The sequence below is a fragment of the Nilaparvata lugens genome, chromosome 4, assembly GCF_014356525.2.
Source record: "Nilaparvata lugens isolate BPH chromosome 4, ASM1435652v1, whole genome shotgun sequence".
NCBI classification, from domain to species: Eukaryota; Metazoa; Arthropoda; class Insecta; order Hemiptera; family Delphacidae; genus Nilaparvata; species Nilaparvata lugens.
The window spans coordinates 38348309-38470204 of NC_052507.1; the positions used below are offsets into that span (position 1 = coordinate 38348309).

Below are 121896 nucleotides of genomic sequence, written 5' to 3' on the forward strand. Positions count from 1 at the left end.
GACAAAACAAAATTACAAAGAATTTGAAACAAATAAAACACAATAAAATGTTACAAATATAAAAAACCATGGGCTTTGTGGTTGGGTGTGTTGGAGAAGATAAAAAAAAGAGAGGAAGATACCTAGCCAACTATGGTTTCCCATGTAATAGGCAGGCAAAGAAGAGAAGAGAAGTAATGAGGGAAAAAGGTAAGGGAGAAATGGGGGGAAGGAAGAAAACAGAGGAATAGGTACTCAAAATAAAGGTAAGCGGGTCCACTGAAAAATGAAAAAACAATGCTGGAGCAGAAATCTCGAGTCATATATCTAAATGGAAGAAGAAAATACTGTATGTCCAGTTTTTTATATCCAGTTTAATTTTTCCGCTGATCTTATTGTCCATGAGAAAGTGATTTGGAATGAGGTTTATTATTTTAGTACCTATGTAAATTAACTGCCTCCTTATACATTCAATATTAGTTTTATAGGTTACATATTTGTTAGCAGTGGCCCTTAGATTATAATAATTAAGTGTAGAGTTTATTGTGAGAGGAAAATCGGATCTATATTTTATTAAGTACTCAATTACGGTTTTTATGTATAATTGACGTATAGTCATGACCTCAAAATCACTAAAAACCATATCCGTTGGATAGAGCCTGGGTTTACTTAATATAGTTTTAATTATCAGTTTTTGTGCTACAAATAATTCAGCAATATGGCAGTTGAAACAGCCTCCCCAAACAACTATGCCATACTGCAGAATTGACTTGACTAGAGCATGATACATCATTTTCAGGTGGTTCTTATTAAGAATTCTGTTAACTTGGTAAAATTAAAAGATAAATATCTAATTTTTCTACATATGTATTTATATGAACATCCCATTTAAGGTTTTCATCAATTATGATTCCCAAGTACTTAGTATTATTGACTTTTTTAATGGTGGGACAATCACAATTACCCAAGTTTAAATTACACTGAGAATGGAGTCTCAAATCTTGATTCTCGTTGGGCTGTCCTACTCTATTTGCAGAGGAAGTTATGTAATTCGTTTTTCCAATATTTAAACTCAAGGTATTCTTATCTAACCACTTCTTGATTAAAAGCATATTATTTTCAGCTATGGTATGAACTTCATTCCATGAATTACCGTGAAAAATAGCTGCAGTATCATCTGCAAAGGATATCACAGTTGAGTTTAGAAGTCTTAAATTTGAAAAGTCATTTACATAGAGTATGAAAAGGATGGGAGAAAGTACAGTACCTTGAGGAAGACCATAAGAAGTTAAGTTAGTTACACTAGATTGATCATTTATGGTTAGGGACTGGGTTCTATTACTCAGATAGCTTTTGAACAATTTAAGCGAGACTCCTCTGAAACCATAGGACTCTAGTTTATTGAACAAAGTATTATGAGGTATTGTATCAAAAGCTTTGCGTATATCCAGGAAGACTGCAATAGTTTTCTTATTGGAGTTTATTTTATCAGATAAAGTATTGACGAATTTTATTAGAGCGTCAGATGTACTTTTACCATTTTGGAAACCGAATTGGTTCTTGTTGATTATTTTGTTAAGATTCAAGAAAGAAACAACTCTTGACTTTATTAGTTTCTCCATTATTTTAGCAAGGTTGCTGATAAGACTAATCGGTCTATAATTACAGGGATTAGTCGGGTCACCTTGTTTGAATAGAGGTTTTATTTTGGCTGACTTGAGGTGCTCAGGAAAATATCCCTCCTCAAAGCATCTATTAAAAATGAAAGAGAGAGGTTGAGATATAAAATTGGCTATTTTCTTCAGCGTAATATTACCTAGACTATCAATACCAGGACTGCAGTTGTTCTTTAGATTTTTAATAGTTGCCTCAACCTCAACTGGGCACGTTGGTCTCATAAAAAACGTGTTATCGATCTGTATTTCAGGAAATCGATCACCAGTATTATCAGGGATATTGATAGTTTGAGCTTGTAATTTACCCACATTTGTGAAATAATTGTTGAGGGATTGAGCATCAAGTTCAGTACTCTTGTCGTTGATACTGTCCTCACCTATAACTTCGTTTATGCACTTCCACAACTTCATGCTGTTGTTATTACAATTTTCAATTTTCCCTTTATAGTAGACTTCCTTTGCATGATTTATGATCTTATTCAAACCATTACGATAAACTTTATATTCATTCTTTAATATATTGTTATTAGGATCTCTTCTGAGTCTAGAATGCATTTTGTCCCGCGTGATTATTGATCTTATGATGCCTTCAGATAGGCATCCTTCAGGGGACGAAGTCTGTTAGGTATCACTTTTACCTTCTTGCATTGATTGATGAGACTGGTCAAACGATCGACAAATTTATCCATAATAGTGTCAATGCTTCCATTCACGGTATAGATTTCTTCCCAATCTTCATTCCTTATGCGTTCCAATAGTGCATGATAGTTGGTTCTAGTTAATGTGTTATCAATACTTTTCTATTATTCTTATTGATAGGAACCTTCACCAAGTTCAGTACAACCGCGTAGTGGTCAGTTATGGTTGTCCTAAATATAGCTCCTTTAATGGACATAGAATGGTTGCCTGAATTTTTATAAAAAATGTGGTCAATGCAAGAATTTGTTGTGGTTGTTACTCTGGTATCACCAGTTATGTAAGACTTATAGCCATTACTATTGAAAATATGCAGATAATCTTGAACAGGAACACTAGTTGAATGTGTATTTATATTCATGTATCCCGCCACACATACATTTATTCCATTAGGAATATTACTGATTTCATTACTCAGACTATTAAGAAAATTATCAATATTTTGATTACTTGGTGATCTATAAACCCCAATCACCTTCACAATAAAATCGTTCTTTAGTAGAGAATTTTAAAGTATCCTCTTGAAATTCTACGTAACTTCCACCCTGCTCCAAGCAATATCCCATTCGGTATTTAGAGTTTGTTTTGAATAGGAATCTTTTCAAATTATTATCATGGATGTTCATATTGTTATTCAGGACGCTTATTAGTTCATCACCTGATATTGACATGTTTCTATGCGTGATCCTAAGAAGAATATTTTTATATATTTTAGCATTTTCGTTATCAGTGTTTTGAAGTAGGGTCCGTAATTCAATCATAGAGTTTATGAATGCTTCACGTTTATTATTACCTTCAAAGATGCAAGCACATCCTCTTTTTTATGTCTATATTGACTGGACTATACTGGCAACAGGTCAGCCCGAGTTGAAAGCAGAGAAAGGTAGAGAGAAAATACTATGTTACTTTGGTTATTAATTGCATGCGTCATTGCATGCGATGACCCATGCAATTAATAGTCCATAGGTACGACAGCTGATTTATTACCGATAGCTAAGTTATATTGAGTTAATTGCATGCGTCATTGCATGCAGTTAATAATACACTCGACAGCTGATTTATGATGAATAATTCTATAGTCTGATTTTAAGGTAATATTGGCGTTCAAAGGAGTTTTCCTTTTGTATTATCCTTAAAATTCAAAATTGTAAAAAACCTTATACATACGTCGACGCGAAATTCAAAAAGGAACATACCTGTCGAACTTCATGAAAATCTATTGCTGCGTTTCGCTGTGAATGTGAAACATAAATATAAACTTATAAACATGAAGAGAAATGCAAAATCGTCGACTTGAATCTTAGACCTCTCTTCGCTCGGTCAATAATAAGGTCGGTCTCATGTAAAAAGTGCGAAACCAACAATTCATAATTTTTCAGGGGAGTAGTTTTTGGACTATACATGGTAAAATAAATTATTTCCACATAAAAAACCAGTATTTTTCTATGTTTTCAAAAACTATAAACATATTTCTATAAAGTTCAACACTTAATAATTAGTTTATAATATGAATCTACTCACTAAAATGTAAAAAATAAAATTATGAATTTTTTACCCTTTTATCACATATATTTAGCATATTCGCTCTTTTAAAAATCTACTGTTTGAACAGGGAATGAATTAGAAGAAATGGCTATTCAGACAATAGCTTTTATTATGATAAAAAGTTTTCAATACTTGATATTCAACTATATCTCGTACTAATATTTAAGAAAATGAAAAAACCTTTTTTAGGTTGGTCTGGCCCCGTTGAATTTTGCTACTGCTGCTTTATTTGCTTGATAAGGCAATTCTTCTTAAAACCAATGATAAAAAGTGTACTTTTACATAACACCGACTTGCGATCACCGAACATAATTGATTGTGATGAGCCATCTGAATACAGATTCATGAAAATTTAGTCCATGAAATAACAAATTCAAACGCAGATAACATTTTTGTTTCCCAAACACCAGTTTTCTAAGATAGATTGTGAAAGAGGATCAATTTGGTCAAACAATAAGTCACAAGAAGTCATGGTTGAGTGATAACTGAAGAAAAAATGCCATTGACTTTGTTTTGTAAACAAAGTTTTCTAGTTCTGTAAATATTGGTAGGAATTATTCATTGCTTTCCCCTCTATGTTTTAGTGGATTTTTATGTAAGCCAGTTTCTATCAAACACATAAAAATTGAAACTCTTCTTTAAAGTTCTCAAAAAAATTTATCTCGCTATTTTCTCTCTCGAAATTCTTCAAAAATGAAATGAAGCTACTGATTATTACTTTTGAAAAACTGATCCTATTTGAGAAAGTTATTATTAAAGTTATTCCTTGAGCCTTTGCATGCTTTGTCACCATGGAAACAGTGAGTGTTGACATTTTCTCTCAATTTATATCCTTGTGTACTTCAACTATTTATTCATCATTGTTCTTCTGATTTATTTAATTATCTAAATAACTGCTGGTTTCAACTTCGAATGAAACACATTACAATAAAATAGGCCATTTCCCATCATTCACTAGGCTATTCACACTATAGTCCGACTAATCGGACTTCTAGTCGGGTCGTTTCACTACTCGCGCTTTGACTGACTTATACTCCAACTTCAGACTAGTCAATGAAAAAAAGAAAGGCTAGTCGTATGTCGGACCTTAGCGTTGGACCTCTAATTGATCCGACTAACATCCAACAACCCATTCACGGTCCAGCGACGGAACCAATATTGAATGTTACCACAAAATGGATCACTAGTCGGAAGTGGATTGTCTGCGACCATACTTACTGTTTGACATTTTTTGGTAGATTTCCATCCATTAGTAGTCGAGTAGTATTAGTTGCCATGTCATCGTAGATTAGCGTTAAACGTAGATGATTCATACGGCAACTAAGAGGAAAAAAGAGAAATTGTAATTGGTTGATTAATTCCAGTCAACTCACAAATCATTGGCTGAAGATGTTATTGTGTCAAATGTTATTGTGTCATGATGTTATATATGTCAAAGATGTTATTGTGATATTGGTTAGCTTATGATTGGTTGAATTTTTGTAGCTCAACGCACATGAGCTACTGACATGACAACAAAATTACTGCTAAAATATTTTGTTATTAGAAACATCAGGAGGTCTCTCTTGCTTGCTTGTGATTGGCTGGGCGCGTGGCCAGTCTTATTGAAACAATGTTATTGCAAGATGATTTTGAAGCCACAGTTTTTTACTCGTATCATTGCATAGGTTGTCAGAGTGACAAACTTTCAATTCAGGGACTTTCTATTCTGAGACTGCTGGAGTAAGTCTGGGTCTACCTTGTTCCTACATATGCTTCTTTAAGTAGAGTAGATTCTGAAAGGCGTGCTAGGAACTGTTTTTCAACTGCAAACGTCAATCACGTATTGGAATAGCACGAATGTACATTGAAGTTGTATCTTATTTAGATTACAAGCATATCCATGTATTTGTAAATTTTATTGCATCGTGTCTATCTATATTAAGCTTTGGGCTGATGAATTTGAATTTGGGGTGAGAAATGAATGCTCCATATATATGTTGAATATTTGTCTCATATTGTGCCTAGGGGCAAAAATATGCTGAATACGTAGTTCTATATTTCAAATGTAGCTTTTCACGTTCCACTTGTAGTTCGAATAGAGAAATAGAATCGGGAATAGAGCAGAATATATTTGATTCTGATTAGACTGATCCAGTCTTTGGTTAGCTATTGTTCGAATAACTTCAACATTGACATAGGTAGTGTCCGTGTCAGAAGAAGATGAAAACATGTTTGAAGTTTGAAGTATACAACCTTTTTGGTAGATTTCCATCCATTAGTAGTCGAGTAGTTTTATGGTAGTCAAGTAGTATTAGTTGTCATGTAGTCAAGTCATGCAGTCAAGTATCAAGGCTGGTAGGAACTGTCATTGTAGTAATAACCAAAAGGAAATGGTGCATAAAATTTCTAACTTTTTTTGTAAGAATAAAACTATTATTTATAGTAATACATTTCTCATGTATATTACTATAGGAATGCCATACATTATTGAATTCAAAACCAATTTAATATTGTACTCTACAGAAATGACAATTTTCAATTTCATCATTACATGTTATGTAAATAATCTCAAAACTTTGGGTCTCCATTTCCATTTATATAATAAGGATTTTCCAAAGAAATTGATTCAAAAAATTAGGTTACAACTCATTGAGTCCATGTCTTTTTCTAATAATGATTTTCTAAAAAAATCTCCCAAAACATATCTTTAACACTCATTGGATTAAGACCAAGTACCCTACCACAATGTTTCTTTGTTTCTATACGTCTGCGACTCTTAACTCTCGCCAAGGCAGTGAACATGCGCGTGCGTCAGTCAGAGCAGATATTTCATTTTGAAAATTATTAACGTGTTCAGCCCAGGCAGTTTTGAAATTAATAAGGTGATAATATTTCTTTAATATATCTGAAAATTTCTGTGAAAGTATTATGGCCGGCATCCAAGTAGACGCGGCTTGGAATGGGATGAATGGAAGCGTTCTAAATTATCTGTGGAGCGTTGGAAGCAGTCGCAGAGAAAATAGGTAGAAAGAGAGAGAAATGAAGGAGGGAGAAAGAAGGAGAAGAATAATAAATGATTGAGTAGGAGTGGAGGTAAAACATGTGTCGCAGCGAGACAGTTTGTCTGAGTTACTTATGTTTTGATCTTCTTACGTCCTCCCCATTTGTTTGTTGAGTTTGTCATGAGGAATCTTCCTGGTAACATATCGCTCGCAACACAGATTTGTAACAAATTAGATGCTGAACTTATATGATTTTTTTTGAAAGGGGCAGGGAAATACGATTGATGGCTCGTTCGTTGAGATAGATGAACATTCATCTCATTTCAATGAAAAGTCAGTGTTTTATAAAAGTCCTTTCTCAAAAAGATCTCTAGAAATGTGGAATAAATGTTCTTTGTTGCTGATAACGTCTATATAGGTTGTGATAGATTTCTGATCTGTTCAGCTAGTCAGCTTTCAACGAGTATGCAGAAGGATTGTAAGTGTAAGCTAGGTAAGGGGGTTTTGGCGTGTAAGGAGATAAGGAAGTACAGGTGCATAACAAAGCAAAAGTGTTGACAATTTTCGTAGCCATGGTTGGCTGGATACCGTCTGTTTTTGTAGTAGATAAATACATGAATTTGCTATGATTGTATAGTAATGAGTAATCAAAGAAGAATCTTAGAATATTGCATATTGTTCCTAAAAATTATAGTATCTTGAAATCACTTCAAACTGACAACATTCCTCAAATTAACCTTAGAAATAATGCTAGGAGAAATAACCTAAGAAATAATTCAACCGATGCAGACAGATTGAGGTAATTTCACTATAGTACCCTTTTGTTCCTATTTTTAAGGACACGATATTATCTTGACAAGGAAATAATTATTTTTCTACAAAATAAAAATGCAACACAGATCAGAGCTCCTACATTTTGTAGTAAATAGGGTTGAAAAAGATCTCCATTCAGCTACGTCCAGTCAATCTGGACTAATGCCTATGGTAATCTTTTCTAGTTTTTTATTTCAAATATTTTGTATGGCATCCAGCTGAAAGTAAACATACTATGTGAAAGATATACATGCTGTTAATGTCTACATATATAAGAGTTTTTCACGTTACACGGTTTACAGATCACCAAAACTAACACCATTCTGTTTGAACTGTGATAAAGGATTCAATCTATAAAGATGTAAGTTGAATAGAGTAAAGTTATTAAAATGTGTTTTATTAGACTTCATGTAGGTAACTACCTGATCAGACAAAAGATTGGACTAGATTTGATTTTAGTTTCAAAATTTCAACGACTTGGTTATTTGCTGATTTGTTTACCGATAAAAATTTATATCTATCTTTAATTCATCTTCATTCAATCAGGAAGAACAGTTAAAATTGACACTATTGAAAATTATTAAAGCTTACATTTTCAGCACAGTTTATATTTTTTGGAAATTTAATTATGTAATTAGCTGGAGGACTCACTTCATTCGTGACCTAATCAAGGGTCAGTCAAATAAACATAACCTTCAAGTGATTGACTCCAGTTTTCTTGAAGAAGTTCGAATTGTAAACCTCTGTGAATAAACTAAACTCTGTGAATAACAAAACGTTCAGAATTTCAAAAACTCTTTTTTTCTATTTGTAAGTATTTCAAGGACGATTCCTGAACTCTTCTTCGCTTCCTATCATTTCTCTCAACATGTGCATATATATATTTCAACGTTTCTGAAATAACATTTTTCAAAAGGTTAAAAATCTTTCCACTTACGCTAAAGAAAGAATGGTGATGAGTGTAATCACCTAATGAGGAAAATCAGAAACCCGCTATCAAACTCTTCAAATACTTATTAGATTTTATGAATGAAGTAGTCCTCAGGAAATATATCTACTTGAAGTATATCTACTTCTGCGTACGCTTTCAATCATTTATCACCCGACTAGAGCTCCAGGTGAATTTATTATTATTATCTTTTCTATTTTTACCCAACGAACTAGATGTTTGTTTAAACAGTGTTTTTTGCGATTATCTGTTATGTAAAAACAGTATACTATTAAACAAATAATGCCAATGATAGACACGTTAATGTATGTCAGAGGCTCTGTTCAGATGGTTGCTAAGTTCACGATTTTCGTACTTACAATTCACATGGATAACTCAATAACCAAACAGTAATCTAAATCAGAAATTGATTAATTTATTATCTGTTTATTAAAGATAATGACGCTGGAAGTTTGTGAAACTTGCAGAATGATGTGAACAGTTTATCATACCATCAGTCTTTCAAGTAATATTTTGTTCTGATTTCCTTTTACAAATGATTGCACTCGTACTTGTTCAACACATTTAGTAGCCTACTTTTTGAACTTGTGAAACGTTAGAAGGTACATAGAATTCCAATTATCCGAATCAAACGGATCCAATTCTATTAATCTATTATTCGAAAAATTGGAGTTTTCACAGAAAAACGGGAAAATGGAAAAAATCTCTTCCAAATATTATTGTGTTATTTCTTCTAATTATAACTGGTAATAATTACTTGTAATACTTCATTACATAAATCAAACTTTGTAAAAGAGGGCTAATGCGCTTTGAACTTAATGTAATAAATTCGCGGAGACTCCGCCTATTCTCTTCTAAAAGCGATTCAGATAAGTAGAGTTCTACTGCATCTATTTCATCAAGATAATATGAAGCATGAAGGGGCAAGGTAGGCTATAACAACGCACGCTACATTGAAGGTCATAAACCAGTCTGATTCTCCAGCTAATGGTCATGTTGAGCGGATTGCGTCTACGCCTGCAATACGAGTACGCCTCATCTACTACAGGCTAGACACAGTATCTCCTCGATTTCTGAAACTCAACTCTAAACCTGACTCTGCCTAATAAAGAGTATTTTCATTTTATTTCTGTTCATTTCTCTGATTCATCCACTCTCTACCAGACATTATCTATTAATTATTTTCTATAAGTTAACACAAGTTTCACTCTTACCCTAGTTCTTACCCCATCCTTTATGCTTAATCCAGTGTTGAATTAATAATATATGCTGGATTTGGGGAATTCCAATTTCATCGGTAAGAAAGAGCCAATGTAGTGTAACCGGTGGAGGTATTTTTAACCCTACACCACACTTGACATCATTTCTGCAACCGGTGACATATTTGTCTCTATTGAGTTAACCTTCCAAAATATGAAATATATAAGAATACATGTGGTTCGATAGTCATTCTTGCAGACTATACCACCGCCGGCCACCAATGTAAACCGGAGGGGGGTTGTTTCTTCTCTTCTATAATATTTTTTGCTAAAGTTTACTGCTATCAATCCATCTACCGGTATTTGAATCCTTGATTGGTTGGGAGCTTTTAGTGGATTCGTTCATTCAAATGCACAGATTATCATCATTGTCACATATTCTAGCAAACATAGTAACTACGAGCCAGGAACTTCAATGAAAAATACTTTTCAAAATTCAACCTCAGGTTTATTGAGCTCATTGACGAAGCAATGGAAATCATGTCAAATTTTCAAACAGAGTTACTCAGAAAAAGAAGGAATATTCAATTTCAATCTATACATTTTGGGAACCTGCTAACTTGCTGCAACTAAATTCGGGCCTCGGTCATTCTATGTACTACATTTCAAGTCAAATGTAAACAACAGTTTGGCACTCACCATTTCAACAATTTTAAATTTTACTTTTGAGACCACTTAATCCAAAACTCAATAAACTCAGACGTAATGAAACTCACTACACTCAAATTAAATTCACGCACAAAACTAACCTTTTAATTTTACATCTACTGATTCTATCAATTTTAGATTACTATACAAACTACAATAAAAGTACTGATAATGAAAAACTTTTCAATTTGTCCCTCTGGATGGGCAACAGACCCATTCAGAGGACCGAGGCTCGCGCACCGTTACATGATTTTTCGTTCGCGTCTCAATACCAACTGTGGCCTTTTCACTGAAAATTATTCCCCCTCTACGAGCGTTGAGCATAACTTCCAGTGGAAAAGCCAAAGTTGCAAAAAGGTCAATGCTCGTACAATTTTCAAATATAGTGGCTTTTTCGAAATGAAATTGAAACTGTATTTGAAAAATGCACGAAAATTTCTTTAATTTTGACAACTAAGCAACAAGTTAGCAAATTCAAACAAGACAGAGTCAATTCTCACACTAAAAATGCAGGGTTTAACAAACAGTAAAATCAAAGTTCATTCCAGTTCAAAAACCTGAAAAACAATATAAGATACACAAAAACAACTACAATAATACCCACTCAATATTCACACTATTATAACATTCTGTTAGATATCATTTGATTATAATCTTACCCTTGCCATCTTCTGTCTTGTTTTGTCTTCGGTAAGGATTGATTGCCGCAAGCATAACAAAAAAACGCTATCTCTCGATCATACCTAACAACACTGATGTCATGTTAAATCCATTTAATTTTATCCTTCCGCTGTCTTCTGGAATCAATAAATACGTTTTGCTTATCATTTCGAATTATTACATGGTTATTGTTTTGTTGAATTCTTTTTAACATAATAGTTTAAAAGATTATTCAGAAATTTGTTCAGTTCTCTACTCTTATCCTGATTATCTTTCGGGCCCTGTTGCTTGGATGCCTTTCAAATTGAAACGTTTGTTCTAAGATAGTAACGCAATCGCATTGATGTCCGATTCATTGGTTGATTTGGATTGAAAATTGCACTAATTTTTTCTCGAGGCATTGGTTCCGTTAAAGTACGCCATTCAACTACGGTTAATAATTTGAATCACGTATGACTATAAAGGATAAAGTAAATATTTGTTACTTTGTTGTGCAATCATCACCATCATTCTAGCTAATTCTTCATCTTCATGATTTTCTAATTCGATTTCAAAAATAGCTCTTTTATTCTTTTCAAACTGAGTTTTATATGTTTGAATTAAACTCAACACTCATTGTCCATCACTCCTTTTTCTCTTTCATTCTCAATATATAAATATATTTTTCCTTCAGCCGAGTGTATAAAATTCTTAATATCTTCCCAAAATTATTATCAACAGTCTTAATATCTTAATTTGAAGTGAAATTGCATTTCTGATTCTATGCACTATCAGGCGATCGAGGTGATTAGAATACAATTATTTTAATTACATTGGATATAATGAACATTAAATTATATCTGATCAAAGTTTGATCAAAGTCACCAGCTCGGGTCACACCCGTCATGCAGCCCTCTGATCCTACTCATGTCCGAGATATTTCTGTGGGCTGGAGTGGTAGTTTTGAGACAGATTACAATATGAAGGACATGTGTGGCATGCACCATTCTGATCAGTTGTCATCCGTGATCAGCTCGGAGTGGGATCGAAACGCTGCATGATAAGTGTGGCCTTTCACTGGCATTTCGTGGACTTTCCACTAGCTTTTCACGGTTTCTAACAACTCGGGCTTAGCGTTGAGTTATTTGTGACTGTTAGGCTACCCAGCATAGTGTAAGATGAGTGTATATGGAGTGTAAGCTTTTCTCTCATCTTCATGCCCTTGAAATGGACCTTCATCTCATCTTACTACACCCATTCTCTTATACATGTTGAGAATTCTTTGGCACTACTGCTAAAAATACAACAGATATAGCGACGAAACTATAGACTAGTCCTCAAATAAAAATTGGGATTTAATATATCTTTCAGTGTTTTCATTATCTTAAATCTTTTGAGAAGATCATCTTGCAAAAGTTTTCTTTTTTTGAGATCATCAACATTGGAGATTGGAAAAATCTCATGTATCATTCCAACTCAAACTGCTAACTAGTGATAAGAGGTGAGAGTGGGATTGACAATATTCAACAGTATTCCTCTTATATTTCGAGGAGAAAGAGGAGAGAATCTTCCTATCAAGAAAGTCCTTCATCGAGATAGCGCTTATATAGGCCATCATAAACACGATCACAAAATGCCAGCGAAGGAACGTCAACAGATCTAACAGCCCCCTACAACACAATCGACTGCTAACCGCAATAGTGATCAGTAGCTATAACCGCATTATCAATATTGATAATGTATCGGAGTTGCGGAAACGGCAAATAGAAGCGCGATGCTCCCCCAAGTCGTGCACTTGGTCAGAAGGGGACCACGCTGCACTGTGATTGGTCGACAGGGGGGAAATGATGGCGCAAGGGGCGTGGCTTTTCCTCCTTTCCCCTGACTCACAACCCGCCCTTTGGGCTCTGCTCGACTGCTAGCCAGCTTACCGGCTCAGTTGATGCATTTGGCAAGTGTCGGCATGTTACAGACTGACCGTGACGTGTGTGTGTGAGTGAGTGTGTGTTGGTGTTAACGAGAGACGACCTCGCATCAGATCATCAGTGTAAAAACATCGTCACATCAGCATGGACTCAGGTAGGATCATCTCTTCTCAAAGCCACCCCTCTCCTGTCCTCCCAGTGGTCAAAGGGGCGCGGGGTGCAGCAATGCGTGAAAACTCATCACGATTGAAAGCTTGCTCGGTGACTCGTAACAGATAGGCCTCAGCCAAACTTTGCATTGTCTGTGTTTGTTTTAGTATCCACATGTCCATCTAACTGCTTAGTATCGTGGAAAGATTTGTGACGATATCTAGAGAGACCATGAAAGATTTATCCCGTTTAATAATCCTGTACAAGGAGATTTGGGAGAGAATAGCGAGGAATAATAAGAGTTCGAGCTGTTTATTCTAGTGTTGTTTTCAAATCAATTTTCAGTTATCCATAATAATAATGATAGTTATCAATGTTCATACACTATCGGGTGCCAAGTGTCGTGTAGGCCTACTAAGAATCGGTTTGATTCTTCAATTGAGTTTTTCCATTTATAATTTGCCATGAAATATTATTCGGCCACATATACATTATTACCATTACTCGGATTTGGGATATTATCTAAATTTTAAGTACCTATCGTGCATTAGTTTCTTCACACACGTGCTAAGAAGGAGAAATATCGTAACAATTATTCAAATGTGCGAGATTCGCTAACGAAGTTTTTAGTTTCACGTATTTCTACCTGTGTGATATCTCGGTTTCTCGGTTATGATTCTTCCGAATAATTGCTGACATCTAGGTAGGTTCCTCCGCATTCAAATTCATCGATTTCTCAAACTCACAAAAATAACTGGGAACAAAACCAGGTGTAAGGATTTCTAAGGTGTAATTATTCATGTTAACGACATCAATAATAATTTTCAATCAATTTAATTTTTATGGTTGATGACAGTTTATAACAATTTCATCATCAATGGATGGCATTTATATTAGTGGATGAGACGTCCATGTTTCCGAAATAACTCAAATGCTTTACGAAGAAGTTACTTCAAGTATTTTCATTTACATAAAAATTAAAGTACCCTTTTCAATATATATACCTACCTTATTTTTCACAACATGTTTTGGCGTTGAGACCCATTTTCAAGTGAATGAACAATTAAATAAACTTGAATGAATAATATCAATATATATCCTTTGTTTATCAAATTTGTTCATTTGTTCATTCACTTTAAAGTGGATTTGAAGCTGGAACATGAAGAGGGTACGGTTCCTTGATATTCAATTTGCATGTAAATACAAGTAGCCTTGAACAAGAAAGTAAATATTATTATTACATTTTCTATGTGAATTATCGTCTAATTCTGACCTAATAAAGTGGGTCGCATCTGAATAGGCAATGTGATTCTTCATCCTTATTGTTTTAGTAACTAAATTTCTAAAATTATGTGGAATGAATAATAAGTAAAAACCTATTTGAGAGATTGTTTGATCCCATTTTTTCGGAATGACCGGCAGTCAACTATTGTTATTATGAGTGTCAACCAAAAGTTGAAGGGAAAAATAGGTTTCTGAGAAACGGGTTGCTGGAAATTACCACAAAATAAAATTTGTCTTATTCTAAAGAAATGTAGGCTCGTTGATTTATCTTCTATTATATCGTCGAAGTCAGGGTTTACAAATACTATCTAAAATCTTGTTGGGATTTTGAATTTTCATGAGATTCGTTGATTTGTACTATCCTAATAATACTGAGAGAAAGCCGTATTCCACATGTAGTATATGAATTCTCCTCGTATTTGCATTGCACTTATTGGAGAATGAATTCGTTGAATTGTGAAAATCATTGAAGAATACGGTATCCAATTCTATCATATTTGACAACAGGCCTTTATGAGCAATGCTGAGGCCAACGGTTGACAGACCTTCTGTATGTGAGAAGCAAGGGGTCAACAAAGTTTTGCTCTGATCTAGTAGATGTTCATATATAGTCCCGGAGTCTGCATTAGTTTGTCATAGTCTGTTATTATGGAGTTACAGAAAAAGTGACAATATATAATACAATGGAGTCAGTTGTTAATTATCCATCTTTTGTGTTTCACCGATTAAAATTGATTCCTTAAAACTTAAATTAATCATGAAGGGGGGTGGTGATCACAATTTAAAATCAACACGTTTCATGATGAAATCACTTCAATATTCACAATTTGAAGGTGTAGTATGTGGATTCTATTACAATGGACCAGAAAAATACCAATTGTGGAAAATATTTTCTGATCTTTTTTCCCACTGCTAAACCTCTCGAGACGATCTTCGTAATTTCCAATCGTATTGTCCAGAATTTAAACTGATACAACTCGATTCCACATCTTATTGCTCCTTTTAATACTGTGGAATAATGCATAGCTTGTTCACACGGTACGCAGGAATCCTTCGTTTTCTAGATACCGTGTGCCTCACATACACGTTTGAAAACCAGAAATCCCCAAAATAACAGGGAGCTAGGCCATGTACTATCTGGTTATAAAACAAAATTTTTCTCACGAACACTTAACGAATATCTTCGTTGTGTGTTTTTAAAGTGTGTTTTTGAAACACATAACGAAGTTGAAAAACGTCAACTTTCAGCCTACGAGTAAGGAGTAAGGAGTAAGGAGCTAAACAATAGACTGCTTAAACACTCTAAATGAATACAGGGGTTGAATATTTCCACGGCTTCAACAGTGATTGCTGTAGGAGGTTCCATCAACTGGAAATTCTGATACGATTGTGATTGTAATTGATCTATCCCTATCCAAGCTATATTTTAAATGGAGTCATTTGGTTTCAAACATCACTATTGGCTTCAGCAATGAATCATGGTTTATATCGCATGTAGAAACAATATTTATGATCAGAATAAATTTATCACAATAATATAGTGTGTATAATCATGACATAATCTCTTTAAAATTTTCATTATTTTTAAATTCAAGTACCTATTCATTTTCAAAAACAGAAACAAATGGGCCTATGTGGAAACGATAACATTTGAAATAGATGAATTGGTTGCTCCTCTAATGGGCACATAATAGCTCCTGAGATAGCCGGGCCTGAGAGAGAGAAAAGAGGTGAGGTACAATGTCAACTTACATGGAGGCATATCAGCTAATAGATAGACTGAATGCAGTGATACAGTATTGTTTATTTATGTTTGAAATGAAATACAAAAAAAAGAAAAACAAATTCTCTTCGATTGGATACCTCAGATTCGGATAAATCCATTCAAGTAGAATATTTTAGGGCTTCATTTCATCATTTTAGTCAAGAGAATAAGGCGTTTAAATAATCAAAATACTTTGATGAAACTATTGATAGATAAAATGAATCGGAGAAATTAGATTATAGGATCACTCTATACTCTAATTACCTTATTCTAAACTGTACTGAAATGATTACATACGTTTGGAAACGAAATGAAGATTCGTAGTTATCTAGCAATGCCGGTCTTACATTAAATTCTGAAAGAATTAATTCGTTCAAACATGAAATATAAACTTCAAGTATAACTTGCCTCCTAGCATTATGTGACATCTTGAAAAATTTTTGATGAATCATACTAGTCTACCGTATACTAAACTTGACAAAATCAGAGCTGTATGGGCTTTTAACAAAATTTATTATTTTCTGAAATATTTTATTGACAAAATTAGTGCTGTATGTGATGATCCATCTTAGTAATAAGTTAGTGGTCTAATATTGTTTCGTGTTATGAGCATATTTCCGAAAACAATAAGAAATAAACTTTTCCACTACACTTGCATCACACACGACTTCATGTTATACGTCAGCATCAGATTAAACTGACATTATATTGTAAAGTTTTGAGGTCGAATATAAATGTCGGGTGGAGTGAATGAAGCACAAAGCTGGAAGGTCTAGCCCACTATGCTGAAAATCAGCCGAAACTGTACCGCTAGTAAATTTTTTGTATCCACACAATTTTTGTAATTTCTGTTTTTATTGATCAGATTGGTTCTCATCTTTACTCAGTTTTTGATTTTCGAAAGTTTTGATAACTTATGGATCTAGATCGGAAGTCAAGAAGTCACCGCGTGCAATTATCTCCAAAGGTAAATTTAATCTCGAGAAGCTGTTCATTGTTTAATATGCGCTTATCATCAAAATTACCAAAACTAAATTATGTTACTGCACACGGCTACTTAGTAAAAACATTATTCAATTTTATACTTTGCATTCTACTTAAACCATCTAAGCTTATAATTTATATAATATTATTATTCCCCAGTTATAGATAAGATCAATATATAATGGAATAGGAAAGTGAGTGTACTTAATACGGGGTTTCTCAAGCTATATTCCCTTTCATGGTTCTCTTACCATACTGTTGCATATGTTTGTTCACATTTCTGTTGCAATTATTTTCAAAAGTATGTGGCTCTATTGTACTCTTCTTCAACTCTCAGATTAGCACGTATTAAACAGGGTTCAATTCTATTCTGGAACTGCAATTATTCTCTTCAATCTAGAGACCAATATTTTTCGTGTTCTCTTGTGTTCTTCTTGTAGAGTCAATTTTTAAAATCCAGCTTATGATATTGAGGTAATTCAGAGAAATTCAATTATAGAAGTTCCGATAATCGATGTCCGTTCGTGTGAATCACTTTCAAAATACTACTTCAAGATTTCTGAACCGAAAACATAATTTTTGGTAAGAGTCTTTTGAAAGAGAAGACAAATTGCAACTAGACTCTAAACCCCCCCTCCACCACCCAACCAAATCAGAATAGCACAACCGACCGACTGGCCGACCGATCAGCCTAATTAACAGACGAACGCCGTGCCTCGGATCGAACCTAGCGACGCGTTTTTTCTGTCCTGAGACGACGTTTTCTTTGATGTTAATATCGTCTCTGAAAAGAAGGATCGCTTTCTCTATTAACAAACCACACGACAACTACAACACTATACCGTAGTAGCTGCAGCATCCCTCCCTTCCACCATTTTGTACCCTCCAAACCTGAAACCACTCCCCCCGTTATAGAATGAGACCTCAAGTCAACCACTTCATTTAAGTTTACGTCGTCGCCCCTTCATTTCCGTTATGTCAACATTAAACAGCATCCAAATGATGTACGACGCCAGGTTATGAGTTATTATTTCTCTTCTTCTTTTTTCTCCTCCTTCTTCTTGTTCTTCTTGTTCTTCTACTTCTCTTTCTTCTTATTCTTCCCTCTGCTCTTTAAACCAAAGCCAATCTCCACACTCATATTTTGATTATTATTTGTATTCTAATATAGCGGCTAGACAAATAGCTCAACTTGAAGTATAACAGTTTAAGATATAACTTGGAAGAGCAGTTGGAGGGATTATGATGTTTGTTGAAAATCAACGCCAAAATTTTGTGCGAGAGATGAAAGGTGGCGTGTTTTTCATAAAAATAATAGCCTACGATGACAAATGACTAGCTCAAGTAATTTTGTTCCTTGTTCTAGTTTTTGTCTCTTATTTTACATAGTATTTCTGTTTTATGTCTCTAGAGGAAGATAATAATTTGTTTTTTGGATCATGGAAAGATAATAATATATTTTATGTATCAGAAGACGCAACATTTTGATTTTTAACGAAAAACGGTCATATGGCAATCTTCATAGGGAATCAAGATTTTAGACCTATGGTTCTGATACTCTATGTTCCAAAAACTATTCTACTGATTCAAAAAGTTTGAATAATCTATCTAAAATGTGATATTTTTGAACTGTTACGGTTTTTCTTTTGAAGGTGAGCACATCATATTAAATTCAGTTTTGACGGCAGTTGTTCGTGATTTTATTACCAATATCCAACAGGCGCGGATGCAGGGGGGGCGATCCCCCCTCCCCACTTTCCGAGTGGTGTTTGATAAAACCTCTTATTCTTTTTACTTTCCTTGCCCTATTACCATAGGTAAGGAAAGTATTGCTTTCCGAAAAAAATTAAGGTACCCCAATTTCTAAATTTCTATACGTTTCAAGGTCCCCTGAGTCCAAAAAACTGGTTTTTGGGTATTGGTCTGTATGTGTGTGTGTGTGTGTGTGTGTGTGTGTGTGTGTGTGTGTGTGTGTGTGTGTGTATGAGTGTATGTGCGTCTGTGTACACGATATCTCATCTCCCAATTAACGGAATGACTTGAAATTTGGAACTTAAGGTCCTTTCACTATAAGGATCCGACACGAACAATTTCGATCAAATGCAATTCAAGATGGCAGCCAAAATGGCGAAAATGTTGTCAAAAACAGGGTTTTTCGTGATTTTCTCGGAAACGGCTCCAACGATTTTGATCAAATTCATACCTAAAATAGTCATCGATAAGCTCTATCAACTGCCACATTCCCATATCTGTAAAAATTTCAGGAGCTCCGCCCCATCAATGCAGATAGATTCCCAATTATCAGGCTTCAGATACAATTATAACAAAAAAAAATCAAGTGGAGTAGATTGAGCATGAAAATCTCTACAATTAATGTTCAGTAACATTTTCACCTAAAATTGAAAATAAGCTTCAAATTCGAGAAAATGTGATTATTCAATTGCAAATTATTGTTGATTCTATTAAATCATTCACTATGAAGAGATAGCAGACCTCATGTGTGTCTCCAGCGTTATTGCCCTGTCACCAGCTGGCTCAAATATTTGAATAGTAGACTTGAGATGCGCGGGAAAACTAGCGTCAGTGATCAATTTTCATAACGGCAAGGAAAGTTGTGTGAGTGCGCCACACCAGATTTTTTGATCCAGTTTTCAGCTATTTCCACCAAATCGTGAAACAAAAATTCGTTTTCGCCTTTTTTTTAGATCATGAAATTCTTAATAATGAATTCTCCATTGTCATAACATTAAGATTTCGCACCATGATATAAGCTCATTAGATCATGTTATATTCTATGAGAATCACCCGTTAGATGCTCTTAATTTAGTGGAGAGGCGCGCATAAGGACACCTCAAGGATCAAAATTTCAAACACTCATAACTTTTGACACAATGATCGGATCTCATTGTACCACAGCTCATTCTTCTTTGCTCGTCAAGACGGTTCAAAGTCATGCATCATATGTCGAATTCGATCGAAAAATATAAAATTCATCCCTGAGTGTAGTTTAACCAGTATTTCAATACACAAAGAAATGACCAATAATTTAGAGTTATGTATCTCGGTAACCCATTATTATAAAGAAGGACTTAATCTTTAATTTTGGAATTGAATTTCAATTTTTTCTCCTCTTTTAGTTGCTGTAAATGGAAGAATATGATCGTAATGTGAAATTCAATCATTAAAAAAATCAAGAAATCGACTTTCCTCATATCAACGGTCTAGGAAGTTCTATGATAGGAAACAGTGATTCAAAATTAATTTTAGGCAACTGAGCTCGTAGAGGATGGAAATGTCTACAATTTGGAATCAATCATGAGTTTCTATGATGTATCGGACTCATTTTAGATACTTGATTAAGAGAAAAATCCCGAAAAATGAGAAACTGAAATCGCTATTTTTAAAATAGGCTTTAACTTTCTAATGATATTCTAGTAGTATCGAAAGTTTCCTTCATTGTAGTGGAAAAAGAATATATACTTATTCACATCCACATTTTGAAATTTTATCCGAAGTATTTCACAAGATACGAAGCTTTGGATATGGAAATTGGTCATTTTTTGTGAATTGAAAAACTGGTTAAAGTACACTCAAGGATGAATTGTCTATTTTCTAATCGACTTTCACTTATGTTGCATGATTTTGAACCGCCTTGACGTGCCGAGAAGCTGTGATAGCCTACATTGAGATCTGATCATTGTGTCAAAAGTTATGATTGTTTGAAATTTTGATTCATGAGGTGTCCTTATGCGCGCCTCTCCACTAAATTAAAAGCTTCTAACGTGTGATTCTCATAGAACATGATCTAATGAACTTATATAATGGTGCGAAATCTGGATGTGATGACAACAGAGTTGCTGATGATGATTTAAGCTGAAACTTGGGTGTTTTCCAAAATACAAGGATCCTGGAAATTCATATGGAATAGAGCGCTCTACCTGTAGAGCACAAAATTACGCTCAGAAGAATCTTGAATTATACATTTAAATGGTAACAATCGTAAGATATTGTCGATCAATAACGAAAATCATAGAAATTGATTTTTCTTAATATTTTACTTATTTTTGTAAAATTGTAACTCACTACTCATTAAAGATAGGAAGTTCCGAATGGTCTCATTTTATTAGGAATTTCATAATCAAAATAAAAGGCGGGAGTAAATTTTCTGATCGATTATAGGATTTGGCGGAAATAACTGAAAACTGGAAAATGAACCGAAAATACGAGGTTTCTGGGTCACTCTGTATCTAGCACAAGGGGAATTTTCCATGAAATACTTGGTACTGGATTTCTCTAATGTATCAAAAAAATCAGAACTACAATAAAAATGCGAAGTGACTGGACTACTACGCTAGTTGCAAAAATAAGTATCATGACCTTGGCATTTAAATGAACAAATTCAAAAATCCAATCAACTTCAACAAAAAATAAAGCTCGCAAATACTGTTTCGGTTAAAAACTACAAAAATTTTCCGTGTGTTGTTCCGTGGGGGCAGTTCCGGTGGGGGGGGTCCCCTGGACGATCTTCCCAATCACCCCCCCCCCACCAAGGTGCTTCTAGGTGCTTCAGGGTCCTGGATCCGCGCTTGATATCCATGACACTGGTGAGTTTTCGTGTGCGGAACTAACCAAACCAGACAACGAACGCTCAAAGAAAGGAATAGATGGAAAAGTTTGGAACACCATTTTTGACCCCGCAGCTCTTTTTAGGATAGTAAATGGATAAACATATCAAAAGTCCTCACCCCTACCCCCTGTGCTAAGGGGGTGGGGGTGGTTTGAAAATACAATATTTTTTTCTTGCATATATCTCGAACAATATGCGTCTTTCGGAAATTTCTTTCGAATAGAAAATTAAAGCTTACAAATTAGCCTACAAGATTCATTTGTAACATTTATTCATATACTGTAGTCCAGGCAACGAATGCTCAAAAAAATGTATAGAGGGAAAAGTTTGGAACACAGTTTTTTATCCCGCAGCTCTTTTGAGGATAGTTAGGGGATAAACATATCAAAAGTCCTCACCCCTACGCCTTGTGATAAGGGGGTGGGGGTGTTTTGAAAGTACCATATTTTGGTTTTTTGCATATATCTCGAACAACATGCGTCTTTCGGAAATTTTTTTCGAATACAAAATTGAAGCTTACAAATTGACCTACAATTCTCATCTGTAAAATTTTCCGATATTTGTCATTGTTTTCTTGATATGAGTTTTTGAGTGTGTCACAATTTGAAGAGCACCCTTTCTGGCTCCGAGTTTTTCATCTTTTTGGCCGTATTTCTTTTTAACGATTGATTGAAAAATTCCGTGCTAACCATGAGCTCATAAAACATAATATTCTCATCAATTTAATGATTGTATTATTTCATCATTTTACGCATCTCCCTACAAATTGATGCAGACGTTATAGTGTTGAGTGTAAAATCTTCAGTTAACAACAATAGATCAATTCACAGGGAAATTTGGAGGGAACGTTTGGAACACGTAGGGGATATTTGACTTCTCAGCTTTGTTTGGACTACTTAGAAAGTAAACATAACAAAAGTCCTCATCCCAAATCAAATCAAATCAAATGTTCAAAATTTTTATTTTATTTTTTTCTGAACTGAAAAGTGGACTCAAATCAACTCAAGTGGATAGCATAACCTATAATTTTTATTAATTCATAACTCTACCTTCATTGTATTATCATTCATCACAATCATCATCACCTAGGCTTAAAATACTTCTAGAAAGTCGCCTTTGTAAAATAATAAATAAATAAATAAAAATCCCTTCCCCTTGGGATCAGGGTGGTTTAAAAGTTGAGTTTTTTTCATTAATAATAATAATAATAATGTTTTATTAACTCAAGAGATTTTACAAACATAGAGTTTCGTCATACAGTAATTTAGAGTCAATACAATATTATTATAAGTTTACCATTCCATAGTATATTCAATATAAATCTTATCACAGCTTATTTGTTCCACTGCTGAATCAGTCTAGATCATAATTGAATTTAACTATAACAGAAAAACAACAACAACATATCAATCTATTAATGATTTGAACAATACCAATATTGATAACATTTATATCACAGTCAGGTAAATGGAGAATAAAAAGAATCAATCACAGTCAGGTAAAATCACAGAGACATTGTATAAAACATAAATAATCTATATCAATCGTCCCTACTCAAACTACATACACAAAATGCACATGAATGCGTCAATTATATGAAAATAATCTCAGCATCACGACAAATCAGTCAGAACAAAAAATATCTACAAATTTACACAAATCACAATAGTCATCATGGATGGCCCTCAAAAAACTCATCAAACGAGTAATATGCTCCTTCAACCAACAACTTATAAAGGTCAGCCTTGAACCCTCTCAATTCATCGCTAGTGGACGACAGCTTCAGAAAGCGTGGAAGTCTATTATAAAACTTGCACCCCGCATAACTAGGCTTCCTCTCAAATAGCTTTATCCTATGAGGCTGAGTTGCAAAGTTTTCTCTTCATCTAGTATTGTACAAATGCATATCGGCTCTAAGTCTGAAATTCGTTCTATTTTGGACTGAATACATGATCAGCCTGAAAATGTAAATTGAGTGTACAGTCAGTAGCGATAGCGATCTGAATGCTTCTCTACAAGAGTGGTTTTATCCGAGTCCCGTCAGATACCTAACAGCTTTCTTTTGTATGAGGAAAATTTTATCCAAGTTCGTTTTTGATGAACTGCCCCACAATTCAATACCATATACTAAGTGGGAATATTATTGCTTATACTTGCCATATACTACAAGAATGCTATAATACTCGTATAGCCATATACTCGTATTTATGGCTTACACGCATGTATCTTGGAAACAATGCATCACAGCCACATAACTGACTGAATGAAAATAAAGCTAGATGAATTTCCTACAAGTTTTTTACAGTAGAATTTTGTGATATCTCCTTTAGTTTTCGAGATATTCACTTTTAAAAGAGTAGAATCTGCAAAAAGACAGTTTTTCTTCCACCTTTTCAACGTTCAGGGCTTATTACTCAACAACAATGCATCGAAAAATGAGTACTTAACGTTGGGTTGTAGAGAATTAAACTCTCTTCAATTTGATGTACCTATTTTTCCACCATTTTAAGCTTTCCATAAATTGTTAAAACAGCTTTAGTGTTGAGAGTGAAATTTTCAATACAGCAACAATAGACATTTGACAATGTAATTTGGGCAAAATATCTGGAAAACAATTTTGACTCTGCAGCTTCATTAAGACTAGGAGCTGAACATATTGAAAATCCTCATCCCTAACCCCTGTACTAAAAGTAGGGTACCATAAAGATGACACTTGTTGCTGTATTGAGAATTTCACTTTCAACACAACGCTGCTATAACAATTGATGACAATGCTATGACAATGGAATGGTACCATAAAGATGACACTTGTTGCTGTATTGAGAATTTCACTTTCAACACAACGCTGCTATAACAATTGATGAAAAGCTTAAAATGGTGAAAAAATACATAAAATTGAAGAGAATTCGATCCTCTACAACCCAAAGTTCCGTATATAAGGCAAAAAAATTCAGTATGTAAAGTTATAAGGCCAAAAAGATGGAAAAATCGGAGCCGGAAGGGTTACTCTTCAAATTGTGACACCTCCAAGAGCTCATATCTAGAAAACTATGAGAGATATGGAAAAATGTGACAAATAAAACTTGTAGGTTAATTTGTAAGCTTTAATTTTGTTTTCGACAAACATTTCCGAAAGACGCATATTGTTCGAGATATGTGCAAAAAAACAAAATATGGTATTTTCAAACCACCCACACCCCCTTAACATAGAGGGAAGGAGTGAGGACTTTTGATATGTTTACCCCCTTACTATCCTTAAAAGAGCTGCGGGGTCAAAAATTGTGTTCTGAACTTTTCCCTCTATAATCTTTCGTTGACTGGACTAAAAGATTATTTCTCCAACCTTTATAGAGAAATAATAACCTTTATAGAGATAAATAATAGAGAAATAAAAAAAAAACCTATAAAAAGATAACCTTTCCAATGATTTCTTAATCTTAACCGCGAGAATTGTTTATGTTGGTGCACTAAAGTTTCAATTTCCAATAGATAAAATTATATTTGAAACAACATTAGAACTAACATAAGTTTTGAATTCATACGTCACCGAATCAATTAATAATTTCATCATGGTAGCTTGATGGTAAATTGAGAAGTGACTAGAATTTGAATCACAAAATTCTTGAATAAACTCCACAAGATCATTCATTCAATAATGGTGTAAAGTAGCTCTAACACCCGTTTGCACAAAAGCTTTTTTGTGGAATTTGACAGGTTTTTGTGCAGCCGGGCTCATGACTTGCAAGTGATACGTCGCGACGCGGGTCTGCAAGAAGAGATTATACTAAAATATAAGATCACATTCCAATGTTCAAATGTGCTAGCTTCATCTCAATGTGAACAAAAATATGATCACAATATGACATTTTACCAGACTCACGTCACGTTGGTTGCGAAGCGTTTCAATATACGGCTAGCGTTAAACTGTACTGTACTTGAGAACGAAGGTCCTATTAATATTATTTTGAAGGTATTCACTCATGTTATAGGGAAAGATACGCTAGTTTCCTGTAAGTTTATTCTATAATAATACTCAACAAGAGTAATAATTTTCACAAGTATAGTATAAAACAGACTTTAAGTAAATCATTAAGCTAACAAAATAGTGACGATTGAGATAGTAGGCGTATAAAGAAGCACTGAATCTTGAGAGACAACAGTCGACACATTGCTTCAATCTCCGTTGCATCGCTTAGAAAGAAGAGCTCCGGAAATCTTCGGGTCCGACTAATTAAGAGCATTGAAAAACGGAGACGTTGTGATAAATCATACCCCGCCCCTTTCAACCAACTATGGAACTTTTGAATCAAAATGCCTAATTAGTAGTTAGTTGAGCGAGTCTAGCATTCAGTTGTTTTTGCGGTCTTCCTCACTTCATTGCAATGCTAGACACAGTTTGGCTTCGATGAAATTTTGAAAGTGAAAAACGAAAAATTAGATATTTCTTCTAATTGCATTAAGTTGCGAATGTCTCCTGACTGAGTATCTTTTTTATTATAGTGAGGTTCACGTTATAATGTCACTAGAAAGTATAGGACTACAGTGTGGCCGATTCTCTGCCTTATCACTTCCTTCTATAGAAAATAGCTTATACCGATAAATCTGATGTAATATTAACTGTTCATTTTTGTAAAAAATAAACAAATATATTTTATTCGTCGGGGAAAGATATTTTCAATGATTAAATAATAAATTGATATTCAATATTTTGTTCATTAATTATATTTCTACATTGTTAATCTGGCAAAGTTGCGGAGCTAGAAAATGATATCGTTATATTCTTTGTCGAATGGTAGACAAGGATAGCAACATGCAACACTAATGTTAATCAAATACTGCCATTATAACGTGAACCTCACTATACGAATAATACGAATACCTCCCAATGAATATTCTCTATGCTGGACAGAAAGAGAATAATCAAATCAAATCAAAATTTTTATCAAATCAAAATGTGCCCAATTACAAAAAATACAAGTTACAAAGATAAATTAACTTAGACAAAATAAATAATACACTTTAACGATTTTAAAAGTATAAGATGAAAGAAAACAAATACAAATTGCAAAAAGAAAATAAGAATTATACATCAGATGTTGATAGAGAATTAATAAAAATAGGGAAAATAACGAAAATTTATTAGAAAGGAATGGAATAAAAAGGAAAAGGGAAAAATTGTTTTACACAACAATAATAATACATTTTTATCGTTGAGGCAGGCGGCAGTGACAATTAAAGGAGAATTTTAAAACTTCAGCCAGCAAAAATTGAAAAATTCTAATAATGTCAGCATGCTGTCATTTATTTAACTTGACGTTTCTTAAATTATGTGAACGTTTGTTATATCATTAGTTTTATAAATTGATTGTGCTGTTATTATTGAGATACAGCATTACATCCTTCTTAGAGTAGTCACGAATATTTGGAGGAAGTCTCTTAAATAAGTAAGGATTTACATAATATAGGGATCTTTTACCATAAATATTATTGAATCTGGGTACTACATGTATTGATGGAGATCTTGAATTGTAGGGAGAGGCAGGAGCAAGGAGCCCATAGTATAAATTGTCTTTGTGGAGTATTACAATTTTGAAAAGGTAAAAATGTTTGGGCGATAAGGTATGATAGAATATTTGTAAGATACGTGGGTTGTATGGAACAATATTATAAACATCAAGAATTCTAGTAGTTATACATTTCAATGTTCTCAATTGAATTCGTTCAACTCTAGATAAAAAATAATTGGCTGCACTTCCCCATGATTCAATACCATATCTAATTATTGGTTCCATCAAGGACTTATAAATCAGATACAAGCAGTCAGGGGTGATATTTTTATGCAAATAAAAGATTTTGCGTTAAGCGCTTGAAGTTTTTTGAAATGTAGTCTATGTGAGGACACCATCTCAGGCTGCTATCGATTATAATGCCAAGGTAACGGGTACTATTTACTAAAGTAAGAGACGGACAAGTGCAGATCTGAGAAGCATTCGCATGAAGGCAATGACAGTCGTGGCAATACAGTTGGATTTACGTTGCATCTCAGATGTGGAGATTTAAAATGCATAAGTACAGTTTTTCCCTGTTGATTATGAGATTTTTGTCATGGGACCATTTCAGAATTCTGTTGTAATCAAACTGTATCAATTATTGCTCAGCCACTTTTGAATTCTTACGTCCAACAATCAGAGCTGTATCGTCAGCATACATTAATACTTCATCATGTCTGATTACTTTGGAAATTGAATTTACATAGATATTGTACAAAATGGGACCTAAAATGCTCCCCTGCGGAACCACAAAATCGTCACATTTATATAATCCACTGTGATTGCCCCCTAGGTTGACCATAAAGTGTCTATCACTCAAATAGCTCTCAAACAATTTTAATACATTGCCAGTAATTCCAATATTAAGTAATTCTTTAAGAAGTATCCTATGATTAAGTGTATCAAATGCTTTAGAATAATCTATGAATAGCGCAAGAACATGATATCTGTCATTCAGGAGAGTATTTATATTATATGTAAAATTCACTAGAAGTGACTCAGTGCATTTTCTTTTTTGGAATCCATATTGATAATTTGAAATAATATTGTTCTGGAGTATGTATTTATTTAATTGTGTTAATAGATATTTTTCAAAAATTTCTTCTGGTACTGACAATTTAAAGATTGGTCTGAAATTATTGAAGTTATCACGTGCACCAGATTCATGAATTGGTTTAACTATTAAAATCTTCAGGGAGTCGGGGAAAATGCCTTCTAAAATAGATAGGTTGATCATGCGGCAAAGGGGAGTACAAAAATAGTCTTCAAGGGTTTGCAATTCCAATACACCTATACCATCATATCCAGGGGATTTGTTTTTATCCATATCATGAACTATTTGTTTAATGTCTTGAATAGTAGCTTGTCTTAGGTAAAAGTTGTGATTAGGTGGGATTGAAACAGAGTCATCAAGGATTATTGGACATAAATGGGAAGTATTTCTAATATTTGTTATGAAGGAATCCGCGAAGGCTGAGCAAATTTGGTCTGGATTTGAGAATTTGTAAGAGAAATCTTTAAGAATTCTACTATCTGAGACGTCTGATGATCGTCCTAAAATACCATTTATACACTTCCATTTCTTTCTGATATTGTTTTTTGAATCATTGAAGCTTTTTATTATAAGTTCGTTTAGCATGTGTGATATTTTTATTGAGTTTTTTCCTATAAGCTTCTGTACCTTAAACATTTTTGTACACAGTATTCTTAGGGTTGCTTTTGGTACGCCTGAGTAAGATATCTCTTATTTTGAGCTTATTAGTTCATTTGTCATCCAGTTATTTTTTAAATCATTGGAATGATTGTTTTCAATACGAATAATTTTCTCAGATTGTTTTGTCTATCAAAATTTAATTTAATCATGTCATATACCAAATTGGGAGAGGAAAGTAATAATTGGCAACTATTCCATTCACTTTGTTTTAATAAAGATATGCGTTTTTTCTTATCTATGATAGTTTTGAATACTTTTTGGTCATGAATGGATTTCGAGTGTGGGTTGTAATGAATTTTGCAACTAATGATATAATGATGGGAGATCTTTACATTGATGACTCCGGTATGAGAAATCAAATTACTATTTAGACGTAAGAATAAACGATCAATACAAGTGAGCATATTTTGTCTGAGCTCTTCTCTTGTGACAGCAGAAATACCTTTTTTGCAACCATAAGAAAAAATCATTGATTCATATAACTGTACAAATCGATCATTGGATTTAAGGATATCTAGGTTCGCATCACCGATAATGATAAGATTAGCTGTATTATCAACCTTAAGAATTAACTGCTCGAGACCTATGAGTTGCATCAAGACAGTGAATTCCCAAGTTATTTTTTCTACCGTATTGTTCAAGATCATTAACCTGCATCCTAAGATCGTTAATGATAATATCCTTCGCGCTAATTTTTTTGTTCAGTTTGGCAATCTCACTAGTCAAGTTTTTATTTTCGGTACGTAGAACTTTTATTTCATTGAGAAGTTCATCAAATTTAGCGGAGATGAACACCAGACTCGCCTGTACAGAATTAACAGTCGTTTCAATACTTGTTAATTTAGTGTTCAAAGAATGGAGCATTGTACGAAAATCCTGTTCATTAATGTTATCACTAGGGGGTTCATAACCTGGAGTTGCGATCCCTGTTGCCCCTTTCGAGTTTTTGCACACATGGAAACAACGCCACTTCTTTTGCTCGTCCTCCGACATACGACGATATGTAGTTTCTTTGAGACTGCACCCAAAATGAAATTTATTATTACACCCAAAACAAGTAACGACGTCACCGGATGCTGGCAGAGAACTGTTGCAATAATAGCACTGCGCCATCACTGAATTAATAAATAATAATTTTAATGGGAGTTTTGAACTTGAAGGTTAGGATGGAAATTTTCGTTATGTGAGCTCTGCTGTGATATGGACGTCCGCTCGCCTCGAACGACTGTTTTCGGTTTCGATATTATCGGTTTTCCAGGGAGTGTTCACAAATCTGAAAACATACAATATGTGGTTATTCCCATAAGAAACAAAGATACATTTCCTTTCTAACGAACTGAACAGGAATTCATGGGAAAGCAGGGCTATAGTGGGTTGATGCATGCGATATGATTACCATTGGAACATTCACAATAATAAAGTTTCTTTTAGCGCTTCATCAGTGATGGGCTCCGCCATTTTGTAGCCGAGCCGGGAAGATGTAACTCCACCTATCCATTATTCGGCCAGGTAGAAAGCAGGTCTCAACTTTATCAACATCCAGATGGTGGATGAATGTTATCTGATGTGATGTCTGGTTTTCACAATGATTCCAAAATACGATCGTTAACATGTTTTCTGGTTTCGGAAGTGGAGGCAAGTTACTGGAAGCATGTAACTTGAGCAGTGTGGACACATACTTGAACCTTAGTAATATTTTCAAATATGTATCCACACTGTTCAAGTTTCATGCTTCCACTATCTCTCATCATCATCCTCCCACGCACTAGTCTGGAAGTTACGTAGGCACCACCCTCAGCAAAATAAAACTCCAGTAACTAGAGCGTCCACTGCAATAATGAAGACCAGGAACTAAAAATTATGACTGTAAATATTAGAAATAAAGAACACGATTCCAGTAGACGTTCTAGCCACTCGAGTGAGGTTGTTTGGAAGCAAATGACTTGAATCATGTTGACACGTTATTGAATAGATTTTAGGATCAAGTGAGTGACCACAACGCTCAGCTTACTTGCTTCCGCTAACCTAGTAACTAGAAAGTTACTGGAGTAGCCCAATACTGGAGAGGAGGAAACAGGCAAGAGGGAGTCGAATTGTGCTCAATTGTCCTGTTTGCTTCAGGTATTTATAAATAAAATCAACAGTAGTAGAAGATGCCATATCTCTTGAAACTCTCTTGAGTTAATAAATAATATCTTTCATATCTCTTGAGTCTTATAAATCTGAAAGTCTTATTATGAATTTTTTTTCGACACAGTCAATATCGTCAGTCAGGATAATACCATGGCAATGTGCCGTCAAGTGTTGGCAAGCTGCTTATTCTTACTTTTAATAGAAAATTAATACAACTATAACGAAAGAAGTAACTTATCACCCTACAAGAGAGGAAACGAGACAGGACAATATTAGGTTTTGTGCAGTTGAATTACAAATTAAACTCATGGATCATGTAATATCTATATTCCCATCCATCTCTGTAGTACTGTAAATTTATTGAGATTTTGTTGCTGACGATCTCTCTCTAGAATGATCCTTCAATGACAATAGGAACGTCAATATTATTCCTAGGTACTGTATGTGTTCACAACTTTCATTGGTTGAACCGCCAAACACCAGATTTGACCTCCTTCCCAGAAATCATCATTCTTTTCAAATAATTTTTAGATTAATCTGAAGGTTCCACTTTTTGCAGTTTCCTTCCAAGCCAGCCGGTAAGAGGTGAGAGCTATGTCAACTTTATTGCTTGGTTTAGTTTATTTTAAAATCCAAATAATGATTCAACATCACATAATACTTAGTCCCTCCGACTACCTAAGGGAAAATAATAATTGTCAGAAATAGTCGGAGTGACACACTTTGTCAATAACACTGAAAGAGAAAAAACCATGTACTTTATTCTTACTTAGCAGAGTGAATTTGTTTAAAAAGAGAGAATGATGTTAGTGAGCAGTATGGAACGTTTAGTTGGAGAAGAGTGGAAGAGAAACATCGATGAAGATTAAAGAAACATAGTAGGAGAATATAACAGAAACCGAGAAACGTTAGTCAAAAGACATTCAGAATGGTGTCGTCTCATTAGCGAGCGGCGAGCCACTAAAGGAGACAGAAATTCATTCTGCTATTCGATGAGTTGGCTACAACTTGAACATGCAGTAGCAGCAGCCGAAAAAGATTTGTTGGTTGGTGTTGCTACCACCCTGCTAATGCTAATCAACTCACGAGTTGCACTCCAGAATGTGGAGAGAGGGAATTTACCACAGATCATTCTTGCAGAAGTCACACTGTACTGCTACTGGTGGGAGAGAGAGTGAGAGAGATATGTTGGCTACTGTGTGCCAACACACGTTTTATTGGCTAATTTTATTGCACTTTTCTTCTACCTTTTTTCTTCTCCACCTCATCTTACTCTTTTTCATGCTTCTCCTCATCTTCTCTCCTTCTCATCCTCCTCAAACTCTTCGTCCTCCTTATAATCCTCCTCTTCCTACTCCTCTTCCTACTCCTCTTACTACTCTTCTTCATCGTTCTACTCCCGTTACTTCTCCTCTCCTTCTTCCTTCTCATACTTATTTTCTTCATCCGCCTCCTTCTTACTCCATCTCTCTCCATCCTCTCCATCTTCTTCTTTGTTTCGCTCTTCATCCTCCTCCTCCTCCTTCTTTTTCACCTTCTCCTCTTCACACTCTTCCAATTTTGTACCTTCTCCTCCACATCATTCTATCTCTATCCTTTTCTTTCTTCTTATCCTCTCCATTCTTACTGAGTTTTCACTTTTTTGTAATATCCTGTATCATATCTTTATCGTTTTGCTTGTCACCCTATTCTCTACCTCCGTCTTTCTCCATCCTGCCTTCCTTTCTGTTTAATATTATTTAACGTGTGATGCCTAAATGAGCTCCAGGTTTGTGCGTGCGTCATGAGACAGACGGATCATGATGATGAAAAATGACAGGACCTACAGCTTTTGGTGGGTTCCGAACCTCCGAGTCGGCTGTTCTTCACGTGGTCACCCTTACAACGGTAGTAGCAGGCGCGTTAATCTTAACTCATCTGAGGACTCCTCCATATCGTTTCTTATTTTCCTTCTTTCGTCCTCTTCAGTATTAATATTTTCCATCTTATTTATCATCCATACTAAAGCATATTTACCCAGACTTCAAAATTCTCATCCGTCATGAATATTCACATCTTATCTTCGAAGAACAATATTATAAACCATCAAAATATCGAATGCCCCCCTATATCAGATTGCACCAAGACAGATTTCACCCATTTTGATTAGTTCTCTCAAGTCTCTTCTACTCATGTTCTTCTCATTCGATATCTATGAATTTAAATAATCATCTAAAACTTATTCTTTCACTGGGGAGACAAATGCCACTTGAATTCTTGAATGGATTTATAATGGTGATTTGTGAATTGATAGGTCAGTCCTTGAAAGGAAAGTAAGTAATTTATTGATTTAATATTCGATGGGATTTGAACGAGGAGCTCATCTCCATACGGTACAGTTTGACGAGAGAACATAGAAGTGAACATAGAACATAGAACAACATTCGAATCATTTTCATCAGTCAGATTTCAAGAAGAAACCCATTAATAACCCATCTGTGTTTTATTACGTCTGATAACGAGACAGATCAATACAAAAAAGACAAATAGCCATATCCGCAGGTCGTAAATAATATTTATTCCTTTCAGCTGGAAATTGAATAGTTTTTCAGTCTGGTTACAGGATCCTGTTGCTTAGCGTGAAACCATTCAGAAGTTTGTACTTTATTCTACTTTTTTATTGTCTACTCACGTTTTCTTTACCACTTGTTAACCACATACACAATCGGCCTACACATACACAAGTTGATTGGTACAAATACGAAGTTGGACAGTTAGATAGGTAATTAGTTCTAGTTATTAGTTCGATAATGTGGATATGATGTAACTTTTTGGTACAAATTTTACAGTATACCTGGGCACAATAATTATACCATTGCAGCCAGAGATTTTAAAATTTGAAATAAACTAACACTGTGTTCAATAAATTTTCCCGGCTTTTCCAGATGGAAGTCCTCCATCGTACTATTCACGATCATGTTGGATTCAATCAGTTTCTCAACTTATTGAAAATAATATACTACAATATCAAAGCAGTTCTTGATAATTCATTCTTTTCGTTTCTCATCAAAGACTTTCCTGTTACATAAACCAGCGTAGCTTTCAATCTTATATAGAGAATAATTGATCTATTTTGGTTTACCAATCAACTTTTTCCCCCTTCTGATACTATTTTTGGAATGTAGGCCTATTTGTAGGCTTTACATCACTGATAATATGTTATTTGTCAATCAGTTCATCCTGCCCGACCCGACTGTATCCATTGAGTGAATTTTATTTACGACACATTTGACGGCTAATTTGATCTCATTATCAATCCAATAATTACTTGGTTTATTTTAGTAGCATCAATAAATATGAACTGTCGTTCAACCATTACCTCTCTCTTTTAGATCGATCTCTTCACTCCACATTATTGATTCTATAAATTACCGTTCAGATCAGACGGTCAAAGTATCAAAGTAGGCACTATGCAAAGATATTTCCTGTTTTATTACTGCAGTTGATGGTCGTACCGGTTAGGTTGCTCAATGACATACCACAGAAGAATCACCCCCTCTCTGAATATTGTATTCATTTGATTACATGCAGTAATAAAACAGGTACTTTTTGGTACAAATTTTACAGTATTCCTGAGCACAATAATATTATATCATTGCAGCCAGGGATTCTAAAATTTGAAATAAACTAATACTGTGCTCAATAAATATTCCCGGCTTTTCCAGATGGAAGTCCTCCATCTTACTATTCAAGATCATATTGGATTCAATCAGTTTCTCAACTTATTGAAAAAGAGATCTTGTACCTGTGTTGATAGATGATCCATATTGAAAATTGAATTGAGATTTTGGACAGAATAAAATTCAAATTGTGTTCTGGTACTGCTCACTCTAGTAATTGTTACATTTCAGTTCACTTGTTCAAATATGATTTTCATTCATAAGAATCATACCAAATACAAGGCTGCATATAAAAACAGACGAAGCAAGAAACCATACATCGACAAAATGAGTGATGTAAGAAGGACCTCGGATGAGTCTACTTCTCAATCCCTTTCAACCAAGAACTAACTTTAGCGTCTTGAAACATTCTTCAACAAGACCATTGTTAGACAATTTCTACCCATCACTTGACATCCTCTTACAATTAGATAGAACTTATTGTGATATTGCATAGTATATGACAATGCTGATTTCCAACGAAATCCAGAGTGCACTGGCTATAATAAATTTCAATTCTATTTTTACAAACTTGTATCAGAAATTCCATTTGTTGGTCACCAATTATTTAAAGCTTCAGCTCACTGACCAATAATTATATATCTCCACTTGATGAGTTTTCACCACTGCTTCTCAGATTTTCTTCCTAATATCATTTGATATTGTTCCCGTACATAATTTATCATCCATCTCCTTGAAAAACCATGATATTAGCAATAGGTAAGTCTCTTAGAAAGGGGTAAATCCCCGTTATTCCGTTGTTTAGAGTAAAAAAACTACGGCTCCTCAATGAACGACCTGCAAATTTGGACGTTTTTCGCATGCTACGTCTCGCCTTTTGCACTCTGTGCCATGCCACGAAACTGTCAAGTGCGAAATGATGATGCGCCCTAAAAAGGCGAGTACACACGATACGTTATGTGTGTGTCTGATGGGCATGGAGCACAGAGCACAGAGCACAGAGCACAGAGCACAGAGCACCAGGCATATGACAAGGAAGCCTTTGTGCGCTAGCGAGTAATTGCCGACCGACAGAGATAGTTATATGCCACTAATTTGATGACAGCGCTCATCTGTCTATTCTAGCAGACTACACTATCACCTCCTCTTTTTCTTCTTCTTCTTCTTCTAATCTTCCGTTTTCCTTCACGCTATTCTTATCTCTTTACGTGACCATTTCATTTTTTCTCCTCTCTCTTCATTTTTTCTTTTCTTCTCCTTTATAGTTTTAGGTGATATTGCTCTTCCCTTATTTCCTCTAATCTGTTTTCCATTTCAATTCTCTATCTTTTTCTTGTTTTCCCTTTTCATTCCTTCCTTTTGGCCCCTCTAAACTTTTTGTTTTTCTCCTTATTCTTCTTGCTCTTATCCCCTTTCTACACAATTTTTTCTTCTTCGGTTTTCTCCTATTTCTATCACTTTTTCATATCTCATTTTTCTTCTTTCTCTCATCCTCTCTTTTTCTTCTGCGATTCCATTCTTCCATCGTCTGCTGTATATCCTTCTTCCTCTCCTAATTCTCTTTGCTTTTATCTCTCCGTATGTCTTCGCTTCTTTGCATCCTTACTTCTCTTACGCTTCCCACTCTCATTTTGCTCTCCCAACTATTCCTTTCTTTCTTTCCTCCCTTTTCTCAACTTCTGTTGCACATTTTCTTCCTCCTTCTCATAATCATCCTTTCTATTCTCTCACCTCCCTTCGCTCCGCTTTTCTTCCTTCCTTGCCTTAAAACTTTTTATTCTACAACCTGATCTTTTTCTGTGCCCCCTTCTTTCATCTTCTGCTACACATCTTCCTACTTCTTCTTATCCTCAGCCCCATCGTCATACTCATTCCCATCCCTATTCTCATCCTCATCATAATCATCATCATCTTTATCTTTATCCTCATGCTTATCTACATCTTCATACTCTTATTCTCATTCTTATTCTTATACATATCCTTATACTCACCTCACCCTCATCTTAAGCCTCATCCTTCCCATAATCCTCATCATCAACCTCATTTTCATTCATCTATTTTACTTCTACCTCTTCTTTGTTGGTCGACCTCTCTTCTACCCTTCAGTCTATTCCATTTTTAATATTTTCTTCCTTTGAACGACGACATTATGCTGTTGTAATATAATTAGTCTTCACTCTTCAAAGAGACTGCGCTGCACTCTCCGTCCAATGTCTGTGCTGAGCTAACAAACACACACACACACATGTCTACTTCCTACCCTCTTGCCATCAATCATCATCTCTCTCTGTGACGCCTACTTTCTCTTTCACATCACTATCTTACTCTTGAAACCTACAATTACTTTAACTAATTCTCACATGATTCAACCTATATAGTTTTAAAAACTTCTATTGCTTCTAAAAATAGGGTGCTTTGATTTTCTCATTTTTATCCCTGAACAAGAAAGTGAATATCGTGATTTCAAAAATATATTATTACCCTTTATCCTCCAGAATCTTCTTGATTTGCAAATATTGATTTTGAATATTCATGGAACTTGAGAGCCTCGTTGGTTTGAATCGAAACAATATGTGAAACAAGTTTTCTCTCACCTTATATTATTGTTCTGTATTTTTTGTTGCCAAATATGGTAATTCAATGTGGCTCTGTTCATATTATTCTAATGTTCTGAGACTTACAGTAATTCAAGCCTAGACCAGAGTATTCAATATTCTTTGTTGATCATCAAACAATTCAATCATAAACAAAAAGTTTAAGAATTTTCTTATAATTCATGTAATCTAGGAATCGCTATCTTCTAGTTCTGTTGAAAATTCCGGTCATTGTTTAGTGAATAAGTTTTCTCAGAAATTCGCTCCATTCTCATTTCCCACAACAATAATCATTATTAGAATTAAACAAAAACAAGCTTCTGAAAAGACACAAAAATGTCTAATAGCATCTCAAAATTAATATCATCAATCAAACTAATCATGCAGCTTTCAAAACGATAACGAGGTACAATAACGATATTAATAAGGCGGTGAAAACGATTTAAAATTGTAATGCGTCGTGAAAATTGCTGTCGGCACCTTTGAAGAGGGTCAACAGGAGTGGGGAGGGGGTTTAGGGGTCAGCAAGCACGATAGCACGGGCCGATTAAAGTTTGTTTGTGTGTGTGTTGATGTGTGTTTGTGTAAAGCAATTACACAAACTCAAGTCAATTCATTCATTGACTATGAGAGACGTAACATCTACTTTGAATGGATTAAGAAGTGTGGCGGGTAAAGCATTGAACCATCTCTAAAACATTTATTTCTAGTCTTGGTCAATTTCTACCCCTGAATTTTGGCGGGCCGGTCTCCTTTCTCCTGCACCCAAAGGCACCTGAAAATGTTCTTTCAGGACAATCTGTTCCAAATTATGAAAAACCTCCCATCGGTCGTTCTGTCGTCGTCTTTGCTGCCCGATCTCAGTTATCGGCAAACATCAATCGTGTGCAGTGTCCCAGTGAGTAGTGAGCAGGTTTGTTTCTGGTTCGAAGAAGACGCCAAATTCGTTTCGGATTGTGTGTTGTTTTTGAGTTGACACTGACTCCGACTATTCTCTCGTCTGCTCTTTAGCAGAGTTCCTGCATACAACTGAATAAATACACATTAGTAATAAATACAGTTACTATATGAAGCTACTGTACTATTGATACAGTTACTTACTTCCTTTATATACGAGAATATAACACTGTAGTAATAACGAATGGCAAAATTTTGTAGTTGAAGTATTTATTTTATCGAACAAGTAAATACGACAAATGATATTGTATTAGTGAATTGAGAAAAATATTTTAAATAATGATGAATCCTTGCATTTCAACATTAATTCATTGGAAGAGAGTTGTGATACTGATTTTCCTCCTAAATTTTCTTATTAGAAATTGCTTCATCTAACGTCAAATGTATAGATGGTTTAACTCATGTAGTAATGTATGACTTTTTTATTTCAGGTGGGACTATAATTTCGTACGGTACTTCATTGGAAAGTGTATCCCAAGAAATATCAAGATTCAACCGTCTTGGCAGTAACATGAGGTACTTTTATTATAGGTTTTTAGTAAGGAAGTCCTCTGATCAACAATATTTGAAATACAACCTGAATCTCATTCCATTTATTTTATTGTTGTATTTCCACAAGAATCCATTGAAATCGTGACTCACCACTCAATCCCATCGAATATATTGAATCTCGATGCTGAATAATCTAACGACCTAACCCAGTTTTCTAGAAAACTAACATTTGTTTTTGTTTGTTATTAAATTATATCATTATGCAATAATTCCATTCCATATAATTATATGGAAAAATGGCAGCCTGTAAAATCACCTTGAACTATCATACAAAATATCTTTGGCAAATACAGTTTCACTGGTGATCACAAAATAATGTTAGATAGAAATATTGAGTGAGAGTGAATTTGTCTCATCTAACAGCTTCTTTATTTCTATACTATCATATCAACAATAAGAAATTAACTCAATGTTCAACAACATTCAATTTAACAACCAATAAAAATGGAATTGAAGGCAAGCTGTAAAATCTATCGAGTAATAAGAAAACTGCATTTTCTTTGAAACTTACTGCTATGTTAATCAACATACACCTGGAAGGTACGACATGTATGGGCATGTTGTATGATGTATTGCAGCTTCTGTAGAGATTTTATGTTTTTTGAAATGTTATCCTCTCAAAAGTAATTTGCATTTGGTTCGCTAGAGAGAATAATTTTGTGAGACGTTGTAAGTCATGTAGTGTGATACTATCAGCACTCCATTGGCTTGGCACAGTACACCATCACGCCGTATTAAAACCTGCTAAACCGACTAAGACCGGCAAAAATTAATTAGCAGTGAGGCGAGCTACCGACACCAGAAACGTGTAAATAGAGTGCATGCATATTAGTGATCGTGCCTCTTCTTCCACTGTCAATGCACATAGCAAACTGTGACAAAAATGATGTATTACAGTCATGCCAAACATATTATAGAGAGAAAAAATCACCAACAAACTCAAAAAATAATGTTATGCTATGGTTTGTTAGCTGATTAGCGGTTAACTATACACTGACAATATTATTATTGGAAGGTTGGTTGAGAACGTGAAAATTATGTGGAATATGCAAATTGCTGAAAACTACGTATTTTCCAACCAAAGTTATCAATTTTGAATTGAAAACAACTGAGAACTCATGTGAAATGGAAATTTGGAAACGAATAACAAGGTATGGTTGGATGAGCTTGTACGACTTCGGAGTTATGTCAAATTGTTGAGGTATATTTCGTGATTATCGATTTGAGATTCTTACCAATCTGAAAGTGAAGGAAATACAGATTATAGCTAGGAAATCACATGTTGAATCTCTTTGAAATTGATTTTATTTACTCTTCGTATTCAATAAGTGAAACACTGATCACTCAGAACGTGGATGCTGTAGTCGAATTCCCACTTGTAGTAATTGCTTCATCTGACAATTCTCCAATCATCTTGAGTCTCAATGAGAAATAATTGGAGTCTGATTTTCAAAATTTATCCAAACGTACCTTGTTTTTCGTTTCCAAATTCCCTTTCCTTATGCTTTTCCGGTAGTTTTCGATTCAACATTGATAACGTACGAGATTATAAGGTAGATTATAAGGTACTACTAACAAGTTAACTCCCTGTGATGCTGTGAAGGTGATGTTGTAGATATATCCATATAAAATGAATTGTATGATGGTGTAAACTAGTATATAGAATCGCTTCAATAAATTACTGGTTTTAATGTTTTCAATCAATCTAACAAGCTATCATTCCAATAATAATGCGAATTTAGGTTTCAGCATTCAATAATCATTGAATATTGTTCACTGACATTTCCACAGTGAACTGAACAATAATAATTTTCTTTGAAAAAAGAACTAGGTTTCTGCGTTATTCAACTATTGAACGAAAAAGCTGAGTTCCCTCACAACAGTGACAGTAAACAGCAAAAATATAATTCACACTTGTTCCAATGTGACTATTCTCACTTAGCCCGGCCGAGCGAGTATGAATGCGAGTCTGAATTCCATCAGAGCTTAAGGGAGTTTTATATATTTTCACTGTTCATTGTCATTGTTGTATTGGAGTCCAGCTTAATAATCCAATGCTTCCAGTACTTTTACCATCTAAAAATATTCTCCATCATTCCAAGTCAATAGTAATCGGATAATGGCTCATTCTCGTTTCCGCAGTGAACAAGAATCTGTTTGAAAACTTTCAAATTTTCTTTGAAAAAAAGAACTGGCTTCCAGCGTCAATGACAAATTTAGTGGAAGGACTGCTTTCATGTTCTCATGCATCACGGACAGGCAGTGTTTGTCGGGTGTAGGGTGTAGGCCTACGCCTCCATTCAACAAATGCCCCAATAATACGTCGATATTTATGGCGGCGATAAATACTCGTCCAACTCCAAGAAACGGCCGCAGACCTCTTTGAAGTTGTTCGAACTTTTGTTCAGCTTCTTTTTAAATGCGATCTGTATTGTTTACTGATGTTATCGTGAGTCTGTTGCGTCCTCTCAATAGTGATACTATTATGGTAATATCATAAATTTCTAAAATAACTGTATATACTTGGTAACTTGGATATGAAGGAAGTGTTCAATTATACATAATGATTATTCAATGGTAATACTATCACGCTTGTAAAAACGTAGATATAATTCAGTATTGTAGAGTAGTGTTGTAATAATAATTGAATAACACGTGAGTTACGTGACGTATCAATAAGTCTTTAGATCTTTACTATATTAAAGCTGCATTCATAATTATATAAAAATGTATAATTATATAAAAGCATTCGACTCCATAGATCGACATAAGTTGATTTCAAAATTGCATTACATGGGTGTTAAATCGTTGGAGTGGTTCATAAGCTACCTGGAGAACCGCATCCAATAGTTTAGTATAAATAATGGCATTGACAGTGAAATGGCTGGAATCGACTATGGAGTGGTTCAGGGAAGTACACTGGGGCCGCTCTTGTTCCTGATATATATCAATAATAATTTAGAGAAGGTTTCCACGGGTGGCAGGTTGTTCCCTTTTGCTGATGACGCGGCGGTGGTGTCGTCCGGCTGCACGTGGGACGAAGCTTACGAACAGGCGGAGGCAGACTTCGTCAAAATCAAACGCTGGTTGGAGCAGAATACCTTAACATATAGAAAAAACCAAGCATCTGCCAATATTTTTCGGAAGTGACAGTGACCCTGCTCCGAGACGGCTGGCCCTCCACCCATGTGGTGACCTGCAGTCGGTGGACTGCGGCTGCAATGTTATTGAGTGTGTGAATCAATACAAATATTTAGGTATAATAATTGATCATAGACTATCCTGGGTTCCACACATTCAGGGAGTTAAAAAAGGCTTAGAAAACTCATTTACGCCATTTTGCAACTTGGAGGGGTGCTTACTGTGGGTCTGTGTAGGACGGTTTACTTTGCGTACGTGCAGTCGTTGCTCCAGTATGGTGTCCTGGCGTGGGGGGGGGGAGTCTCGGCCGCCGCGCTGCATCCACTAGCTGTCACACAGAGATCAATTATCAAAAAAATGTTAAATAAAAATATCCGATTTCCTTCTGAACAACTCTACACCGAATTTCCTGTTCTTGACATAAGACAAATCTACATTAAAACTCTTCTTATTTTTATCAAATCGTACAGAACAGAAATTTTTACACAGCTACACCATAATTACCCAACAATACATATGTTGAATTTTGGATTTAATACACCTAGAGCTACCTTAACATCGGTCGATAACAACCCATTTCGTATCGCTCACCTACTTCATCTCAATCTTCCAATTACAATAAAAGAGGCTGAAGGATGCAGTGTGGATAATTTCAAAAATAAGATGTTGCTTGGTTGCTTGGTATTGGTCGGGAGGCATTAGGAGCCCTAATAAACTCGCCTTATGATACATTCCAATATGCAAACTCTGTTAACTCAGTTACTGTGATGCAGCACTATGAACATTATAATAAGTAATTTAAAAAAAATAGGAGATACTCCAACATAATACTATAGTAATCTTCAATAGAAAAATCTACGACATCATGCTCTGTTTATGAAAAAAAAACTATTTATGATTTATATTCATTTATCTATTTCCATTATTGTAATAATTATGTAAGAATAATGTTAATGCAGAATTCTGCAGGATTTTGTATTATACAGCTATTATAGATAATCAAATCAAATCGAATAATTTATTGTCACGCAACATAAAAATGTTACAACAACGTCATTAATAATACAGAAAACATCAGTTTAAAAATCGATTACAAAGAAATCTTCAACTTTATATAAACATTCATTGACCAGTGTTTTTTTTTAAATATTTACAGTAACTATTAAAGCTCATTCTTTTGATATTTTCAGGCGAAGCGTTATAAAGTTTTATTGACATGTATTGCCAGTTTTTTTGGGAACTTGTAAATTGACAATACTCTACTCTTATATTATTCCTATTTCTAGTGTTATGTTGGTGTATACTAGAGTTAACATCATATTCATTTTCAGTTTTCTTCACTGAGATCAAGCATGACAATACATACAAAGATGGCAGTGTTAATAGTCCGAGTTCAATAAATAATGATTTGCATGGAGTAAGAGGAGCCTTATGGCAAATTATTCTCACTGCTTTCTTTTGACATTTAAACAAGATGTCAGTAGTTGAGCCATTTCCCCACAGCTGGATTCCATATAGCAAAAGGCTAAGAATATGGGCAAAATAAACACTCATTAGAACAGACATATCTACAATAATTGTATTACATAATCTTCGTAGAGGGAAGATGCCCTTGTTGATTTTTCTAATTATGTATGTTATATGGCATTTCCAATTCAGGTTGGTATCAATTCTCATGCCAAGAAACTTAATTGAGTTTATGTCATTAATTCTTCTGTCATAGCTAAAAGTTATATCCTCTGTTTTTGTGGAATTAATGCTCAAATTGTTTGCTGCACACCAATCTTCAATTTTAGAGTTATTATTCAATATGATAGAATACAAATGATCTTTATTCTTATTAGCTACTTTCAAATCTAAGTCATCTGCAAACAAATACGAAGCACTATCGTCATTACAAGAATCAATAATATTAGGCAAATCATTAATATAAACAATGAATAACAGTGGACCAAGAATGGACTCTCGTGGCACATCGTATTTGACTATTCCACCTCTAGAATACTCGCCATTTTTTAAAACATACTGTACTCTATTTGTAAGATAGGAATAAATAAGGTCAACAGCCAATTGATTCAACCCGTAATAACATAGTTTATGACATAATATAGCATGATCAACAGTTTCAAACGCTTTATACGGTCATAAGGTCATATCAAAACTTCTAAATTTGACATATATATGGTTTTCCAGATCGTTGATTACTTCTTTTACAAGCCTCAAAACATTGTCGCCTGTACTACGATTTCTCCTAAAACCATATTGGTTATCAGAGAGTAGTCTATTATGTTCAAAATAAGCTGTTAATTGAGCGTAAAGAAGCTTTTCAAAAATGTTTGATATACATCTCTCTCTATACTTATAAAAGGCTAAGCCACGACAGACTGAAATCACACCACAGCCCAAACTAATGAGCCTAAAAACTTGAAATTTTGCACAATTGTTTATGATAGCCTCAAAAAATCCACTAAGAAAGGATTTTCAGAAATTTGCCCCCCTGAGGGAGCTGGGGCCCCCCCAAAATTTTGTACTTTTTAACCGCTCATTGCACAGCAAAGTCATGAGGAACTTTTTTGTTCAGCCACGAAAAAAAATTAGATCTATGCAGAAAAATTTTGATCAGGAGCACAGGGGTTCCAGGAGAGGGCATTTTTCGAAAATTTTGATGTAAAAACACACTACAGCTCAAACTAATTGTCCTACAGACTTGAAACTTTGCACAAATATTCTTTAAACATGCTAGACGCGCACTAAGAACGGATTTTGAGATATTTTGCCTCTAAGGGTTTCAAAGGATGAAAAAGGATCATATTTAGTAAGGTTATGAACATGGTAAGGTGAATGCCATATGGAACTGAGATAATTGACACATGATATTCTAACATATGTTATAATCATTGGAAAGCTTAAAATAATTTCATCAATCAGCTGATCGAATTTAATTTCCCTGAATCGAAAGCGCTAGCTTGCCACGTGTTTGTTCTATTGTTGTATGAGTCTCATACATTCCGATTACAACAGAGCACAGATATTTTCTTTGGTTAGGAGTTTGTTGATAATTCTTTTTTTTTAAATTTTATTCCAAAAAAAAACACATTCTTAATAGACATAAAGATTACAAAAACAAGATGTCAAACATAAGCCTATATTCATCTGTAGCATGGCCAGAAAAAGACAAACTTGAGTACTAGCCGTGAGTTCATTCAATATAACTCATATTTTTGTGTTAATATTTTGTGAACAAGAAGTACGAGTTGATGAGAGATGTGAGTAATATCTTTTATTTGATCTAAATGGTTATTCATATTGTAGTAGTCGGGATCACTTCAATCAAAGTTTTTTATTTTTGTAGCTAATAAATGTCATACGTATTGATTGTCCATAATGTAAGTGATTAAACTAATCAAAATTAATGGCTTACTGGTCCTTCACAGAATTTATAGTATTCCTGGTGATTGAGCCTGTTTTTTTCCAGTGTTGACTATTAATAATAAAGCTTTATTTACAACTAGCTTACCTGGCGAACTTTGTACCGCCAAAAGTCAATGTACACTTCACTTTATTTGGTGAATCATGAAATTTATCTGACAATCAATATTTTCATTCACATCTAAATACGGACTTCCTATGTGCTTAGTATTGCAGCATTCATTATACCCAAAACATATTCTTCTCAATCAATTGGTAGTAATATCCAACAGTAAAGTGTTGAATTAAAAAAAAATAGATAGGATAAATTAGTTTTTCAAAGATGAGTTCAATGTTTTCATAGTTGATTGTCAATAGATGGTCCAGGAAATATGCGATGTACGATTAATCATTACCAGGAATTACATATTCTTTTCATCTTCTATTTTAGGATTTTCAGGATGAAAATAAGCTAAGCTAAATTCAAAAAAATTGTGAATTATTCTGACATTCTTCAGTAATAATAAATGCAATATGAACAACTCTCTTCCATGAGGTGAATAATATTTTCCCAACATTTTCCGGTTACTCAATGATAGGGGAGTGATAATTATTTGTATAGGTCTTCTAAGGAACCATTATCTACAGCTGGTACCAATCAACTACACTTCAACTCCAAACTACTGTTGCAATACCAGTAGCTTACACAATTTATCATAGGGTGACGTGTTCATTACAGCTGGTAACTTTAGATGCTAAATCATATTATCTCAATATGATCTTGAATCATGATCATCTTTCCGTTCTTCGGTAGCCGCTAGGCCGACAATTTCGAAAACAGAGGTCTGTAAAATAGATTAATAAATAATCATTATTAGCCACCCTATTAAAATTTCTGATCAGAAACCATCCCCAATATTCACACAACATATTCCCAAAGTTTCATGCCGTTATGTCAAGTATTTTTCAAGTCATAGGGAACAAACACACAAACAGACATTCATTTTTTCATATATATAAATAGAAGATAGAAGATTTCATTCGGCTCAAACAAAAGCCTCTCTAAATGGAGGTAGAATGATAAGGTTGACATCATTCAGTTCTGTTGTTTCAATATTTTTTTTAAATCACTTTCAAAAAGTTCATGTAGTACCTACTATTATTGTGTTTGAGACACTTCTGGCGCTATCATAGTTTCACAACTATTCTGTTCCACACTCCTATCTCTTGCGCAGTCGTTAACCTTATCTATAATAAAATAAAGAGTTTGCTTATACACGTATGGGATAGGAAAATTATGTTTGACGCATCACCACGTCTGAACCACTGGACTAATAACTTGAAATTTTGCTTATAGGCTAGATTCTTAATTAACCAAGGATGGTTATAGGCCTATTTTAAGTTCTTTAAAATTTCACTACGTCAAGTTTTCAGATTATCAAGTTTGAAAATAGATCCTTGCGAAGCACGGGTTCCTGCTAGTAAAACTATACATATCGGCCAATAGTTATCAATAATCGATCTATCACCTTTCTTATTAACTTGACTTTTTTCAAATCATCCGGAAACAGCCCTAGGCTCAAGCACTTATTGAAGATAACAGTCAAAACCTCTGCAATATTTGGAGCAGCCAATTTCAAGATGAATGAGTTTAATCCATAGATATCTAGAGTATTGGAATTGTTCATATCATTTATTGCTGCAAAAACCTCTTCCACCTTGAAGTCTTTAAACGTAAAACAAACCTTTGGCTTAGGAACTTTGTTGATAGAATAGTCATGATTGAAATTACTTTCAGGAATACTTCTACTAAGCTGTTCTACTTTATCTAAAAAAAAAACTGTTAATTTCATTTTCGGACATGTTGCATTCATTTTTACCTGATTTACAATTAACACTAATATTATTGTTTATTATTTTCCAAGCTGCTTTTGTCTTATTGTTACTATTTTTTATAATTGTATTATTATAATTTAACTTAGCTTTTTTATAGCAGAGCGATAATATTTTTTCAACTTGAGGTATTCTTGTTTTATCTCTTCACTAGGATAATCTCTAAGTAAATAATACAGATTTTCACATTTACTCTTCAACTTGCATAATTCAGAGCTGTACCAGTTATTCTTACTTCTATTTACTTTTGCTTTACTTTTTTTACGCAATGGGAAAGCCAAATTTACTGCCCATATGAATAGTTTTTGGAACTCACGAATCTGATCAATGACATCTGTCAATTCATACACTTGTATCCAATTTATCTTTTGAAGACTTTCTAGGAAGATATATTTATTGTTATCATTTAATTCTCTAGTCAAAACAACTTCTTTGTTTGAAATTTTATTATTATCTTTTTCTAGTTTTAGTTTACGACCTATAGCAAAGTGATCTGGAAAAACAGTGTAAACAATCTTGCTTTCCCATCCACTAGAATGATTGTCTGTTACAATATTATCAATGCAAGAGCTACCTGTATCATTAGGCCTTGTAATCTCATGCGTAGAGATAGGAATTCCACAAACGTACCAATAGTCTATGTGGAGAAATGTGGATTAAATTGTAATGTAAATGTTTTATCAATATATTTTTGTTGATGGAAATAAATTGAATTGATTTTATTGTTAATTGCGCAAACCATTCACTAGCTATCTATAGTTTGAATTTCATATCACATACGGTATGTGTAAAATTTCTTGTGTACATCGTGAAGTCTGTTCCCATTACAACTGAGTAGAATTTGTCAAAATATTGGGTTGGGAAAGTATAATTATGGTGTCCAGACTGATACATCAACCCCCTCCCCCGCCCACACAACCGATAATTATTATGCAAATTACATTACTGTAAGTTTCTCATGCAGAAATTAAATGAAAATAGCTTCTATATTTTAAAACAGAATAGTTTTTCTTTCTAGTATCAGGATCTCCAGAAAAGAAGTGAAGTGAGCCTAGAATAAAAATTTATCAAATTTTTTATGTCCTTTTCCACAAATTCTGATTAATCTTGAAATTGAGCTCATCAAAAAACCGAAAACCGACTAAGGCTGAATATTCTGAATTACTTCTGGTTAGTCTTATTAGCTGAGTGAAAAATGGCAGGTAATTTTTTCACGTGGTCTCAGTTATTTGTGGGGTTGATGCAGAGATCTACTGGATCAATGATGACCTCTCTACTTATTGCTGAATTAGTCCAGGCAACTAATGCTCAAAATATGGTATGGAGGAAAAAGTTTGGAACACAGTTTTTGACCTCACAGCTCTTTTAAGGATAGTTAAGGGATGAACATATCAAAACTCTTCACCACTACCCCCTGTGCTAAGGGGGTGGGGTGATTTAAAAGGACCATCTACTGGTTTTCCACATATATCTCGAACAATATGCGTATTATATTGCTATATATTATATTCATATATTTTCATGGAATACAAAATTGAAGCTTACCAATTTGCCTACACGTTTTATTAAAATTTGTAACATTTTCCCATATTTCTTATGGTTTTCTAGATAAACGTTATCGAAGGTGTGAATTTATAGTGTCCAATTTGTTTATTTTTATGAATTGGTTACAATCGAACCAATTATTTCATTGTTTCTTATTTTTGAGAGTTCCGATGAGATGATAAATAGATATAGTCAAAGCAATAATAAACTACAGCGTTATGTTACTTGGTTCAAAAATGTCAATTTCTGGAGGGAGTCAAATGAAATTTGAAACACTGTAAGTAATAAGTCTAAACTATCAGTAGGATGAGCTTGCTTCTAAGCATTTCTTTTACATTGGACTTGAGATTTGATTAGTGCAATCAATAGTTCTCATCAATCAGTTTTCTCCTGCAATTCTGCTTTGAATGAATTTTGCTCAAAACATTTATAATCGAAACCTTGTCTAATCGAGACACTCCCTTGGAAACAAGTGTTTTGTTACATAAAACCTCTGAGCCTGCAATTCACTGGCAATACCTGAATTATAGACGAAAGATTGTACTCCACTCCGAGAAAAACTGCTTTAGTCTGTGACGATTTTCAAGTTTTCTTCCACTCTATAATAGTATCCGCTCCCTCAATCCTCTTGTACTTCGTGTGCAAACTCTTGAGGAGAGCAACCATCGGAAATAGTCTGTTTTCACAGGATATTCAAATTGCATCGTATTTAATTTTCATGGTGGTTTTGGTAGCGAGATCCAAAATTGCGGATGAGACCTTTAATGGAAACGATAACTTGACCACCAATGCAAAACACGTGTAATAATTGACCTCTTATGACAATAAACTAAGAGGGTCTCAGTTTTTCGATGAACACACTCAATTTTATCAACTAATTTCATTGAAGAAACGTTCAGTTAGTATTTCTATTGCTTCGAAATAGTATTGTGAAACAAATACTTACATTGATCTACTAAGCTAATTGGAACTTGAAAATTTCTTTAAGTTTCTATTTGGCAGGTAGTTTTTCCCAGAAACTTAATTTTTTCTTCTTCCTTTTCTCTACCAGTCATGTTTTATTATTTGATTTGATTCGTCTTGAAATTAGATTACTTACTTTCTTACTTTCTAGACTACCCATTTATCATTATCATCAATGTCCCTGTATACAACTGCTATCTAGGCCTACTCATTAACATACCACTCAAATAATGAATTTACTAAGAACTATTACTTCCGTGCTTTTGATTCATTTTTTCAATTTTTTATACTTTCTCATTCTATTTCCGCTCATCTCCAAATCCGAAATCTTCAGTTACAATGTTACTCTCAGATTTCTTTTTCGACATTCTTCCCACTTTTTCAAATTTTCATCCTCCATTACCAGACTATATGTAAAAGAGACTTGCCGCCCTTTGCAAGTAGATCCCTATTTCAAGGAGTATCACTCTCTTCTTTTCCCCTTGTTCGCTCCTATTCCACTTCCTTTCCGACACTTAATTCCCCGTTTCACTTGAATTCTGGTAATTAGCTGCATTCTGCTTCCTCCTCCTCATTCTAGCTTCTTTTTTGTCCTCTTCTCCCACCATATTTCGACTCGGATGACAGACGGTTTTGTCGGCATTGCTTTAGTTACAAAAAGATCTGCTCCCGCAATGCTATTAGCTCACCGTCCGCTACCATCATATTTAATGCCGATTTCTCTCTCTCCCCTTTCGCTTCTTATTTTTTCACATTTCTTCCTCTACGGCTCACTTTCCTTTTTCTTTTTCATTTCTCTCGGTTTCCTTTTCTTTCTTCTTCGAATTTTTCTTTTCTGGCTTTACATTCAGTATTTGTGGGAGAAAAAAATCAACGGTTTAGAGTGTTCTGTTATTTGATACCAGCCTTTGAAAAATGGCAAACAGAAGTACTGTTTTGTAATAAGCCATGGCAAAGCTTAATGGCCTGGACACACAGAGAGCGATCTGCAATCTGCGATCAGAACCGTTGTGCATACATCCTATTTTGCTATTTTTATGTGTAATAAACTATGGGTTAAAGTACAATCAACAATAAATTTTCCATTTATTGAACGGACTTAACTCATGATACATGAATTCGAGTCACCTTGACAAACTGAAAAGAATGAGATGTAGTAGAAGAAGATCCAATGATTTTGTCCAAAGTTATGAGTGTGAAATTTTGATTCTTGAGGAGTTCTTATGCGCGTGCCTCTCCACTAAATTAAGTGTGTATCTGGTCTAGTTGTCTGTCAACCTGTACGGGAAAAGTGTTCTCAATCCCCAATGGACTTCCTCTTGCTATCTTGGATTAGAATGATAATGAGCCCTGGAACCTCCAACACCCGCGGTAACCGGCTATCTTGAACCTTCAAAAAGACAGTTTCCGGGACGGGAAAAGTGTTCCCAATCCATAGTGGACTTTCTTTTGCTATTCCAATCTAAATTGGAATGATTCTACGGCTCGTTAGATTTCTAACAAAATCTACCCTGTCGTTGCAAGTTGCAACAGAGTCGGATCGTTGTTACGAGGTGCAAGTAAAGTCGTTCGAACCTCGTCTTTTCACCAGCGCTGAACCTACATGAAATACACCCCTTTTCTTAATTACAATCAAGAAAAGGTGTATTCTAAAGTTGAAGCAAAAAAGGTACATTGTCTTGCGATCACTTCGGCTATAGTTCTGCTCCGTTCAACAACTCTAGACCAACCACACCAGATACTGATAGAATATGATCTTATAAACTTATATCATTGCAACCCAATTTGGAGACAAATAAGGTAGTGAAGATGTTTGAATCCAATAATTAAGTGTTTTCCAAAATACAAGGAGCATTGTTATCAGTTGTACCCGGAAATCTATGAGTAAGAGCGCCAAATCTATTATGAGTAAGAGCACTCTACCTGCGGTCTCAGGTTGTAGAGCACAGAATTACGCCCAAAGGAATTTTGAATTATTATACTTTCTAATGGTAACAATCGGGAGATATTGTTGATTGAAAACTGAAATTCGTAAATTTTGATTTTTTTCTTATAATTTTTTAAAAATTGTAACTCGATACTCATTATGTTTTTGGCGCGCCATGTATTTAGCACAAACTTTTATATAAAATAATCAGACTTACAATATAAATTGCAAGCACCAATGTATATAGTCACTGGACTATTTTTGTAGAGAATATATTGAGACCATTTGCAAGTCTTTAGACTTGCATAAAGTAGTAATAAAAAAATTGATTTTATAGTTCTAGATTGTTTCCTTCATGAGTATGGAAAGTGCACGGGGAATCATGCATCATTAGTCTGTGTTCAGTGGTTGCAGTGAGTTCTAAAATTTCCAGTGTTCTAATAGAATTAGTCATATGCCGATGTGTTTTAGAATTGTGTGTAGTTGTTAAATTTTTCTGCTCCTAACCTCAATATTTTGAAGCCGGCTGTAGTGCCTAACCTAAAAATACAGGTGCAGACAGACTAACTTTCAGTCAGAGGCCATTTAGGGTTGTAAGTTGTAAGTGTAAATTGGACTTTGACCCCCACGTAATCACTGCGAAATTTTGACAGTCGAAAGTAACAGTTCCAATATCAATCGAATTGAGGACTGAATCTCTGATCTCGTGCATCGAGGAAGCTCATTCTTTGTGACGCTATACAAGCGGAGGTAACCTGTTGCACTGCGTTGCCTATCGAACGTTGAAAGTTCGTTCAATTTGAAACGGAAAGTGTTGACTTCTATATTCTGCCTGCTACGGTGGTGTCTATTGTAATCTGTTATTACTTATCAGGATTTAGACTAGATATTCCACTATCATTGTCTTGGAGTGCATTATTATCTTGCTATAGCTTCTTGAACTAATGGGAGTCATCAGATTAATTATACTTATTCCGTCTTTATAAAAAAGATACTGTCCAATTCCTTCTTTAAACCCACTTTTCCTCACTGCAGGAGCTTCCCTTTTCCTGCCATGACAGCTCTCTAGGCATCTTCTAAAACCTTTCTGTTTCTTTCCTATAACTTTTTCTTTTCTATTCTTTTGAGGGATAAGGATGACGAGAACAAGAAGTAAACAAGGAGAGGCTACTGAAAATGCACAGCATCTTCTAGATAATATTAAGAATGATTTAATCAACCTAGAAGTAGCTGAAATAGCGGTTAATTTTCATGGCATCCTTTCCGTTATCAGCAATAAGTACTCAAGTGATGCCATAATCGATTTAGTTCCATCACTATTAAATAAATTCGATGCTGCTATCAAAGTGAATAATGACTTGAAGTTAGGTCTCAATAATATGTATGAAGAAAATCTGTTGCTGATAAAGTCATTGGAGACAGAAAAAACTAACCGTAAAATGGATTTTGAAAATTCATTACAATGTGAGGAAATAGCAGAAGACGAGATCAAAACCTTGAGAATGGAAATAGAGAAATTAAAACGAAGTAAAAACTCCCAAAATATAGATTCAGACAAAAGTATATCGAAGCAGTTAGATTGTTTCATGGAAAAACATACTCAAACCGAATTTGACGACTCTTCAACTATTAACTCTTTATCGATTATGCACAAAAAATCCATTGAATTTTTCAAGATGAATAATGAAGACTTCAAAAGGAAATACTTGATCTTCAAGAAGACATCTCAAACCACCGTAAACAGCTTTGCAGTGCTGAGGAGATTAACCGATCTCTTTTCAAAGATAGAGAGTCAGCAACTTCACCACAGTCAAATAGGCCTACATCTGCAAATCCTGGAGCTTCTAAAAAACGGCCAATGAAGATCAGACTGTATGCAGACAGCCAAGGAAGGGATATCTATAAGAACTTCAATGACGATAGCCATACGTTCTCCAGTATGGTTAAACCTGGAGCTCGCTTCAAGGATGTAGCAGAAGAGAGCAGTCAACTGGACGACGACGATGTACTTGTGTTCTTAGCCGGTACCAATGATATCGCCTGTAATGAAAGGAAGCAATTCAACTCTTCTCTTCGCGATAAACTACGAGATCTACAGAACCGTCGTGCGCGTAATGTGATAGTTTTCTCGGTACCTCACAGATATGACTTACCAGACTGGTCCGCTATAAATAAAGAAATAGAGTATGCTAACAGAGAGACCTATAATTTATGTAAACATTTTAGAAATGTCTCCTTTGTAAATATCACGAACGTAGGAAGAAGATTTCATACTTCCAATGGTCTACATCTTAATTCCTTGGGAAAAAAATATGTTTGTGATAAAATCTTAGAATTTGTTCAAAAAATAGCTTGTAAGAACGAAAATTCATCTCAACCAATTCCTGTTGAGTATCATACGGACTTTTTTTTAGAAATTTGTCAGTAGATTACCAGTCATGCATTGGAGAATTGACGAAACGTAAGAGTAGTTCTGAATGTGTTAAGAATAATTATGTTGATAGTCAGCCTGCATTTAATGATCGACCTCTTGATAATTATGTTAGTGAGCCTATGAATGGGATTAATCATTGCCATACTATTATTGGGCAAACCTCAGAATTCAAAGTGGGCTATCTTAATATTCAGGGTATTGTTGGAAAACATGTGGTTCTGAATGAATTTGCTAATGATAACTTGTTTGATTTGCTGTGCTTGAGTGAGCACTGGTGCAGCAATGACGAAATTCCTTTTAATGTATTAGATGACTTTCAGCTTGTAAATAGTTTCAATAGGGAGCAACATATTCATGGTGGCGTAGCAATCTATACTAAGAGAGCATTGACTGCCACTAGTATCAAATTAGATTTAGCATTCTTGTGCAGTGAGATGCATTTTGAAGCAACGGGTGTTTATTTCAAAGATTTGAAAATTGTTGTCGTAGCTCTTTACAGATCACCCAATGGTGATCCTCAAATCTTCTTAGAAAAATTGGAGGATTTGTTCCACTTCTTTCTCAATCCTCAGTGGAAGAAATTTGGTATAGTAATGGGTGGCGACATCAATGCGGCTTTTGATGTAACAAAAGATATTCGCAGTGTAAAGGAGTTTAAAAATCTATTGAGACAATTCAACTATAATTTTACAAACTGTAAGTCCACAAGAGAGACTGCCTGTCTGGATAATATATTTACGAATTTAAATAGAGATGTAATTTGTTCTGATGTGACACCTTTTGCATTTTCTGATCATGATTCGGTTTGGTTGAAGATTGATGGGTCATGTTCGGAGTTATCAAATCAAAATAATAAAGGGCCTAAGGTGGTCATCACGAGACCGATAACGCAGAATAAATTTCAGAATTTCGAAAATGCACTCAATAACTTCAATTGGGAAAGGCTGCTCATTGATAATACACATCAACAGCAAATGTGGTTTTCAATAAATTTTTCAATACTTTCTTGAATATATTTGAAACTTATATTCCTAAACATAAGTTCAAGATAAATCACAATACATACAATTGCAAGAAATATAATAAGAAAAAAGCCTGGTACACTCCTTATCTATCGAATATGAAAAATGAATTGGAACTTCATTCAGAAATGTATAGACTGTTTAAAACAGATGAGATGAAATCAAGGTACTTTACAGCCAGGAGAAATTATAGGGTTGCTTTAAATAAGGCTAAGAAAGAGTATAACGTTTCTAGTATCCAATCTTCCAATAATAAATGCAAAAAAGCATGGAATGTGATTAATTCAGTTGCAAAAAGCAAACAGAAGGAGCCTGTGAAAATATCTCCAGATGTTTTCAATAATTTTTGTGTTCACTCTGTGAATGAGATCTGTGACAGTATTTTAAGACCTTCTGAAACGGCAATAGATCTTATAACTTTGCATAGTAGGAGTGAACCACTAAGGGATAAGTTTTCTTTCACTGAAGTAACACCGGAGCTTGTTTTGAATATCGTTAAAAGTTTGAAATCTTCCGATAGCATAGATATTTATGAATTTTCAAGTAATATGCTCAAAAAAATTATAAATTGTATAATAATTTCTCTTACCTATTGTATTAATAAATGTTTGATAGAAGGGGTATTTCCAGAAATGCTAAAACTATCTAGAGTGGTGCCCATCTATAAGAAGGGTGAGAAAGAGTGTCCATCAAGTTACCGCCCAATATCTCTCACACCGATCCTATCAAAAGTTTTAGAAACTATCATCCATCTTCAATTGTGTGATTACTTGAGTAAACATGACCTACTGTCAGATGAACAATTTGGATTCAGAAAGAACAAGTCTACCATCAATGCTATTGACTCCATGATTACCTTTTTAATCAGGACTCAGGGCTTATGAGGATAAAAAATATGCTCTGTCCACATTTTGCGATCTCAGTAAAGGATTCGATTGCGTGGATCGCGATGTGCTTCTGAGTAAACTGGTTCATTATGGCATTGTTGGTAGCAAATTCAATAACATTTTCGCCTCTTTCCTCAGTGACCGAAAACAAATTGTTTGCATAGGAAAGGAAAAATCTCAAGTGAATGAGATAAAAAGTGGGGTTCCGCAGGGATCGGTCTTGGGACCATTATTGTTCATATTGATGATAAATATGATCTGCCACTCTGTACAAGCAATGCTGATACTATAATTTATGCGGATGATACAACTTTTATTAATGTAAGCTCAAATTTCGAAATCCTCCAGAATGAAGCTAAGAACAGTTTGTCTGAGGCTTCAAAGTGGTTCAGAGCCAATGGTTTTTCACTCAATGAGGATAAAACTCAAGAAAATATTTTTAGCTTGAAGAGTTTACCTATGGAGAGCCGTTTGGGTAATGTCAAATTTCTAGGTGTTTTTGTTGACAGCAAACTTTCATGGGAGCCTCACATTAAATATATTACTTCCAAATTATCCAGAGTGGTATACTTGCTGAGAAATTTGATAGGCTGTGTCCCCACGTCTTATGTCAGATCAGCATACTTTGCTTTTTTCCAGAGTATAATCGCGTATGGGCTTTTACTCGGGAGGAATAGTCCACATGTTCAAGATATATTGATAATTCAAAAAAAAGTTATAAGAATAATCACAAATTCTGAAAGATTGGCTCATTGTAAACCGCTATTCGCTCAAATAGGTATACTGACAGTAATAAACCTGTATATTTTTACTTGTCTCCTATATACGAAAAATAACTTGCCTAATAATCTGCTAAGGAGAAATATACATTCCCACAACACTAGGAGTAACGGAAATATAGATATACCTTTCTGTAGGCTGACTAAATCTCAGGAAAGCTATGAAGTTGTTGGAATGAGAATGTTTAATAAATTATCACATGAGTGGATAGAAGCTCCATTTCAATTATTCAGAAATAGGCTACATAGCTGGTTAATTAGAAATCCTTTTTATAGTTTGGAAGAGTTTTTCGAATTTCAGCAAATTATTCTTTAAGATGAACTATTTTATACTATTATCTCTAGTATTCATGTTATTTCTTGTATGTAATATTTTACGTGTATTTTATTTTGACTGGTATTTCTTACATTAACCCTCCATGTTATAATATAGGTTGACTATGTTTGTTAAACAATAATTTCTGACGTTGTCCAAAACTATTGTAATGTTGAGCGGCAATAAAATTATATTTATTTATTTATGCAAGGTTTTCTTTGGCGGGCGCTGGAAAACACATTATTTATTTATTGACGTACGGCGCGTGAAGACATATAATTTTAAGCTAAGAAAACGATCTATATTTCGTAGATCTAACATTCTCCTGTATCTCTCAACCAAAAAAATCTATACTATTAAACGAGCAATATCTGTGTATATATATGTTTCTATGTTTATCTGGTCTAGTTCTCTGTCAACCTGTACGGGAAAAGTGTTCCCAAACCCTAATGGACTTCCTCTGTATGTATCTATGTCACCGGATCTCGAAACGGCTCTAACTATTCTCACGAAATCTGATACATAGTAGGCTTATAATATAAAAATTCTATTGCACTAGGTCTCATCCCTGGGAAACCTCGCTGAATGATATTAAAAGAATAATTGATCTTGAGAAAAAACAGCTGACAATTTCGTCGTCTGTCGATAATGGTAGATGCGAGTGCGTGTGTGGGAGTGAGACAGGATTATGTTCACCTGTTGAACTGTATTGCAATCAATCAGCTGATCTCACGAGAAATATTATCTGGCAAGAAATTAATCGACATGATCAACATTATTCTGATTTTTGGCATGAACAACGATATGATTTTATTCACCGGATATTATTTTATTTTATTCATTCAATTCATATCCATTTTATTACATTCAATTCTGAAAAGCTCATTTGAAAAGTTCATAATACAGACGGTATTTCATCAGATTGTTAGGAATGATAATTTAGTTTTTACTTTCCTTGCCCTATTACCAAATTATTGCTTTCCGAAAAAAATTAAGGTACCCCAATTTCTAAATTTCTAAAATCTCTATACGTTCCAAGGTCCCCTGATTCGGTCTGTGTGTGTATTGTGTTGTTGTGTGTGTGTGTGTGTGTGTGTGTGTGTGTGTGTGTGTGTGTGTGTGTGTGTGTGTGTGTGTGTGTGTGTGTGTGTGTGTGTGTGTGTGTGTGTGTGTGTGTGTGTCACACAATATCTCATCCCCCAATTAGCGGAATGACTTGGCATTTGTTAGCTAGGGCCATTCCTATTCCTATTAGAGGATCCGACACGAACAATTCCGATCAAATGCAATTCAATATGGCGGCTAAAATGGAAAAATGATGTCGAAAACAGGGTTTTTCGCAATTTTCTCAAAAACGGCTCCAACGATTTTGATCAAATTCCTACCTAAAATAGTCATTGATAAGCTCTCTATCAACATATCTGTAAAAATTTCAGGAGCTCCACCCCATCTATGCAATGTTTGATTTTGGATTCTCAATAATCAGGTTTCAGATACAATAAATGTAAACAAAACTTTCCAAGTGGAAAAGATTGAACATGAAAATCTCTACAATTAATGTTTAGTAACATTTTCACTTGAAATTGAAAATAAGTTCGAAATTCGAGAAAATGTTATTAGTATTCAATTGCAAACTGTTGGCAACTGTTGATTGTATTAAATCATTCACTATGAAGAGATAGACCTCGTGTGTCTCCAGCGTTATTGTCCTGTCACCAGCTGGCTCAGATCTTTGAATAGTAGACTCGAGATGCGCGTCTAGTGTTCATGCGCAGGTTATCAATTTTCATAACGGCAAGGAAAAATGTATGAGTGCGCCAAACCAGATTTTTTAGTTCATCAATTAACAAGGCAGCCATTTCAAACTAGTGTTATAAACTGCTTTAGTAATAAAATTATGAAAATTAATAACTAATATTAGTTAGTATATATGTTAATGGAAGTTATAACTAAACATTTTATGCCTTAAGTTTGAAATGTCTGCATTGTTCATTAACAGGTTGTTCAGATTGATAATGTTTCATTTTTTTATTTAATTTTTAACTCAACTGCTATTATTTATCTTCTATATGGGATAACAATATTTTATAAACACTGAACTAGAATTCAATTATAATAAGTACTCATTAGCATTGGTAATGTCATATTTTTTCCAACTCAATACAAATATCTTCAACTAGCAAGAACCCGTGCTTCGCAAGGATCTATTTAAAAACTTGACAAAATGAAAACTTGACGTAATGAAATTTTGAAGAATTGAGAATAGGCATATAACCATCCTTGGTTAATTAAGAATCTATAAGCTAAATTTCAAGCTAATTAGTCCAGTAGTTCAGACGTGATGATGCGTCAAACATAATTTTCCTATCCCGTACGTGCATAAGCCAGCTCTTTACTCTATATAATTATTAGATATAGTTAACGACTGCAAGAGATAGGACTGTGGAACAGAATAGTGGTGAGACTATGATAGCGCCAGAAGTGTCTCAAACACAATAGTAGTTACTACATGAACTTTTTGAAAGTGATTTGAAAAAATGTTAAAATAACAGAACTGAATCCTTATCATTCTACCTTCATTTAGAGAGGCTTTTTTGAGCCGAATGGAAATCTATTTATAAAAAAATGAATGTCTGTTTGTGTGTTTGTTTGTATGTTTGTTTGTTCCCTGTAGACTTGAAAACTACTTGACATAACGGCATGAAACTTTGGGAATATGTTGTGTGAATATTGGGGATGGTTTCTGAACAGAAATTTCAATAGGGGGGCTAATAATAATTATTTATTAATCCATTTTACAGACATATGTTTTCGAAATTTTCGGCCGAGCTGCTACTGAAGAACGAAAAGATGATCATGATTCAAGATCATATTGTGATAATATGATTTAGCATCTAAAGGAAATTTAGAGGCAAAATATCTCAAAATCCGTTCTTAGTGCGCATCTAGCATGTTTGAAGAATATTTGTGCAGAGTTTTAAGTCTGTAGACCAATTAGTTTGAGCTGTAGTGTGATTTTACATCAAAATTTTCGAAAAGTGCCCTCTCCTGAGCCCCCCTGTGCTCCTGATTGGAATTTTTCTGCATAGATCTGATTTTTTTCGTACCCGAACGAAAAAGTTCCTCATGACTTTGCTGTGCAATGAACGGTTAAAAAGAGAAAATTTTGGGGGGCCCAGCTCCCTCAGCGGGGGGGGGCAGATTTCTGAAAATCCTTTTGTAGTGGATGTTTTGAGGCTACAATAAACAATTGTGCGAAATTTCAATAAGTTTTTAGGCTTAGTAGTTTGGGCTGTGGTGTGATTTCAGTTTGTCGGGGCTTAGCCTTTTAGATATAGATAGAAGGAGAAGAAGAAGCAGAAGAAGAAGAAAAAGAAGAAGAAGCAGAAGAAGAAAAAGAAGAAGAAGATAGATTATTATGTTGCTTTGGCCTGTGATCTGTATAAATGTCCTGTAACAACTAAATGTGCGTCCACACATGCCGAACCGAACCTCGAACCGCGCAGCAAACCGTGCATTCCTCCGAACATCTTGCCTTTCAACGAACATGAGCATATGTTTCATAATGTTAAAAAATCAGCTGTTAATCATTCGCCGTACCGTACTCCGCACCATTCGCCGTGCCGCTTGCCTCTGTTCTAACTGCTCGCCTCACCTCACTCCGAACGCTGAACTTTTCAGCCAATCAGAGCCCTCGATTACAATTCGCCGTGCAGCTCGCTCCACAATATTTTGGCTATCCATCACAAGTGGAAAACATGCGAACATGAATACAGAAGTATGGGCAATTTATTATTTGATTAAATTCATGTTTTGAAGAATTAATTGTTACGAATGATAAATTGATAGGAGCTTATAAATATTTTGTAATTCAAATGAAATAACTTCTGAAAAAAATAATGATTGGATAAATACCAATATTGCATTATTGTTGACCAAGAGCTCAGTACATCGACAATTCATTCAACTAATTCTGTATTAATAAAATTATAATCATTTTCTCTATTGATAATCAATTTCATCAACTAATCATCAACTAACTGAAAAAAGTACTTCAATTTCCATGAATTTATTAATAGAATTATATAAATCTAAAGTGTAGGTCATATCTAAATTCACAAAGAGTTCGATTCTTGTTGGCAAGATAGATGTTATTCAATGCAGAAATCATTGTTATTTTACTAAAAGATAGGATAAAATGAATTGTTCTCTTTCAGGGGGAGTTTTGACAACCCACAAAACTCATTTTTCATTTGAAGAAATAATATCAAAAAGGTGCATAGGACCTTACTTTTTTGTTCAGCTTGCCAAAATACCCCTCATTTCAATATTAAAATTTTCGACTGACTGTACAGTGAGTCAATCATTCTATCAAGGCTTGAATAATTTTGAAATTTTAATTAAATAAAAATGGTAGAGAATAATTATCCTGTAGATATCAACACCTTTATTCAAAGACATATTAACTGCATGCGTTTTCATATTGCCGATACAGCATTGATAAAACTGTAGACGTTTATTTAGCTGTCTCAAAAAACTGTTCTAGCTGAAAAATTAATAATACATGCCACGTGTAGGCTTATACATTGCATCAGGAAAACGAAGTTCAAAACTATGGTTTTTCTAAACATATGTTTTTGAGATAATTTCTTTGATGCAGCTGTTTCACATTCACCATTATAAATTATACAGAGTTTGTGAAAATAAAAGTATTTATTGATTACCAAAACAATACTATTGTTATATTAATGATAATAATTAATTATTAAAACAATACTTTTATTATATCAATGATAATAATATTATTAAACATATTTATCAATTATCAGAACAATATTATTGAGGTTGAGTGGAATCAGGTAGAAAGCAATAATAGAACATTTATGTTCTTTTTTGAATTTCTATCATATTTTGTTATTTCCAATGATTACAACATATGTTAGAATATCACATGTCAATAAATAAATTATCTCATTTCCATATGGCACTCACCTTACCATGTTCATAACCTTACTTAATAGGATCCTTTTTCATCCTTTGAAACCCTTAGAGGCAAAATATCTCAAAATCCGTTCTTAGTGCGCCTCTAGCATGTTTGAAGAATATTTGTGCAAAGTTTCAAGTCTGTAGGACAATTAGTTTGAGCTGTAGTGTGATTTTACATAAAAATTTTCGAAAAATTCCCTCTCCTGGACCCCCTTGTGCTCCTGATCGAAATTTTTCTGCATAGATCTATTTTTTTTGTAGCTGAGCAAAAAAGTTCCTTCATGACTTTGCTGTGCAATGAGCGGTTAAAAAGTACAAAATTTTGGGGGGCCTCAGCTCCCTCAGGGGGGCAAATTTCTGAAAATCATTTCTTAGTGGATGTTTTCAGGCTACCATGAACAATCGTGCAAAATTTCAGGTTTTTAGGCTCAGTAGTTTGGGCTGTGGTGTGATTTCAGTCTGTCGGGGCTTAGCCTTTTATAAGTATAGAGATTATCAATTCTCAAATTAAATTTTCAAAGTTGTCAAGTGAAATTTTAATATTAATTTCTTTCCTTCATCTCTCTAGCAAATCAAACGGCTAGCTAGCTGTGACTCAAGTTTTTATTAGATAGGCGTGACTCGTTCTGCCACCCGTTCTCAAAAATTATTCCAATTTATTAAACAAAACATAATTCGAGTGTAAAATTAATGGTTACAAATTTAGAGTCCAGCCTCTCGACAGAGAGAGAGAGTTGGGCGACAGAATATACACGTCTATTAATTAATGAAGAGAGACAGCAGCTAGATTCAGCCATGGAATGGACTAAGTTACAGGAAAGTCTTTAATAAGAGTAATGCAGCTTGAGACTTCAACATTCATTAAGTAGTCGGTGAGAGAGGGGATACGAGTGAGGGGTGACAGTGCAGACTTCTCAAGCATTTATAAACAAATGTTATTTTTTTCTCTCTTTCTGCTCCTCTCTACCCCTACCCAACACTCTCCCCCCCCCCCCTTCGTTTCGGCCGAGTCCGTATAAATTGAGCGCACCTTCGTCGCTTGTCTTGCCGTTTAAATTTAACGCATGAAATGGATGAGCGTTATTCGTAACCGAATTTTGAAATAGCTTGCGACAACTTCATCTGCTTCCCCCTCTCAAATCCCCCCTCACCATAGGGTGAATGGTCACTTGGATCCCCTCCACAAACTTCTCCCCCCCCCAACACACCACCATACTAATGTTACTTCACAACATGGTTGAAATCAACATAGTTGTCTGCCAGCAGCGATTTTTTGTGGACAACTTTTTCCAGACTTTTTGACAGCAGCATTGTTTTTGGTTTCTATCAATTTGGAGAGAAAAAAGCTTGAGTTTAGATTCAGATTAGATTAGATAAGATTAGATTCAATCCCTTTCTTCACTGAGATTAATTAGATTCAAGATCATGTAAATAGTTGTTCAACAAACAATAATACAAGTAGCAGGGTATGGTAAGTGAAACCATACGCATAAATACCAATAAATCCCAAGTTCAACACTCCCAATTGTTCAACGATATGAAAATGAGATGAGATATAAATCTAAAGATCAAATACGAGATATTTATAAATTTTATGAGGAGGGAGAACATAAATGTTCTTTTTTTGAAGAATCTCCAAAAATATCATTTGGTATTAAATATATCAAGATGAGTAGAGCCCCAAGAGATTTTTCGGGAGTACCTATATAATGGCTGTACCTAATTGAAGATGGCTGTGCAATAAGTGTTGGATTCGGTATAACTTATAATAAAATTTCATTTATTTTGTCCAATGAAAAAAGAGTTAACGAAAAGTAGTACACTAGAATTCTATTTGATTGCCACAGGACATAAGACTTATACAGTAATTTCGGTCAGAAAAGAAAAATGAATTATTTTGAAGTAAAAAGAATGGACACCTGATGGTACTTAGATAGACGACTGTTCATTTCTATGCACATTTCTGTGATACAGTGTCATGTACCGCGATCACTTCCGACTCGGAATCGTTCTACACGATGGCGAAGTGCACTATTTGAAGTACACTTTTGGAAACGATGTAAATGTAGTAGCTAGGAAGTGATCAAGAAGTGATGTCTAGAAATGTCCACTGTGATTTATGCAACGCAATAGAAGAGAGTCCGGCAATTAATAACTTGTATAGGTGGCCTGGCATAGAGATACAGGCAGCAGTGTCATGTTAGAACATGAAAAACAAAGAAGACGCTGAAATTAGAGAAACAGAAAGAAACTAGCATGAAAAAAAACTTGGAAAGCCATGAAGAAGAAGTAGAAGAAAATGAAGAGGAAAATAAGTAGAAGAAAATGAAGAGAAGAATAAGAAGTTGAAATGATTGAGAAAATACGGTAGTAGAGAAAAGTATGAGAGAGCCGGAGAAAGGGAATAAGTTGGAACAAATGGAAAGTTGTGAAATATTGAAAGCAACGAATGGAAAAGTCAGAGGCAGAGAACAGAGGGAGAATGACGGAAAATAGAAGAATATTCTAATATGGAGGTGTGTTAATAGTTGGATTAAGGAGGATAATAGAAGAAGTAGAGGAAGGAGAAAAGAAAAATTGAGAGCACAAGGAATAGAAGAGAATATTCAACAGAATTGAAAGGAGAATAATATAAGGAAATGAAGAGAGGAAGAAGAGTAAGGTGAAAATTTTAATTTGAATGGGAGAAAAATACTGGAGGATGAAAATAACGAAAATGGACATGGGAATGCAAAAAAGGCAAAGAAGAGGAGTACGCAGATAAATGAGGGGAAAAAGAAAAGGATGAAAAGAGAAATGGAAGAAATTAGAGAAGCAGATTATAAAGTGAGAAAAAGAAGATATTGGCCGCCTAGGACATACGTCGAGACTGGCAACCAAAGTTATAAATCTGTTTCTACTCCCCCTCTTTTAAAGACTCTCTTTGACACCCTCCCTACCCACTTCATTACCATTCTCTCTCACTCTCTCTCTTTCTCTCTCCTACTACATGCACAGCAACGTTTTACGACAGCTAGTCGAGGGTGATCGTTTTTTCTTTTGAAAAGAAATTTGTGCCGACAGCGCAAAATTAACGGTAGGTTTGTAAGGAAAGCTGAGAGTTGATAAATTTGCCCTGCTCATATCGCCCGTCTGCTGCCGAGATCAAGTTGTCACGTCGGCTTCTCTTCTGTCGTCGATCTTTTACTGTTTGTTGTACAACGTTAATACTGTTCTCAATCTTACTAGAAAAAATAAGATGTCTATAAATTTGAGCAACAATTCTAAAACACGCAATAACTTCTGTCAGTTGATTGAAGATATCAATTTATTAAGTGCAATGAAATCGATGAGGAGCTCATGAAAATTGTCACCTCTGATTTATATTTCAAAGAAGATATTCAATACTGATCATACAGGAAAGTCTTTTCAATGAAATGAAATTCATTCAATCTGGAATTAGAATATTTATAAATTTCTTCAATAACATATTTCAATTTGAACTAGAGTGTCCTTCTTTAGCCTTCACAGTGGAACAACTCGTATTCTTCAAATCTTCATGAAAATGTTGTACCCATTCATATGACAATTCGATCACGGATTAGGTAGTGATTCTTGTTTTCCATTACTCATTAGAAACTCGATATCTCAGCTCCATGTTCAGAAACTCATAACAGCGAACAAAAATAATGAAATGATATTTCTGAAAACCTTTCTATCACCTGTAGATAGATGACATAATGAATCTTGAGAATAACATCTATGTCCATTATTTATTTCGAGGTTTTCATGAATTCAAAGAGCATTGCGAATTGGATCAACATCTCTATTGATGAAGTTTGCAAAGTAGGTGACCTGGTTACAGCCAGCTCTATTGTCAAAGTACTCATGCCAGAATGAGATTCTAACTTTGAAGCAATAAAGATTGGAAAGACTATTTCTTTTATTTCACTGCGAAGATCGGATTACATCCTAATTTGATTTGAAAACTACAGTGATTCACTAGTTATCACATACTGATGTACTGATAGTGAACAGATTCTGGGACACTCAATACAACTTGAATGAAATAATGCTCCTAACTGATGAATGTTAAATTCACCTATCTTTGAAACTACTAGCTTCAACATACTTTCACGTAGACAATTCAGTTTAATAGAATAATTATTAAACAAAATCCCAAATTAAACACTGACAACCACGCGAAGACTTCTGCTACGGCAAATATTGACAGCTGGTTGACCAGCTAGACGGAAATTCGATGTGAGCTACTATCCAAAAATTATTTGCCATTCCGAGAATCAGTAAATAAAGCGATTTCTCATTTACTGCATTTCCATCTGTAATGATGTTTAATCTTCAAATTAACGAGCGTCGCTATGTTTACTTCACTTGTACAGCCTAATAATACAAATTGTGATAAATAAAAGCATATTTATGTATCTATCTATCCATTTCCGGATAAACTATGATAATTACTGTGGTGGATTGGGCGGAGTATAAGCAGCTTCGAAACAAAACCCAGCAGGAGATTAGAAATGCCAAGGTCAGGTTCTATTACCACTCTCTTTCTGGCAAGCAGCCTACTAGAACGGTATGGTTGAAATTGAAAAACTTGGGTACAGGAAAATCAAATGTTCATCATAATATACCTTTCAATTTAGATGATATCAATGATAACTTTACTGATAATCCTGTTGACCTATCCGGTGCTCATGACCACTTGAACAGGCTAAGAGCGGCGCCTCATGTAGCACCTGCTCAGCAGCTCTCCTTTTCTCCTGTGACTGAAGCTGATGTATTGAGGATAGTCATGGGCATGACAAGCAATGCAGTTGGAGTTGATTGCATACCTATCAAATTCATCAAAGATACTCTTCCCTTCACCTTGCCTATTCTTATGATAATTTTCAATAAATCTTTGGAATCGTCCTTTTTCCCCTCAATTTGGAAATCAGCCTTAGTCTCACCTCTGCCCAAATGCTGTTCAGTTAAATCATTATCAGATCTGAGGCCTATCAGTATTCTCCCAGCTCTGTCTAAATGTCTCGAGAAACAGCAGTTTTCTGTTTTTCTAGAACGTTTCCATCTTCTGTCTACCTTTCAGTCTGGGTTCCGCACACGTCACAGTACGACCACTGCTCTGCTCAAAGTTACTGAGGATATCAGGTCAGCTATGGGTAGTAGTCAGGGTACTATTCTGACACTATTCGATTTTTCAAAGGCGTTCGACTGTGTTCATCATCCACTCCTCCTTCTGAAATTAAGAAATCTTGGTTTTGGAGAGAGTTGTGTAAAATGGATCGAGGCTTACTTGTCGAATCGCTAACAGTGTGTCAGGGCCAATAATGAGGTCTCTTCATGGAGAAATGTAACCCGAAGAGTCCCCCAAGGCTCTGTTCTTGGGCCTCTTCTGTTCTCTCTCTACATCGATGACATCGCAAAATGCATAAAACACTGCAAATTTCATCTGTATGCTGATGACCTTCAGATCTATAAACATTTTTCCGCAGGTGAGTCTGATGCATGTGTCGAGCAGATGAATTCTGATATTGATGCTATTAGTGGCTGGGCATATAATCATGCATTGAGATTGAATGAAGTTAAGACACAGAGTATCATTGTGACTCATAACCGATTCAGAGCTCAGAATGTTCCAAGGTTGAGGTTGAATGGCATTGAGTTGGAGTATTCTGAGAGTGTTAAAAACCTTGGTTTGTAAGAGGGTGTTTGCTTGCATCCATAGCTTGAAACGATTTGCCCTGTTTCTTCCACTCAACGTCAGAATCATGCTGGTCAAGACTCTTGTACTGCCTCACTTCAGCTACTGCGACACTGTCATGAACGACATGACTGTCGAGCTCTCTAACCGACTGCAGAACTAATGTATTCGATTTATTTTCAATGCTAGACGATTTGATCATGTTACACCTTTTTATCTCTTCTAAAATTGAATGATCTTCGTACTTTGCACATATTGACTCTGCTTCACTCAATAATCAAAACCAAATCTCCATCTTATCTGTCTGAGAGCTTCAGATTCCTGTCTGAGATCGGTGAACGTGCAACAAGGCATGGTAACTTGCTGCTAGCTTTTCCCATTCATAGAACGACGACTTTTGAGAGATCATTTACTGTCACTGGTTGTAGGCTGTGGAATAATCTTCCTGCTTCGGTCCGGGCTATTGATGGGCGTGCTCGCTTTGGGGTGGAGGTCAAGCGGATTTTGTTGGCGGGTCTGCGGGGGTAGCGTGTGGTTGGCGCTTGGAACTGGTCTGGTGGGCTATGTGAATGTTGTGTGAATGTTATATTAATAATTCCTTTTTTTACTATTGTTTCTTGAATTATATAATTGATTTTTTAGTCTAAATTCAGATTGACTGTTTTGTTCCAACTATGTTTCTATTTTGTAGCTATATTATTTAATGTATTTTCATTTATATATTAAGTTACACTGTATTTTTTTTATTCAATTGCATTTGTTATGTTGAGGTTGAGTGGTAGAGAGGACTTAAAAGTCCTAACTCCGCCTAATAAAGATTTTTTTCATTTCATCTCATTTTTCAATTATGCTTCAATAGTTCAATACAAACTAAGATATTTTTAATTGCATGAAAGTAGCGAATACACTAAGAAGCTTCAAGAACAGTTTGATAGAGAGAATCTTGTATTCTGTGCTCTATTAAAATATAATCAATTGAGTTCGATGGTTAAATAGACTTCTTTATAGATGCAGATAATAATCTGAAATAATATTAGCCGGTATTCTCAAACTGGTCTCAATAACTGATAATTATATTAGATAACTATACATCAGAGTGCATTCACATTTACAAAATAACATTTTTCTGGAATCTGAACCTGAAAATCTACCAATTGGAATAATTGAAAATGTCGAATAGGGCAAAAGTGGAATGGAAATCAAAGAGAAAGTCATAGACCCAGTGGAAGAATGTCAAGACATTAGTTGTTATAGACAATGCACTTTGCCAAAAGTGCTCACACCTCATTTACAGAGTACAACAGTCTCATCCCACACTTTCATACGCGCAACGGCGCACATCATCATCCTTATTCTCTCATGTCTATTCACATCTCTTCTTTGTATTTTCAGACTGTCATTCTCTTATTTCGTCAATTTCTTTCATTATCAACTTCCAATGAATCTCATATACTTATATTCTAGCATTTTCTTTGATACTGTATAAACATTCTCTTTTTCTGCCTGATTTTCTCTTTCACTTCAAATTTACACCCAGTATTTTAACAAAATATTAATTCACTAAACAACTCAATTGTAGAAAATTCTCTAGGCAAATACATTTTCAACTTTTAATATATTTTTAGAAACATACAGTTTTAATTTTCTGAAGTTTCATGATTATCTATCTTACCATATCTAGTTAGAATAGCCTGGACTTAAAAGTGTGCAGAAGTGGACGAAATTCCTTTTCCTCAAATAACTCCAATCTAGTTTTCAATTCCCTTCGTTGTGTCTCAAATTGAGTGTTGCTGTTGTCTCTCTCTCTCCCTCTCTCTCACTCTCTCTCTCTCTCTCACTCTCTCTCTCTCTGTTCACTCTTTCAAAAAACTTTTCAAGGCTGCTCACCTTAACGTCCAATCCCTCAGCTGCCACATTGATGAACTCAGAGCAATCTTCTGTTTTCAGGACTTCAATATAATTGGAATTTCCGAATCATTTTTGAAGCCTAGTATTTCATCAAATTTTGTTGCATTACCAGGATATAATCTTCTCCATTTTCTCCGGAATGATAGATTAAATAAAGCTTGTGGGGGTGTAGCAATTTATGTGAAAGATGGTATCAAAACAAAAGTTTTAATCACATCTAAAAAAGATTATTGTTCCAGACCAGCGTTTATGCTACTTGAATTATCCTTATCTAGTACTGATAAATTACTCGTTGGTATCTGTTATCGCCCACCAAAAATAGGTCATTTCACAGATTTCGGAAATGCCTTGCTTTCTCTTATGCCTTGTTATAACCGTACACTAGTTATGGGGGATATGAACACCGACTTGAACATGACAAATCGTATCTTTGACTACTTCCAACTGACTACTATTTACAATGCCTAAACATGACTATTTCACCTCTCGATCCAACTCATCATACTAATGAATCAGACACACTCATTGACCTTCTTATTGTTAGTGATCCCAACAAGGTTGTTCAAGCAGGCCAAATCCCAGTCCCAGCTATTTCTGGACATGAATTTGATCTACTGTGTACTTTCCCATAAGATACCTAAGCCAGAACAGAAAATTATCACTTATAGAGACTTCAAAAACTTTGATGAAGCCGCCTTCCTGACTGATGTGGCTTAGACTCCATGGCATCAAATTGAAGCATTACCCTCAGTTGATGACATGGTCAAGACTTTCGAGAATTGGACTTTGACTTTGTATGACAAACATGCACCTTATGTGACAAGGAGGAATTATAGAAAACGACGAGTACCGTGGATGACTGAAGACATACTTTAGATGATGGGACGTAGAGACAAAGCACATAGAAAATTTGAAAAGACATTTGACTTGGACAGTTTGATTGAGTATAGGAGCCTTAGAAATAGAGTTAAACAGGAACTACAGAACTCAATGATTAGGTACTTAAATTCGTTCATGACAAACAATAGACAAGACTCTAAATCACTTTGGCAGGGTATAAAAGAATTCGGGCTTGGCAAACAGAAATCGAATCCCCAAATTGACTTACCATTGAACAATATAAATGACCATTTCGTTTCACACTCTAACCAACGCGACGAAGTTGTCAGTGCTAATCATATCGATGATCTTGAAGAGCAGGTTACAAACTTAGATTTACCAATTACTGATCAATTTCATTCCCATACAATCTCAGAAGAAGACACTTTCAAAGCAATTCAACATATTCATAGTAATGCTATGGGTGTAGACGAAATTCCTATTAAATTTATCAAGAAGATGTTATTTGCTGTTTTACCAACCATTACATACATTTTCAACAAGTCACTTGAAGAAGGCAATTTCCCTGAAAACTGGAAGTTTGCTCTGGTTCACCCTCTAAATAAAGTTCCATCACCCAAAAAAGTTGAGGATTTTAGACCAATCAGTATTCTACCTGCATTGTCCAAAGTGCTAGAAAGACTCATTCATGCTCAAGTTGTAAAATTTCTAGACAACAATAGTAAGCTTCATCACTTTCAATCAGGCTTTAGGAAATTCCATTCAACTGAGACAGCTCTGCTTCGTGTCACTGATGATATAAGGTTAGCTATGGACCAAAGAAAATGCACCATCCTCACCCTATTTGATTTTTCTTAAGCATTCGATACTGTTGATCATACAGTCCTTTTGAATAAGTTGGCTATTCTTGATTTCAGTCACAACTTGTTAGTTTGGTTCAAATCCTATCTATTAGGTAGGAAACAATATGTATTTGTCAGTGACAGAAAGTCAACTTGGAAAAACGTTATGCATGGATTACCACAAGGTTCAATTTTAGGCCCTCTCCTCTTCACTTTGTATGCTAATGACCTTTCTTCCATTATCAAATTCTCCAGTTTCCATACTACTTATGCAGACGACCTTCAAATCTATTTAAGCTGTCCCATAACAAAAATTAATGAAACAGTTGGAATAATGAATCAGGATATCAGTTCGATAGATGAATGGTCAAAGAAAAATGGCCTTAAGCTTAATCCCATCAAAACACAACTCATTATAATTGGATATTCTCGTCTTATAAACAATATTGACCTTGAATCGATTCACAAAATTAGTGTAGATGGTAATGACATTCCTTACTGTAGCTCAGTTAAAAATTTAGGCATTATTATGAATAATACTCTTAACTGGTCAGAACAAGTGAACAAAACTTGTAAAAAGGTATTCACAGCCATGCATGCATTGAAGAAAATGCACGTTATCCTCCCTAGAAACATTAAATTATTATTGGTTCAATCTCTCATCTTCCCACATTTGATGTATTGTAATTCTGTTCTTAACGATATGCAAGTCACTCTGAATGATAAACTACAGCGTTGCCAAGATTATTGTCTACGTTTCATCTACTCTCTCCAACGCCATGATCATATCAACCCAGCCCACATTGCTAGTTCAACATTAAAGCTTCCCGATCAAAGGCTTTTTCGAATAGTCAAGTTTGTTAGAGATATCTTGAAATACGGTAATCCGAACTATTTTAAAGATGATTTCAAATGTGTCTCTGAAGGTAGGAGAATAGATGCTTCACATACTAGAACCGGAGAAAGTACTTTAAGGATACCCAATCATCGAACTACTATTCTCACAAAGTCCTTCTTAGTCAGTGCCTGACGTGCATGGAATGCACTTCCTGTTTCTATCAGGTCCATCGAGAGCCGAGCGAGCTTCATCCTGACTTTAAAAAAAAACATCTTTTGGAACAAATGACTGAAACTGTCCGGTCCTAGAACGATTATATGACAACCATCCCTCACCCATCCCGCCAATATAAACCTTAAAACCTGTTATAGAATGAATTATATATATATATATAATATATATATATATATATATATATATATATATATATATATATATATATATGATATAAACTCATGTTATTTTAATTATCCACTGCATACTGCTGTATATTACTGAAAGTTGATAACCCTGATCTACTTTCAGCCTACTTCATTTTATTAATCAATAATTTGATCTTATCTACCGATATAATTATTTTACTTTATCAATTTTCTGTTTTTTTTCTCTTGCATCCTCAGACAATCTTTTAGCAAAAATATTTCAAGCAAACTTGCACAGTAGTTCCTCTACTTCGAATACATACATACATTTTATAAGCATAGTGTTGCATTCTTATGGAGAATGACCATGTTCTTTTGTATCCACAGGAATTCATTTTCTGTAAAATATAATTATTAAAAAATATTCAATGAATTTATATATTTATTGATAAAAGATTGGTGTGAATTGAATCTGGAGCTACCACAAGTATTATTTTAACGGTACTTTTCACATTATAGTTGAAGCACACTTCCAAGTATTCAAATCAATAGGTAGGCCTATAGGCCCAAGAGAGGGGTGATAAAAGGAGATAAAAGTAAGTCATGACGGAAATCTTGTTCAAAAGAGATGTGAGCATATTCATGTATACATGACACCAAGGTCAACACGATGATCAATGGTTTACCAGCGCAATTTACAGATTTCTACCCATTAACGCGACATGAGGGGTCACGACACCCGTCGTCATCATTACTGCAGCAGCAGCTGCATACATGTAGTGCAGCGAGGGGTGGTGAAGAAGGAGAATTCCAGTGGCACGTGGGTAAAATTTATGTCACGTGGCAGCTTCGAAATTTATTTGTGGTCGCGGGCTTCAGAGCCTCGACTGCAAGAAGAATGATAGGAAATAGAGGATACAGAGTAGAAAGAGGGGGGTTGGTGGAGAGAGGAAGGAGGAAGAGGAGAGAAGACGAAAGGAAGTGAAAAGTGAAGAATACCGAGGAATTCGGAAGAGTCATTTGTCTGTCGGGTCAACTACTGTCAATTATCTACTAGAAGTCATCTTGCATTCTCCTTTCCTCCTTATACCATTTTTCATTTTAAACCTTGTTTGCTTACTTGTGAGCATTACAGGAATTGACACTTTTTCAATCCGGTAGAGTCACAGTTTGAATTCTTTTAATATGTTCTATTTATCCAGTTGAGAGAATGCAAAACTTAATCGTCTGATATCCCTTAGTTTGAATTTCAAAATTCTTTATATAAGAAGCGGTAAATATGTTAATGAAAATTCACAGATTTTTCAAAATCTATGTGAGAATAAAATTGTTAGTACGCTTTGAATGCTTTGAATAAAATTGTTAGTACGCTTGTACGCTTTGAATAAAATTGTTAGTTGATCCAACAATATTTTATAATTTGCTTTGTAATAGAAAATCAAGTAAATGATTTACTGAATGTAATGTATCAATCAAAATGCATAGATCTGAAGATTTTTGCTAGAGAATACAAGAAGGATGTAATTTGTTACAAATAATTTTGTCATCTCACCATTCTATCTTACCCTCCATTCGGCGTCTTTGAACATTTTAAAGTTTTGTCAAGAATTTGAAAGTCGGACAAAACTTATTGGAAGAATGGTTTTCAGTATTTCAGGCTCACAATTTCACAGGCTTCACAAGTATTACACCAGACAGGCAGGTAGCCTTTTTGTTTGTGTTTGAAACACTACACATGAAGCACTACTAATCTTGAGACAAAGTTCAATCCGATATCAAACAGAGCTACCCGAGTAAATAGCTAATCCCGGACGAATAAATATGTGCACAAATAGGCCTACAAGCTGGCCCAGGTCCTAAGCAAATACTAGTGCTCTGCACAAAGAAAACATTCAAGTAATAGAGGAAGCACAAAAACCAAATAGAAAATACAGGATGCAAAAACAAGGGAGGGCCAACAGAGAATTTGTTGCCATATGGGTCTTTGAGAGCTCCGTCAATCGCTGTCTGTATCCAAGCTAACTTGTTTATTGTTTTCACGTTAGAGGTTTTATGATGGAATACAATATACAATTTGAAGTATATGGATTACAATGTACTTAAGATATTCCTATGATGTTCAATATTCAGTATTGATGATTGTTGAATTTAGAATAAATTTTCAATTTGTGAAATTTATTAATTTATTATTGTTGGAAAATATCATCAACAGGGTCAAATTTATCACCAGGTGAGAAGGCACTTGTCAGTGCCTGAAGGGGATACATCCAGGGGGCGGCAATGTACTTGGGGTCGATAAACCACGTCAATTAAACGATGCAAAAACTGCACACGTCTCTAGAGATCAAACACAAAAAACATCTTTTCCCCACAGGCTGTGATCATCAATGCTGGGCGGGGGTATTGGAATATGCAAGTATAATCTATATTTCAGGCATCTAAACTATCTTAGTAGTCAATGGAAGTTGAGTAAGAAATTATTCGAACAATCACAAGCTAACAGTAAGGCACTTTGCACACTGGGCCACCATGGAAGCGCTTCCACGGAAACGCCACAACGTGGTAGCATTGTCTCTTTCTAATCTGTCACTGCACACTAGAGCCACCAGCCACCGGCCACCAGCCACCAGCCAAGCTTCCAAGAATGTGGTGGCTCGAGCCGCCGATTTTGTTAGCCACCAGACTGTCGCGCCACCACGTCATACCATTGAGTATTATCTGTCATTGCACACTAGAGCCACCAGCTACCAGCCACCAGAAAATCATCTCCAGTTCAGTTTCAATTCAAATCAAGTTCAGTACAGTTGTCTGTTGAAGTCGTCGTGATGAATAGTGAACAATTGATACAGAAAGGTTCATTCTTGAAGTTGAAAGTAGACCAGCTATATGGGACAAAATTATATGCAGACCGGGATGTGAAGAAAAATTCTTGGTGGGAGCTGGTAAATCTTTTTATTAAAGAATAAAAGGGAATGAACAAAATTAATTTGGCAAGTTATATAACCACTTTTATTGAACATTATTCATTATATTATTCAACATATGCCAATAGTCGTGCATCTTCCACGTCCATTCTTCAACTGATCATGAGTTGACTAGTGAACTGGATTGATGAGTCAAGTGGTGGCTGCGTGGTGGTGGCGGCTGTAGTGTGCAATGCTATCAAATTTTGATGGTGGCGCTTCCATGGAAGCTCCGGTAGAAGCGCTTCCATGGTGGCCCAGTTTGCAAAGGGCCTAAGGACCGGTTTCCGAGCTCGAGATTTAGCTAAATTCTAGACTTTAAACAGCTGGAGTCAGAAAATTGGCTTTCCGAAACGGGGCGTAGTCGCAGTCCACGTTTAAATAAGATTTCGAAAAACTAGAAAATTAACACAGAATTAAATGAAGAGAAAATAGTGTAAAGTTCAGCTATTTTCAATCATTTAGGAATGTTTCATTACGTCAAGGAGAAACGTTTCCAATTATATAAATGAGAAAATGAAGATTATCATAAAAACTGCGACTACACCCCATTTCGGAAAGCAAATTTTCTGACTCCAGCTGTTTAAAGTCTAGAATTTAGCTTAATCCCGAGCTCGAAAACCGGCCCTAAGAGAGAACTGCAATTCAGCCGTCATGCCATTGGCCAAAGGGAGAATATAACCAATCATCAACCAACTCATAAGAGATTAGCTTGACTGCATCGTCATGACAACAGCCAATGGAAGTCAAGTAATAGATGATTCAACCAACCACAAGCTAACGAATGAGAGAGTAGCAATTCCTTGGCATGGTGATAGCCATGGAGCAGGCTTTACGCAGAATTCCAAATAATGTACCTCAGGAAAATGTTTCGTGTGAAGCTGAATTATTGTGCCTCAAGACATAAAAAATGTAACTGGCGGTGTCAACACCAATGATATAAAGCTGAATTTATATTCATAACACTGCCAAAAATCGGTCGCAATTTGTGATTAACGTTGACTAGGCCCTCAGTTTGTTTCAATTTAATCGGAGTTTTTGTGAATTGAAATCATAAATCCAGTCAAAAGGTGTTGGTTCCTTTCTTGTAACAGAGCTACCACAGCATGATATAAACATAGATGAATGTCAGATTCATTTAGACACTTATAATATATATGTATGTGGATGAAGTGTGTCTATATATAGAAACAGAAGATTTATGCCAAGTCAGACATGACACGGATTTAGACCAGTGTCAGTGTTGTCTCCATTATAAAGTAAGCACAAGTTAGCCTCTAGATTTTCAATTTAAAGGTGGAAATTAGAATAGTGATAATAATAATAAAGACGACCACTGCGATAATGGTGAGAACATCAAAAGACCGCTCAGATGGAAGCTCAAAATTAGCCTATAAATTGTATCAATGTAGAAATCAAAAGACATCACCCTTCGCTCGCCACAAAAATAAGAGAATTACTTAAACGATGTAATAAATAGTTCTCTACATAGGCACGGCTCATTTAACTCGGTAAGACATCTCATTTTGGGTGAGAGGACTGACTACTCTTCTCGCCCCTCTTCCTCATACACCACAACTCTTCCTCATAGTAGCCGCTACTCCCACTCACGCCCAGAAACTAAAGCACAGGATATATACTGTGACTCCTATGATGAAACCTATGATGTATTGACTTTACCTACAGAGAAACATTCAAGGAATAAACTTCTGCGTTTCCAGAAATTGAACGTGTATCAACCACGTGATTCGGAAAGATACACCAATTTATATAATACTAGCCGGCAGGCTCATTTCGCTCGCTTATCCGTCTAGAAGGGAGCTCTGCCCACTGGATCCCCAGCTCAACCATCCAAATATGAGAATAGTGGACTCGCTTCGCTCGCCTGCATTCTTTATTTGGGTTTGCTTCCTCCTATCAAATAGACAAAATATAGATATTTCGCCTATATCGGGCGTATCTTTATCGCAATTTTGAAGTCCTCTCAAGACAAAAGTTTTAAACCCTAGCTGAACTTCTGTACCAACTATGAAAATTTTCTCTTGATTAGTTCTTGAAAAAAGTGAGAGAACGCAAAAAAAAACGCTTGAGAACGCTGGGAAAACGCAAATAAACCTCTTATTTCGGCGTATCTTCTTTTTCGTATCTTCGGCGTAATCCTGAAGTCTTTCAAAGATATAAGGGCCTTTCTAGACCCTTGCTGAACTTCTGTACGAAATTTGAACATGATCTATCAATTGGTTCTTGAGAAGGCCTAGAAAACGCAGGAGAAACGCAGATTTTGGGCGTATCTTTGGAGATTTTTTAAAACCCGTTCTTAGTACGCGTCTTGAAGGCCAACTGAACATACATGCCGAATTTGAACGTATTTGATTCATTCATTACATTTTCAGTTCTGTTGATTATGAATTAGTGAGTGAGTGATTAAATCAATGTCATTTAACTTTTATTTATAGATAAGCTGAGATTGGAAAAAGTATCCAAATTTCAACAGTAGCATAAATGGATTCAAAATTTAGCCGGGAAGAATAGTTATTCTTTATTTTCCCAACCTGCTACTACCGACCAATCACAAAACACTTGAAATAAACTTAGAAATTCATCTTTGCTGCAATGAGCCAAACTCCATTATAGTATTATTTGGAACCAAATCACTACCTAATTGGATCTAACTGGAACCATATTGATTTTATATTGTACGTTTAAAACTATGTAAGTATTGTGGTGCTCTTCCTGGGGGAGTCACTCTCACCTCCAAGGATAGGACAACACACGTAGGGTGATGTAATGCTGTATTTAAATGCCTCACGTTGGGCCGGCAAATCATGTGGTGCGTTTTTTAACGGCTTCACACATGTAGGGTGAATCTTGCACTGAGTCAGTGGTGTAGTGGCTATAAATTTTGCAATGGCGTGTGAGGACGCTGAGTGAACACCAGACTGATTGACTCACTACAAGACTCAATACAATTGTCGGAATCGCGGGAGGCCTAAACGCTCGCTCACCCTTGATTCTTCTAATGACAAATGGTATTGTGATGAAATTTTTATAAGTAGTGTAGCGGACGCTAAACACTGAATACGGATACCTTAAAATTATTACCTGTGAAGAATGAGCATACAAAATCATACAGGTCGAGCAAAAATCCCGATGTAGATAATTTACGGGACTGCGTCTCTAATAAGTTCTGAAGGATTAAAATACGGTATTTGACCAAATATCGTTCAGAATATACTTCGAGAACAGAGTCTTGTCGGGTTTTAAGCTCTATTGTAGGAATTTATATGATCTATGGCTGCCACTGCTGTACAATTGATGAGTTCGCTCCAAATTCGAGGTAGGTAACAGATAAAAGCTGATATATGAGCAGGTAAGGACAAAGAATAAATATCTCGATCTGACCCCACTCGCTACATCCACTTAGACCTGTTCCAATATCCAGCTTGATTCAATTATTCCAATGATCGTATTCGATCGGTTCTTGATGATATAGAACGTATCAGACACAATAATTGACAGGCTTAAGAAATAATCGAACTCAGAAAGCGAATTAACAAAACTGAAATATATTACAATAAAATATGCAATCATACAGTGCAGGTTCAGAATTGATTTACAGGTTGATAATAATTTGGCATTAACAGAATAGTTAAAAAATTTCTTGTGCTTGCATGATACCATGCGTGATTCAACAGAATTTTACAATTGATAAAATTTAACAGTTTGAAAAATAGTGAAAAATGAATTATAGAAAATATTTTTTAAAATGTTCGGGGTCGTGGTTCAGGCAGCGGAGGATAGTTAATCAACTACAAATTCTTAGAAATTAAATATGAATAAATTTTAGGCTCTTAATAACTAAAAGCGCTTGTCGGCGTGGCCAATAATTTAACGAAGAAAAATTTATGTTTTTCTGCACTGAAATATTTTCGAAGCGTAGATTGGGGCCCCTTTTAAAACTTATAACTCACGTGAATTTCCTTGGCGGTCGTGGTTTTCTTCTTTAGATCAAAAATCGTTTGATCGGCGGCAATCCAGGCTTCGGTTTCAGCACGTGGGGAATTTTAATTTAAATATCTCCTTCACCGAATTAATTAAGGGATAGTTTACTTTAAGCTTTTAAATTTATCGATTGATGAAAACAGAAATTTATAAATAACAAATAGATTGGCCTAAAATATCGGCTCACAAATAGAACATTTAAAAATCGAACAAGAAGTTTTCACAAATAGGTCTTTGGTAACTATAAAAAGAGATCTACACGGTAAGGATTTCAAAAGGGAAGTGCTGTCTTTTCTCTAAGCTTCTAGGCTAGACCTTGCTTCTCAGAATCTCGATGTAATAATTTGCATAAAAATTTGCCATTGGTAGAACGCTTGTGACGTAGACATGACGTCAGTGGCAAGCAGTAGAATACAATTCTTTTAATTACAATAATAATTTAATTTATGTAATTCTTAAAACTGCTTAATCTTATAGACATAGTTCCTCTCATACAATGTACATGTGCTAGCGTAAATGATAAGGCAGGGTTGTTGTCTGATAATAGATTAACATGTGTTGCTTTCAAACGATCACCTTCTTGGTGCTATTTCTATGCACTGTGATTGGCTTAGACCTGCCAAAGAGATTTAATTACCATGTGGTTCAGTTGAATTAAATCGTTAATAAATTAATATTCTTGTACAATTTTTATTAGGTTTGAGATTGTTATAATTAGTTTCTGCCATTTTATCAATAATATAATTTCATGCTATGACCTATTTAGTTACAATAAGACCTGACATATAATATAATTTCTTAAATAATAAATAATTTCAACAATAACACATACATTTTATTTTTTTATTTGAAATTCTTGATCCTTTATGGATAGTTTTGATTTTTAGAGATGGTATTATATCTTACGTGAAGCCAGCGTGACATTTGACAATACTTTGAATCAGTCAGCTGCGTTCGAACTGTTTTAAAAACATCTGATCGATAGTAAACAAAGTGTAACCTCAAAATCAGTGAGCGATTCATAAATAATTTGTGCTTTATTTGCAAAATAATTATAATTTTATTGAATAATTTTCCTAGAAAAATATTCAGTACAGAACGGTACTCTTATCAAATACAGTTACTGATAAGTAAGCTTTATCGCTCGGTCGCTAACTATTCCTTTAGCAAATTCTTTCATTTTAAAAGGTAATCACAATTTTTCTCTCTTTTCATGAGATCTATTTGAAAGATTCATCACACAAAAGCCCCCAGGATATTTTAAATAGGTAATTGGGAGACGAGTCGAAACAATGACTATTTGAAAAATCCGATATTGTGATGAATACACCATTTCATCTCCTTACTTCTACGAAAACTCACACTTAACACTAAAAACAATATATCGTGCACTTTTGGCTACGAAAAATAAATAATTGATTGTTCCTTTCATTGGATACAATCGAAATACAATAATTAATGAGGTCTCTTTGGATCCTTCATTAAAACAACTCCACAACTTCCATTCACGGGTGGCTTATGAGCAGACCCATAACTATAACAACTATACAAGATTTCACATATTACTTCTAAGATTTGAATAGTATTTGCAACAAATATAGACTTTCATCATTTTTTCATAGTTATTATAGGTTTCGACTCTTTGGTTTGGCTTTTACATAAATTGGGTGAGAGTGTGATTTTACTTCGGTGACTTGACAATCGTCTACCGTTTGACTCGAGCAATTCTTATTTGCGCTTAGTACGTTGCGTACAAACAGGATTACACTTGAAATGGCTTTCTTGATTTTTATCAATGTTGGTTACCAATATTAAGTCCTTAAGATTACATTTATCAATTTGAATTACAATTCATGATCTTTTGATGCAACAGTAATAAATTTCACATTTAAAGGTAAGAATTTCATTTTCTTTGGAGTTTTTTAGAGATACATTCATATATGACATAGAACATGCGCATTTCGTGCAAATTAACATAAATATATATTTTTGGTTGCGTTTTTGCTTATGATTTCACATTAAATAATATGTTACATTAATAATTGAATAACGATATTGCTTGGATTCTATTAACATTGACTCTAGGATTTCGTACACATTGGTTGGTGGGACGAAGAAAATTATCGAACAGGCGTTGGTTCTGAATAGATTTTTCTATTGATTCTGTATTTCAAGGTTAGATTTACACATTTTTTCAAATAAACTTTGTTTATTTTCTTTCCTCCTATTCACTACCAATTTCATGTTATTTCGATTTACAAATATTTTCTGTGGATAATATAATTCTTGTTTCTATTTTTCAGTTGTGCAGATGATACCAGGCGATTGTTTCTGTGATGATTGTAGCATGAGGCGGATGGCTTGATTAGGTTGGTAAATTTTAAGGTTGTTTCGTAGTTTTAATTTCTTCTGTTATTAAAGTTGATTTCGATTTTCTTCATTTGAAGTGAATTGATAATATTTCCTTATTAGCTGAGATGCGGCGAAGTTAGGTTATGTTGATTAGGCTGTAGTAGAGAGATGCTAGTCTGCAAAGATGTGATTCGGTGGGTAGGCTGTGACCATGAAGTGTTTGATAATTGATGTATTCCACGAATGTAGTTTCAGTTAATTAAAATATTATTCTTTCCTTAAGCCCCCATCTAAATTTGATTCGGTGTTATTCAAGGTCCAATTCCGATTTGCAACTATCCGTTTTATCAAACTTGGCTTAAAACGAATGTGCCTGTGGTGTAGATCATTTCCTACAAATTCATCTCCTCTTGGTCGGCCGGTGACATGTAGTTTGCTATTCTTAAATCTTACATGCCGGTGGTGTCTGTGTGTTTTTTCAAATAATCCTTTCCTTTTTTGCATGCCGGTGTACAGTTGGCTTGATTTTAACCGTACATGACTGCGGTGGTTGTAGGTTCTTCTAGATATTCTTCTTCTTTCTTGAATTGTTTTGCTGCTTTTGTGTGGTCTTGACTTTATGCGGATTTTAATTGTTCTAATGTTGTTTTCTGATTGTTTTTGATGGATACTGATTTGATGTGTTGCAGGTGCTGTCCTCGGTGGATGGACAGTGGTGTGGGCGGTCGGCGGTCCGGGCTGCTCTTCCACTCGACGGGCAACGTCTTTGGATTCCTGGTGTCCGGCGCGCGGTGGGACGGGCTGTTCCTCTACCTGATGGACGTCATCCTCAGCTTGGCAGGTGATGTCGTCCGGCTTCTCTTGGCATTCTGCGGGCGGTGGTACGGGCTGTCCCTCCATGCCATGGATGTCGTCCTCGGCCTGGCAGGTGATGTCGTCCAGCTTCTCTCGGCGTTCTGCGGAGTGCGGTGCGACTTCAGTCTTGACATTCTCGGTAGGTTGGTCTCCCTTATATGTGTCATGTTCACTTGCTTGTTTTATGACCTCTCCTTCGAGTGTGTCTGCTTTCGCATGCATGGGCTCGATCACTGGTCCAATATTGATTTTAATTGTTTGACATTCCTCCTCAATTTGCTGTGTTACCGTCCTGCTTTCCTCTGCTGCTTCCTTCAACTGTTGTTCCAGTTCTTCAAGATCAAGACCTTGTTCATATGCTATCCGCACCTGTCGGACATCTTCAATTATTTCTTCATTTGCTTGTATGTTTCCTTCAACTGCATTTTTTATTGCTTTCAGGATGGCGTCCTCACCCAGCGTGATAACGAGCGTAGGGTCTTCCTTTGATCGTCTGTTTTCTTCATATGCATCGTAGAATGCTTTCAGTCGGAGGCTCACTTCTTGCAAGGAAAGGGTGAGTGTGCGGTCCTCAACCGGCGGCAATGGTTCTGTGACGTTAGATGTGGGCATCTGAACCTCTGGAACGGTGGTACATGGGCGTTTCTCCCGCGCGATATCTTCCGTCCTTGAAGTCGCCGATGTGGCTCCAGGATGCAGTTCGGATCTTCCATAATTTATCGGATGATATAAGATGCAAGTGCGTTGAAACGACCGCAAACATGTGAGGTTATGTGAAGCGATTATAAGTGAATGATCAAAATTGAAATAGTGTGAAAATTCGTTCAATGAAGAAATACAAAAGTGTGATTCAATAATATGTTCAGTGGTGAAGTGAATCAAATTAGCAATATCGTTAACATAAAGTGACAATAACATAAAGGATGCACAATGGATAATACAATGACAAAGGTACGTCTCTGATAATTTATTATTATTACTATTATAAATATTTTACTCTTATAAGTTCTCGCCGCAATTATATATAGGGCTAGTATTCTTCGCAAAATTTTATATAAAAGCAGTGATGCTCTGCTTGAATTATTCCGCAATATATCCGTGATTTAATTTTACTTCCCTCTTTATGTTTTAAAAACTTTTAAAAATGTAAATAACTTCAATCCTCTTTTCTGTAAATATTTATAAATTGTTTCAATATAGACCTAATATTCTTCAAATAATATGACCTTTCTTATGATATCTCTTATACCTATGACTTATAGTATGACCAATTTTCGAATAACACAATAATAAAATTCTGAGTTCGATTTTTTCTCTAAAAATTCATCAATCGATAAATTTCTTTTCTGTTCAAAAATTGGGTATGGTACGACTTGTTATTTTATATAACAGTGAACAGTTAATATTAAATTTGAAGAAATTCACAACCATGAATTTTTCAAAAAATTTTCCCGTTGTCAGCGCTATAGTATACTGAGCAACCAAATAATCCTCGCAGTCGATTATCCACCTCTTCAATGCCTATCACTGTTGGGCGCCAAATCATGTGGTGCTCTTCCTGGGGGAGTCACTCTCACCTCCAAGGATAGGACAACACACGTAGGGTGATGTAATGCTGTATTTAAATGCCTCACGTTGGGCCGGCAAATCATGTGGTGCGTTTTTTAACGGCTTCACACATGTAGGGTGAATCTTGCACTGAGTCAGTGGTGTAGTGGCTATAAATTTTGCAATGGCGTGTGAGGACGCTGAGTGAACACCAGACTGATTGACTCACTACAAGACTCAATACAATTGTCGGAATCGCGGGAGGCCTAAACGCTCGCTCACCCTTGATTCTTCTAATGACAAATGGTATTGTGATGAAATTTTTATAAGTAGTGTAGCGGACGCTAAACACTGAATACGGATACCTTAAAATTATTACCTGTGAAGAATGAGCATACAAAATCATACAGGTCGAGCAAAAATCCCGATGTAGATAATTTACGGGACTGCGTCTCTAATAAGTTCTGAAGGATTAAAATACGGTATTTGGACCAAATATCGTTCAGAATATACTTCGAGAACAGAGTCTTGTCGGGTTTTAAGCTCTATTGTAGGAATTTATATGATCTATGGCTGCCACTGCTGTACAATTGATGAGTTCGCTCCAAATTCGAGGTAGGTAACAGATAAAAGCTGATATATGAGCAGGTAAGGACAAAGAATAAATATCTCGATCTGACCCCACTCGCTACATCCACTTAGACCTGTTCCAATATCCAGCTTGATTCAATTATTCCAATGATCGTATTCGATCGGTTCTTGATGATATAGAACGTATCAGACACAATAATTGACAGGCTTAAGAAATAATCGAACTCAGAAAGCGAATTAACAAAACTGAAATATATTACAATAAAATATGCAATCATACAGTGCAGGTTCAGAAATTGATTTACAGGTTGATAATAATTTGGCATTAACAGAATAGTTAAAAAATTTCTTGTGCTTGCATGATACCATGCGTGATTCAACAGAGTTTTACAATTGATAAAATTTAACAGTTTGAAAAATAGTGAAAAATGAATTATAGAAAATATTATTTTAAAATGTTCGGGGTCGTGGTTCAGGCAGCGGAGGATAGTTAATCAACTACAAATTCTTATAAATTAAATATGAATAAATTTTAAGCTCTTAATAACTAAAAGCGCTTGTCGGCGTGGCCAATAATTTAACGAAGAAAAATTTATGTTTTTTCTGCACTGAAATATTTTCGAAGCGTAGATTGGGGCCCCTTTTAAAACTTATAACTCACGTGAATTTCCTTGGCGGTCGTGGTTTTCTTCTTTAGATCAAAAATCGTTTGATCGGCGGCAATCCAGGCTTCAATTTCGGCACGTGGGGAATTTTAATTTAAATATCTCCTTCACCGAATTAATTAAGGGATAGTTTACTTTAAGCTTTTAAATTTATCGATTGATGAAAACAGAAATTTATAAATAACAAATAGATTGGCCTAAAATATCGGCTCACAAATAGAACATTTAAAATCGAACAAGAAGTTTTCACAAATAGGTCTTTGGTAACTATAAAAAGAGATCTACACGGTAAGGATTTCAAAAGGGAAGTGCTGTCTTTTCTCTAAGCTTCTAGGCTAGACCTTGCTTCTCAGAATCTCGATGTAATAATTTGCATAAAAATTTGCCATTGGTAGAACGCTTGTGACGTAGACATGACGTCAGTGGCAAGCAGTAGAATACAATTCTTTTAATTACAATAATAATTTGATTTAGGTAATTCTTAAAACTGCTTAATCTTATAGACATAGTTCCTCTCATACAATGTACATGTGCTAGCGTAAATGATAAGGCAGGGTTGTTGTCTGATAATAGATTAACATGTGTTGCTTTCAAACGATCACCTTCTTGGTGCTATTTCTATGCACTGTGATTGGCTTAGACTGGCCAAAGAGATTTAATTACCATGTGGTTCAGTTGAATTAAATCGTTAATAAATTAATACTCTTGTACAATTTTTATTAGGTTTGAGATTGTTATAATTAGTTTCTGCCATTTTATCAATAATATAATTTCATGCTATGACCTATTTAGTTACAATAAGACCTGACATATAATATAATTTCTTAAATAATAAATAATTTCAACAATAACACATACATTTTATTTTTTTATTTGAAATTCTTGATCCTTTATGGATAGTTTTGATTTTTAGAGATGGTATTATATCTTACGTGAAGCCAGCGTGACATTTGACAATACTTTGAATCAGTCAGCTGCGTTCGAACTGTTTTAAAAACATCTGATCGATAGTAAACAAAGTGTAACCTCAAAATCAGTGAGCGATTCATAAATAATTTGTGCTTTATTTGCAGAATAATTATAATTTTATTGAATAATTTTCCTAGAAAAATATTCAGTACAGAACGGTACTCTTATCAAATATACAGTTACTGATAAGTAAGCTTTATCGCTCGGTCGCTAACTATTCCTTTAGCAAATTCTTTCATTTTAAAAGGTAATCACAATTTTTTCTCTCTTTTCATGAGATCTATTTGAAAGATTCATCACAGTATTATGCAGTATCTTTGTATGAGAGTTCCAGCTCAATATTTTCGGGTTGACCCAAGTTCAACAAGAGAAGAGTTTTTTGACGCGTCAAGAAAATGACGTTTTCCTACCAATTTCTTAGCTGTCTCCTGAGCGATTCCAGTTCTCTTCTATTTCCAGTGAATGGATAAGGAATTTATGAACAAGAATGCAAGCTCTTACTTTCAAATATGTTTTATAAGAAATATTTTCGGAACAAAATTTTTCATATTAATCAATATTACACAGTTTTGAGTGTCTAGTGAGAGAAACTTTTATTAATCTGGATTTCTATCTTTCTAAATTCAAAATCAGTTTCAAGTGTTTGATCAGAAAATTAGACACAATTTTATAAAGTGGAGAAAATATAACTTAATCTACTTTCTGAACTATTTTAACGAATCAAAATTCGGGGGAGGAACAGTTTTAGGCTGTGCTTGTTGATCCTCCACCAAATTATTTTAGAAATAATGTATTGTGTATCATTGAAACAATAAAAGAATAAAAAATAAATAACCTCCTGCTTTCTAGTAGTTCTGTGAACAGTAGACCTCGCGCACTATAAACCACAGCCTCCTCTTATACTGTCCATCAGATTAAATCCTGTCTGTATGTCGTGTCGGCGAGATATCGGTGTGAAAACGGCTAATGGTTGTTGGGGTTGGTGTATCAAAGATGCCAACATCAAAAGCTACCTAATTTCCTTCAAGACATAGGCAACAGGACAGCCCGAGTTCAAAGCAGAGAAAGGTCGAGAGACAATAATATGTTATTTTAGTTATTAATAATTGCATGCGTTATTGCATGCAATCAATAGTTTATTTAATAGTGCATAAAAATTGTATTCAATGAGGCATGCAATTAAAAGTTCACACTGCAGCTGATTTTTTACTAAGTTAAATTGAGATATTGAATTTCATGCGTCATGGCATGCAATCTATAATCCACTCGACAGCTGATTTATGATGAATAATTCTATAGTCTGATTTTTACTCTAATATTGGCGTATGAAGGAGGCTCCTTTTTCCTTTTATATTATCCTTGAAATGCAAAATTTCCAAAAACCTTGTATATACGTCGACGCGCAATTTGAAAAGGATCATACCTGTCAAATTTCATGAAAATCTATTACCGCATTTCGCCGTAAATGCGCAACATATAAACATTTAAACATAAAGAGAAATGCCAAACCGTTGACTTGAATCTTAGACCTCACTTCGCTCGGCCAACTAGTGGGGTGATTGGGTGATAGTATGGTCCTATCTCGTGATAAGATTATATCAGATTTCGGTATACTACCAGAGAAATGGGAATAGCTATGACAAAACTAGAGTTAAGAATGAAGAAAGCAGGTAAATGGGCAAATAGATGCAGGTAAATAGATGACTAGTGTACACAAACAGAAGCATCTAAAGACCACTCACTCCACTACAGACGAGCGGCCGAACATCTAGCACATGCAAAGGGCAAAATATACTGTATTTTGGTCATAATACATATGTATAGATATAGCTATCATTCTCGGTGGCTCTAATATACATTATTTTAGGATATAATATAGATATATGTATCGTTTTTGGTGGCGATAGTACGCAGTATTTAGAGATATAGTATAGATATGTTTGTCATTTTCGGTGGTAGCAGAACAAGAGTGTTGAGTCCTGAGACTACTGGCGGCTGGCGGCGAGGCTAAAAACTTAATGGTACAATAAACACTGCGCTGCAGAGAGGCGAACAAACAAGCAACGACTGCCAGGTTCTTAGTGGCGACAACCTACCGCCAAAATAAAGGCCTTCTTCCTCCTAACTTGAATATTTCTCTTTTACTCTTATCCTTCAAAAGTCATATATATGTAAACCCTTTCCATACTTATCGACTCACTGGAAACCAGTAATTGACCGAGCGAAGTAATGTCTAAGATTCAAGTCGAAGGTTTTGCATTTCTCTTTATGTTTAGATGTTTCATGTTCCGCATTTACGGAGAAACGCGGCAATAGGTTTTTATGAAATTTGACAGGTATGTTCCTTTTAGAATTTCACGTCGACGTATATAAAAGGTTTTAGGAAATTTTTCATTTTAAGGATTATATAAAAGGGAAAGGAGCCTCCTTCGAACGCAAATATTAACGTAAAAATCAGACTAAAGAATTATTCATCAAAAATCAGCTGTCGAATGGAGTATAAATGGCATGCAATTACACATGCAATCAATATCTCAATGTTACCTAGTAGAACATCAGCTATCGTGTGGACTATTAATTGCATGACGCAATAACTGAAAGTACAATAGTATTTTCTCTCGACCTTTCTCTGCTTTCAACTCAGGCTGACCTGTTCCCAGCATTTCTGACGCACCAACCCCAACAGCCATTAGCCTTTTTCACACCGATATCTCGCCGACACGACATACTTACAGGATTTTCTCTGATGGACAGTATGAATAGAGGAGGCTGTGGTCTATAACTGCGCGAGGTCTAATGTTCACAGAACTACTAGCTAAGTGGAGTGCAGTAGGTAGAAGTGAAGGAATAAATGTAAGTGAAGTACTGGATTCGAACCTCCGCTCGAGTGAGTAAGCTCGACCACTGAAAGTATGCCAGTTATTAATTCTATTGATGTTAATGAGATGAGAATTATTGTGAATAATGTTCGAGTTGTTCTGAACAAGTTGATAATGAGATGAAAATCAGAGATTGATTAGAGAGTTGAGATTAATGAGATGAAGATTATTGTGAAAGATCTGGTGTGGCGCACTCACACAACTTTCGTTGCCGTTATGAAAATTTCGGCAAAAACCGCCTCGTGTCCTCGTGTCTCCGGCGTAAGAGCAGTACCTACTATTACAACTGTAATGTAAGAGTTGAGTTTTCGAGAATATAATTTGAAATCAATCAGCTGACGAGATCAATAAATTCTGCTATCTCTTCCAGTGAATGATTCAATAGAATCAACAGTGTTGCCTCTCTCTCTATTTCGGTTGAAATCATCTTACGAGGGTTATGTTCTGTGAGAATCACCCGTTAGATACACTTAATTTCTGTATTTCCTAGTTGGTGGGGCACGCATAAGGATACGTCAAGGATCAAAACTTATAACTTTTGACAGAATGTTCAGATCTCCTCGTACTACAGCTCATTCTTCTCAGCTCGAATGTTGCGTATCTTGTGAAAAACTTTAGATAAAAAATCCGAAAAGTAGTCAAGGTTGTAGATAATTTCCTCCTCTTTTCGCGTGAATAGATAAAAAATCCGGAAAGTAGTCAAGGTTGTAAATAATTTCCTCCTCTTTTCGAGTGAATGAAATAAATTTATTATCTTCAATTTTGTAGAGAATGCTTTTTTTGAAAAACTACAGGTTTTTCTTCCTTGCTGTTATCATTTCTTCTCTTAAAATTTTCCTGATTGTCTGAATCTCTTGTCTATGATCGAATTCTGGCAAAGTCCACTTCACAACCATTAGTATCCAATTGAAGCTCATTTACTCTCTTTTACTCTATCTTCAAGCAATCTTTATCAGTCTAGTAGCAAAGTGAGATAGTCAATACACATCTTTATGAATAGGCCTATACTAAAACATCTACTTTGCGAATTGCAAATTAAGCAATGAGGCGGGTTTTTTCCCTGATTGAACGGTAGGTTATTCAATCTGTTAATTTTGGCAATTCATCCAAAGCAAGACTGGAAGACAAAGAAGAAAACCTTCTATAGACCTCTAGGACCTGGAGGACCTATTGAAGCATTAGATGAGCCATGCAAGAATTTTTCACATAGTACACACTACAGTACAGTTTACACTACAGTATAAATTTCCAAATATTCCCAGCACATCTTTTACTGTTCGAACTATTGTGATATGTTGTTATGGAAGCAATTTTTCGAAGAAATCCTGTATGCCTCCATGTTTTCATAAATAAATAAATATTTCAGTTATCTATTTTCCTTTCAACTCTTCTGTTATTATCCTTTTGTTCTTTTTTACAATTCGATCGTCTTTATTATCTCAATCTTCGTCATTTTTCCTCCTTTTCCTCTCCTTCTCTTATTCCTTTCTTCTTTCTTTCTCCTGTCGCTCTGCTTCTTATTTCACTTCTTCTTCCCTCTTTTTTCCGATATTTATTCTCATCATTTCTACCTATCATACCCATCTGGAGTTCTAATATTTCATCTATCTCTTTCCATGTTTATTGCTCTTCTACTCAATTTCTCTATTCTCTTCATTTTTCATTCTATTATATATCCCTCCTCCTCCTCCTCCTCCTTCTCCTTCTTCTCCTCCTCCTCCTCCTCTTATTCTTATTTCTCTTCACCTTTCCATTCGATTATTTTCCATCTTCCACCTTTTGTTTTCCTCCTCCTCCTCGTCTTTCTTCTTCTACTTCTTGTTTTGCTTCTCCTCCATCCATTCCTCTTCCTCGCCATTCACCACGTTCCACTCCTTGCTTTGCTCTTCCTCCTCTTCGCGGTACTCCATAAATGACATGACCAACCGGGCAGTTTCGATTATTAGTTGGCTCGCTGATAATAAGAAGCGACCGCGGCTCGACCGACTACTAGTTTTGTATTTGCCCAATGTAAACACATCACTTCTCGGTGTTTATACGGAGAGCAAACATTTGGCAAATGTGTTTGATGAGCGAAGCAAGGCGGCTTCCTTAAAAACGGAACACTACGCGCTATGAATAATGTAGTTATGAGAAGATGGTTCCAGTCCTATTATCTCTGCTTCAAGACAAACTATTTCATATCTGTATATTCTAGAGCTTCCAGCACAATGCATGGAGATGTCAAAGCTACTGAACACGGCAGCATTTTCACGTTCAAACTGTCAAATCTCCTATGAATAATAACTTGTAGAAGCGTTTATGTGATTGAATATCTGTGTTTTGATGTGGCCTTATGCACATTGTACATTCTGGTTGAGTAAAACTTAAAATTTTTCATTTTCCTCCAATATAGTTACAATTTCTAAAAAGTTGGTAATCTGTTCTCCTCATTGATTCCCAAACCCCGAACATATTGACAATAATCAGTTCTCGTTGATTTTCAAACTGCAAACTTATTGCATCAGGCGGATCATTGCAAGCCGAATAAAGTGTCTTTTACATCAGAGTTATTATAAAGTGTATTGCCATGAAGAACAACATCAGTAGATAAAATTGATTGATTGAAGCCAAAAGACAGTATTTCCAATCAGCAGCTTTTTCATGATATGAGAACGTTTAATTAAACATTATCCTGTTTGTAGTCCACCCACGCGTCAAACCCAATCTTCCAAACTAACTCCATTTAAATACACCCATTTGCTGCGAATTTCACTGAATTTGACAACGTTCCGACAATTTGATGGATTGGACGTTCCAATTTAATGGGAGATGGGACTATCTCTTGCGCGTCTTTCAACATTATCGTCGCAGGCCACTATATTCATCTAATATACACAAGTGATATGAATACAAAGATGTGATAATATTTGTTTAATAATCCAATTGATTTTGGAGGAATTATTTCCTAATTCATAGATTGATAGATAGGAGGGCAATATATTATAAATTTAAATCCCAACTACCTTACAAAATTCTTAACGTTTTTCACAGCTACAGTGCATCTCATGTCTACTCAATAACGATCTCTCTAAATCCATAATCAGTTCTTCTCGTTGATTTGATGATTGCCAACCTGCAAACCTATTTCACTTTCTTCCAATATAATCACAATCTTTGAAAAGTGAGTCATCTGTTCTGTCATCCGAACATATTTTCCTTTTATCCAAGAGTCTCAATTTTTGGAAAGTTCTTTGATCAGTTCTCGTTGACTTCCAAACTGCAAACTGATTGCATGAGGCGGGTCATTGCAAGTAGAGTGCAGGTGCATAGAACACGTGTGCGGCCGCCAATCGAACAAAAAGCGCAGCGAACGTGTTGTCGGAGGCAGTGATTGTTTTGTCTGCGCGCTCCGATGAAATCCCGACCTCCGCGGCACAAAACAAACCGAGACAAACAAGACTCAAGAAGCAAGAGAAAGACGCAAGTTTGCTACTGTTCTGAGACGCAAGTCTGTATACCTTCTGCTTCTGCTACTGTTCTGCTAGTTAGTGTTGATTATGATGCTGCCAGCAGAGGCGTGGGAAATGCAGCCGTACAACAATGTCAACAGCTACAACAAATTGCAACAAAGTCAGACGACGCGCTCGACTTGGAAAACGCGTGACATACTTTGCGACTACGACGTCGATATGGCAAACAAGAGCAAGCATTGATAAAGGATTGGAGGAGAAAGGTCGATGAGGGGTGGAACACATACTGCCGAAGTAAGAGGAGAGGAGGTAGTGGAAGTAAAACCGTGGAAGAAAAAGAGAAGGAATGGGTGCAGCATTAGGTAATTTGAGAGATGTGGTTGACGACGAGACATTCTTGTGGATACAAGAGGTGCAGTGCAGAGTCGATCGCCTCATTGGTTTGCAATCTTTCAACAAACGTTCAACTGCATCTGCAGTCTGCTCCAGTATTTCAAATTTAACTGCACCGCAAAATCCAACACTGCCACTTAACACGTCCTCAACTTTCAAGTTCGTTAAGATTAGTCCGATCCTTAAATATTGGTCGATCTCGGAACTCCTCCACTCCCACCTCCCAACTGTTTCCGAACGATTTTTACGATTCTGTCAACATTTTTACTCCCGTTTCAAGGTTGTCTGATGTCAACGTGCCTTTCGTCCGATCGAAATGAGACCGAATTAAGGCAGCTCCCAGGCAGCATTGTTGAAGTTCACTCTTGTTCAAGTTTCATGTGGAAGAGAATAATTTGAAATATGTTAATAATGTGCATGTAAATATGTTGGACTACCTAATTATTATTCCATAATATAGAACTACAGACTACAGTAAATCATATACTAAACGATACGTGTACCTTTTTAAAATGTGATTTTATCCGTATTCAATTTTAAAAATACAGTCCTCTTCTCCTATGGTATTGTACCAGAGGAATTATATTATTATATAATTATTACAAAAAGTCCATTCACGCATGTGTTCATGCTTTTAACTGCTCTGGAGAGAAGTATATTTTCTAGAGTGTAACTTAATTAACTTTCTCTTCGAGACGAATTTGATCTATTCCAATACACTGGCTTTTGAAATAAGAATTGTTTATGTTATTATAATTCAAAATGAAGAAAAATTGTTTGTTTATCTTTGACAAATCTTCATGGAACAAATTTTTTATTCTATGAAACTGTGGCAATAAACAATCAGATTAAAATTGAAGATAAATATACCTATTCATTATTCCAGGGCAAATAATATGGTTCAGACCTCCAAACTTGTCGTATGATATTCCATAAACTACTCATAATCAAGCAAATATCCAAGTCATGAAGTTGAGCTAAACATCCATCATATTATGATGGGTTCTGGTAATGATGCTTTATTAAAATGAAAAATATTGTTTAACTAGCCGTCAGGCTCGCTTCGCTCGCCATATCCGTCTAGCCAGGGGGCTCCGCCCCCTGGACCCCCGACTGGATCGTCCAAGAATGAGATCAGCAGGCTCGCTTCGCTCGCCTGCATTTTTTCATTTTTATCATATTATATTAGGACAATCTAGTCGGGGTTCCAGACTAAACGTCTGGCTAAACAGATATGGCGAGCGAAGCGAGCCTGACGGCTAGTAATATAATATTCCCAGGATTGAAGTAGCAGTGCCCAATCAATTTTTCCGCGATAAATGCATTTAAATCTTCAACTTGGTGCCAACCTAACAAAATCAACTCAACTTAATGCCAACCTGACAAAATTATTAATTTAGTTGCCAGTTAACAACTGTTTCGAAGAGGTACTCTATCTAGATTATAGTTCTATAGTAACATATGATATGGAAATTTCAATTCTAATTAAGAGATTGGGAGAAGAAGAATATACATGCTAAAAGACGAACTTTAAACCCTTAAAAACAACCCTTAGAGTTGAAATATTGCCAAAAGATTTCTTAGTGCGCCTCTAAAGGGCCAACTCAACATACCTGCCAAATTTGAACATTTTTGGTCCGGTAGATTTTTAGTTATGCGAGTGAGTGAGTGAGTCAGTCAGTCAGTCAGTGAGTGAGTGCCATTTCGCTTTTATATATATATATAGATCAGATGCAGATGTAGAATGATTAAGTTGCACAGTTTTAAAATCAAATGCAACCATTCTATAGTGAGGTCCACGTTATAATGGCAGTGCTTGATTAGCAATGGTATTGATATCCTTGTCTATCATTCAACAAAATGGATAGCGCTATCTCTTTCTCGCTTTGCTCTGTTGCCAGATCGACTTATAACAATGTAGAATTATTAATTAATTTACAAAATATTTCATCTCAATTATCACATTTCATTGTGAAATTATTGAAAAATATAATTTCTTTCTTAATAAAATATAATTGATTATTTTAAAGGAGAATGAACAGTTAATATTACCGGTATCAGCTACCGTCTAAAGAAGGCATAGACAAGACAGAGGATCGGTAACGTTGTTCTACTATCTTTCTCCACTGCCATGATAACGTGGACATCACCATAGTTTTACTGTTAACATTTTTATTTTAGTTATTTAGAAAATAAAAATAATTATCAAAATAATACTTGGAATGGTTGAGGAATAAGTTAACAATTTGTGACTTGAGAGTTTATAAATACAACTAAATGAGCTGAGTTGAAAATTGAAGATATCTCAGTGATGAATGGAAGCGATTTGGCATGTTGAATAGGCCTTGCTATTGAGGTTCACTTGATACGTTACCGTTTGTTAGGTTTTTGATAGCGTTATCATACGGTCTGACGATTCAGATGTGTATCAGTGGTCATCTCTTCTTTGTCACTCACTACCCGATTGTCTTTTTCTAACACTCTCTTTCTCCTCCCCAACTATCTCTTTCCGTTCATCTCACCAACCTTATCACTCCTAATTCATCAACATCACTAAGTTTTCTTCAATCTACTCCATCTCGCTTTGTGTTGTTCGTTGACAAGTGCGCTGTCTTTGTCTAGCCAAAACCAGTGTGCATCTATTTTTTCTCATTTTTTTAGTTTAGGAACGGCGAAAAGTGGCCAAGTTGGTAGATTGGTAGTGTTTATTTTGGGTTAAGCTGTCTTTGTGAATTATCGCCTTCACCTGCCTGATGATACCCCTCTTCCACCCTCTTAGAAGTGTCCCGAAAAAGTCCGAATGACATATTATGCACTCACACCGTTCGCCACAGTTCGCCTCACACACCTTTCTTCACATCAAACCGACAGAATCAATCTACGCTCACTTTCGGCTTTCTAACTCTCATTGTTGACCTATTAAATATATTTCACCACTTCATATTTATTTCATTCTCATCTATTCAATTTTCAATTCATTTCACTTGGCTATTGTTGCCCTATAGAATATTTCAGCTTGATCTATTCAAGACAGTACGATTATTTAAACAATAACTCAGATTCTGAACCTGGATTCTGTATAATTATCTTGAAGCTGTGGATGACCAGAACTATGAAATAATAGTTCGAAGGCAGTAGAGAAATAGACGAAAGATTATGGAAATTGATTTTCATAACTTCATGGAAGAATGTAGTTCACAAAAACTTCATAACATCCACCCGTAGAACCACTTGGAGCTTCAGAATTTCAGAATTGCAGCGATAAGAGTTAAGCCCCGCACACACATCGATTTTTGTTCGTATGATATTTTTGCCGTCCTTATGAATTCTATCAGATTGAACGGAACTAGGCAAACATCTTTTGTTTTCAAATAATCTGTTTAATCTGATAGAATATTCATAAGGACGGCAAAAATCGATGTGTGTGTGCGGGGCTTTAGAAGGCCAAAAGTGAGCGTGAATTGAAATCTATCAACAATCAAAAAGTGTTTTGATAAGCAAAACTTGACGCACTAGTGCGTTAAATGATGAAATGTTTTCGGATTCAGTAAAAGATAGAAATGGAAAGATCAATTGTACATTCATTTCAAAATACAAAAATACGGCCACTTTCTCACGCGGAAACACGCATTTTTGCAGGTGCCATTCTTGATTTCTACAGTGCTAACCAGATGTTTGCTAGTGCAAAAAACACTATCAATTTGTTCTAGATAGGTTGGCGTGGGTTTAATTGTGTTTTTTCTCGTTATTTTCTGCATCAACCAGCACGTCTGATGGTCTGACAGTCCATTTAACATAGAATGAGGTTGAATATCGTTAATCAACTGTTATATAGTGTTATGGTGTGATATATAAACTACGTTGTGTTAAAAATGGAAATTTGTTTTCATTGGCTGTTGAGTTGCTAGACTACTTTTTTTCAGAGGACAATGACCACAGGTGCCCCTATATAACACCCCGTCACCCTCCCCCATCACCCTAAGGTGATTAAGAACAAAACCAATTCCAGCCCAACAAGAGGATTTTTATATGGGAATAAATAGTATACTACAATTCTACCACTCTTTTATTGTATGTTATTATACTCAAACTATGGACACAATCAGCAAAAAATTAAAACAGTCAAGTAATATGACAAGTAGTATTGTATATAGATAATCACAACTATTTCAAATCTATGCGCTTTTAGTATTTTAATGAAATATATTGGTCATTACATGGTTATTAAAATAATTTGAGTAGAACATCTTGGCCAATTCAAGTGAATAGAGACAGTCACGCATACTTGGAAGAGAGAGAAATGAGTGGATTTAGTGGACGATTTGCAAGGGAAGATGAAAGATTTTAGAAGAAAAAGACAGGAAAAATAGAATAGGAGAGTGGAAGTGAGAGAAATGATAATAGTGTGGAAAAGTGAGATAGAAATGTAAAATTGGAGAAGGAAAGACGACTCGAATGAGTTGATGAAGGGAAGACTAGACTGAAGCTGAAGCGATGGCATGTGCGAGTGCGAGATGCCAAGTAGTCCGAGATTGTGCTGCTAGTGTAATTGTATCAGTCTATTAGTGTATTGGTGTGTAGGTGTTTTAGTGTCAACAAGGCTTTCAAGCATAGCTTGGCGTGTAATTCGGCCAATTTTTGACAATTATTATACATCCTTCATTATCGTGAAACATAACTAGAAACTAGTTACTGTAACTGCTGTGGTTAATGGGTTAACTCAGTGGCTCCTGCACCAGTTCAGATGTAATCTATCAGAATAATTATTTCCCATTTTGTCAAGAATACATGCATATTTTTTATTGAATTAGAAAATGAATAATTAACTTATTAAAAAACCTTTATCAGCTCAATGGATAATGACATTTTGACTCACGATCTTCGTTCCAGAGGCAAGCAAGCTATAACAAGGCTATGAAGCCCATGAGCTTAGATTACGTTTTAGTTTTTCAAAAGCTGGTATTTTCAATTTCAATGGAAAATTTCAAATGACAGGCTGGAGACTTCTAATGATCAATTTTGGAGAACAAAAAAGAACACATAAAATCAAAGCTCCGATATGGTACAGTTAGATAAAAGAGGGATCTATCCAGAATTTGTTATAAGCACATCTCAAATAATCATCCATGTTTCCTTGGAATTGTAAGCACAAATTTGCAATAGAAAAATCAGTGGAATAAGCATAAGTTTTCTCTCTTCTTAATGCACACTTGTACACAGATACCCACATAATAATTATGTGGATGATATTTATTACTTAATTAATTGATGATAATTATTATCATGAAAAATACAGCACGTTTGTCGCTTCAAAAGTTACTTATAGCCAACCAGTAGCTTAGTTACTAAGTTACTTTATGCTAACTTCTCACGAAGCCTGGTTTCTTCGTGACACAATTGACTAATGTGTTAAGTATTTTATAACTAATGTTTGTCAAAAACCAACTTATAACTTTTGTCGGTCGCGGTCGGTCTCGCGGACATTATAGTTTCTTTAACAGTCGTGATTAGCTTTTCGATAATTAAAACCAGATGCCAGTGGAGTGTGACTGTGGGTTGGTGATCAATGAATGCCACTAAAATTTATAGTCTCATCATTTTTCAACAGTCGTCTGCTGGTTTGAAGCTCTTCTTCAAGAGGAGCTTTCGTTTTATCTCGAACCTCGAACACCATTTTAATTTAAATTTTTAAAACCATGAAATCTTTAAAGCATTTTCCAGAAAATTTGAAATGTAACCAATGGAAGATAGATGGATATGGAAAGGATACCTCCCAAACTACAATACTTGAAATTGAAATCCATTTTTCCAAAAAAATATATTGATTACAATATATAGATGAAAATAATGGAAAAATATTGTTTTTACAGCCCCTGAGTTTATACAGTGTGAGGTCGTTCATGTTCCATATTCATTTTTTAATCTCTTGATCAGTATGGTTACAATGTCGAACAAATATTTTTTTTAACAAAAATAAAACAGCAGAGCTCTGCATGAATACAAACGTAAATATACTATTAGTTCATTTCTGAAGTATTACCATGATGTGATAAGTTAATACTAAAAAAGAATTCTTTTAAAAAGTTTATAAAAAATTTCAACCTCTAGTTATAGGAAAGTAATGATCAATGGACACCAATAATATGATATGCTAAGGTTAATTAGACATGCTGTCATTTTGCAATAATAGTTGACATTTTGAATCAATCCAAACTCGGGGTCTTCGTGGCATAATTGAAGTCTGAACTTATACTTATTTGATCCCGTGGGAAGGAGGAGGACATTATGATATCTTGATATGAGAGAATGATGAATAAAGAGTTGAAAATTTCAATTTGATTTTCATTTTGAGAGTAAATAGGTGGATTTGGCAACAAGAGCTTCTTAATTTTTTGTTTCCATAGCCAAACTTGAACAAGTCTGATTTTGATTTGACGAAGTACTGAGATGACTGGACTGGAAAGAGAAATGAGTAAGGGACCTTTGCTTTCTCGTTGTTCAAACTGGAGCTAGACGATCATTTTCTACGGCCATATACGTTTGATTATTAGCGTGAAACGGTTTGCCCGGTTCTGTTGATGAACTTCAGCTCGTAAATCTTGGATTTCGCCGGTTAACGACACAATTTATTGAATCTGCTTGTGGCACTTTGCGGTTGGTTCTGTTGGTATGAGACCAGAGGCGATTGTCTTGGAATATTAATAAAATAAATAAATTTTGCCGTAGTATGTTTAGAAAGAGTGAATGTTCGCGGAAGTAGTATCCTTTCTTTTGATGATAGGTATCATTTTGTCAGATCTGAGTTTAGTTCAGTTACATTAGTCACATCTTAGTTAGACTTAGTCCCAAAATTTAGTTGTGGTAGACACGATATTACAAATCAGCTCCACTCCGTTAACAAAGCACACATCCTGTGAGCTTTGTTCATGAGCTCACATCCTGTGAGTTTTGTTCATGAGCTCATATCCTGTGAGCTTTGTTCATGAGCTCATATCATGTGAGCTTTGTTCATGAGCTCATATCCTAAGCGACCTCTCAATTTATTGTAAATTTAATTGTCTTTAATTTTGTAAAGAATTCCTTTTTTCAAAAAAACTGAGGTTTTCAAAATAAAATGGAAAAATTGACTATCTTGGGAACGTTGGAGCTCGCCATGTGAAGGATCATTTTAAAAAGTATAAGCAAGATAGTTCCCAGTTGAGGCTAACCGCTTCTCATTCAATAGATGTTGACAGTGATAGCAACTGAGACTGTGCCAATTTCGTTGTAATAATGTAGTTTTATTTGTGCAGGTTCAGATGGCGTGCAGGGGCCTTCGTCAGCTGCAGCAGCTGCAGCAGCCGCAGCGCAGTACGGCGAAGTGAATCAGCTGGGCGGTGTGTTCGTGAACGGACGGCCTCTGCCAAATGCAGTGCGCCTGCGCATCGTGGAGCTGGCCAAGCTGGGCATCAGGCCGTGCGACATATCGCGTCAGCTGCGCGTCAGCCACGGATGCGTGTCCAAGATACTTGCACGCTTCAACGAAACCGGATCCATACTCCCCGGCGCCATCGGGGGCAGTAAACCGCGTGTCACTACGCCAAAGGCTCGTTATAAGTTATTGGTTAACTACTAAGTTATTGTTTAGTTGGTTATTTGTTAAATTATGGTTAGCTACAAAGGAATACTGCATATTTTGATTTGGTTTGATGTTTTACAGCTAGCCTTTTGGGGGAAAATTCCTCCAGAGTCTCTGGGAAGCTTTTAAAAACAAACAAATAAAATTTGTTTGTGCATCACGAGACTGAAGTATGTTTAATATTCCTTCCTTAGAGAAATTGTCAATGGTTCAACCTAATGGACAAAAAGTAGTTCTTCATTTCCTAAATGGATTAGACGCTGGCTTTATAATCCAAAGGCCTGGGTTGAAATCCCGACCAGGGCCAAGATATTTTTCTCGGGCCACTCCCGTGTTTCGGATGGACACGTTAAACCGTCGGTCCCGGCTGCCTAAAAACAGTGTGAGGTCATGCGAGAGGCTCTAAAATTGATCAGATGGGACCTGAAAACTCTGACACCAGACCTGAGCCAACCAGGTCACTCAATATTATTATTCCTTAAATGCATAAATAACTATTCTTTTCTCATCCATAAAACAGTATTATCATCCAGCAAATATAGTAAGAAAAATACTATAAGTACGGTATAAGTATTAATATAAGAATTCTTCTCATCAGTATATCATCTTATTATTATTCGGCTATTACAAAATTTCACTGAAGATCGGTGAGAAATACAAACTGAATTCTCTCGCGATTCACGAATGCTACAGTTTTGAATTTGAAGTTACCGATTGCAGCATTTGAATAGCTCTAAGAGTCATGTGCAATGGCATTGACATTTTGTTGTCAGATGCACCAGGAATCAGTTATCAGAAATAACGTAGCAAGTAGGCACAATCATGAAATTGAAAATTGGATAAAGTTACTTCAAGGTAACTTCAGAACAACTTATCAGAGGGAAAGAAAACTTGATTACGGTACCGATACATTTTGAATTGAAAATAATTTCATCCTCTTTTAACATTTATAACTTAAACAACTTTAAACACTTATAACTTTTGACAGAATGGTCAGATCTCCTTGTTCTACAGCTCATTCTTCTCAGCTCGTCAAGGCGGTTCAAATGAAAAAATAAAAATTCATCTTTCAGAGCATTTTAGCCCATATTTAAATACACAGAAAAATGCCCAATTTCTATATTCAAAGCTGTGTATCTAGGTAACCCGAAATGATAAAAAATGTTACTTGGTCTTGATTTCAAGAACAGGATCTCCTCTTTCATGTGAGGTGAATGAATTTTGTAAAAATATAATCGTGAAATAAGATACGTTTGTTTCAAAAAATCAAGAAATTTGTGATATTTTCCTCATTTTCACAGTTTTTTTTATAATAAAAAGTCATGCAAGATGGGGTTAAGGCAACGTAGCTTATAGAGCATGTGATTCTCTTTCATTTGAGACTAATCGCAAGTTTCTATCATGTATCTTACTCGTTTTAGAGACTCTTGAATAACAGAGAAATCGTAGAAAAATGAGAGAATGAAAATAATAATTTTTTCAATCGGTTGTAACTTTTGAACGGTATTAGAATCAGAAAAACGATTCATAGGAGCGAAAATAAGAGGAAATTCTCTACAACTTCGAATACTTATGGGATTTTTTATCTGAAGTATTTCACAAGATACACCACTTTTAATATGCGAGAAATTAGTGATACGTAAATCATTTTCAGTCTCGCATATTCAAAGTGGCGTATCTTGAGGGCGTATTTGAGTTGGCGTATTTGAGGGAAACTTATAGAATAAATACGAGTAGTTCCGTGAACAGTAGACCTCACGCAGTTTTCTCATCCACAAGTATCTGATGTCACCTGTTTGAAATGTTAACAAACTCAGTTCACGTTTGAATTTGTATTCCATATGATATTTCATACAGTTCCATGATTTATTCATGATCTTTCCATCTGATTTAATTATATTAATTAATTATTGATTTGTTCAATTAATTGACCGAGCGAAGTGAGGTCTAAGATTCAAGTCGACGGTTTGGCATTTCTCTTAATGTTTAAATGTTTATAATGTTTATATGTTGCGCATTTACGGCGAAACGCGGTAATAGATCTTCATGAAATTTGACAGGTATGTTCCTTTTTAAATTGCGCGTCGACGTATATACAAGGTTTTTGGAAATTTTGCATCTCAAGGATAATATAAAAGGAAAAAGGAGCCTCCTTCATACGCCAATATTAGAGTAAAAATCAGACTATAGAATTATTCATCATAAATCAGCTGACAAGTGATTACACAGATGTGTGGAAAAGCCAGTCTATTACTGTATTCGTATAAGGTCTATAGTTTCAATCAGGCACTTGTAGATGAGAATACTGCGTGAGGTCTACTGTTCACAGAACTACTAGTTATTTTCAATCACCTATTAAATTTGTTTTTTTTTTTTAAATGTGAGAATATTGATACTGATGGGCACGCATAATAATACCATGACTGCAAAACTTAATACTGAAACCATATAGAAATAGACATGGCTTCTCCAGACATCTGTGTAATGCATAAAATGAATAATCCACTTGTCAGCTGATTGAATATGAATAATTCTATATTCTGATACATCTTCAGAGTAGATATAATAGTGATATCGGAGTATGGAGGAATTTATTTTCTTTTCATATTACCCTTAAAATGCAAAATTTCAAAAAACCTTGTGTTTTTTATCTACGCGCAGTTAAAAAAGGAATATTCCTGCCAAATCTCATAAAATTCTATCAACGCGTTTGGCCGTGAATGCGTTACATACATACATAAAGACAAAAGAAAATCCGAGTTAAAACAAAGACCTCACTACGTTAGGTAAATCAATGTTCTCAGTAATCACATTACATTCTATTTATAATATTTTTCAAGTTATATATTCTTCCGACTTTTAGAAATTGTGGAAACCAGATATTAACATTTTTCCAAGCTGAGTACCGGTAGTCTTATAACAGTGGTTTATTGTTATTGTTGATTGTTGTGGGCAGGTGGTATCCTACATCAAGCAGCTGAAACAGAAGGACACGAGCATTTTCGCGTGGGAGATCAAGGACCGGCTGCTGACTGACGGAGTGTGCAACCGGAACAATGTGCCGTCAGTCAGCTCCATCAGTCGGATCCTCCGCAACAAAGTTGGCACCCTGCTGCCCCACAGGGGGGCACACACTCCCTACGGCGCGCCCCCCTACACGCCGCTGCACGCGCATGCGCACGCATACTCCTTCTACCCTGCGGCTGCTCACTACTCCTACCCGGCGGCTGCGGCTGCGGCTGTACAGCGCAGGTAATCACATTTTTATATTTCCATTTACACAATACAATTTTGATAATTCAATTAGAAGTTATCATCTTTTGATGAAGAAAATGCTCACATAAGTTCTAGACTTGCGCTTAGTAGCCTAATGAAACGGTTGCCGAATCTTCTATCTTATTTATACAATCACAAATCTTACAATATTGTGACGTTTTTAACAGGGTTCGTTCAGGACTTATGTGAGTGAAACTACAAATGAGAAATATATTGAAATTTATTAAAACGATTTAAATTTAATACTTGATGGTACAGACTAAACGGAACAGTTACAAAGACACAGATAGCAATTTTCTCTGTTAAACTCAAATTTGATTACAAGACTTACTATTAAATTTAATATCACTCACTACTGAAAAATCAGCTGATAGTCAATCAATGGTCCATTAATTCACAGTATACATAAACTTACTCTCTTACAGAACAAACGTTACTCTCAAGCTGCGTTTACACCAAAGTTATTAACAAAATGTTAATAACTTAATCCTTATAGATTCTATTAGATTGAATATAACTTATCATACACATGATGAACATATGTGTTTGTCAAGTTCCGTTCAATCTAATAGAATCTATAAGGATTAAGTTATTAACAAAATGTTGGTGTAAACTCAGCTTTTAGTCTTACTCACGAGATTAACAAACACTGAATCCACAGATAAACACACTTTTGAACTTCACCGAACTCAAATACTGCAAAAACAGAGTTCACTTGATCAAAACACTACAAGTTCACTCGCTGCTTGTATCCGTTCACTGTCAACTCAATACTCAACTCTGACTCACATGTCCAAGTTGTCCTTCTTTAATACTTGAGTCGAACTTTCTAGACCATTCCAGAGACGCTTCCTTGTTTACTACCTGTCAATCAGACTTCCAAAGAATGTTCTCGTATCATCCAGAATTCCAGAATCTTCTACTGGTGAATAGGGAGGAGTGAAATGGAGTGAGAGAAACAAAGAGGGAGTGTGGCTGGCCGCATTCAGCTGGAGACAATGTGACTCCTGTCCCTTTGTTCCATCTTCTCGAACTTTCGCCCATTCCCCTGCCCTGCACCTTCCTGTCCTTGAGCCTATTTGTCACAATATTATTGTAACCGAATACTGGTGGGGTGGACAGCAGAGAAACACCGAAAATTGAGTCAAATCTATTATATTCTACGCCCTTCCTGTGGGGCAATACTTCCTTAAATCTAAAACTTACTAACGAAACCACAAAGTAATGAATCACTTAAAATTAGATCAAGTAAATGAATCAATTGAAGAGTAAACAAAATTTAAATTTTTCCAACAAAAAAAAAAAATTTTTATGTTAGTTCAAATATAAGGTCAAAGGACTGCCAAGGTACAAGGAGACCTCTTCCCCTTAGAAGGGGACAGAATGGGCAGAATTACGCTACCAGTTGGGTCTGTCCCAGGACCCACAAAGTTAAACTACTATTGAGTATTAACACAGTTTCAACAACAACAAAACAAAATAATAAAAAAATAATTTAGATTATTTCAGATTTAAGTTGGTATAGGACACTAAATACAAAATAGGCTGGAAACCAATAAGGACCACAACTGACACTATTATTCTACTGTGACCTTCGATAAATTTCCCAAGACTTTTGCTGGATATATTTGAATTTAATATATTTTTCAAGAAGGAATCGCTGAATTGATCCTCTTTCACACTGTGGAACTAATTAACTGCTCCCACAATAAATCCACTTCGGGAGTTCAAATTTAACCTCTCGACTTTAACAAACTAGTTAAAATAGTTACGATACTAAAATAGTTGAAATGCATCTAATCATGAAATAACACAGCAATTAAAACCGATACATAATTGATCTAAAACGGTATAACATAAATTAGCATTTCAATAAAACCTTAGCAAAATAGTTAAAATAATTACAATACTATAACAGTTGAAATGCATCTAATCAGGAAGTAGCACGGCAATTATAACTGATACTATCAATCTAAAACGGGATAACATATATTAGCATTTCAATCAAACTTTAACAGAATAGTTAAAATAATTACAATACTATAACAGTTGAAATGCATCTAATCAGGAAGTAGCACGGCAATTATAACTGATACTATCGATCTTAAACGGGATAACATATATTAGCATTTCAATCAAGCTTTAACAAAATAGTTAAAATAATTACAATACTATAACAGTTGAAATGCATCTAATCAGGAAGTAGCACGGCAATTATAACTGATACTATCGATCTAGAACGGGATATCATAATTATATTAGCATTTCAATCAAACTTTAACAGCCAAACTTTCAGAATATTACAAGAAATCAAAAACTTAATTATGCGAAATAGATATCTTGTCTCCTTCTACTAGAGCAAAATTAGTGAGGTCGCTCAACCAAATCAATCGTTTGTTCTACAAAGCATATTAGCATGTGTTGTCTTATTTCACCCTAACTTAATTCCTTATTTAACTATAATCTGACCTCAAATTTAGTTCTCAAATATAATTGAATACATTCTTTTGCTTAAATAGCCTAACAAATTTACACTGGAGAAGAACGTGCCGGCTGTACTCTGAGTGTCACAGGTTACAAAGTTTAAGTTTGAAATTCAAAATAAAAATAGGTCGCTCAAATTTTGAATAAGGTTCCTCCGAAAACAGAAGTGAAAAATAGTTTTGAATTTCAGTCACTCACCCCACACCAACACAATCGCGACATCCATCTCCACTAAGGAACCCGTCCTTCAATCTTGAGAGCTGCCCACCGACTGACCAAGAGCTCACCGAAATTTTCCACAGGTTGTGGAAAACTCTTGGCAACCTGGTCCGTAAGCTGGCGCCCTCAAACGATTCATCAGGGAATTATCAGTCAAAAAGAAAATGAATAAGAACATTAATTTTCTTTTCGAGTGACAATTACACGGTGGGATTGTCGTGGACTGCAACTAGGAAGACGGCATTGACCGCTGAGGCAGCAGTTCTGCTGCCTACATCGACCGATGCCGTTCAAAGTACAGCCGGCACATTCTTCTTTACAATAATTAATACCTCTAATCTTATGACTAACTTAAAACTAAATTGTCTTCCACACTCTCACATTATGATCAAACTATTGATGAGACTTGGGCTCAACTCACACTTACGCGACTCAGGTCGAGAAGAGACTCGACTCAAGTCGAGAGCATGTGTGGTGACGTCGCAGAGACTGGAATCGACTGGTCTGATTGTCACCATTTGGAAACACATGCTCTCGACTAGAGTCGAGTCTCTCCTCGTCCTGAGTCGAGTAAGTGTGAGTTGAGCCATACAGTTTTTGTTTCTGAACCAAGTGATGAAATAGCAATTTATTGATATCCATTTCCTATCTTCACTCAGCGACTTTGATCATGTAGGCTAGTAGGTAAATGTTTCCCAGATTGGACTTGAAAGGAGGTTTCTTTCGAGGTTAATGAGTAATGTTTGTATTGTAGCACTTTTCAATTCAGGTGCTTTGAAGTTGTGACGCTTTGCGATATCTTTAAAGCTTTAGAGACATAGACTGTGAACCATAATTAAGTTGTTAAGGGATGTGTAGCCTACTCTCAAGTCAATAGTAGTTTCTAATAACTTTTATTCAAAAAACTTGACTGTAGTGTCGTTAAAAATAGTTCAAAAACTAATGATTAACTAGCAGTTCGTCTTGGAAGGTTAAATAGATGAGTATTGTTAAGGGAATTGGCTCTCTATGAGATTGATTAGCAACTTCCATTTTGTTCATTTCATTGAAGGTTAAATAGATATCCATCTATTCATTCCATTGAAGATTTCCCACTAAGAGAGAAATTGGATCCATTCATTCCATTGCATTTTTTCGACAAAAATATTAATATTAATTTAGGCTTATTCATTATGTAACATGTTTTAGAAACAATTAACTATTCAATTAATTTCATAGAAGGTTACAGGACCAACAATGATATAGTTTCATCTATTCATCATGTTACAGGATTCAGAGAAACAGATAATTTCAATTGATCCACTTGTTTTATTGAAGGCTCAAGAAATAGAATGTATCTTTACTCTTTATTCTATACAATATAGGTACATCATCAAAATGATAGGGAGAGAAAAAATAAGGTAACCTTGAGATATTCCTCTCCCAAATTTAGATAAGATTTTTTTATAATTTTTTCCATCTATTGTATTACAGACTTGATAAACTGTTAAATTCATAGATACATTGATTGTATTACAGGTTCGACATGAAATCATCCAAGTCATCGCCGTCAGCGTCCCCCGGCTCACCCGCCCCCCCTCTGGGGCCACCACCCCCGCACCCCTGGCCACACACCGTATCCGAAATCCTGTCGGGGGCGGCACAGGGAGGCGGCAGCAGTGGTCACCCGCCCCCTGGCGGCCCCCAAGACAACTACAACTGCTTCCAGATGTGCCTGAGCTCACCTTACCATCCTCACCCCCACGCCACCACCCCCACCACCATCACCAGCCGGCGGCGGCGGCGGCAGTCGCCTATCAGGCCGCATGCGCCGTTTCAGTCGCCAATCTCAGTGTCGCCGGCGACTCTTATTGACGCCTGCCAGCACCCAGCAGTCACTCCTTATTAGACTCAAAACATATTTTATTGTCAACTCAAAACAAGTTGACTCAATAGAAATTATCGACTCAGAATTCGACTAAAAACAAAGTTGGTTCAAAAGAAAATTATTGACTCAAAAGAAATGATTTATAAAATTTGTTGAATAGTAATTGATACTGTGAAATTTCTCCATATATGAACACAGTTTTATTTTTGTCACATACACATTTATTAGATTTATACACAGAACTGCAGTTTCGTATTGAAACCCAACACATCTTTAGCTGTAAATGAATAGAATGTGTCTATTTTATAATTATATCGATCTATTGCATTACAGATTTGATAAAAGTTTGTATTGATACATCCATTGCAATGCAGGTTCGACATCGAAGTCATCGCCGTCAGCGGCAACGTTCAACATGAAACTGCAGTCCTGTGTACAAATCAAATAAATTTGGATGTGGCATAAATTAAACTGTGTTTTTTTCAATTAGAAATAATTGACTTAAAACAAATAAGCAAGTATCTGGTTATTGAAAATTTATAGTCTACTGATTCGAAAGGAATCATCGTAGTAATCACCTAGAATAATTGTTCAACAAGTGCCTCATTTATTGAAATTGGAAGAAATTTAATAGTTAATCAATATGAGTATAAAATCGAATAACATTTCTGAAGCTACTGGTCTGTATATCAATGAATAAAGTAATTGAGTGTTGGATGGAGAGTAAAGTAATTTTTTGAGAAAATATTGCAGTGCATTTTCCAATAAATCACAAAGATAGCTCATCAATGTAACTTAATATAGCCCAGTCCCACTGTTAGACTAAACTACTTGAGTATTTAGAATGTGATTTGTTCCCAGATTATTATTTAAAAGTTGGGAATATAGCCTACTTGCTAATACGTCTTCCAGAAAATTGAGAAAATAGTTTATTTCAGAATGAATTTTTAATGTTGTATTATTGAGATAAATCTTTATATGTATTGCCTTTTGTCGTAGAGACTGACGTAGACTTTCATCAGTGCATTTTGATTAGAGAAACACTTATTTGGGTTCAGCAAGCCACAAAAATTACGGGAAACATAAATATTGGGTAACTTTATGGCTTTGTGGAAGCTTACAGGTAAGGAATACTCAACTACGCAAGTAGGGCAAGAAAAGTAAAAATAGTCACTGAAACAAAAAATTGTTTCATAATTTTGAATGTGAATAAATCAATTTATCCTTATCCTCCAGCCAGGATATAGCCTACTGAAATATTATAATTGAAGAATATGAAAACTTTGAATATGATGAGTAATTGAGACAAGATATCAATAATATATTTTGGAATAATAGGCCTATATAATTTATTTTTGTAGTTGTAATTTCTTGATGCAGAGCTGTTGAACCTCTTTTACTTAATAATTAATTTATTATCTATTCATAAATTGAGGAGAATTATCTCGCAACCTAGAACCTGATTAATATAATTATTATCTTATCCATATAAATAAAAACTAAAAGTTCTTATATTGTTTTTATTTGAATCAAGTAGCCCATATAAGCCAAGTGATTTTATCTTATCCATATACATCGATGAGAATAATATTAGCGAATGTAACTTTAATGGCATTAAAAGGTTGTGGAGAGCACATATGCTTACATACGTTCAACCTATAGTGTTTTTGATTTATGATTTTTTGTATGTAAGTAAATTACATTGAACTTGAACCTTTAGTTGAAACTGTAAATTTATTACGTATTTGCCATTCAATTTTTATTTGAATTCTATTAAATTGTGTGCCTTAATTTTTTATTTTCTAGTGAGAATGTGTATAGATAAGATTTTTTGATAAACCTGAAGTTTGTCCTGCTGTGATACGACGTATACTTTAGACGGTTTACATCACATTTGCGCTTAAATATTTTTTTGCATAAATACGCTTTTTTAATTGTTATTTTGTCAATCATGAATACAATGGGTCTGATGAATCTTTGAAAATTATAATAAAAAAAACAGAAATGAGAAGGATGAAATATCGATAACAGAAGAATAAATAGCTGACAATGAATAAAGATTGTCATTTCTTTCAACTTGATAATTTATCATAGTAGGATGACATTTTAACCTTCAAGTTACCGCGTTGTTTGCTGATTTCTCCTTTACATTTTGGTGGTTAAATATACATGGAAATAGAAGACCATCGCTATTAATTGTATTGGACATAATATGATGGAATTGAGCAAAATAATAAATAAAACGGAATACACAAATAATGAAGCAAATAGATAATAAATTAAAAAGCCCCTTTTCACATGTATTAATATTTAGAAAACTCTTGAATGAAATGTTCATTTATAAAAAATGATTACCGTACCTTAATTCAAACTTCAATAAATCTGAATTATAACCTTAAATCTGAATAAATTTCACTACTGATGGCGTTTAGAAATATGCAGTAGCTTAATGATTATATAGGCAGTAGAAAATGTGTATTAACTGTCACAGATAATATCATATTATAATATTTTACAAGGGAATCGGATATTAATACAATACCGTATCATAAAATATTCAAATATGTTATTTAATATATGATCAGAGATCGATTGACTTGAGTTCATGCTAAATATAACTTTAAGTTTAAATCAACGAGCAAGAACAGTCAGTTATTAATAATTATGATATGTGCCAGAAGGGGTTCAAGTTTGATAGGATAAAAATGGTCGGAAATCATTTAAATATGCCAATTTGTGTCATCACTTCAAATGAGTTTTCGTTATTATTGAGAATTAAAAGTTTTGGTAGTGATAATAGATTTGTAAAATATGGAATTTCCAATGCCTGGTTCACCATTATTCGCTAAAATTGTATAATACAGAACGAGAAATACCCTGGTTGAAAACCCTGTCGTTCAATTTTTGTCAATAAAAAAAGGAGCTGAGGTAAGAATCACAAAAAACATAAAATAATAAGTGCACGTGTGCGTAACATTTGTATAAAGAAGAATCAGGATAGAATCCTTGAGGTCACTGAAGCTATCGATCAAATATACATTTTCTGTTACTGGTCAATTATTATTTATGACTCCCTCCAATGATGGTCATTTTTGATTAGTTACGTTTTCGAGTCCAGCCAAAAAAAGTTCGCCTCTAATAGAGCAAATATTTATTACATGAGCAAATAATTATGTATCTTATTGTAATAGTAACAATTCTTCATCCCTATTTGTTTCAAGTTTTATTTTAATCATTAGGCTAAACATATCTAAATTCAGTCAAAAGTAGAAGTAAAACTACATTTTCTATTAAATCATGATTTCATTTCAACTTTACTCCTTTAAACACGCAAATGTTTCCGTCCGACTGTTCTTGTGCAATATATTCAATATTAATTGAAATTTAATTTTTAAATACGGTAGTTTATTAGGCATTAAAATTATTAACAAATTTAATCGAACAATTATGTATTAAAGTAGGCTACTGTTTTGTTGAATTTTATTCATTGCTAGTATGTAGTCATGCTTGTATAGATCGTAAGTTGAATTTTACATGATTTGTAATTAAATAAATGTTTGTAAGCTTAAAAATTGTTAACTGAATTATTGAATAGCTTTAACCGTTCCTGACAATATAATCATTAAAAACATTAATTATAACTATTGGTGGGATTTCTGATGATGAAATATTTATAGAGATTATATTGAAAAAGCGATATAATAATAATCGCTACATTGAAGAAGCAAGGGGTGAGAGATAGTTTGCGCAATATTGAGCAAACTTGGCCATCAGTAAGCCAATCCCTCTGAGGCAAAGGATAAAAGGCTGCATGCAGCTCTGTGCCTGACCAATATATTGTGATGTTACAAATAATAAAACGAGGTGTGCAATATTCTATATTTATATTTCCAACCACCAATACCAGCTAAATATTGGAGGAAGAAATGATTGGGGCTGCAGCCTTCCCTCCAAATTTCAAAAATACTTTTCTACAACATATTTTCCCACCTTATTGCCAAGGAAACAAAGTTTGAAACCACCTAAAGCTTGAAATCTTGCTAAAATTATAACCAACCGTACAAAATTAGACGAAATTAGTCTACTGCAATAGTAACCCTAACCAGCCCCCTGTGGGTTGGGGGAGCTTTGAGTCGATCATCGTACTCAAGAATGTGTTGAAAACCAGAATTCACCCACAGTATCCATGCTTGTCGTAGGAGGCGACTAAAATGGACCTCAAGGCAACTCCAGAAGTAGCCTTGCCTTCAAACCCACGGGATCTGCCCCATCAGGGCAGTTTCCGAGGGGCAAAAAGAAAAACCCAAGAGACCAGAGATGGGTGAACTTCCATTCACAAATGTAGGTCAAGAGGCTGAGTCGAGGGTGGCCAGGTGCCCTAGAGGCAATTTGGCGGCCCCTCCTTTAGCGGAAGGACCTATAAAGAAGCCAGGAGTGGAACTCACCTAGGTCACGATTTTGTGGGTGGAAAGACCAAAACTCACCACTTTCTCAGAGAAGGGCGGCCATTTAGGCAAAAATTCTTGGGAGAGATGAGGATTTTTACCCTGCAGTGTTGCGGAGGGGCAAAAAGAAAACCCAAGAGACCAGAGATGGGTGAAACTCCAGGCACAAATGTGGGTCAAGAGGCTGAGTCAAGGGTGGCCGGGCGCCCTAGAGGTAACCTTCCGTCTGTCTGAAGAGACTGCCAAGCATATCACACTGGATTGCAACAAGCAACCGGGCGATGAATGGGATGTTAGTATAGGGAAAAACTCCATCCTGGTTCTTGTAAAGAACACAGGTATTGGTTTGCCTAACTAACACACTACTTGGGAACACAATAAGCTTGAGTTGACGTGTAGGGTACTTTGAACCTTTGGATCCTTGAGTCCGTCCCTTCAAAAACAATAGACAATAAACCCTAACCAATTCCACGAACAACTGTTATTTACCTTGGGGCTCCCAACAAAAGCACTATAATGAATGTTGTCTTATTGTTATTAAATATCAATAAGAAATAAAAAAATACTAATCACTCGGAGAGATAGAATATTTCATTGCATGAGGCTTCATTCTAATAGATTCCTCAGCTCATTCTACATGGAAATTAGGAATCTACTCTTGTCATAACAATTAAGCCCATGCTAGAGAAAACCACCAACATTGTAACTGTCAATTTGTACGGTACCTACATCTCCTTTCTCCATAACCTTGTAAAAAGCGATTTATAGTCAATTCAATAAAAAAAAATTTCAGGAGATTTACAGTCTAATTTTTTAAGTTTGTAACATTGTGATTTCATTTGTCATGAAATTTAGATTGGAATTTAATTAAATCACATACAACAATGATTCGTTTCACATAAATTATGAATTTCAATACAAAAATCAAATCTTCTCGTGAAATGACTGTGACTCAGTAAGAAAAGATTAGGCCTATCATGATAAATGCGGTAGTAATCCGTTCAGTGACAGAAAAATCGAAACAAAAGTTCTAGCAAGTGCGTTCAAAAGTTTATCTGAATTGAAAAAATGAGACTACAGGCCACTCTATAAATATGAGTGAAAAGTTTGATAAAACTAGGGGTTATCGTTTAATGAGCGTGATTGGGATGTTGTTATTAATTGGGCAGTGTCATGAATGATGTCGATAGATTATGAAATAAATAACGTTTGACTAATAGTGGCAACAATTAATTCGTTCAATGAAAGAGAAAAAAACATTTTCCAATTCCACGACTGAGTTCCGATTTATTACACAAAACTAAATAGTCCATAACTATCCAAATAATAACAATTATGTACAAATAAAATTACGATAATACTTTCTTGATTTATGACTAGAAGCAGACTACCAAATTCAATAATTAGAAAGCCACTTTAGCTTTGTTTGGTTGAAGACAGATATAATGGAGTAGAGACGAGACGTTCGATAATGTTTAATAACTGATGGATATAAATGATATTACATATATATATATATATATATATAATATATATATATATATATATATATATATATATATATATAAGTAATAGCTAATCTCTGTGTTCGTTCGTCCATGGATTAAAAATATGGATAAATTCTGAAAAACTCAAAAATTATTTATTGCAATTCCTCTATGCAGTTGCCTTTACAGAAGATCATTATTCACAAAATTAAAAACTTATGTATCCACAAACAGCAATGACCTATTTTGAGTACCGGTACGATACCCATGAAAAATATTGGCTCTCCCAGAAGATCAAGCTCATGTTCTGGAAGAGAGTTCATGATATTGTAATGAATAATAGGTCGATAAGACACTTGAATACAATTTGATCAGAAAACAGAAATATTTATTTACTTTCTCATTTAACAGAATCATTACATAACATCAATATCTCGAAATACACCCAATTGATAGGTAATTTGACAAAACTTGAGTAAATAGGTCATTGTAATAGTAAGAACACACGACTTACAACATTTAGAATACCGGTACAAAATATATTTTTAGTCAAAAACATTAGTTAAAAAGGAAGGTAGTACATCTTAATTCTAAAAATCTATCAACTTAAAAACGCTGCCACCGAGTAGTTGAATTCCTCTATCAACAATGTATTTTCAGCACTTCAATCGATAACTTAAGAAATAAATCTATTTTTTAAACCAGCCCTTAAGATAATTTGAGAAAATTTTAATCTTTCAAATTTTGTGATAGCGCATTGATTTTGATTGAGAAAAATGTATTGACCTTAAAATCTTCTCATAAGTAGGCCTAATCGAGAACACACATACAATAGAAACTACGTATCATAAATAATATCCTGGGCTACTTTTTATTGATAAATAAAATGAAACGAATATAGTAGGTACCCTCTTTCTCTTTATATCATAAAACATGATTGAATGCTTATCTAATGTTTGCACCAGACTATGGAATTATTACCCAAAGTATATAGTGCATTTCAATTTTTTTAATAGTTTTTAATGATTGTCAGAAGTTTTTGTGTTCTTATTTTGAGAAGTGAAAGGTGTTTTATGGTATGAAAATGGTACTATTTTATCAGTGTTTTATCAGGGTATTAGGGTTCTATATTATCACTATACAATATAAGTTAAACTATCTATACGTACCGGTACTCCCTTTCTAGCGTAAAACTTTGCACAGAAGAAATATTTTGAGAGGGAGGTTGACTAAAATTGAATTAGATTCGTTTATATAATTTCATCAAAACAACCTATTTATAATTATTATATTAACGTATCAGTAATTTCAAATGGGTAAATACAATTTTCATGTTTGACATTTTCTTTTCTTTCTTTATTGTGAAAGTTTTTCTAGAAACGTGCCGTATTGGAATGTTATCTAATATTATTCTTTTTACAACAAGCTATTCTTCTTCTTTCGTAAGGGTCTGCTATATAGTTCTTATCATGTCTCTGCTTTAAACTGCGTACCATACAGATGTGTATCCTATTACTAGGTATTTTTAATTTATATGTTTCAAATTTAGATACTTCAAGTGAAATCTTATCTTATGACAACGGCATAGGTTATTAGGTAGGTAATAAAAGATTCCTGGAATAGACAATTCATATTCCTATCCACAAATATAGGATTTTTCTCATCAATGTTGAGGACTAAAACAATATTTTTATATTTTCGAATACGGATTTGTTGCTTCAGAAAAACTGACGTCAGCCGATTTGTCGTAAATTGACTAAAACGTTAACATGAAATAATAATAAGGCCGACTGAAAACCTTCTTGGTTCATAGTTTTCTACACAATATTCATTAATAAATCAATCTCCTTGATCCGTAACACTCTCTTATTAATAATATCAACACAAATCATATAGAGACTATTTTTTGACAGTAGCCTTATTAAACGTTATTGATTATTGTTATGGAACAAATAATTTAATTAGCAGTGGACATTTGGATGAGATTTGGGGCGTGACAATCGTTCAACTTGAATCATTATTTTTATAGTTATAGTTGATTATATTAAAAATTATAATTTCTTTTCTTGGTCACTTTTTATTCCCTCTCACTCATTACCCTCTACACACAAGATAAGATCAAGCCAAAACTTGTTTGCAGTCAAGTGTTGAAGGGTAGGATATCCTTGGAGGTCCTTCTCCAATACTATATGTTAAAACTCCACCGTGTTATGAAGATTCAAAATTATCATAATTATGAATTAACATCAGCTCAAATCTTTCCTCATTCAAAAAGGTATTTCTAAAAATGTATTTGATTAATATAGCTGACTAGCAGTTAACCCGTGTATAAGCCGATTATTTTCTTTATTATATTATAGATATTTCAATATAATATTGTTACAAGAATATCTAAATTTCTTAACATTGTCAAGAGAGTTTAAATTGTCAATTCTCAATATTGCCATAAGTAAAACATATTATCAAAGTCATATGTAGATATGATATTATAAAATACGATTTAAAAGTCATTATCAACTGACTTTTGATAGGCAACGAGAGGATCTTATGAGGCTTTATGTGGGTTCGAAAATGTGAGATTGGAAATAAACTTGAAGGGTTTTTTGTTTCAAAGAACTGTTCTCAGTACTTCTTTCCAAATCCAATTTCATCTTCATTTGATTCATATCCGATTATGTAACGAACTAACAAATAAGTTGTAAGAACAAATATTGCTGATGCAACAGACATTTTTGAAAATTTTGAACCTTAATTGAGAATGGAACGAAACAAATTCAAGTAGTCTATGCAGAGCTAATTAAACGTGGGGAGAAATGGAAATAATTTAGAATTAATTGTACTGGCGATAACAACAATCCATGTTATCTTCAAAAGCGCAAAGCCGACTTCAAAGTTATCTAAAAGACATTTCTAAAAGAAACCCATAAATCAACATGCTATCAGTGTCGTATTAAAAAAATGTGCTGGCGAAATTCCAATTGCCTTACTTGATTAATAAATAAGGGGTAGGGATGTTCGGTTATAATATGGAGGTGTGGCTAGATATTTACTAAACAATCTCTGCATTGTTCCTTGTTGTAATGATGATCAAGTTAATAATGTTTTTAGCGCATTATTATTCAGAATATTGTATTTGCTGTTACTGGATTAATGATTGAGTAGCAACTCACTTTCCTTTATAAAGTTGTTCAACCTATCTCAATATAGAACACCGTAACCAATATCAATTCACTCTATTTGAAAGATAGTAGTTTCAAGAGAATATGGAACTTATTAGCAGCTATTAAGATATTTTCGGATTTATTTATAAGAGGGTGTTGATTAGAGATGTGATAGATCAACTTGGAATAAATTGATGAATATACTTGGAATGGCTTACATAGAAATTACATAGGCTTGAGTTGGACGCATGCCTGTATTTAAATATGGACTAAACGGGCTATAGCCCAGGGTGACAGAATTCAGGGAGCAGCAAATTTTGGTGGAGAAAAGTAAAAAAATTGTAATCCAAGAGTTGAAAGTATTTGAAAAAATATTGTATGGAATAAATTTGTGAGCATAGCAATTTGTAAATTTAAATCGATAACAGAATCTGAGATTGTCCATGGAACTGTGATCATGCCAAGTTGTGCAAAATAAGAGAAAGTTAGTTTTGGAGTTTCTTTTATATAGGCCTATGATGTTAAGGGAAGATTTACAATAATTGGTAGGTCTGGTAGGTATCTCTTTCACTATACAATATCTCTAGTCAACAAGCTAGCTTAGCTCGCTTTATTCATCTAGAAAAGGGAATGCACTCTGTGAACTACCGGCGGAATCAGACAGTAGTGGGACCAAGTTGGCCTGTTGGCTCGCTTCATTTACCTGCACTTCACATTAGTCCAATCAATATAGACATAAGAAACACCCCCTTGCTTGCAATATATATTGTAGTTCTGAATTTTTAATATATTATTTGGGTACATGAGAGAATTCCAGGAAATTTTCTCTCGCCTTTTTACTAGACTATAAACTTCTGAATAAAATGAGATAATTCGGAACTCTCTATCATTAATGTGTACTGAGTTATGATTTTTCAAAAATGAGTAAAATTTAAAGAAAAAATCAATTTTGATGAATTTTATTTAGTTTTTGATCAACAATATCTTCCGATTGTTACCATTTAGATGTATAATTCAAAATCCCTCTGGTGGCATTTTTGTGCTCCACAATTAAGACCAGGTAGAGCGCTCTATCCCTTATAAATTTACAGCTACACCTTACAGCAATGCTCCTTGTATTGTGAAAAACACCTAATCAATCATCAGCTTCAACCATCATCACCAACTACATTGTAGTCACATTGATATTTCGCACAATGATATAAGTTCATGAGATTATGTTCTATGAGAAGATAAGGATCACTGCTTCAATTCTGACAATACAAACTGTTTTTTTTTTAGTTATAAGAAGGGTGGGGAGGAGGGCGGCACATTGTGGATAGCCCAGGGACGGAAAATCTTCAAATGCGCCCCGAGTTGCAGAAATTATCTTTGAACTTATATAGTATATAATACAACATGAACATAGAAGGAATTTAGCTGCTTATTATATACAAAGGAAAACGTAGCAAAAAATCATTGAACTGTTAGATGAAAAATATAATAGAGGCTATAACAATCTTATATTACTTATAAGTTTCCAACTAAAACAATATTATTTATTCGTTGTAAAATAATACGATTTTACCCGTTTGAAAACTTTTTATTTTAAAAAAGTTTTTAAAGAGGTACTAAGGTATTATTTCACAACTAACAAATTAAGTAGCCCTGAAGGCCGAAGATATACGATTTTAGAAAATATTATTTATAGTTGTGTTTATTCACTTCATTTATTTTATTTATTTATTCATCCATCATCACAAAATCATTCATAATTGGATGAAAGATATTGGAAAAGGAAAAACAGGCGAGTCCTTTAATATCACTCTCCCAAATTTAGATGTTGTGGTATTTATAATATAAAAAAGTGATTGACAAAATATTAATTTGTGTAAAAATAAAAAATCCAAGTACCCTTTTCTCATTTTTATTTTATTTCTCTCCAAAGTTGAAAAAAGAGCACTTTAATTTATATTATATAAATACGAGTAGCCCTTAACAGTAAACACAGTTGCTTGAAAGGCCATACTATTCTGTGGATGAATTCAGGAGTAATATTGTTCCTTGTCTTTGATTCAACCTAGGCCTAAAGCTGGGGTTTACACCAAAGTTATTAAAATGTTAATAACTTAATCCTTATAGATTTTATTAGATTGAACGGAACTTGACAAACACATATGATCATCATGTATGATAAGTTATGTTCAATCTAATAGAATCTATAGGGATTAGGTTATTAACATTTTGTTATACGCAGTTTAACGCTAACATTTTAAACGCAGCTTTACACATAGGTGCTTTTGTCTGACGTTTTAAAAAATATATATATTTTATGACTGTGGTATTATTAAAGTATTTTATCATTGTGTTTGTGATATGTTTTTAGAACCTTCCCAAGGTTGCTCTTTTTTGACTCTACCTCTGTCTCATCATCAGATGTTTAGAATGTAATAAATATTATAAATTGAAATTAATTGAATATAGTAATTTGTGTATTAAATTTTATTATTGTCTATCCCATAAATGATGTCGATTTAAGAGTATTAATTATAGATTTGACTCCTTGTAATATTAGAATCAAAATTCAATTTCCACTCGAAATTTTTTGTTTAAATTGTATCTGAAGCCTGATAATTGAGAATCTAAAATCAAACTTTGCATAGATGAGGCGGAGCTCCTGAGATTTTCACAGATATGGGACTCGTGGCAGTTGATAGAGCTTATCGATGACTATTTCAGGTATAACTTTAATCGAAATCGTTGTAGGCGTTTTCGAAAAAATCGCGAAAAACGCTGTTTTTTACAACATTTTCGCCATTTTAGCCGCCATCTTGAATCGCATTTGATTGAAATTGTTCGAGTCGGATCCTTATATTGTAAGGACCTCACGTTCCAAATTTCAAGTCATTCCGTTAATTGGGAGATGAGATATCGTGTACACAGACGCACATACACACACACATACAGACCAATACCCAAAAACCACTTTTTTGGACTCAGGGGACCTTGAAACATATAGAAATTTAGAAATTGGGGTACCTTAATTTTTTTCGGAGAGCAATACTTTTCTTACCTATGGTAATAGGGCAAGGAAAGTAGAAAATTAAGTATGATTTAATAGTGTTCAGTAAGCTTCAGTGTATAGTAATATTACTGTGGAGGAGTGTGTAGAGAATACTGTCTTTTCCATATTTACTGATTTTCTGTGTCACTCTCATCAAAAAATTAATAAATATTGATTGTTAACCTCAATCTCTGGGTCATACCGATACAGAGTAGTTTGAAAAGCTTTCTGTCGGATTGCGACTGTTGGGATTGTTGCTTACCACTTCGTACTTGGGAATGACGTCTGCTGCTGGTTTGTGATTAAACTTTGGCGAGCAGAGCGAGCCGCCGGGCAAGCGAAGGGAGCCTGTTCACTCCACTTGAATCTTTGGCGAACGGAGTGAGCCTGCGGGAGGATTGTGAACTTGACAAGAAAACCCTACAGGAGAACCTCCAAATCTAGAATAACTTCGAAGATACGCTCAGGATAGGCCGTTTTACTGTGTTTTCCTAGCATTTTTTGCGTTTCCTCACATTTTCCAATAACTAATTGAAGGAAGATTTGGTAGACAGGCTCAGCTAAGGTATAAAAATGGTGTATTGGAAAGGGCTTGAAATAACGCTTAAGTTCCACCCAATATCGGCGTTTTTCCCGCGTTTTCCAGGCTTTCCAGAACTAATTGAAAGAAAATATTCAAATTTGGTACAGAAGTTCAGCTAGGGTAAAGACATTGTTCTCTCTGAAGGACTTCTTAATTACACCGAAGATACGC

The 121896-nt window shown here is 34.9% G+C and overlaps 1 protein-coding gene and 1 long non-coding RNA gene across 2 annotated transcripts; one reads left to right on the top strand and one right to left on the bottom strand.

Moving 5' to 3' along the window:
* Nucleotides 1-13116: 13116 nt before the first annotated feature.
* Nucleotides 13117-112022, top strand: LOC111051806 (paired box protein Pax-1). The gene is made up of 4 exons (XM_039427436.1): nucleotides 13117-13267; nucleotides 100835-101127; nucleotides 104117-104412; nucleotides 108658-112022. The coding sequence occupies exons 1-4, from the start codon at nucleotides 13258-13260 to the stop codon at nucleotides 109025-109027; spliced, it is 969 nt and encodes a 322-aa protein (XP_039283370.1). The 5' UTR covers nucleotides 13117-13257; the 3' UTR covers nucleotides 109028-112022.
* LOC120351164 lies at nucleotides 23161-107262 on the bottom strand. Its single transcript, XR_005571213.1, has 3 exons — nucleotides 107119-107262; nucleotides 30098-30459; nucleotides 23161-23302 (listed from the first exon to the last, which is right to left on the bottom strand). It is a non-coding gene; the product is annotated as an uncharacterized LOC120351164 (long non-coding RNA).
* Nucleotides 112023-121896: the final 9874 nt, after the last annotated feature.

Coding starts and splice junctions, on each gene's coding strand:
- LOC111051806 (XM_039427436.1), top strand. Junction 101,128..104,116: donor CGCGTGTCACTACGCCAAAG/GCTCGTTATAAG, acceptor TGTTGTGGGCAG/GTGGTATCCTACATCAAGCA. Junction 104,413..108,657: donor GCTGCGGCTGTACAGCGCAG/GTAATCACATTT, acceptor ATTGTATTACAG/GTTCGACATGAAATCATCCA.